Source organism: Hyperolius riggenbachi, chromosome 1 (genome assembly GCF_040937935.1).
Source record: "Hyperolius riggenbachi isolate aHypRig1 chromosome 1, aHypRig1.pri, whole genome shotgun sequence".
In the NCBI taxonomy this organism is placed as follows: domain Eukaryota; kingdom Metazoa; phylum Chordata; class Amphibia; order Anura; family Hyperoliidae; genus Hyperolius; species Hyperolius riggenbachi.
This window is the reverse complement of record NC_090646.1, coordinates 253,185,459-253,329,637: the sequence shown is the minus strand read 5'-3', so window position 1 is coordinate 253,329,637 and position 144,179 is coordinate 253,185,459. Positions and strand designations below refer to the sequence as shown.

Sequence of the window (144,179 nt, the reverse complement as noted above, 5' to 3'; positions counted from 1 at the left end):
GTGGATCCATCCTGCCTTGTGTGAACAGCACAAAGCTAGTGGTATAATAGTGTGAGGGACATTTCCTTGGCACACTTTGGGCCCCTTAGTACTTTGGGATGAGCATCACTTAAATGGCACAGCCTACCTCAGTATTGTTGCTAACCACGCCCATACCATCCCTCTATGACTACAGTGTACCTGTCTTTTGATGGCTACCCTACGCAGAATAATGCACCGTGTCACAAAATCTCAAACTGGTTTCTTGAACATAACAATGAATTCACAGTACTCCAATGGCCAGATATCAATCCAGGAGAGCACCTTTGGGATACCTTTAATGACTAACTGTACAGGATTCCTTTGCAAGCTTTCGAAACTTTAAGTTTCTTCTTCAGTCATGTTTCAGAACTGGATCAGAACCATACAAAATACAGTCACATACACAGGCTTTATATTTATATTATAGATCTATTCACTCTAAAGGCTCTATACAATAGGTAGAAACATACACACGTTAAATAAATTAGCCAATTGCCAGCACCTAACCACAGGTATACACAAACTCTAATTAAATTAGCTTTTAAAGAACAACAGGTGGCAACAGTTGATACAAGAGGGATTGCAGGAGACTCTACAAAATCATATATAAAGCCTGTGTATGTGACAGTATTTTGTATGGTTCTGATCCAGTTCTGAAACATGCCTGAAGAAGAAAGCTTGCAAAGGAATCCTGTACGGTTAGTCATTAAAGGTATCACCCAAACAACTTTTGTTGTTATGTCTACGGATTCTCTCCATGACTAATACTGGACCACACGCAACTGGCTTCACCTTTGGGATGGGGTGGAACAGGAGAATCATATCATGATGTGCAGCCGAAAAATCAGCAGCAACTGCATGTAAGCAAAAGTAGGTCCGGACTGATGCCAACAAGGTGCATCTAATAAAATGGCCTGTGAGTTTATTAGCATCTTATTGAACATTTCTGGTTACAAGAAGACAAACTTTTCTTTTTACACTAATGCCATCTAGTGGTTGAATATAATTAAAATTGGTTTGCTCAGTCTCCCTTCTGTAATGCATGTGATAGTAAATAACATTATGCAATTCACAAAACTTTGTGAACTGCCAAACGTCTACTTTCATTAGTAAAAGGTTGAGGCTTGTAGATCCATTTCCTGTGAAGCTTGCAGTGTAATTTTACTGGACAGGCTAGGCCTCTTTGATTGCAGTCCAAGCTCACATTGAACCAGAATCCATAGGGGTGTGTAAGGGGCTGAAAAGGATCAAAGAAGCCTCCTTACTAAAAATGCTTTGTAAAGTAGAATTTTGCCTTCTTAAAATAGAAGTTATTTGTGTTTATTCAGGTTGGAGTGAGTATATATATATATATATATATATATATATATATATATATATATACAGTGATGTGAAAAACTATTTGCCCCCTTCCTGATTTCTTATTCTTTTGCATGTTTGTCACACTTCAGTGTTTCTGCTCATCAAAAATCGTTAACTATTAGTCAAAGATAACCTAATTGAACACAAAATGCAGTTTTAAATGATGGTTTTTATTATTTAGTGAGAAAAAAAACTCCAAATCTACATGGCCCTGTGTGAAAAAGTGATTGCCCCCCTTGTTAAAAAATAACTTAAAGGTGGTTTATTACACCTGAGTTCAATTTCTGTAGTCACCCCCAGGCCTGATTACTGCCACACCTGTTTCAATCAAGAAATCACTTAAATAGGAGCTATCTGACACAGAGAAGTAGACCAAAAGCACCTCAAATGCTAGACATCATGCCAAGATCCAAAGAAATTCAGGAACAAATGAGAACAAAAGTACTGTAATTGAAATCTATCAGTCTGGTAAAGGTTATAAAGCCATTTCTAAAGCTTTTGGGACTCCATCAAACCACAGTGAGAGCCATTATCCACAAATGGCAAACACATGGAACAGTGATGAACCTTCCCAGGAGTGGCCGGCCGACCAAAATTACCCCAAGAGCGCAGAGAAAACTCATCTGAGAGGCCACAAAAGACCCCAGGACAACATCTAAAGAACTGCAGGCCTCACTTCCCTAAATTAAGGTCAGTGTTCATGACTCCACCATAAGAAAGAGACTGGGCAATAACGGCCTGCATGGAAGATATCCAAGGCGCAAACCACTTTTAAGCAAAAAGAACATTAAGGCTCGTCTCAATTTTGCTAAAAAAAACATCTCAATGATTGCCAAAACTTTTGAGAAAATACCTTGTGGACCGACGAGACAAAAGTTGAACTTTTTGGAAGGTGCGTGTCCCGTTACATCTGGTGTAGAAGTAACACAACATTTCAGCAAAAGAACATCATACCAACAGTAAAATATGGTGGTGGTAGTGTGATGGTCTGGGGTTGTTTTGCTGCTTCAGGACCTGGAAGGCATGCTGTGATAGATGGAACCATGAATTCTACTGTCTGCCAAAAAATCCTGAAGGAGAATGTCCGGCCATCTGTTCGTCAACTCAAGCTGAAGCGATCTCGGGTGCTGCAGCAGAACAATGACCCAAAACACACCAGCAAATTCACCTCTGAATGGCTGAAGAAAAACAAAATGAAGACTTTGGAGTGGCCTAGTCAAAGTCCTGACCTGAATCCTATTGAGATGTTGTGGCATGACCTTAAAAAGGCTGTTCATGCTAGAAAACCCTCAAATAAAGCTGAATTACAACAATTCTGCAAACATGAGTGGGCCAAAATTCCTCCAGAGCGCTGTAAAAGACACATTGCAAGTTATCGCAAACGCTTGTTTGCAGTTATTGCTGCTAAGGGTGGCCCAACCAGTTATTAGGTTCAGGGGGCAATTTCTTTTTCACACAGGGCCATGTAGGTTTTGAGGTTTTTTTCTCACTAGATAATGAAAAACCCTCATTTAAAACTGCATTTTGTGTTCAATTATGTTATCTTTGACTAATAGTTAACGGTTTTTGATGAGCAGAAACATTTGAGTGTGACAAACATGCAAAAGAATAAGAAATCAGGAAGGGGGCAAATAGTTTTTCACACCACTGTATATACAGAAGAGTCTCAATATTCCAATTGTAATATTATACACTTAATGCAGGAAGAAGTGAAGGCAAGACTAAATAAATTAAAAATAGACAAGGCACCTGGCCCAGGTGGCATACATCCTTGGGTCCTAAGGGAGTTAAGTGCAGTTATCGATAAACCCCTTTATCTTATCTTTTGTGACTCTCTTTCAACTGGCAGAGTTCCAGTAGATTGGCGTACAGCCCATGCGAAAATAAGCTAATGAAATAAATGATTGTATCTATATTCCTTTTCCTAAAAAAGACTTTTTAAGATATTCCAGTTTTAGTTTATGTTTAAATCTACTTTTTTTTTTAAGTTTTATGGTTTTTACTCAATGACACATTCATTGACGTATGCCAGAGCTAAATTCTATGAACTGTTGGCCCTTTTTATCTCTTTCCTGTTCTCAGAAGCCATTTTCTGCTAGGAAAGTGTTTTATAGTTGGAATTTCTTATCAGTGAGGGTCACACTGTAGTTACTTACTGTCTGAGTCAGGACGGAGTCAGCCATTTACATACCTGATATTTAACTCTTTCAGGCAGAGAAAGAAAAAAAGGAACAAAGCATGGTTATTAGTGTGCTAGGCACTGTACAAACCCATGTCTATCTCAGCATGTCATACGTCATTTCGGGTATCCTTTAAGAAGGGCAAAAAATCAGATCCAGGAAATTGTAGACCTGTAAGCTTAACGTCAGTTGTGTACAAACTATTTGAGGGGTTACTAAGAGATACTATACAAGACTTCATAGTAGAAAATAATCTTATTTCTCAGCATCAGCCTGGGTTTACTAAAGACAGGTCCTGTTTAACTAGCATGCTTAGCTTTTATGAGGAAGTGAATGCTAATGTGGATATTGGGAATGCTGTAGATGTGATATAGTTGGACTTTGCAAAAACCTTCAACAGTGTTCCCCACAAATGTCTGGTGCAAATGTTGAGAATGCAAGGACTGGGGAAGAGTCTGTGTACATGGATAGGGAACTGGCTAATGGACAGAAAACAAAGAGTTGTGGTCAATGGATCTTATTCAAAATGGGTGACTGTTAGCAGTGGGGTCCCACAGTGGTCGGTACTAGGTCCAGTACAGTTCAATTTATTTATTAATGATCTAGTAGATGCAGTAGAAAGCAGTGTTGCTATTTTTGCAGATGATACAAAATTGTGCAGAATCATCAACTTTCAGGAAGATACAGGAAGTGCAGAATTATTAGGCAAGTGGTATTTTTGAGGAATAATGTTATTATTGAACAACAACCATGTTCTCAATGAACCCAAAAAACTCATTAATATCAAAGCTGAATATTTTTGAAAGTAGTTTTTAGTTTTTTAGTTTTAGCTATTTTAGGGGGATATCTGTGTGTGCAGGTGACTATTACTGTGCATAATTATTAGGCAACTTAACAAAAAACAAATATATACCCATTTCAATTATTTATTTTTACCAGTGAAACCAATATAACATCTCAACATTCACAAATATTCATTTCTGACATTCAAAAACAAAACAAAAACAAATCAGTGACCAATATAGCCACCTTTCTTTGCAAGGACACTCAAAAGCCTGCCATCCATGGATTCTGTCAGTGTTTTGATCTGTTCACCATCAACATTGCGTGCAGCAGCAACCACAGCCTCCCAGACACTGTTCAGAGAGGTGTACTGTTTTCCCTCCTTGTAAATCTCACATTTTATGATGGACCACAGGTTTTCAATGGGGTTCAGATCAGGTGAACATGTAGGCCATGTCATTAATTTTTCTTGTTTTATACCCTTTCTTGCCAGCCACGCTGTGGAGTACTTGGACGCGTGTGATGGAGCATTGTCCTGCATGAAAATCATGTTTTTCTTGAAGGATGCAGACTTCTTCCTGTACCACTGCTTGAAGAAGGTGTCTTCCAGAAACTGGCAGTAGGACTGGGAGTTGAGCTTGACTCCATCCTCAACCCGAAAAGGCCCCACAAGCTCATCTTTGATGATACCAGCCCAAACCAGTACTCCACCTCCACCTTGCTGGCGTCTGAGTTGGACTGGAGCTCTCTGCCCTTTACCAATCCAGCCACGGGCCCATCCATCTGGCCCATCAAGACTCACTCTCATTTCATCAGTCCATAAAACCTTAGAAAAATCAGTCGAGTCCGAAGCAGGATCTACCTAACCTACTATACATTTGGTTGGTTGAGGTTGTCTGAGAGACAAGTCTCCATGAATAGTTCGCATTATTGCGATTTTGGGGACCAAGAACAATGGATCATTGGGGGAAAGGAATGGGAATGACTGACGTCTTCTTGTGGGTGTACGGATGGGTTAATGAAAATGAGATGGCTGGATGTTGTATAAGCCTTGGTCTTTGTTCACACTTACCTTTATATACGGCCCATACCGATTGGATTTTTTTTTTTTGTGGCGACTGCATATTTATGAAAAGTGATGAATAGTATAAGAATTGAAACAATAAATGTCAATGGGGCAAATTCGGGGAGCAAAAGAAGTAGGATTTTAAATGAGCTTAATAAAAACAATATTGATATTGCTTTTTTACAAGAGACCCATTTCAGGGGCAACTTTAACCCAGGTAATCATTACAAAAAAATACAACCAATGGATTGTAAATTCTAGAACAACAGGGAAATCTAGAGGGGTAGCAATTGTGATATCTTCCAGAATTAATGTTGAGATAGAAGAGATAAAAAAAGATGAGGAAGCTAGATTTTTGATGATCATAGGTAAATTAGATAATCAGCCAATAACGTTGGTTAATATCTATTCCCCCAATGTGGGGCAGAGCCTTTTTATTAGGAGATGCCTGGATAAGGTTTGGTAATGTAAAAAAGGAAGATTGATTATGGGGGGGGGGGGGGATTTCAACATTGCTCTAAACCCTGAAATAGATTCCTCAAAAAAAAAAGTTCAATATAGGAAAAAAGCAATTAAAGTTGTTGGTGAATAAACTTAGTAAAAAAAAAGTAAAAAAATCGTTGATGTGTGGAGAGTACACAATCAAGACGTCTCTGACTACACTTTTTTTTCACATGTACACAATACATATTCAAGATTGGATTTATTTTTGATAGAACAGGATAATTTATTGGATGTTACAGATATCAAAATAGGTTGTATTACATATTCGGATCATGCGCCAGTTTTTATTACAATCCAATGGAATAATAAAATAGGAACATAATTCAATTGGAGACTAAATGGGCAATTATTGAAAGAACCCGGGGTTAAAGAAGAAGTTGGAGAACAAATTGACCTCTACTGTAAAGAGAATGAGAACTCAGTTCCATCTCCACGTATAGTGTGGGAATGCCTTAAATGTGTTATTAGAGGCTCTCTAATCAAACAAGCAGGCAGAATAAAACGGGAAAAAAAGAAACAGTTGGAAAACTTAATGCAGGCTTTGAATGAAGCAGAAAAAAATCACATATCTTCGCCAAATGAATTAAATTTTACAAAGTTGGTTAATATTAGACATTCTTTAAATTCCTTGTTGAATTCTGAATGTCGAAATCAATATAAACGGTTGAAACGAGAGTACTCAATCAACATTAATAAGCCGGGTAAAACTATGGCAAGGCTGTTAGATAAAAGGATAACTCGTACCTATATTGAAAAAAATCAAAGATGCAGAAGGCAAGTCCTGTTATGACACTGTCTTGATGGGGGATATCTTCGGCAAATACTTTGGTGATCTGTTTAATTTAGATATAACAACAATGGTGAAACAAATAGAAGATGATTTTCTCGACTTGAAGCTTCCCCGTTTAAGTAGTGAAGAAAAGGAACAGCTGGAGGCCCCTATTTCTGGGAAGGAAGTATATGATGTCATCTTAACACTGCAGAACAGAAAAAGCCCAGGGCCAGATGGGTATGGAGCAATCTTTTATAAGACCTTTGTAGATAAATTAGCGCCAATGCTGGGGAAAATGATTAATGAAGAAAATGGTAAGGAACCATTTACTCGTTTGGGTAATTTGGCAACAATAACATTGATCCCGAAGGAGGGAAAAAATTTAGAAGAATGCCAAAGTTATCGGCCGATTTCAGTGATCAACACAGATGTGAAGATATATGCGAAGATTTTAACTTTTAGAATGGAAAAAGTTTTAGGCAAAATATTAGGTAAGGAACAGGCAGGGTTCAGAAAAGGCCACTAAATGCGCGACAATATTTTTTCCACAATTAGTTTTCAATATAAAGCTAAACATAATAAAAATAAAGCCATATTATTAGCAATTGACGCCGAAAAGGCTTTCGATCGAATAGCTAGACCATTTATGTTTACTGCACTTAAGTGTTTTGGTTTTGGCGAGATTATTATAAACAGAATTGAGGGTCTTTATAGAAATCAAGAGGCAAGAGTAAAAATTAATGGGACTCAGTCTAAGTCTTTTTTAATAAACAATGGCGTTAGACAGGAATGCCCTCTTTCTCCTCTCCTATTTAACTTAAGTATGGAAGTATTGATCTCTATAATACAAAATGATTCAGAGATCTCTGGGTGGAAAATAGGGGATTATGAAAATAAGATCTTGGCATATGCAGATGACTTATTATTAACATTGACTAATCCGCAAAATTCTTTGGATAAAGTCTACAGCATTTTTTAAGGATTTAGTAGGGTATTGAGTTTTAAAATAAATAATACAAAATCAGTGATATTGAATTTGGGTTGCGATCAGGATTTATTAGAAGGGATTAAAAAAAAGGACCATTTCAATTTTACAGAGTAACCAAGCAGCTCAGGGTGACCCAAACTACTAGGAATGTGTAGGGGGATAAAAGGGACCAAAAAGCCCTCTTACTAAAAAAGCAAAGCTTGGTGTAATTGCCTTCTTAAAACAGAAGGAAATTTGCAATAATTCAGTTATAAATGAACATTTGTGGTTACCCACAATGCACTACTACTAAATATGCAAATTATCCCTTTTCACCCTTGTTAAGCCAAGCAAGCATCCAGAACCGCTGGTATATAGCAAGCCTATAGCTTTAAGTTTTACACAGCCATATCAAACCCAATTTTACAGATAGGAACATTAAATATCTTGGGATCTATATATGTAAAAATGTTGAGGAGTTATTTAGAGAGAATTATATAAAAATCCAAAAAGAATGTATACACCTCTTAAGATCTATGGAAGGCTCTCCTCTAAATGCCTTAGGTAGAATCAATTTTATTAAAATGAAAATCCTCCCAAAGATAAATTTTGTTATGCAAAACCTTCCTATAGCTGTGCCTAAATCATGGTTTTCAATGTGGGATAAGTTGTTTGGTGATTTCATTTGGAAGAAAAACAAACATAGGATAGCTTATAAAACGATCTGCCGATCTAAAGAAATGGGGGGAATGGGTGCCCCCAATATCTATCATTATTATAGGAGTATACAGCTCGACAGATTATTGGATATAAGAATTGCGTCTCCCCACATGTTTTGGTCCCATTATGAGAAAGAGATTATAGATTTTTCCTTGGTAGCATCGTGGCACCCAAAGACGGTCAGGAAGGTGACTCAAGAGGTTTCACACCCTCTACTTGGTCCAATCTTATGGGCATTTGTGGAACTATTGGAAGCAGGATATGAAAAAAGTCTCTCCCCTCTAAAGACTTTAGGCAACAATCCCAATTTTGAGCCTGGAATGAATGTGCAATGGTTTAACCACTTGAGGACCCTGGGCTTTAACCCCCTTAAGGACCAGGCACTTTTTTTTCCATTCAGACCACTGCAGCTTTCACGGTTTATTGCTCGCTCATACAACCTACCACCTAAATGAATTTTGGCTCCTTTTCTTGTCACTAATAAAGCTTTCTTTTGGTGCTATTTGAATGCTGTTGCGATTTTTACTTTTTATTATATTCATCAAAAAAGACATGAATTTTGGCAAAAAAAAGATTTTTTTAACTTTCTGTGCTGACATTTTTCAAATAAAGTAAAATTTCTGTATACATGCAGCGCAAAAAATGTGGAAAACATGTTTTTGATGAAAAAAAAAACATTCAGCCTATATTTATTGGTTTGGGTAAAAGTTATAGCGTTTACAAACTATGGTGCAAAAAGTGAATTTTCCCATTTTCAAGCATCTATGACTTTTCTGACCCCCTGTCATGTTTCATGAGGGGCTAGAATTCCAGGATAGTATAAATACCCCCCAAATGACCCCATTTTGGAAAGAAGACATCCCAAAGTATTCACTGAGAGGCATAGTGAGTTCATAGAAGATATTGCAGACAACAAGAAAGGAGAATGTCCGGGCACCAGCAGTTGCAATGCACTCCACCGCTTTAATTACATCCCCATCACCAACAGATACAGGCAAAAAAGACAAGGCCTTACAGCCGTTTCACAACACAAGTTGCTTCCTCAGAGACCAATAGAACACTCAGCAACGTCTGACTTAAATATACATTAACAATTGCTGCAGAATCAAGGAGGAGGAGAGAGGGAGGGACTTACCGCTCGCCGCGTTTGACCCATTACCGAGCGTACCGTGCAGAAGATTGGCCGCTCCGAGCCGACCCGCTCGCACACAGGGTTAGCCACGCCCCTTTCAGGGTTGGTCCGGGCAGGAGACTAGCTCCAATCAGAGTCGCAGCCATCACGGTTTGCGACGTCGCCTCCCTTGTGCGTAATGCGGGGGGTATCAATGAGTCACTCTGCGCTTCAGCCTGGTACGTAACCATGGCAGCGCAACGCAGGGCGGAAGTGGTCCCACCTAGAAAAAAAAGAGAAAAAAGAAAGAAAGAAAGGCACAATTAATTAAAGAAAAACAATTACAGAATTACATACAAAATACTTTAAAATACAGTTTATAGCAGAGCACATATTCTTCATAGCAAACCATTTAAAAAAAACACAAGAGTCACAATATACCAAGGAAGAAGGTGGGTCAATTAAAATGAATGCCCAAAATAGGCTAATCATATATATACATAGATAGAAGTGGGCAAATTTTTAGAACTCCACCCTATACCTATATACACGGGAAATTGGACAATTAAAAACCCCTAGATTAATTACTTAGAGAGTCCCATTCATAATCAAACACATAAGGGGAAGGGGGGCTACTAGATAGACAGGGTTAGTGGCGATCCAAAAAGCAATAAAGTTCATTACGCTCATTGAGACCCAATCTTCCACATGCCTCAGTGACAGAGATCAGTCTCGCCTCTTCCCTTCTCAGATTTTTCTCTCTATCCCCACCCCTATGTGGAATATCCACACTCTTTAAACCTGTAAACCGTAAAACATTGGCATCACCTCCATGATCATCCCTTATATGTGCTATTAATCTGCCGGCTCCTTTTCCTGTCTCAATAGAATGGAAATGTTCCTGGAATCTTGTACACATTTGTCTAGTAGTTTGTCCTACATAAAATCGAACGCAGGTACAGACCACTGCATACACAACAAATTTTGATTTGCAGTGCATATATTCCCGAATCGCAAGGGTAGTGCCCCCGAGTTGAATACTTTTTCCCGGTATAAACTGATTACAATGGGTACAGTTAAAGCACTTATAGTTGCCTACCGGGCGCACTCTCTCCAGCCAATTAGGTGTACGTGGGGTTTTGAATTCACTTTGAACCAAAAAATCCTCAATAGTTTTAGCTCTACGAAACGAAATCAGTGGTCTGTCCTCCAAACCCGATCCAAGTTCCGGACAGTCCCTCAACTCAGGCCAGTTTTTATGAATGCTTTGACCAATTTTATCTGCCATGGGGGAATAATTGAAAACGAAAGGGACAGTTTTCCTGGGGGTAGTGTGCGAAATTATCCCACAATTCTGTCCCCTTTTCTTTTCCCTCAGAAGTGACTGCCGTGATGCCGCATTAGCCCTATTGTAGGCTTCAATGAGGATCGACAGAGGGTACCCCCTTGCCAATAGCCTAAGACCCAACTCCTTACTTTGAACTTCAAAATCATTTTGTTTAGCATTGTTCCTCTTAAGTCTGAGAAACTGACTGTAAGGAATGGAGTTGAGGATATGATGAGGGTGGTAGCTAGAGTACAAGAGAATGGAATTTGTGGCCGTTGCTTTCCTATGTCCTCTACTCAACAGACTCCTACCCTCTGCATAGATCACCAAGTCCAAAAACTCCAGGTGATCACCACCCCAGACACCCGTGAAGGTCATATTGAGATCGTTGATGCAGTGCCAGTCAACAAATTCCAAAAACTGAGTTTTACTTCCCTTCCAGACCAACAGGACGTCGTCCATGTACCTGGACCAGGACACAATGGAGTGGCGATAGGGATTGGAGGAGCAGCAGAAAACCCCTGGAAGGAAGTATTGGAAGAAGAAGTGAGAGATTCGGAAAGGAGGAGGAGGATTTACAAATTATTAATATCTCTGGTATGCCTCTCCCGTATGGGTGTGAACTGCTTCTAAAGAGAGGTCTCAATTATGCTATAACCTGTGACTTTAACCAGTTTGACTTTGAGGTCGACTGGTACAAAGCCATCAGAAAATTAAATATTGCCTCGTCCAGAATGGATAAAAACTTGGAACCCTCTAACCCAACCAGAAGTGTTGGGGAACTGGGCTTCAGTGTAAATTTGAATGCCAATGACCTTAAAGCACTCGAGGACCTTGAGTCGCTATGGAAGGAAAGTAATTCTGTTGATCCTAACTTTGACGTGATTGACTTTTCTCCTCAGAGGGAATCTTTTATTCCCTGCAAATCAACTAGGGACTTTCCCTCTGCACCGGGATCTAGAATTGAACATTTTGATATCAAGATACAAAGTGAGCTGAAAGCCCTTATCTATCCTAAAGTTGAACCTAATCTCACTCCTACAGAGATGAGGGCCTTGACTTGGTTGAGAAAGAACCCCCATCTAGTAATTAAAAAAGCAGATAAAGGGGGAAACCTTGTTATTATGTCCAAGGATGGGTATAAAAAGGAGGCTTTGAGGCAGCTGGAGGGACCTGGTGGGTTTTATGTAAAATTGAGTAAAGACCCCACTTATTACTACAGAAGTGTATTACAGTCATTGTTACGGAGGGGAGTGGAGTCGGGTTGGCTAACCCGGAAGTTGGGAGAGGGTCTTTTACCGGATTTCCCTAGGAAGCCAGTCTGGTATTTCCTCCCCAAAATACACAAAAGTATGACCGATGCACCTGGCCGGCCCATTGTGTCGGCCAGGGGATCGGTCACGGAGCCCCTCTCTAGGTATCTTGAATTTTTGCTGAAGCCTTTTTTGATTAATATTCCTTCTTACTTAGCAGATACTCTGGCTGTACTCAGGCGGCTGCCTGAGGTGGAATGGATGGAGGACTACAATTTGACATCGATTGATGTAGAGAGCCTGTACACAAGGATTCCCCAGGACACTGGTGTCAGAGTAATTGAAGCTTTCCTGGTGGACCAAGGTAAGGACGTCGTATGGGCTGAGTACGTGGGGGAGTGTCTCTCCTACGTGTTGGCCCATAATGCGTTTATTTTTGACGGTACCTGGTACAGGCAGGCCTCTGGGGTGGCGATGGGGACACCGGTGGCTCCCACATTTGCTAATATTTTTTTGGCTTACTGGGAGGAGAAATATGTTTATAGCTCCTCCAATCCCTATCGCCACTCCATTGTGTCCTGGTCCAGGTACATGGACGATGTCCTGTTGGTCTGGAAGGAAAGTAAAACTCAGTTTTTGGAATTTGTTGACTGGCTCTGCATCAACGATCTCAATATGACCTTCACAGGTGTCTGGGGTGGTGATCACCTGGAGTTTTTGGACTTGGTGATCTATGCAGAGGGTAGGAGTCTGTTCAGTAGAGGACATAGGAAAGCAACGGCCACAAAGTCCATTCTCTTGTACTCTAGCTACCACCCTCGTCATATCCTCGACTCCATTCCTTACAGTCAGTTCCTCAGACTTAAGAGGAAAAATGCTAAACAAAATGATTTTGAAGTTCAAAGTAAGGAGTTGGGTCTTAGGCTATTGGCAAGGGGGTACCCTCTGTCGATCCTCATTGAAGCCTACAATAGGGCTAATGCGGCATCACGGCAGTCACTTCTGAGGGAAAAGAAAAGGGGACAGAATTGTGGGATAATTTCGCACACTACCCCCAGGAAAACTGTCCCTTTCGTTTTCAATTATTCCCCCATGGCAGATAAAATTGGTCAAAGCATTCATAAAAACTGGCCTGAGTTGAGGGACTGTCCGGAACTTGGATCGGGTTTGGAGGACAGACCACTGATTTCGTTTCGTAGAGCTAAAACTATTGGGGATTTTTTGGTTCAAAGTGAATTCAAAACCCCACGTACACCTAATTGGCTGGATAGAGTGCGCCCGGTAGGCAACTATAAATGCTTTAACTGTACCCATTGTAATCAGTTTATACCGGGAAAAAGTATTCAACTCGGGGGCACTACCCTTGCGATTCGGGAATATATGCACTGCAAATCAAAATTTGTTGTGTATGCAGTGGTCTGTACCTGCGGTCGATTTTATGTAGGACAAACTACTAGACAAATGTGTACAAGATTCCAGGAACATTTAGATTCTATTGAGACAGGAAAAGGAGCCGGCAGATTAATAGCACATATAAGGGATGATCATGGAGATGATGCCAATGTTTTACGGTTTACAGGTTTAAAGAGTGTGGATATTCCACATAGGGGTGGGGATAGAGAGAAAAATCTGAGAAGGGAAGAGGCGAGACTGATCTCTGTCACTGAGGCATGTGGAAGATTGGGTCTCAATGAGCGTAATGAACTTTATTGCTTTTTGGATCGCCACTAACCCTGTCTATCTAGTAGCCCCCCTTCCCCTTATGTGTTTGATTATGAATGGGACTCTCTAAGTAATTAATCTAGGGGTTTTTAATTGTCCAATTTCCCGTGTATATAGGTATAGGGTGGAGTTCTAAAAATTTGCCCACTTCTATCTATGTATATATATGATTAGCCTATTTTGGGCATTCATTTTAATTGACCCACCTTCTTCCTTGGTATATTGTGACTCTTGTGTTTTTTTAAATGGTTTGCTATGAAGAATATGTGCTCTGCTATAAACTGTATTTTAAAGTATTTTGTATGTAATTCTGTAATTGTTTTTCTTTAATTAATTGTGCCTTTCTTTTTTCTCTTTTTTTTCTAGGTGGGACCACTTCCGCCCTGCGTTGCGCTGCCATGGTTACGTACCAGGCTGAAGCGCAGAGTGACTCATTGATACCCCCCGCATTACGCACAAGGGAGGCGACGTCGCAAACCGTGATGGCTGCGACTCTGATTGGAGCTAGTCTCCTGCCCGGACCAACCCTGAAAGGGGCGTGGCTAACCCTGTGTGCGAGCGGGTCGGCTCGGAGCGGCCAATCTTCTGCACGGTACGCTCGGTAATGGGTCAAACGCGGTGAGCGGTAAGTCCCTCCCTCTCTCCTCCTCCTTGATTCTGCAGCAATTGTTAATGTATATTTAAGTCAGACGTTGCTTAGTGTTCTATTGGTCTCTGAGGAAGCAACTTGTGTTGTGAAACGACTGTAAGGCCTTGTCTTTTTTGCCTGTATCTGTTGGTGATGGGGATGTAATTAAAGCGGTGGAGTGCATTGCAACTGCTGGTGCCCGGACATTCTCCTTTCTTGTTGTCTGCATAATTGATCTTGGTCTGGAGGCACAGGAGGATCCACTATACCCCCATTAAGGTTTGCCGATCCAAGCATCTAGTGCCGATCAGGTGCTTCTCTTTTAAAGGATTCATAGAAGATATTATTTTTTGTCACAAGCGGAAAATGACACTTTGTGACAAAAAAAAAGTTTCCATTTCTTCTAACTTGCGACAAAAAAAATGAAATCTGCCACGGACTCACCATGCCCCTCCCTGAATACCTTGAAGTGTCTACTTTCCAAAATGGGGTCATTTGTGGGGTGTGTTTACTGTCCTGGCATTTTGGGGGGTGCCTAATTGTAAGCACCCCTGTAAAGCCTAAAGGTGCTCATTGGACTTTGGACCCCTAAGTGCAGTTAGGCTGCAAAAAAGTGCCACACATGTGGTATTGCCGTACTCAGGAGAAGTAGTACAATGTGTTTTGAGGTGTATTTTTACACATACACATGCTGGGTGGGAGAAATATCTCTGTAAATGACAATTTTTTGATTTTTTTTACACACAATTGTCCGTTTACAGAGAGATTTCTCCCACCCAGCATGGGTATGTGTAAAAATACACCCCTAAACACATTGTACTACTTCTCCCGAGTACGGTGATACCACATGTGTGGCACTTTTTTGCACCCTAACTGTGCTAAGGGGCCCAAAGTCCAATGAGTACCTTTAGGATTTCACAGGTCATCTTGCGGAATTTGATTTCCAGATTACTCCTCATGGTTTAGGGCCCCTAAAATGCCAGGGCAGTATAGGAACCCTGCAAATGACCCCATTTTAGAAAGAAGACACCTCAGGGTATTCCGTTAGGAGTATGGTGAGTTCATAGAAGATTTTATTTTTTGTCACAAGTTAGCGGAAATTGATTTGTATTGTTTTTTTTTCACAAAGTGTCACTTTCCACTAATTTGTGACAAAAAATAAAATCTTCTATGAACTCCCCATACTCCTAACTGAATACCTTGGGGTGTCTTCTTTCTAAAATGGGGTCATTTGTGGGGTTTCTATACTGCCCTGGCATTTTAGGGGCCCTAAACCATGAGGAGTAGTCTGGAAATCAAATGCCGCAAAATGACCTGTGAAATCCTAAAGGTACTCATTGGACTTTGGGCCCCTTAGCACAGTTAGGGTGTAAAAAAGTGCCACACATGTGGTATCGCCGTACTCGGGAGAAGTAGTATAATGTGTTTTGGGGTGTATTTTTACACATACCCATGCTGGGTGGGAGAAATATCTCTGTAAATGACAATCTTTTGTTTTTTTTACACACAATTGACCATTTACAGAGATATTTCTCCCACCCAGCATGGGTATGTGTCAAAATACACCCCAAAACACATTGTACTACTTCTCCCGAGTACGGCGATACCACATGTGTGGAACTTTTTTGCACCCTAACTGCGCTAAGGGGCCCAAAGTCCAATGAGTACCTTTAGGATTTCACATGTCATTTTTGGCTTTTTTTCACAAAGTGTCATTTTCCGCTAACTTGTGACAAAAAATAAAATGTTCTATGAACTCACCATACTCCTAACGGAATACCGTTGGGTGTCTTCTTTCTAGAATGGGGTCATTTGTGGGGTTCCTATACTGCCCCGGCATTTTAGGGGCCCTAAACCGTGAGGAGTAGTCTTGAAACCAAATGTCGCAAAATGACCTGTGAAATCCTAAAGGTACTCATTGGACTTTGGGCCCCTTAGCGCACTTAGGGTGTAAAAAAGTGCCACACATGTGGTACCGCCGTACTCAGGAGAAGTAGTATAATGTGTTTTGTGGTGTATTTTTACACATACCCATGCTGGGTGGGAGAAATATCTCTGTAAATGACAATCTTTTGATTTTTTTTACACACAATTGTCCATGTACAGAGAGATTTCTCCCACCCAGCATGGGTATGTGTAAAAATACACCCCAAAACACATTATACTACTTCTCCTGAGTACGGCGATACCACATGTGTGACACTTTTTTGCAACCTAGGTGCGCTAAGGGGCCCAACGTCCTATTCACAGGTCATTTTGAGGCATTTGTTTTGTAGACTACTCCTCACGGTTTAGGGCCCCTAAAATGCCAGGGCAGTATAGGAACCCCACAAGTGACCCCATTTTAGAAAGAAGACACCCCAAGGTATTTCGTTAGGAGTATGGTGAGTTCATAGAAGATTTTATTTTTTGTCACAAGTTAGTGAAAAATGACACTTTGTGAAAAAGAACAATAAAAATCAATTTCCGCTAACTTTTGACAAAAAATAAAATCTTCTATGAACTCGTCATACACCTAACAGAATACCTTGGGGTGTCTTTTTTTCTAAAATGGGGTCACTTTTGGGGTTCCTATACCGCCCTGGCATTTTACGGGCCCAAAACCGTGAGTAGTCTGGAAACCAAATGTCTCAAAATGACTGTTCAGGGGTATAAGCATCTGAAAATTTTGATGACAGGTGGTCTATGAGGGGGCGAATTTTGTGGAACCGGTCATAAGCAGGGTGGCCTTTTAGATGACAGGTTGTATTGGGCCTGATCTGATGGATAGGAGTGCTAGGGGGTGACAGGAGGTGATTGATGGGTGTCTCAGGGGGCTGTTAGAGGGGAAAATAGATGCAATCAATGCACTGGGGAGGTGATCGGAAGGGGGTCTGAGGGGGATCTGAGGGTTTGGCCGAGTGATCAGGAGCCCACACGGGGCAAATTAGTGCCTGATCTGATGGGTAGGTGTGCTAGGGTGTGACAGGAGGTGATTGATGGGTGTCGCAAGGTGTGATTAGAGGGGGGGATAGATGCAAGCAATGCACTGGCGAGGTGATCAGGGCTGGGGTCTGAGGGCGTTCTGAGGGTATGGGCGGGTGATTGAGTGCCCTAGGGGCAGATAGGGGTCTAATCTGATGGGTAGCAGTGACAGGGGGTGATTGATGGGTAATTAGTGGGTGTTTGGAGGAGAGAACAGATGTAAACACTGCACTTGGGAGGTGATCTGATGTCGGATCTGCGGGTGATCTATTGGTGTGGGTGGGTGATCAGATTGCCCGCAAGGGGCAGGTTAGGGGCTGATTGATGGGTGGCAGTGACAGGGGGTGATTGATGGGTGGCAGTGACAGGGGGTGATTGATGGGTGATTGACAGGTGATTGACAGGTGATCAGTGGGTTATTACAGGGAAGGACAGATGTAAATAATGCCCTGGCGAATTGATAAGGGGGGGTCTGAGGGCAATCTGAGCGTGTAGGCGGGTGATTGGGTGCCCGCAAGGGGTAGATTAGGGTCTGATCTGATGGGTAACAGTGACAGGTGGTGATAGGGGGTGATTGATGGGTGATTGATGGGTAATTAGTGGGTGTTTAGAGGAGAGAATAGATGTAAACACTGCGCTTGGGTGGTAATCTGATGTCGGATCTGCGGGCAATCTATTGATGTGGGTGGGTGATCAGATTGCCCGCAAGGGGCAGGTTAGGGGCTGATTGATGGGTGGCAGTGACAGGGGGTGATTGATGGGTGATTGACAGGTGATTGACAGGTGATCAGTGGGTTATTACAGGGAAGGACAGATGTAAATAATGCCCTGGCGAATTGATAAGGGGGGGGGGTCTGAGGGCAATCTGAGCGTGTAGGCGGGTGATTGGGTGCCCGCAAGGGGCAGATTAGGGTCTGATCTGATGGGTAACAGTGACAGGTGGTGATAGGGGGTGATTTATGGGTGATTGATGGGTAATTAGTGGGTGTTTAGAGGAGAGAATAGATGTAAACACTGCGTTTGGGTGGTGATCTGATGTCGGATCTGCGGGCGATCTATTGGTGTGGGTGGGTGATCAGATTGCCCGCAAGGGGCAGGTTAGGGGCTGATTGATGGGTGGCAGTGACAGGGGGTGATTGATGGGTGATTGACAGGTGATCAGGGGGGATAGATGCATATAGTACACAGGGGTGAGGGGGGGGTTCAGGGGGGGGTTCGGGGGGGGGGTCTGGGGAGAATCTGAGGGGTGGGGGGGGGATCAGGAGGGGGCAGGGGGGGATAAAAATAAAATAGCGTTGACAGATAGTTACAGGGAGTGATTGATGGGTGATAAGGGGGGTGATTGGGTGCAAACAGGGGTCTGGGGGGTGGGCAGGGGGGGGTCTGAGGGGTCCTGTGGGCGATCTGGGGCAGGGGGGGAGAAATCAGTGTGCTTGGGTGCGACATAGGGTGGCTGCAGCCTGCCCTGGTGGTCCCTCGGACACTGGGACCACCAGGGCAGGAGGCAGCCTGTATAATACACTTTGTAAACATTACAAAGTGTATTATACACTTTGTATGCGGCGATCGTCGGGTTAACATCCCGCCGGTGCTTCCGTATGGCCGACGGGATGTTGCGGCGGGTGAGCGGAGACAGGCGCCGGCGGAGGATTGCGTCACGGATGACGCGATTGCTCCGACCATGCCCTTACAAGGACCGCCACCTCTGTGGGTGAGCTGGTCCTTGCGGGCTCCACTTCCCGGCCGCCCCTGTGTGTTAGGCGGTCGGGAAGTGGTTAAAAATACATTGTTTAGGCCAACTATGACGCTGTCTGAGCTTACAGAGCAAATGATAATGGCGAATGAGAGTAAAGAAGGGAGTTTTAAATATTGTCAATTATTAACCACTTTCCCCTCCACTACAGTATATCTACGTCAGCTGTGGCATCCTCCAAGCCACAGCGACGTAGATATACTGACCTGGCTGCAGCCCTGCTGTGCACGGTCGGGTGCTCTTTAGAGTGCACCCTCCGGCACTGTCAGTTGCAATACTAATTGGTGGAAGGGAACATGTTCCCTTTTGGCCAATTAGTATACCCCCCTCCCATGAATGATCGCTGCAGTAGTGAACTGCAGCGATCCTTCACTTGTCCCCCTCGGCGCACATATAGTTAATAAAAAGGCACAAGCAAGCAGCCACACTCACCTACCTCGTTCCTGCGACTGTCCTGAAGGCTGATCCTCCGATCCCCGCTCTGCAGTCAGCCGCATATTGCCGGAAACCCGGGTCCCGGCTTGATGACGTCATCAAGCCGGGACCCGGGTTACCGGCAATATGCGGCTGACTGCAGAGCGGGGATCGGAGGATCAGCCTTCAGGACAGTCGCAGGAACGAGGTAGGTGAGTGTGGCTGCTTGCTTGTGCCTTTTTATTAACTATATGTGCATGGAGGTGGCTGCCTGATGGGGGGGGGGACATCTGGCTATAGTTTCTTGGGGGGAGGGGAGGGGATATGCAAAGGGGGGGTATACATGTTTACTGGGGGGCATCTGAGGAACCAAGGGGAGGGGGGTTTACAAATTTTGCACATCTGGGCACCTGGGGAGGCCCATAACTTAATACTGGGGGCACGTTTGGCTATAATGGGGGGCAGCGCTAATCCTGGGGGTACATCTGGCCATAATGGGGGTAATCCTGATCTGGGGACACATCTGGCTATAAAGAGGGGCACTATTCCTGGGGGTGCATCTGTCAATCTATTCTGGGGGTGGCAAACACGGGACACATCTGGCTATGCTGGGGGGGGCTAATATTGGGGACACATCTGGCTATACTGGGGGGGTGAGGTGATACTGGGGACACATCTGGATATCTAAACTGGGGTGACTTTAACTGGTGGCACAGTTTTTATGTCAATCGCACTTTTTATTTTTAAACAGAAATTGGTCAAAATTGAGAAATAGTGATATTTTTTTATTTTCCCCCCTTTTTCCCATTAACATGCATAGAGAGGAACATTTTACTTGGCACCAAATACCCCCCAATGAAAGCTTAGTTTGTCTTGGAAAAAAAAGATATATACCCGTATTTTTCGGACTATAAGACGCTCCGGACTATAAGACGCACCTAGATTTAGAGGGCAAAAACCAGGAAAAAAAAAAAAATACTAAATCTAGGTCCCTCCATGGTCCAGGAGTCTCCTATAGACCTTTAACCTCCCCCTAAGATGTTTCTATCTAAGTTATACTGCCCAGCTACACTAACCACTTCTGCCCCACCAACTACACTAACAACTGATACCTCACCCCCAGCTACACTATACTTCACTAACCACTAATGTATCCTCCCACCCAGCTACACTATACTTCACTAACCACTAATGTATCCCCTGTGAAGTTTAGAGGGGGTCGCAGCCAGCACGCAGTACACAGATGTATAAAACAAAGTCCGTTTATTGTGCAGTAGAAGAAAACAGCTTCAGTTCAGCAGTAATAAGGGGAAAATAACAGTTCAGCTTACTTCAGCTTGGTAATATAAAGTCCAGCAGGATCAAACAAAGTTCAGTTTTCATCAGGCCAACACCATACAAACAACAGAGCAGGGTATGGTTTGGCTTCCATCAAATACTCCAATATTCCTTGTCAGGAGATTCCACAGCATACATGCTACTCCTTCAACACCTCTCCTCACACTGCCTGTGAGGCTGCTTCTTAAGCATAAATTTGCATCTCATCAATACCAAATTAGTGAGGCTCTCAGCCCCACTGACAACCAGGTGTGTACCTAGGTGGGATGGGAAGGCCCGCCCTTCCTTCCCTCCCATCCCATGAGTCCGGCCCTGAAAAGAAAAAAACAAGCAGCAACTGCTTGCTGCTAAAATCCGGACTCCCTTCCTAGGACCACACAGGGTTTTAAAGTGACCATAGTCCAAATACCGGGGAAATGTACCTCCCATCTACTACCCAGCCCCGATGGCCCCTACATATCCCCCCCCTCTGCCTCAACCCCGAGGCGGTGGAGGCACATAGACCCACTAAACAGTGGACTCGGGAAAGGGCATCAGCGTTCTGGTGCACTTTACCCGGCCTATGTTCCACCACATAGTTGAACTCCTGGAGAGAGAGAAACCACCGGGACACTCTTGCATTCGTTCCTTTGTTCCTTTTCATCCACGCTAGCGGGGCATGGTCAGAGATCAACCTGAACTTCCTACCCAATAAATAGTAGCGCAGGGAGTCCAGGGCCCATTTTATGGCCAAGCATTCCCTCTCCACTACCGCATAGTTTATCTCAGCGGCCGTCAGTTTCCGACTGAGAAAAACTATGGGATGTTCTTCTCCATCAATCACCTGTGACAGAACCGCCCCCAACCCAACATCTGAGGCATCTGTCTGCACTACGAATTCTCGAGTGAAATCGGGGGCTACCAGGACAGGGTGACTACACAATGCCGATTTCAGCTCCAAAAACGCTTTTTCTGTCTCTGCCGTCCACTGTATCATCACTGACTTCCGGCCCTTGGTCAAGTCAGTCAAGGGAGCTGCTAGGGTAGAAAAATTGTGAATGAACCGTCTGTAGTAGCCCACTATCCCCAAGAAAGCTCGAACCTGTTTCTTACTGATGGGGCGGGGCCATTCCTGGATTGCCTCAATTTTGTTAATTTGGGGTTTTACCAACCCCCTTCCGACAATGTACCCCAAGTATTTTGCTTCCTCCATACCTAGGGCACATTTCTCAGGGTTCACTGTAAAACCCGCCTTCCTTAACGCATCCAGGACTGCTTGAACCTTGGGAAGGTGAGACTCCCAGTCTGAACTGAAGATTACGATGTCGTCTAAATAGACCGACGCGTATCTTTGGTGTGGACGCAACATTCTGTCCATAACTCTCTGAAATGTGGCCGGGGCGGTCTGTAACCCAAACGGCATTCTTTTGTACTGAAAGTGGCCCTCAGGTGTAGAAAATGCCGTTTTCTCTTTGGCTTCTTTGGCCAAGGGTATTTGCCAATATCCTTTGGTCAGGTCTAACGTGGTGATGTAGTGGGCTGGGCCTAACCTCTCTATCAGTTCATCCACACAGGGCATGGGATAACCATCAAATTTGGAAATTTCATTTAATTTCCGAAAATCGTTACAGAATCGCAGAGTTCCGTTTGGCTTGGGTACCAACACAATCGGGCTTGACCATTCACTCTGCGATTCTTCAATGACGTCCAATTCTAACATGCGTTTTACTTCCTCTGACACCGCCTTTCTGCGGGCCTCCGGGATGCGATAGGGCCTGACAAACACTTTAGCCCGGGGCTCAGTAATAATGTTGTGCTCAACCATCCCCGTGAGTCCAGGCAAATCCGAAAATATCCCCTTGTTTCTCTGAAGAAACTCTTTTACTTGTTGTACCTGGGATTTGGACAGAGTGGGGGCTATTTTCACATCCTCAATGCTTATTTGGGGTACAACACTCACACCCACCCTAACCGGAGCGGTCTCTCTCTCTTTCCAGGGCTTTAACAAATTGACGTGATACAGTTGATAGGGTTTCCGTCTCCCTGGCTGATGTACCTTATAATTCACTTCCCCCACTTTTTCAACGATCTCGAAGGGACCGTGCCACCTGGCCAAGAATTTACTCTCCACGGTTGGGATCAATACTGCCACTCTATCCCCCACCTGGAACTGCCTGATTTTCGCGGAGCGGTTGTATACCCGACTCTGCGCTTCTTGGGCTGCCAGTAAATGTTCCTTGACAAGGGGCATCACCTTGGCAATGCGTTCTTGCAACTGGGAAACGTGTTCCACCACACTTTTGTGGGGACTGGACTCACTTTCCCAGGTTTCTTTTACCAAGTCAAGCAACCCTCGAGGTCTGCGCCCATATACCAGTTCAAATGGTGAAAAACCTGTGGAGGCTTGAGGTACCTCCCGAACAGCAAACATCACCGCCGGCAATAAACAATCCCAATCTTTTCCGTCCCTTTGAACCACTCTTTTTAACATCATTTTCAAAGTCTTATTAAACCGTTCAACCAGGCCATCGGTCTGAGGGTGATAAACAGAGGTTCTCATCTGCTTAATCTGGAACAGTTTACATACATCAGCCATCACTTTAGACATAAACGGGGTTCCTTGGTCCGTAAGAATTTCCTTAGGAAAACCCGTCCGAGTGAACATATTAAACAATTCTCGGGCGATAGCTTTGGACGTAGGTTTTCTTAACGGAAAGGCTTCCGGGTAGCGAGTGGCATAGTCGAGTATGACAAGGATATAGTGGTGCCCCCTGGCAGACTTTACCAGTGGCCCCACTATATCCATGGCAATGCGCTCGAATGGCACCTCGATTATTGGCAAGGGCACCAAAGGGCTTCGAAAATGGGACACTGGCGCGGTTAACTGACAGGTGGGGCAAGAAGCGCAGTAATTCTTTACTTCGGCCTTTAACCCAGGCCAGTAAAACCTGTCAGTTATCCGCGCCTCCGTTTTCTCGGCACCCAGGTGACCTCCCAATGCTTCATTGTGAGCTAAGTCTAGTACCATCCTCCGAAACTCCTGAGGCACTAGCAGCTGCTCAACAACCTCTTCTCTGACCTTTGCAACCCGATATAACATATCCCCATGAACTGAAAAATGAGGAAATCTCTCCTCTGCCCCAGGTTCCTGGGGAACTCCATTTACCACAGATACCTGTTCTCTAGCATGGGATAAGGTTGGATCCCGCATCTGTGCAGTGATAAAAATCCCTTTTGACACATCCAGGTCAGGGAGCATAGATTAGGGGGAAGATTCCTCATCATCCTCGCCCAACATAACTTGTAATGGGGAATCATCCCCCCCCCCCCCTCAGTAACCTGCTCAGGGTCCCGACAAGGATGGTCAGTCCCATTTTCATCCATTGGCAACATTACATCATCATTATGCAATAATACATGATCATTTGGCAATACATTTTCTGCAACATTTGTATCCAGACTTGGTGCATCAAGTTCTCTGGTAGGGGGAGGAGGGGCTAAGTTATTATCAGAGTCCTTAAATAACTTCCCTTTGACATTCTCCCATAGTACCCAAAACAGTGGAAAGTCTCGACCCAATATAACTTGACACATTAGGTTTCTTACCACTCCGACGTTGTGAGTGATTGTCCCACAGTCAGTTGAAATCGACACTGGCACCACAGGATAAGTCTTTGTGTCTCCATGGATACACACCACCTTAAGCGGCTTTAGCACAGTGTCAATTGTTCCAATCAGGTCAGCGTGCACCATGGTTACCATACTGCCTGAGTCCAGCAAGGCTTTAGCAGGTACCTGGTTCACACTAACGGGACACACAAAGCTCTCCTGGCACTCTGCCAGGCATACCTCCTGGGCAAAAAAGGACACCCTCTGTAGCACGTCACACTGCATGGGTTCCTCCTGCAGTGGACACTGGGCTCTGGTATGGCCCTAAGCAGAACATCTCCAACACTGGATCGCACCTCCCTTCCGAGGTGTCGCCATAGCAGGTGGCAACCCCGGAGCGGCTTTTGGGAATACTTCCCTATTTCTGGTGATGCTGGTTGCGGGGTTCCGTGAAGCACCCTTTCCAGAGTCAAGGAACCTTGCAACACGGGGTAAGATGGGGCCCGCCTGGCCCTTTGGAGAGAGTAGATCCTCCACTACGGTATATCTCTCCACCAACTCCACCAGCTGCTCCGCTTTTTTGGGGTCCGCATGACTGACCCATCGCTGTAGTCCCACCGGCAGGGCACGCAGAAAACGATCCAGCACGAATTGCTCCACCATCTCAGGCCCGGTCAGTACCTCTGGTTGCAGCCACTTTGTCGCCAGTTGGATGAGGTCATACATCTGCGATCTGGCTGGATGATCCATCCGGTATTGCCAGCTGTACACCCTCTGTGCCCGGACCGCTGTTGTTACACCTAGTCGGGCCAGGATCTCTGCCTGTAGTCGATCATAGTCGAGGGCGTCTGCAGAGTTGAGATCGTAGTAGGCCTTCTGGGGTTCTCCCGTCAGGAACGGTGCAAGGATACCAGCCCATTTGTCTTTCAGCCATCCTTCCCGCTCTGCTGTCCTTTCGAACGTTTTCAGAAAGGCTTCCACATCATCTGTGGGGGTTAGTTTCTGCAGAAAGTGGCTGGCTCTCACCATCGCCTGGTGTCTAGGGGCAGCTCCTGCTGTCTCTCTCCCCTGGGCCAGCTTCTGCACCGCCTCAAGCAGGATTTTGGCTTGCGCCTCTGAGGCCTCTCGCAGGGCTTCCGTGGCTTGCTGTTGAGTCACCATACTCGCCTGCTGAGACACCATACTCTGCTGTAGCTGCACAGTTGCTAAGGCCATTTGTTTCAGCAATTCCTCCATCATGCATACAAGGAGACTGGCCCTTTAAATGTCACTTTTTAAACGGAACTTTTTCTTTTCCTGCAGTGCTGCGGTGCCCGCATCCGAGCACCAGTTGTGAAGTTTAGAGGGGGTCGCAGCCAGCACGCAGTACACAGATGTATAAAACAAAGTCAGTTTATTGTGCAGTAGAAGAAAACAGCTTCAGTTCAGCAGTAATAAGGGGAAAATAACAGTTCAGCTTACTTCAGCTTGGTAATATAAAGTCCAGCAGGATCAAACAAAGTTCAGTTTTCATCAGGCCAACACCATACAAACAACAGAGCAGGGTATGGTTTGGCTTCCATCAAATACTCCAATATTCCTTGTCAGGAGATTCCACAGCATACATGCTACTCCTTCAACACCTCTCCTCACACTGCCTGTGAGGCTGCTTCTTAAGCATAAATTTGCATCTCATCAATACCAAATTAGTGAGGCTCTCAGCCCCACTGACAACCAGGTGTGTACCTAGGTGGGATGGGAAGGCCCGCCCTTCCTTCCCTCCCATCCCAGGAGTCCGGCCCTGAAAAGAAAAAAACAAGCAGCAACTGCTTGCTGCTAAAATCCGGACTCCCTTCCTAGGACCACACAGGGTTTTAAAGTGACCATAGTCCAAATACCGGGGAAATGTACCTCCCATCTACTACCCAGCCCCGATGGCCCCTACACACCCCACCCAGTTACACTATACTTCACTAACCACTGATGTATCCCCCCACCCAGCTACACTATACTTCACTAACCACTGATGTATCCCCCCACCCAGCTACAGTATACTTCACTAACCACTAATGTATATCCCCCACACCCAGCTACACTATACTTCACTAACCACTGATGTATCCCCCCACCCAGCTACTCTATACTTCACTAACCACTGATGTATCCCCCCCACCCAGCTACACTATACTACACTTCACTTCACAAAGCCCTGTCACCCCCCCTCCCCCCCCCCCCGAACCTAGCTACACTAATTAACCATTACTATTAGACTAAAAGCTCACCCATAATGAGGAGGTTCGTGCAGCAGAGTTATCCGGAGGTTTTCCAGCATAGCAGCAGCTGCTGCAATCTGTATGCCGGTGTCCATCATCTTGTACCCCGAGCGGCGGCAGTGGGATCAGCTGTACATCTCCCTGGGTGGCATAGCAGCAGCCGCTGCAATTATCTGCAATGCCTATGTGTATCTGCGGCTTGTCCCCCGAGCGGCTCCAGCAGCAGCGTGATCCGAGATAACTCCCCGGGTGGCATGGCTGTAAGTGCTAATAAGATTGCTTATGCATTGCGCCTCTTCTGCCCCGCATCAGCCGCGCGTCATTGTAATACAGGCACAGCGGGACATCTTCAGCCACGTTACTATCAGCGTCCGGCAGAGACCTCTGAACTGCTTCCTTATTGGTGCCCTCTGATGACCTGCGTCGCACGTGCGCCGGGGTCATGTGGCGAGCCAATAAGGAAGCAGTTCAGAGGTCTCTGCCGGACGCTGATAGTAACGTGGCTGAAGATGTCCCGCTGTGCCTGTATTACAATGACGCGTGGCTGATGCGGGGCAGAAGAGGCGCAATGCATAAGCAATCTTATTAGCACTTACAGCCATGCCACCCGGGGAGTTATCTCAGATTACGCTGCTGCTGGAGCCGCTCGGGGGACAAGCCGCAGATACACATAGGCATTGCAGATGATTGCAGCGGCTGCTGCTATGCCACCCAGGGAGATGTACAGCTGATCCCACTGCCGCCGCTCGGGGTACAAGATGATGGACACCGGCATACAGATTGCAGCAGCTGCTGCTATGCTGGAAAACCCCTGGATAACTCTGCTGCTGCTGACACAGTGCCCGCCCAGACAGGTAAATTGTTACATTTGGACTATAAGACGCAGCAACTTTTTCCCCCCACTTTTGAGGGAGAAAAAGTGCGTCTTATAGTCCGAAAAATACGGTAGATCATTTATGTGGCACGAGTACAGATTAAGTTATTGGTGATTAAACAGGGACACCGCTAAAGCGTCAAAACTGCTCTGGTCAATAAGGGGTAAACAAGGTCTGGATGCGAAGTGGTTAAACTTTTTTAATGAAATAAGAGGTAAAATTAGAAAGCAGCAAAAAATTTTTGAAAGGTGTTTCTGCTCTACTATTAAAGGAGTTCTTTCGTGAAAAAAGTAGGCAGTTAAAAAATGTGACAGATGATATGTTTTGGGCCAGTCCATCTTTTTAAGGGGGATTCTCAGGGCTTTCTTTGTTTTCAACAGCATTTCCTGAACAACAGTTGCAAAATCTAACTGACATAATAGTGTGCAAGTGATTAGGGAGGCCGGCTAGTATCTTGCTATTTTGGCAGTTAAACTGTTGTTCAGGAAATGCTGTTGAAAACAAAGAAAGCCCTGAGAATCCCCCTTAAAAAGATGGACTGGCCCAAAACCTGTCATCTGTCACATTTTTTAACTGCCTACTTTTTTCGCGAAAGAACCCCTTTAAGAAAGATAAATCAATATCCCAGCTGTAAAATTTTATAGGTGGATATTATGATCCCCTGCTTCCCCCTTTTTGTACAAAATGGGAAATGGATTTAAAATTGACATATGCTTTGGATTGGGGGAAGATTTTCAAGAAGATCTGGATATAAAAAAACCCCGGATACCAGTTGATTAACTATAAGTTGGTGGCAAGGTCTCACCATCGCAATTGGGTAAGATGGGGGCAAATATAAGTGACAAATGTTGGCGATGCCAAGCAGACAGGGGTTCACTCTCTCATATGTGGTGGTCCTGCCCTAAGATCCATAGTTTCTGGATGGAAATTTAATCTTTCTGTGATAGAAGGAAGAAAAATACCTGTGGATTTACAGAACAAAATGTTATCTTTGGGCTTGGGGAGGACCGGAATATGACCTTTCCAGCTGCTGTGGTGGCAAAAAAATTAATAGCATGCAAGTGGAAAGGTTCAAATGCGCCTGACCTGAGGGATTGGATAGCGGAGATGGGAAATTTCTTAGAACTGGAGGGATGGGAAGAAGATGAATAATCCCAAGGTAGAGCCCTAAATAAATTGTGAATAATATGGCTGGAGATGTTTAGGCAAGAGTAGTAAGAGTAAGAGTAGGGTGTATTTTATGGGGGCGATGTATGGGATGACGGCCAAGGGTGATTCAAATGGAGAATGGATGAAGACTGAATGTTGTTTGATTCAAAGTTTGTAAAATGAGAGGATGTTGGGGTAGGGCAGTGATGGCTAACCTTTCAGAGGCTGAGTGCCCAAACTGCGACCTGACACCGACTTATTTACCTCCGAGTGCCAATGGGGGGCGAGGATGCGGCGTGGCCATGATATTGTAACATGGGCGTGGCCATGATATTGTATGGGCGGAGCTAACGTAATGATGTAACAGTGAGGCATAAGAAAGCAGTGTTTCCGCCATGATGTGGTGAAACGAGGATTCGCATCATGGGTGTGCAGAAACTGTATGATGCTATTTATACCCGCCGTAACCACCAAAGCAGCAAATATAGCCAACTATGACCATTAAGGGCTCATTCACACTATGTGCTGCGCTGTCAGTTTTGACGCAACGCACATAATGTAAGATTCATATGGTAACATGAAAGTCAATAGACTTCCATGTTACCATTCACACTACAGGTGTGCGTTCCCATGCATTATGTTGTAACGCAACTGGGAACATTTTAACGCACAACGCATACGTTTCCCTGATGGGTACAGCTGCCGACGTCCACGCTTTAGCGCACCACAACGTGCATTCCGTGCGATCCCTGTGCGTTGGCAGCGCATGCATGAAATCGCATTCGTGCATACGTTCTGTAGTGTGAATGAGCCCTTAATAATAAATGCAGCAGCAACAGTTACACCAGAAAATAAACGCAATGTGTGCAACATTTCAGCAGAAAATCTTGCAATGTGGGCCACATTTCACCAGAAAACAAACGCAGTGGGCCACATTTCACCAGAAAATAGACGCAGTGGGCCACATTTCAAGAGAAAATAAACGCAGTGGGCCAAATTTCACCAGAAAACAAACGCAGCGGGCAGCATTTCACCAGAAAACAAACGCAGTGGGCCACATTTCACCAGAAAACAAACGCAGCGGGCAGCATTTCACCAGAAAATAAACGCAGTGGGCCACATTTCACCAGAAAACAAACACAACGGGCAGCATTTCTCCAGAAAATAAACGCAGTGGGCCACATTTCACCAGAAAATAAACGCAGTGGGCAGCATTTCACCAGAAAATAAACGCAGTGGGCCTCAATTCACCAGAAAACAAACGCAGCGGGCAGCATTTCACCAGAAATTAAAAGCAGTGGGCCACATTTCAGCAGAAAACAAACGCAGCGGGCAGCATTTCACCAGAAAATAAACGCAGTGGGCCACATTTCACCAGAAAACAAACGCAGCGGGCAGCATTTCACCAGAAAACAAATGCAGTGGCCAGCATTTCACCAGAAAACAGACGCAGTGGGCCACATTTCACCAGAAAATAAACGCAGTGGGCCACATTTCACCGGAAAATAAACGCAGCAGGCAGCATTTCACCAGAAAACAGACGTAGTGGGCCACATTTCACCAGAAAATAAATGCAGTGGGCCACATTTCACCAGAAAATAAACGCAGTGGGCCACAATTCACCAGAAAACAAACGCAGCGGGCAGCATTTCACCAGGAAACAAACGCAGCGGGCAGCATTTCACCAGAAAACAAACGCAGTGGGCCACAATTCACCATAAAACAAACGCAGTGGGCCACAATTCACCAGAAAACAAACGCAGTGGGCAGCATTTCACCAGAAAACAGACGCAGTGGGCTACATTTTACCAGAAAATAAACGCAGTGGGCCACATTTCACCAGAAAACAAACGCAGTGGGCCACATTTCACCAGAAAACAAACGCAGCGGGCAGCATTTCACCAGAAGACAAACGCAGCGGGCAGCATTTCACCAGAAAACAAACGCAGTGGGCCACAATTCACCAGAAAACAAACGCAGTGGGCCACAATTCACAAGAAAACAAACGCAGTGGGCAGCATTTCACAATAAATAAACACAATGTAGGAAACATAGCATTTAGCAGAAAATAACACAGTGGGCCGCATTTCACCTGCAAAAAAAGTAATGTACTCACCTGACAGAAGTCTTCTCTCTCTGCTGGGCTCTGGCGCGCATCTCCCCCGGACGTTCCTTCTGCAGCTGAGTCTCCCGCGCTGCTGCTGACAGGCAGAGTGCAGGGCTACGGGAAGATGGCGCCCGAAGCCCTGTACTGGAGACAAATAGTCTCCAGTACAGGGCTTCGGCGGCCATCTTGCCGTAGCCCTGGTCTGCCTCCCGGGAGACTGCGGGGCTGCGGGCTATGAACTGGCACGGCGGCGTCTAATAGACGCTGCGGCCAGTTCATAAGCAGCGGTGGCGTGCCAGCAAATTAGGCTACGCGTGCCATAGGTTCGCCACCGATGGGGTAGGGTATAATATGTAGGAAGGAGGGTTGTCTTATACGGTTTAATAAAGATTTGTAATAAATAGTTTGATAAAGTGTAAAATAACCCCTTTCTTTTTCTACATTGATAACCGATGATGATTGTTCAGCTCGACCTAGGAGCACGGCAGTGAAGTTATGCGTTTATTGGTCGAGCATGTGAATGATCTGAGGTAAAAAAAAAAAAAAAGAAAAATCAGTCTTGAGATATTTCTTGGCCCAGTCTTGACGTTTCAGCTTGTGTGTCTTGTTCAGTGGTGGTCGTCTTTCAGCCTTTCTGAGGCCCGGTTCACATTAGCGTTCCAGGTCCGGCTTCCCCGGACCCTGAACGCTCCGTACACAGCGGATGGTGATTGGATACATTGTTAATCAATGTATCCATTCACACTCGTGCGACCGTCTGGATCCGGATCCGATCCGGGAACGCAGCTCCGGGACGATCCGGCTTTTTTCCAACATGCTCTATTTTTGCCGTCCGTCCCGGTGCGGCCTCGGACCCGGGCCGGATCCTGACCCGAACATGCAGCCATGCTGTGCAATGAGAAACGGATGTTACTCATCACATTGGCAATAGGACCGGATGCTTCCAGCACTGGTCCTATGCCACTTGGGGGGCCCGGACTACACGCCGGTATCCCCCATGCTTGCGGTGCCTTTCTGGCACTGCAATGTATCTAGTTCCGGCTACTTTATTGTAGCCGGAACTGATACATTCCGGATCCGCAACTGGTGACAACTTGTGGCCACCGCAGAGACCCGTACGGTCTCTTTGCGGCCCCCGGACACTTGCGGACTCGAACCGCAAGTGTGAATGGGGCCTTACCTTGGCCATGTCTCTGAGTATTGCACACCTTGTGCTTTTGGGCACTCCAGTGATGTTGCAGCTCTGAAATATGGCCAAACTGGTGGCAAGTGGCATCTTGGCAGCTGCACGCTTGACTTTTCTCAGTTCATGGGCAGTTATTTTGCGCCTTGGTTTTTCCACACGCTTCTTGCGACCCTGTTGACTATTTTGAATGAAACGCTTGATTGTTCGATGATCACGCTTCAGAAGCTTTGCAATTTTAAGAGTGCTGCATCCCTTTGCAAGATATCTCACTATTTTTGACTTTTCTGAGCCTGTCAAGTCCTTCTTTTGACCCATTTTGCCAAAGGAATAGGAAGTTGCCTAATAATTATGCACACCTGATATAGGGTGTTGATGTCATTAGACCACACCCCTTCTCATTACAGAGATGCACATCACCTAATATGCTTAATTGGTAGTAGGCTTTCGAGCCTATACAGCTTGGCGTAAGACAACATGCATAAAGAGGATGATGTGGTCAAAATACTCATTTGCCTAATAATTCTGCACTCCCTGTATTTGTATCAGAAAATGCAACCCAACATAACCCTATTCTCACACAGGACCCTCCTCTACTGGGCAACTAATAACCCCCCTCCCTGGAGGGAATAAAGAACCCCAGCTGGTGGGCAACTAATATCCCCCTCCCCTGGAGGGAAGTGATGCATCCCCCCTGGTGGTCAACTAATAACCCCCCTGGAGGAAACTAAACACCAGCAGTTGCAAATAATGACAGCTGGGAAATGTGAAAGAAGGCGGGGCATGCGCAGTTAAGCACGGTCCATTGAAGTTGCAAAATATTATAGGTTGCAACATTTTTCATTAGTGGCAACACAGGAACAAGGAGACTGTGAGAGGAATGGGAAGGTTCTACAGGATCCAGAGCATTCTCTCTCCATAGGCAAGTATCTAACTTAAAAAAATGGCTTCAATGGGCGTGGCTTGCTCATGGCGCGCGTCGGACGTCTCTAGTGAGAGCTCCCGCTGACCTCCTTCCCTGAGTCGATAACAAGCTTCCAAAAGCGCTGGATTTCGGTCTATATGGGTGGCAGGAAGAGAGAGAACTCTGGAACTAAAACCCCCGCCAAGAAGGGCAATATCCAGCAGTTTCTCCGCCCGCTCACCAGAGCTGCTAGCATGGATGTAATTTCCAAGATGGCGCCGGAGGCCAACCAGCATGACAAGGCCGCAACTTCTCCGGGCAGCGTATCGCTGCCGGACACCGCCACGAGACCTCCAGCCTTCCCTTCCAGATCAGAGAGCGCAGATTCGTACCTGGAAGTGGACCTCCACGAATACATCAGATCTCTGCCTACCAAAGATGATCTTGAGAGGTACGTTAGCCGCATTGAAGCTACCTATAGGAGGGAGCTGGAGGAGGTTAAATCCGAGATCAGGCAGGTGGGCCACAGAGTGGAAGAGACTGAAAAGAACGTAGAATCCGTGATGCAAACCCAGAGGTCCCAGCAAGCTACGATTAACAAGCACACCATGCAGATAAGGGACATTTATTTAAAGATCGATGATCAGGAAAACCGCCAAAGGCGTAATAACTTACGAGTGAGGGGCATCCCTGAAGCCACGAAAACTCAGGACTTGGTCCCTACCCTCATTGGCATCTTCAACATGTTCCTGAACAATCCAAACGACTCCCCTATAGAAATTGATCGGGCACATTGTACTCTGGGTCCTGTGAGCACTGATCCTGAAAGGCCACGTGATGTGGTATGTAGAATCCACTATTACAAAGTTAAAGACGCCATCATGCTCGCAGCCAGAGACAAAGGCCATATCGAGCTAGACAGTGCAATGTGGTAACAGATTTTTGGAAAGGCACACCTTGCCGTGAGTAGTTGGGTGCACAACCTTGATGTGGAAGCAACATCAGTTCAATACGATCAATTCAAGGTCGGTCGGCACACCAATTCAAGTTCCCAAGCATATTTATTGAATGCACAGCATGACAATTGTTTCGGGGCCACGGAGGGTCCCCTTCATCAGATAAGTGCAGACATATAGATGGCGCCGGAGGCCAACCAGCATGACAAGGCCGCAACTTCTCCGGGCAGCGTATCGCTGCCGGACACCGCCACGAGACCTCCAGCCTTCCCTTCCAGATCAGAGAGCGCAGATTCGTACCTGGAAGTGGACCTCCACGAATACATCAGATCTCTGCCTACCAAAGATGATCTTGAGAGGTACGTTAGCCGCATTGAAGCTACCTATAGGAGGGAGCTGGAGGAGGTTAAATCCGAGATCAGGCAGGTGGGCCACAGAGTGGAAGAGACTGAAAAGAACGTAGAATCCGTGATGCAAACCCAGAGGTCCCAGCAAGCTACGATTAACAAGCACACCATGCAGATAAGGGACATTTATTTAAAGATCGATGATCAGGAAAACCGCCAAAGGCGTAATAACTTACGAGTGAGGGGCATCCCTGAAGCCACGAAAACTCAGGACTTGGTCCCTACCCTCATTGGCATCTTCAACATGTTCCTGAACAATCCAAACGACTCCCCTATAGAAATTGATCGGGCACATCGTACTCTCGGTCCTGTGAGCACTGATCCTGAAAGGCCACGTGATGTGGTATGTAGAATCCACTATTACAAAGTTAAAGACGCCATCATGCTCGCAGCCAGAGACAAAGGCCATATCGAGCTAGATGGTGCAAAGATCACTATACTGGCAGACCTATCCCGCCTCACTCTACAGATGCGCAGAGCGGTTAGACCTATCCTGGATGTCCTACGTGAAAGACAGATTCCCTACAGATGGAGCTACCCTTTCCAACTCCAGGTGAAACATGATGGGAAATCCGCATCTCTATCTTCACCGGAGGATCTACGCGCCTTCTGTGACGCACTAGGCCTACCCACAGTACACATCAAGGAATGGCCATTGGATGCTCCGGACAACAAGAACTCACTTCCACAAAGGCCCCGATGGCAAACCGTGGGGAGAAACAACAGACGGAGAACATACCCCGATCAAAACCAAGAGAATCATATCGGGTGAGATCGTTACCTTTTTGTTATGCCCGTTTACCAGCTTCTGACATTCTTTATAAGTTTTGATGTTTTTCGGGACATGCAGCCGCATGCTAACGCTGCTTTACGCCCACCCCCACTTATGCTTTTTATGATTCTTTCGGAAGGCCTTGCAGTTTTCCAGCTCCTCAGTAGACTGAGCCCCCTTATTCCCTACCCCCCTCATGGGTCACCATTCTACAATCAGAAGACCTTCAGAAACCTTACCTCTCAGACAGGCTCTAGTCCCTAACTTTGGATGCCGTACTATACACCTCCAGCAGAGATGGAACTTCCCTTCCTGACTTTTGCCCATCGGGCTGAATGCCCATGTCAATACTACAGAATCCAGGCCGATTTTTCTACAGCTGCCTGCCCCCCCGGCCAATCCCATCATAATTGAGACTCGGGGGATGAGGTCGCGGCCCACCGCGTTGAGCTATGGGCCTCCTCGCTCCACTGCACAGAAGCCCTCTTAATACAGGGCTTTCTAGTCCTCTGACTGTGCACTCTCTCTACTCTGCAACCTATGCAGAGTTTGCTGTATGTTGCCTTTTTATGTGTGTTGTTATAAGTTTTCCCCGCAACTGTTTGACCCTACCAAAGCTGTACCTGTTTAGGATGCTCTACGCAATGCTTACTTTTGCTGACTTGATACAACCTATCAGAGATTTGATTGCCACAGGGCTCCACATCTATGTCTGTGTATATGCAGCCCTCAGGTGTGTCTAGGGGGAAGGGGGGGGGGGGATGCAAATGTGCCTCTTTTAATGTTAAGGGATTTGACAATCCAAATAAAAGGTCTCAGATCTTGCATAGTATGCACAAATCTAAGGTCAAGGTGTTGATGCTTCAGGAGACACACTTCCAGACACACAACCACCCAATGGTTAAGGATAGCTTCTTTACCACTTGGTTTCGTAGTACGTTCCCGGACTCCAAGTCGAAAGGGGTCTCAATTGCTTTACACAAGTCTCTCCCCATCTCTGAGGTGGAAACCTTAGCTGACCCTCTGGGCAGATTCCTGTTTGTTAGAGTTAAAATCCTAAATAAATCATACACGATAGCATCATTTTACCTACCAAACAGCAACCAAGGGAAGTGGTTCCTGACCCACCTTTCTAAACTCCAGACCTTTGCCAGGGGCCAGATCATCTTGGGAGCAGACTTAAACTTTTGTCTCTCTCCGGAGATGGACTCTTTCTCTGGTCGGTCCAGCATTCCCGTGGGTGTCAGGACCAAAATTAAACTAAAGCTGAACGACCTCAGACTCGTAGATGTCTGGCGTATATTCCATCCCAGAGACAAGGACTTTTCCTTTTTCTCTGCCCCTCATAGCACTTCTAGCAGAATTTATGTCATTTTCACATCCCATAGTCAGTTGGACCTGGTCATATCCACAGACATAGGCATCAAGATATGGTCTGACCATGCCCCGGTTTACTGCTCACTGGGAATGCTGGACGAGACCCGGGGCCCATATCAATGGAAGCTCAATAATAACTTGCTAAAAGATCCTACATGCTCCCAAGACATCAAGAACTCAATTAAGGAGTTTGTTGTAAACCACGCTTCTGATGAGACCTCTCCTGTATTTAAATGGGAAGCCTTAAAATGCATCATTAGGGGTCTCCTGATATTACACGGATCACGATTAAAGAGGGAAAGAGGGCACAAGATCTCAACCTTAATTAAAGAAATCTCTCTTCTTGAGGACAAACTCAAAAGGGAGACTGACAAAACAAACCTCACTAACATCCAACTCTCAACCTCTAGACAGATGTTACTCTCTCTTTTGGATGAGAGGTCACTGGCCCAGAGGGAAAGGTTTCGAGGGATCTTATACGAGAAAGCTAACAAATGTGGTACCCTCTTAGCCAAATATTTACACCCACGCTCCATGTCCACATTTATTTTCTCCATATCTACAACTCAGAATAGATTGGTCCACAAATCCACTGACATAGCTAAAGAATTCCGTTCATTCTGCAAAGACCTGTACAACCTCCCCGGGAAATTTAAAGATCTGGACCCCGCCTCTCTTAGAGCCAAAATTAACTCATACATAGCTAGAACAGGTCTCCCAGCACTGGACCCAGACGTGATCGCAGAACTGGAGAAGGCAATTGATGAATCTGAGGTCCTCTCGGGTATTGCCACTCTTAAACCTGGTAAGAGCCCTGGCCCGGATGGCTATTCTGGAGCCTTCTACAAGACCTTTGCAAGTGACTTAGCCCCTTTAATGACAAATGCCTTTAATAAATACTCACCTGATCAGCCAATCCCGACGCAGGCTCTTCAAGCCCACATTGTGGTCATACCTAAAAGTGGAAAGGACCCTAACGCTTGCAGTAGCTACCGCCCTATCTCCTTAATCAATATTGATATTAAGATCTTCTCTAAGATTATTGCTGAAAGACTCAAAGAACACCTGGTTAAGCTTATTCACCTGGACCAGGCTGGGTTCACACCAACACGCGAGGCTAGAGATAATATTCTCAAAACCATTTCCCTTATAAATAGAGCACAAACCAGCAGTATCCCAATGTGTATTCTCGTGGTTGATGCTGAGAAGGCGTTCGACAGGATCCATTGGTGTTTTCTTGAAGAGACCCAGGTCCAGATAGGCCTTGGCCCAAATCTCCTTAATAAAATCATGAGCCTTTATGGTAATCCTTCCGCTAGGGTTCGCGTCAATGGGATCCTGTCGGACGCCTTCACTATTAGGAACGGGAACAGACAGGGGTGCCCCCTGTCCCCCCTCCTGTATATCCTCTGCATGGAGCATTTTGCTAAAGCCCTCAGGGACAATTCAGATATTCGGGGGATGAGATATGGTGAATCCTCGGCTAAGATATCTCTCTTTGCCGACGACCTCCTACTATACATCACCGACCCCTTAATCTCCCTGATCAATTTCCTTAAAGAGGCCAGAGAGTTCGGGGATATGAGTAATTTCAAAATTAATTTATCTAAAACAAAGATTCTCAATGTATCATTACTTCAGAAGACGGTCCTGCATATTCAATCAGCATTTCCATTTAGGTGGGTTAAAGACTCCATCAAATACCTGGGAATACATGTTCCTACTCAGCTCTCTGGCCTCTTTAGCTTGAACCTCCCACCACTTATTGACAATATCAACAAAGATCTCCACTCCTGGAGAAATCTACATATACCCTGGCTAGGGAGGGCGAATGTAATCAAGATGGATATTCTCCCTCGCCTCTTGTATGTCTTGCAAGCAATCCCAATTCCCGTTTCTAAGGACTTCCTAGCCAAACTAAGATCCAAAATTAGTTGCTTTCTTTGGCAGGGGAAGAGGCCACGCACAAACATTAACTTATTATTTAGACCTAAGGAAGACGGGGGCTTGGGCCTACCTAACTTTCAAAAATACTACGATTCCTCTCTCTTATCCTTGATAGTAGACTGCTTCCAAGGCAGAATGCAGAAACAGTGGGTAACTTATGAGTCAACCTTCGATCCTGTGGACCTCAGAGCTTTACTGTGGACCCCTAAAGCTGGGAGGCCTAATCTTTCCCTTCTCCAGTTCTGGTCCAGAACGATATTAGAACGATGGGACAGAATTAGAAACAAATCCAAAATATCTACGATACCGGGACCTCTTACGCCCATTCTGGATAATGCAGAGTTTGGACCTGGTATGAGGGGGGATTCTTTCTTAGGCAGACATAGACAACATTGGCCCCAATTAAGACACTACATTACTTCTAATAGCTTACTGCCCTCCTCGAAATGTAAATTCTCGACAGATAGCCCCTCACCGGAATGGCTTTTATGCCACCAATTTAAATCATTTTATAGCTCCCTGAGACCTAGGGGCAATGTCCACAGGCCTCTGACCGCCTTTGAAAATATTTGTTCCCTGGCCTCCAGACCTGAGCACCAACTTTCTCAAATTTATAGCATCCTTAACGCTGACTCTGGGGAGAGCTCTCTCCAGGGGCTGATGGAGACATGGCACCGGGATCTTGGAAAGGAGATCGACTCGGAGGACTGGGATAAGGCATTCACGCTGGCACACAAAATCTCCCCTTCAGTACTCTTTCAAGAGAGGAACTATAAACTTATCACTAGATGGTACAGAGATCCCTACAGACTAGCAAAATTTCAACCCTCAGCCTCCGATAGATGTTGGAGATGTGAAAGTGATCTTGGTGACTTCCTCTATGTTTGGTGGTCGTGTAGTAAACTCAATAGACTCTGGAAGAAGGTGTTTGCCCTCCATGAAATTCTATACCTGAGCCCGGTGTCGCCCTCCCCCGAGGTTGCTCTCCTTTCCATCCTCCCTGGGCCTATCTCAAGAGCCAAGAAATCAATGTTTAGATTTATCCTGATAGCAGCCAGAGGTATAATAGCTAGAAAGTGGAGACAGAAGGAATCGCCTGACCTATCAGAGCTGGTTTTATATATCAATCATATCATGAGAATGGATGAGCTCACCTCCTCACCCCAAGCCAATCCTCATAAATTCACTACCAGATGGGCGGTATGGACGGAGTTTAGAGACTCCACCTCCCTCCAGGATTTCCTCTCCACATAATTCTCTCCCTTCCTTGTGTCCGCCATGAAAAGGTCCTACCCTTACTTAATCTCACGAGAGTCCATACGCCCTCTCCCTCTTCTAACCCCCCCCCCCCCCATCTCTGATACACCTAGTGATAGCTTTGTATTTAGCTTGAGGTGTTTGACACCCCGTAACATCCTAGTCTTCATACCCCCTGTGGCAACAGGTGCTTTTTTCCAATTTCGAGGTTGTTTCTCAACAGGTTGCTCCTTCTGGCTGCTAGTGCCGGATTTACTTCAGAGCTAGAATTAGCCTGGTAGAGCCCAGCTGTTCTCAAACATTAAGCATGTTGATAGTTCTCTTAGACCTCTGTTTTACTCAGTTAATTTAAATAGGTTTGTCATATTACTAATGAAGCATGGGCCTGGAATACCGTTGGTATTACCCTTCCCCCTCCTCCCCCCTCCCCTCCCTTCTTCCCCACTCCCACCTTTTCCCCCTTCCTCTCCCTCCCTACCCCGGCCTCCCCCCTCCCCCCATTCACTTCCCCCAGTACCTTCCTCTTCCCCCCCCCCCCCCAGAAATACACAGTGCAATTGATACTTTACCAGATGTTTATACGACAACTGTAAATGCTGTTGTTATTTTGCATTTCACCTGTCTTATGTCTGTTCCATATTTTGTACCTTATTAATAAAAATTAATTTTTGAAAAACAAAAAAATGGCTTTAATTTTCATTTTTCAGCCATTTGCGCAGGTTTCAGTTTCTATCTCAGTGAACACGGTGAGAACACATTAGGCTCTATTCATAAAAGGTTACCGCAAGTTTTCCGCTAAAAACAGCGGATTTTCCCGTCCATCTAGCAAAGTGGGCATTCATAAAAGCTGTTCCCGCATGAAAATCTACAATCCCCCAGCAGAGCGAGAAATTTCCGCCTTCTCCAGTGTTTTTCTAGATTTATCTAGAAAAAAGTAACAAATGGCCATTCATAAAGTTTAGAGGAAGCGGTATGTGGACAGGAAATACAGCTTCCTCTGATTTTACGGATTACATACAAGTGACTGGGACAGACCTCCTAGAGAGAGCAGTGCACGGAGGGACTCTGCCGGCTGAAGTGTTTCCGCATGCCTTCCGACAGCTTTCAGCGGGAGATCTCCGCTCTTGCATCGCAGCTGGCAAGATTTTTTTGAATGACCATCCAGAAGTGTAAAATACCGCTGCGGTATTTTACCTCTACGAGTATTTACGCCACAAGTTTTTTTATGAATAGAGCCCGTTGGGCTCTATTCATTAAACTTTACCGCAAGTTTTCCGCTCAAAACAGCGGACTTTCCCGACCATTTAGCAAAGTGGGCATTCATAAAAGCTGTTCCCGCATGAAAATCTACAACCCCCCAGCAGAGCGAGAAATTACCGCCTTCTGCAGTGTTTTTTTAGATTTATCTAGAAAAAAGTAACAAAATGGCCATTCATAAAGATTAGAGGAAGCGGTATGTGGATGGGAAATACCGCTTTCTCTGATTTAGCGAGAAGCCTGCGGATTACATACAAGTGAATGGGACAGACCTCCCAGAGAGAACAGCGCACGGAGGGACTCTGCCGGCTTAAGTGTTTTCGCATGCCTTCCGTCGTTCCGACAGCTTACCGCCAGCCTTCAGCGGGAGATCTCCGCACTTGCATGGCAGCTGACAAGATTTTTATGAATGACCACCCAGAAGTCTAAAATACCGCTGCGGTATTTTACCTCCACGATTTTTTCCGACTCAAATGTTTTATGAATGGAGCCCAGTATGATTAAACTGTCACAAAAACATCTCAGCATGTCAGTCAAGCAACTATTTGTGACTGGGAGTGAAGCCACCACACACCCTTTCCTTTGTTTACTTCCCTATTTACCTAGAGCGCAAATCGAACATTATTTTCTATCTACTGCGAAAATTCACACACTGATAGCAAGAAAAATACAGCAGGGGAAAGTCATGTGACCGCAACTCCACCAAATACACGTCAACGCCACGTTTCCACGCATGCGTGGCCTCTGTGCGCCGCTTCCGGGTTTCTCATTCCTTCATGCCCACGTCATCATCACACTTCTGCCCTGTGTACAGCGCTTAGCGGCCCGCCCCTTCTTCACCCTTCACCTCTCCTCCCTGTCTCCACAACATCGGGGCCTGAGCCGCTGTGCCGATACTGAAGATCTGACTCCTCGCACATTGCCCAGCCTTCACCATGAATTTCCTGCGGGGAGTGATGGGAGGTCAGCCGAGCTCCGGGGTGCAGCCGTCTGGAGCTGATACTGTGAGTGACAGCAGCCTCCGCCTTCTCTGTAATATGGGGTCATCCACCTGCATCAGTATCACTGCAGGCACTGTATAGGACCATAATCTGCCTGAGCTGTATTACTTATTGCTCAATGGATGTCCTGCCCTGTTCTCTAGTTATGTAAAATCTTGTGCTTGGTAGCAAACTGTTGTTTTTTGGCATGCAAATATCTCTTGGAAGGTATTACATTTACTCAATCAAAGCCTCTAGCTCAGACTGCTCACACCTAATTGTAATATAGTACACCAGCATTTTCCCCTTAGAAGTGCTTTTTAGCTCTATGGAGTATAGGCTGGGTGGCTAACCAAAAGCTGTAGCCAATAGTGGGTGTTGTGACATTTAGGGCCCTTTCACATGATGTAAGTTGTGTCCTGACAGTACAGTAATGGCCTGTTCACACGCCTGACTAAGGTGACCGATAACGACCACCTCAGCCTACACTCGGCATATGTACAGTGGCTGCCAGCCCATGAGCGATCCGTCCCCTGGACAGCTGATGGCATTGTCTCTACCCTAGGGGCAAAACTCGCACTGGGGCCCATAGCTTCTTAGCTATGCCACTGTCAGGAGGTTTGTAGACACCTTAAAGGGAACCTGAAGTGAGAGGGATATGGAGGCTACCATATTTATTTTCTTGTAAACCTTGCCAGTTGCCTGGCAGTCCTGTTGATCTTATGGCATATGTAGTGTCTGAGTGAAAACCCTGAAACAAGCATATGGATAATCCAGTAAAACCTAAATCAGCTGAGGCAGAGCACCCTGATCTGCTGCATGCTTATTCAGGGTCTGTGGCTAAGAGTGTTAGAGACACAGGATCAGGTGGACTGCCAGGCAGTTGGTATTGCTTACATGGAAATAAATATGGCAGCCTCCATATCACTCTCACCGTCGGGTTTCTTTTAAGATAAGTACAGTACAATGAAAAGAATGCCTCACTGCCACTGTAAACACACACACACACACGTTGATCGATTAATACACAGCATGCTGTGCATTACTGTGTCAGAACCTGCACACTGCGCCATAAGAATGTGGCGTTAGTCTAGTTTAAAGAGACTCTGTAACATGAAAAAGATCCCCTGGGGGGTACTCACCTCGGGTGGGGGAAGCCTCCGGATCCTAATGAGGCTTCCCACGCCGTCCTCTGTCCCACGGGGGTCTCGCTGCAGCCCTCTGAACAGCCGGCGACAGGCCCGACTGTAATTTCAATATTTACCTTTGCTGGCTCCAGCAGGGGCGCTGTGGCTGCTTTCCTCTCCGAACTACACGGAAATACCCGATCTCAGTCGGGTCCGCTCTACTGCGCAGGCGCCGGAAACTTGCGCCTGCGCAGTAGAGCAGACCCGACGGCGATCGGGTATTTCCGTGTAGTTCGGAGCCGACAGCCGTCAGAGCGCCTGCGCCGGAGCCAGGAAGGTAAATATTACGTCACGGCTGCACGGAGGGCTGCAGCGAGACCCCCGTGGGACAGAGGACGGCGTGGGAAGCCTCATTAGGATCCGGAGGCTTCCCCCACCCGAGGTGAGTACCCCCCAGGGGATTTTTTGAGGTTACAGATCCTCTTTAAGGGACACATCAGGAATCCTCATATGGAAATTCCACTAATATGATTGGGTGGACAGCAGCCTCCCAAACTGCTAGGTTTCAGTTAAGCTGTAGTAAACTACGGCCAAACTATATGGCCAATTACAGTTCATGCTGTAGAGGGTGCTGTGATTGGAGCACTGTTCCCTATGAGGTTTCCTAAAGTAGACAAGTGCCAAGGATAGCATTGCAACGTGATGCGTTGATATTGTCTATTGCAATGCAAAGGACTAAGTGCGAAAAATTCCTTAATGTACCAAACTTCCAGTGCTCCCAATCTTGTATTAAAGGGGCACTATGGTGAAAAATTGTAAAACTTTAAATCTGTGCAAACATATACAAATAAGAAGTATGTTTTTTTCCAGAGTAAAATGAGCCATAAATTACTTTTCTCCTATGTTGCTGTCACTTACAGTAGGTAGTAGAAATCTGACAGAAGTGACAGGTTTTGGACTAGTCCATCTCTTCATGGGGGATTCTCAGGGGTTTATTTATTTTCAAAAGCACTTAGTGAATGGCAGTTGCTCTGTCCAGTTGCCAAAAAAACTGTAGCGCGCAGGGAAGCTGGCCAACATCATTGTTTAAATCTTTTTTTTTTTTTTTTTTTTAGGGAATATCTTTATAGATAGATTAAAAGCCTTGCTGAGAATCCCCTATGATGAGATGGACTAGTCAGATCTGACAATAATGTCAGAAACACCTGATCTGCTGCATGCTATTTAAGGGTCTATAGCTAAAAGTATTAAGCCTCATCTACATGGTTCAATTTTCCATCAGATAGACGGAGCTATTAGATACCGTCTATTAGATATTAGACTGACGGAAGTGCTGGTACCCGGTACCGAAGCTGTGGCCAGAGGAGGACGGCTGCATGGGATCGATCTGAGCGTATGGGGCCTGAGGAAGCCCCAGGTATGTATAAATCTATTTGCTTTCGTCAGGTCTGGTACACTTTAACCTCCTTGGCGGTATACGTTCGGGGTAAGCCGCGCAGGAGGTTTTCTCCGGCCCTGCTGGGCCGATTTGTTTAATTTTTTTTTTTTTTTTTGCTGCGTGAAAATAGCACTTTGCTAGCTGCATGAGCACACCGATCGCCGCTATCCGTGCGCCCCCCCAGACCCCGTGTGCTGCCTGGCCAATCAGTGCCAGGCAGCGCTGAGGGGTGTTTCGGGACTCCCAATGACGTCCCGACATCGGTGACGTCATCCCGCCATGGCGGGCGGGGGGATGCCGCTGAGCAGCGGCTATCATGTAGCGAGCCCTGGGCTCGCTACATGATATAATAATAAAAAAAAAAAAAACTGCCGCGCTGCCTCCTGGCGGATTTTTTTATACCGCCAGGGAGGTTAATCTGCATGAGACTGTCGGAGAAAGGTTCATCGTTTCATTAGTCTCTGCTAAGGTATTTCAATTTGTAGAAAAATTCTCTCCGGGTTAGGTTTAGCCTTTATTACCTTCTGTTAGCAGACTTTACCCATTACTATTTGACAAATTAACATCTAATGGATGGATATTTGCCCTTGACTCCCTCATTAGAAGGGAGTGCAGTGATTGGCCCCAATGAGGAGCCGTGGTATTAAGAAGAGAGCAGTTAGGGCTGTGATTGGCGGTCTTGGGCCTCGCCCCCGCCTGATTCGGAGATGCATTCTAATGCTGGGCATACACGGGGCGTCCCCGTGGCCGTGCGGAATCGATTCCCGCTCGTCCCTGCGGGCGCTTCCTTATCTTCCGCTCGATTGCCCGCTGGCATCGAGCGGGGAATCGATCCGGCGGGTCATCGGACCTGTTGGATATTATCAATCAAGCCATCAGCAGCTCGATTGATAGGGGTAAAACGAATAGTGTATGCCCAGCATAAAGCTGTGTGGCTACTTCCATGGCTGTGTATTTACTTTCCAGTAATTTGAAGCATTCTCTGTATGTAGAAGGGGGACAGGGGGATGTGTGAAGCTGTGTGGCTACTTCCATAGGTGTGTGTATATACTTTCCGGTAATATGCAGCGTTCTCCATAGCTATGTAACCGGGCTGGTTCACATTAGCGTTTTTTTTGCGGATCCAATGTTAACCGATGGATCCATTCACATGCGTCCGTTGGTACGGATATGTTCCGTAGGTTCCGGTCCAGGGATCTAAAAAATGCTGCAGGCCCTAATTTTCCGGACCGTTCTGCCCAGCGGAACGGATTCGGACAAAAAATACTGCAGCAATGGGAAACGGAACGTTTCTTCACACTAGTGAAGAAACTGACCGTTCCACAGGGATGGGAGCATGTGCCGACGCAAATCTAGCGACGGGAGGGTACAGCAGATGGGCTGGTGGGTGAGGGAGGGTTTATACATACCTAATTTTCAGTAGTAGCCGGCGGTAGAGGCTTCCGTCTTCTTCCGCGTCATGTGACTAGTTGCATTGACGCGCTGTGTAGTCGCAGCGGAAGAAGAGGAAGCCTCTACCGCCGGCTACTACTGAAAATTAGGTATGTATTTGCTGAGTGAAAATGATCATTGATCAGATCCGTTTTCACTATGTGAACCGAGCCACGAACTGAGTCATCCGGATCCGGTGAAGCGGAGACTGGATCCACTCACCACATCCTTTTGGCTCATAACGCTAATGTGAACCAGGCCTAAACGGGGCAGAGGACCCGGAGGGGATGGGGGACAGTGAAACCCGAGGGGGCAGGGGGACAGCGGACACCAGAGGGGTCAGGGGGTAGGACAGTGCCAGTCCCAAAATGTATCATTTGGACTGTATGACTTTTGGGGGAGAAAAAGTGCATCTTATATAAAAAATACGGCAAATGCTGCAGTGAAAGCACTCATTTTAGGCAAAAAACCTCGTACACACACTAATCTAAACTCAGCAGAGGCAGCCAGTCACAGCTATCTCTGCTGAGAATCTATTATGTGTACAGTCATCACAATGGCCTCACTTCACTAAGCAGTTTAGATTGGTCTACAGATGGTTTTTTGTCTACTGATGGTTTGGTGTAATGTTTTAGACCTGGTCTAACATACAGTAATTACACAATTCACAAAGGCAAACAAGGAGTAACCATGCTGATTTCTTGTCTGTATAGTAAAGGTCTGTACACACGCCGGACTGCAGGCAACGACGGGTCTGTCGTCACCTCCCGCTGGGCGGGTTTTCAGCAGACAGTCCGGCGTGTGTACAGTCTGTCGGCGGACTGATACGGCTGTTTCTGAGCGATCCACCCGGTGGATCGCTCAGAAACAGCCGTATCAGTCTGCAGACAGACTGTACACACGCCGGACTGTCACTGAAACGCCCACCCAGCGGGAGGTGACGACGGACTCGTCGTTGCCTGCAGTCCGGCGTGTGTAGGGACCTTAATTCTGTGAGGTATTTTACATGTGAGGATGGAACCTTTTTAATTAATTATTAAATAAGGAGTTTAATTGTGTGCAGAGGAGAGCTCATCAAAGGAGAAGGATGTCAGTCATAGCTACTTGTTTGTGAATTGCATCTTTTGATAATTTCCCCTGCTTTACCCACCTAATTGCCAAATTGTTTAGACCAGGTCTAAAAACAGGTCTAAAACATTTTGGTAATAGTGAATTCCCCTTTGATGCAACTGGCCAAACCAACAGTAGACTAAAAACCATCAATAGACTAGTCTAAACTGCTTAGTGAATTGAGGCTAATGTGTTGCTGAAAGATCTGGAGTGCCGGATCATCTCCTGCAAGAACATTGTTCTCTTCCTTACCCCTCACAGTGATAATCACTCCATCCTGTGCTGCGCTGTCATCCCTCCTCCCCCCTCCATAGTAACAGCGCATCGCTCGGCTGTAGCCTAGTGACACATCGGTACAGCACTTGGCCCTGAACTTTCGTCCGAGGGATGGAGTCACTATTCTTACAGGCAGCAATCGCTGTGCATCTTTACACACTTTAGTCAATGGAGTGATTGGAAATAGTGTCAGTGAACTTCAGCCATCCAAACGTATACAGTAGAAATGAATAAAATGGGAAAATCTCTACACATGAATGGGAGTTTAATTGAACAGAGCTTTGCTTCAGATCAGATCACTGACCATCCCTTTTAATAAAACCACATTTTTCGTATTGCTTTTGTTCATGTGTATGTGTCATTGGCTCATATGCAATTAACGTTTTCTCCTGAGTTTTTTTTCCTAGGTGATATATTCACACTTGATCAATAAAATTCCTTTTAAGTCACTAGCAAGCAAGAAAATACTTTTACAATACCTTTTCACCTACCTGTTCTTGTACTTTTTTTTTTTTTTCTTTTTTAATTGCAAATTGCTGAAAAGTTATTTTAAGCAAAAGATAAAAAAAAGTACTGGTATCTACTAGAAGAAAAAGGGAATTGAATATGGTCCGTTATCACTGATAGTGATGTTATTGCTAGGAGGACTGAAGGAGAAGCATGTTATTTGTTTGATCAGCTGATAGATTTGCAAAGCTCTGAATTGCTGTGATCTCATCCTACTGTAGCGCATGATCATGACTAGCAAATCAGAGACTTGCATATGTATCACCTAACCAAACTATCACATGCTTCTACATGATTTCTCCTAGACATGGCCATCACTAATCTCTGGTAGTGGCACCATCTTCACTATCATGAGAGATGTGTGGTATTACTGCAGATAGGCAAAAGCAGGTCCCTTTTGACTAAATAGTAGAAAGCAACCAGGCAGGACAATAGACGGAGGTTCACAGTGATCTCTTGTTGTTGTATGTATAATGACTGACTCTGTTATTGACCTGATATCCTGGCCAGTCCTATTTATTAGGCAGTTGTCACTGACTGAGCATCACCATCAAACTTGTCATGCTTGATATGAGATCTTGCTAAATGTTCAATATTGCTATTGACCTTACAGCATTTACAGAAAACTTAACTGCGTGGTTAAGCATATAGAGTTTATATACTAGTGCTGGTTTTGCATCAGTTATGCGATGGATATCATCCAGATATATGATCATATACCTGATCTGCCACTGTTCACTACCTTGCACTTTTGATGTTAAATGACATTTCAGCAGAAATCTTATCTAATATTGATCTGATGCACTACAAAGCTATGGGGGCTTTGATCATGTGCACAGCTACTGACTGTGGCACTACCTCATGGACCTGCGGTATCGCACTAAGGGCTGAGCGACACTGCAGAGCATTTTTTGATCTGTCAACGCTGCATTTAGGTTTCTAAAAACGCACTCCCATTGGCAGAGATCGCTGCAATTTTTCTGCAGGTCGAATGCAAATAAATGGGAGTGTGGTTTTTAAAAGCTCAAATGCGGCACTGATGGATTTGAAAGTGTTCTGCAGTGTGGCTCTGCCCTTTGGATGACCAAAACTGGCTTGCCAACCATCTATTTATAACATGTTTATACTGGTTTATTACTTTGTTTATAGTTTTATTTGAAGTTTTGTGATCTCCTGTTATTCTTTGATGATTGCTCACATTAAATGCAGTAACTTGGTGGCCCAAGGTGCAATGAGAATAACCGCTGTTGTATTTCTTAACAATTTTGAGGTAAAACTGATCATATGCAAATAAAGTTCATTCTCTGAAGTTACGGTCAGTGTTAGTGCTACTTCAAGAATAGTCATATGTACATTTCTACTGTTGATACAAATGTCCAATGTAAGTCCCCACCATTTAACCTTTAAAACAAACCTGGAGTGAAAAGAGCTTGCTTTACACTTGTTTAATGTCTTTCACATTGGGTTACATCAGACATCGCTTCCTAGAATCTCTTTAGTTGTGCATTCTGCTAAATGCTTGCTTATAGTTAATTGGCAGAGGTCTCTTGGGATGAGCTCAGCTGCAGGTTCTCTTATGCATACTAGTTTAATTTGTACATACACATGTACTCTTCTGTAAATAATGAAAAGACAATTTTGCCTTGTTTCCCCTGATATTCACGTTTTGTGAACAACTTCCTAAGTTTTGCATGTAGTCACATTTGGGACTGTTGGTAGCCACACAGGAAAAATTAGTTTATGATCGGTGCACAAGTCCCTGAAAAGTTCACCTCAGGATGCACCCGAGGGAAGGCAGCTTGAAAAGGATTCCAATATATTTATATTGAGAACAACCGCCACTCAAAAAACTTTAGTAGAAAAGTATTAACCTACCCCTAAAAACAGATAGGACATGGGCTAGCCACACACTTGTCTATTTTCCTATGGCTATTTTCCTGGCAGATTCAATTATTCTTCTCAAATCTGCAGGAAATCTATCCCCCAACATGACCGACAAATCATAGCTTTGACCAATTATAGGCCTATAATCGATAGAATAATTGATTAGATCAGACACAAAATCTGTTGGTGGGGAGGGACTGGTGGTAGATCAACAGCCCATAGCAATCTACTGCATTGAGCAGTGTGACATTGCGGTTAGATGGCGTTTGGTCATGCTGAAATCTATTGAAAATCCATGTGCTGTGTTTGTTAGGAATAGAATCCTCTCTGATCAGATTCAGCTAAGAGAGGGATCTTTCACTTTGACACATTGGGCATGATTCACAAAACTTTTTTTGCCTGTTTTCACCATATCTATGTTACTTTTTTAAGCTCACAAAGAGCAAAAATATTATATAACAAGTTAAGAAAAGTAATATTGAAATGAAGCTAATCAGGAACAACTTAGCTTGAGTGATTATTTTGCTGATAAATGTGCTGAAAGGTTATTTTTTCACTTAGGTGATAAATATGTCATTGATGAGAAGTTTTGTGACTAGAGCTGATTTAGTGGCAATCTAGCACTGTGTTTAATTTAAATAACCCTTTGGAGTTCAAGTTTAATGAGTTGAAAAACGCAAATGAAAATTATATAGGTGTAAGGATTCCTCCTGTGGTGTGTTCTGTCTATTGCGGTGGAGCTGCAAACGGACAGTTCTGGCTTGTTAGCCTGCATTCGATTGTGCATTCGCAATGAGTCACATTGTCATTTGCAATTGCTCTGCTGTTCTGGGCAGCTCAGGATGCTGTCATCATTCCACCAATTGCTTACTACAGCTGAGCTGCGGCCAGATAGCCCTGGATTTCCTGCAGGCATGTTGTTACGTAATACTGCATGTATTTCCTATGGGAGTCCTTTGCATTCACAACCAGCTAGCAAATGATAATCAAGCCAGCTCAGGATTCAATGATTACCATTCAGCTGTGTGGAGATTTGCATGCTTGCATCCATTGGTCGATGCCGGTATAAAAGTCTGTCTCCCCTTTAAGCCCTCGCCCATCATAGCGATCACTATGCTGGTCTGCTGGGCACTGTGCTACTCTGTATAGTTCTGTTATTGTAGTATAAATGTGACCTTATTACTTGTGCTTTAGCTAGTTCTTGATAAATATATATGCAGACTTGCTGCTAATATATATTTATCCATTAGTTGAGTCGTTTATTTGCTTTATTCGAGCTACAGAGATTTTCCAGTTACTTTGTTAGCTAGTCTGTTTCGCATGTTTCGGTAGGTTGCGCTTATCGTGACCACCCGTGCTTAGCTAGCATAGTTGTGTTGCTATTAGTTATGTTCTTTCCTGTAGTTTTGTCTGTGTGGATGCTTGCTGGTGATGTTAGCCTGCTTGCTCTGCTTCTATGGACGTGACTGTGAGCTGTGGTTGCTACTAGTTACGCTCCAATCTAGTCCTGTCTGGTGCCTGTCTGAATACTTGCTATCGCTAAGGCAACGCAACATCGCACTGCGCTGCCATTGTTTCTTATTTGTAGCGATATCGGAAGCCCAGAGCTGCAGTGCTCTGGGCAGCCTGTGTAGCTTCTTCCATTAATCAGCTACCAGTCTTGTTGCTCTGGGTGGTCAAAGGTCAACCCCCAAGCATTACACTTGTGATTTGTAGACAGACAGTATTGCTTATGCACACAAGCATTACAATAGGTAATATTGATGGGATCCTTGTGTTTTTGTTGCCCAACTTTTTAGAAGAAATCACTACAAATAATTAATTCTTGTAGCTGATAATTAGAAATCTGCTCTTGTCAGCATAAATAGTATGGCCTACTGTTCCTGAGCAGAACTCCAGCTGTGTTAGGTCTGAATGGGGCAGTCATGGGTCATGGAATCTGTTCAGTGTTTTTGTGGGTGCTTTTTGCTGTGAGCTTATCCTTATCTTATTGGAGGATCCATGACTTACTGCGACTGAGTCAGACCTTTCTGGGTGGAAACCTTTGTTTCAGAATTAAATAGTTTTGAGAATTTGTTGGCCAGCAGAACTACAGATTGACATAAGCCTTTAGAATTCAGTTCTATAAATGGGCTATTAGTGCTAACATTTACTATTGGGGATAATAGGAAGTAGTCTTGTAACCATCAGGCAGTGGGTGCAGGAGGCAGCATTAACCCATACTAGATGCCCTGGGCCAGATTTATCAAATCATTACCGACAGTTTTTTCTTTCATAAACAGTTCGAACCAACAGGGGGAACAGTTCTCCATGATGAACTTCTTAAATGCTACTTAATAGCAGCAGTTTAGCATAAATATCTAGAACTGCACTACAGTTAAGAAAAGTCCAAATCCCTTCCTAAACTGCAGCAGATTAAGGAATGCTTAATAGTACTTGTACAGATTGTGCAGCAGTGCAGGCCAGGCATGATTTGTGAGTTCTTTTACCCCTTCCCTGCTGAATCCTGTGAAGCTGTTCTGTGCTTAATTCTTCCAGTGATGATCATTGATTCAGTACAGCAGATGTATTGGTTACCTCAGCAACAGCAATTTCTCTCACTGTCTAAGAAACCTTTAACTCCTCCTATTTAAGCACAGTTTAAGAAGGAAACTGCACTATTTGGTGATTTCGCAATATGTCTCAGTTCTGCGCGGTTTTCTAAAAATCTACCAATATATAATAACCCCTCACTTGTAATTTATACATACAGTAATAGCTGTGCTTAGTCCACAAAAATGAAATAAACCAATCAAAATTAGTTACTTGTGCTACTTCAATAAAGCAGTCCCCGTATTTTTAAAGTCAGATATACACATCTGATTGTGACTGTACAGTATATATGATGTGTACACAGGAATCTCTTATATATACTAAATAACATCTATGCTGTAAGTATAAAGCCTGATGTGTAGCCGTGTCACTAATAGAGATGGTCAATGAGTTTCTATCAACGCCACTCATAAACTATCTCAGCTAAATATCCTTCATAGAACCCTATTAACACCAAAAAGATTGCATTCTATGCATTACAGAGCTGACCCTATCTGTGCTTGGTGTAGCAGGGATCACGGGGATCTTATCCACATGTTGTGGCACTGCCCCAAGCTTCATCGATACTGGAAGGCCATATTAGATATAATTGACTCTCTCCTCAATATTCATGTACCAAGAACCTTCCAGTTCTGCATATTAGGATTGTTAGCTGGGGTTAGTATCCCTGAACCAGCCCAAACTATGTTACATAGAATGTTGTTTCAGGCCAGGAAGCTCATCCTCTCTGCCTGGATTAACCCAGCCCCTCCATCCTTATCATTATGGATAGCGCAATTGAACTCATATTTGAAATTAGAAAAGTTGGTTTATCAGCACAGAGGAGCATCAAATAAATTTGAAAAAATCTGGGCTCCCTGGCTAGACTCTCCTGGTCTCCCTGACCGTGCACTCATAATGGATAGACTATTTAGGGTGGTTAGCTGAGCGGCTGTTGGGTAGCCCTCCGATGTTAAGGGTACCCCTCACAATTTCCCCACATATCTTAAAGCTTTCTATGTAAGTTCTGAAGTCAATGTGATTATGGTTCATTTTGTATGTCTTATGTCAGGCTACCTCGACTATTCTTACCTGTATTATCGATTTATCGCTGCTGCTGTACACCTCTGTTATTCTGTTCAAAAATGTCTTTTTATACATTTGCTGTTTAGCTTTAATAAAGGCTGATTTAAAAAAAAAAAGAGATGGTCAATGAGATGGAAATAATTCTGCGTTGATTCTGATTTATGCAAATGTACTCTCTTTGCTCATGAAATCAAATAATTTGATATGTTGTTAAAATTTGGTTTGGTGACTACGAATTAAATGGTACCTGAGGATGAAAAGAAAAGTTTTATACATACCTGGGGCTTCTTCCAGCCCCCTTCAGGCTAATCAGTCCCTCGCTGTCCACCTCCACCACCTGGATCTTCTGCTATGAGTCCTGGTAATTCATCCAGTCAGCGCAGTCCGGCCGCATGCTGCTTCCACAGCCAGGAGCGTTCTGCACCTGCGCAACAGTGCTGCACAGGTGTAGTACGCTCCCGGCGGCGTGGTGTGTGCATGTGCACTACGCCAGACTGGCTCAAGTACCTGGACTCATAGCAGAAGATCCGGGTGGCGGAGGAGGACAACGAGGGACTGATTAGCCTGAAGGGGGCTGGAGGAAGCCCCAGGTATGGATAAAACTTTAATTTCATCTGTCTCAGGTTTACTTTGTTACACAGTAGTACTATACTCTACATATGCACTCTCCACAGAGCTGCAGGGAATCCACTGAGAATGTTGTGCACATTGAACACAGAGGTGTTGTCTATCACCCATAAACCTGGTTCAGATTGTGCATGAAGAATGTGTAATAGAGAAAGAATCTCCTTATTCCCCTGCAGAGTACCTGCACATCACTCTTACATGTACCCACAGTTACATTGCCTAGGGCCTGATAGATGTTCTTTGTTCCGGCCTGTACCTTTTTACAAGTACTCTTAGCAAGGACTAGTTTTAGTCTATGACTAAAGGGAATAAATATGACAGTCTCCATATCTTTCTCACTTCAGTTGTCTTTTAAAATTCCTAAGCGTTGGCAGTTAAGAGACGAATTTCATGTTATATACTTTCAATCAACAAGATTGTAATATGCAAATTAGAGGAGTCGGAATTGGTGGAATTCTAAACTGAGGAGTCGGTGGATTTTTGTACCGACTCCACAGCCCTGGTATTTTAAAGGATGTGCGAGCTTAATTTTTAAATACTTTAAAGTGTTCCGAATCAGAAGTGGGTCCGCATTGTGCATAAGGGATTTTGAAAGGTTCAGAGTTGTTTAAATATTTGATGCATTCTTAAGCCCCATCTACACGATGCGATTTCGATTACGATTCTATTTACGATCTAATTAAATCCAACATGTCCGATCGGGATTCGATTTGCCATTGTTTTGCAATGGCAAATTGAATTGAATCAAATCCTGATTGGACATGTCGGATTTAATCGGATCGTAAATAGAATCGTAATCGAATCGTACAAAGAATAGTAGCGTGTAGATTGGGCTTAACTCAGCACCCCACACTGCCATTTGCTGCTTGCGTTCATACTAAAGTACCCATATCATCATCCTATTATTTGCTAAAAGCTGCTGCTATTTAGATAAATGACTACAGCTATGCTGTGTACAGTGAACTTCTAGATTACTGGATTAGTAGAAATTCTCCCAGTGACAGCCATAGGAATTCAAAAAGTATAGAGCCAGCTGATTTGGAAACCTTGTTTTGAAATGTCACTAGCTCTTTTTTAAAGTTACCATTTTTATTTTACAGATCCAGAAATTGTGTGACCGAGTTGCTTCATCAACTTTGCTAGAGGACAGAAGAGATGCTGTACGAGCCCTTAAGTCTCTGTCAAAGGTCTGTTCACTCCGCCTTACTGTATATGGCCTGTGACCGTGTATGACATTGAGCAAGACCTGTGTATTGAGTTGGTGCTTTATAAATAAAACATAATAATAGTAAAGACCTTTCTCTTTTTCTTTTGGATATCTGTAATGCTCTAGGCTGCAAGAGTACATTGTTTTGTAATTTTGTTTTATAGGACCCAGTTTAAGGTGGACATCCATCATGAGATAGCAGCGTATATCAAAATTGACAGACACATCTAATTTTGATTGGCCAATTGCTGACCAATTTTACCAAATAGAATGTGAGTTTACAGATTTTGAATAAGAGTCTGTAAGTAATCCCTCCTAATACCTTGAAGTGGGATAATCTGTCTATTATTTACCAGTCAAAATTGGATGTGTGTACCAGGCTTTAGGTTCATTTTATTACTCAATGCTACTCATTCTCAGAAGGAATCCGATCAAGAATCGATCAAACCACTTCACCTGTTGGCTTTGGGCCATTCTCCATTCTACCTTTGTGGCTGTCATTCCCCTGCTTTTCCACCACCCGAACAGCTGATAGAAATGATAACTAAGCCTGATCAGTTTGGTCAATACATTTTCTAAAGTTGATTTAGAGCTTGATTGGTGGGTTTGATTATAGTGTTTTATTTCCATTTCCAGAAGATTAAATCACTAACTAGTGGCTGGAAGACCTTGCACAGAGTTCACATTTCAGTAATAACACTTACCCCTATGGCTTATAGTTCAAAAGAGGAAATTGCATGATTTTCCCCACCCAAAGCTGGTTAAAGAATGTGGAGACGTTATGTTATACAGGGTCTCCTATGCAAACTCAGATAATTTGGGCAGCAGATTTCATGGATTGGTTACTGGGACATTTAAGGACTCCTGCCTGAACTGGTACTCGCTCATTCTAATGATGTGCTTTTTTTTTTTTTATATAGTTGGCTGTGACTGAATGCTGATGAACCTGTGTGATCTTTTTAGTTTCAATATTTAATAATTGTTTGTACAATATCTGCTGATACTGTTCAGTAAAGCTTTGATAAAAGTAATTACAATTACCCTTTGAGGAAACCAGAACAACATGGCACTATTTTTTGGGGAGAAATTAGCTTTTAAAATGGGCACTTTTTTGGCTTTATTTGGAACCATCTCATTCTCCTTTATTATAAACAGAAATACCGTCTTGAAGTTGGAACTCAGGCCATGGACCATCTTTTGCATGTGCTGCAGACTGATCGGTAAGATACTCTTAATGGTGAACAAGTATTTAATTTGCTGTACTTATCAGACTATAAGATGCTCCGGACTATAAGACTCGCCTAGGTTTAGAGGACCAAAACCAGGGGAAAACAATATACACTAAATCTGGTGCATTCATGGCCCAGAGGCATCTCTTCAACCCCCTCCCCCTCCCCCGTCCCTTCCAAATAATGTCCCTCTGGGGCATTCCTTGTACCGCTTGTGCCCTACATGTGAACAATATGAGTTTAGTTCCACTTTAAACTGTAAACTAGAATTTCCTGTCTACTCTAAAGGATTAGCTGCAGCATGATAACCTTTAGGGGGAAAAAAATTTATTACAATTTATGGAAATTCTTAAATAAACTGAAGCTTTAACTAGGATTCACATTCCAGGGGACACTGAAAAGGTTAAGCCTCAGTGTTTATGTATGAGGATGTATTATTTCAAACATTGTTTCTTCTAAATTTTTGGTATTTTGATAGTAGCAAAAAAGTTTCTGTACAGTGTTAGCCAAACAGATTATGTAGGTAGAAAAAACAGTTTTGTAAAGGTAATACCTTTATTAATGGCTAACTGATAGAATTAAATTATGCAAGGTTTCTGGGATCTAGTCCCCTTCTTCAGGCATGGTACTAAATCCCAGAAAGCTTGAATAATTTAATTATATCAATTAGCCATTAAAAGGGATTACTTTTACAAAACTTTGGTATTTTGATACAATTCTTTATATATTAGCTTGTTTTGTTTATGTTTATTCCTTGTGCATTGTCTACTTTGGTTCATGCAGGGATAAACAGAAGTTAGCATTTCTTATTGGTCAGAAGACCCCGTAAATTTAGGCTGATCCATGGCTAGGAGACTATAACTATAGTAGAGATTAGATTGTATGCTCCTCTTATGCTGGGAATACACGATGAGATTTTTCAGTAGATTTACTGTCCGATTGGTTTTTTTTTTTTTTTTTTACCGATTTGTTTTTCTTATCAATTTGTATTCACTTCTATGAGAAATCGATCGAAAATAAGATCTGACCTGTTGGAAATTACCTATCAACCCATCTATCTGCCAAAATATCTCATGGTGTATTCCCAGCATAAGGGACTGTTTGGAAGAGCAGCATAGTGTTTATGATCTCTGGGGAAAGGAGCACACCACCCAAGAAACGCAGGGGGTGCACATAAGACAAGGGAGCAGTAGTAAATGAAACAGCATAGAATCAGATAGACAGGTGAATGTATTGTATATCTCAGATAGGTTTTCTGCTCCTAGTTTGAAATAATTAGTTCAGCAAATACTGAAGCAAAAATGTTTTTAATGGCAATTAGTCATTTGCCTATCAGCTTGTGTGGAAACCTTATAAAATATAGGTCCCTATTCAATTTACTTTTTCTCCTAGGAGATAATTTTTCATCTTCTGCTTAACTGCTTGCCGACTGCGCCACGCTGATGGGCGTGGCTGCGGCGGCAGCCCCAGGACCGCCTAATGCTGATCAGCGTAAAGTCCTGGGGCAGCAGTTCGCAGGCTGCGTGCACATCTCTTGCTCGGGGGGGGGGGGGGGGCAGAGCTCCGCCCCGCCTCGCCTTCAGTCTCCGAGCGGGGACTGAGAGTAATCGGCTCTCATCTGCAGAAGCCTATGACAGCCGATCGCCAGGATTGGCTGCTAGGGGGAGGGAGGGGTTTTAGTTAAAGAAGAAAAAAAAAAAAAACCCTATTTATTAATAAAAAAAAAAAAAAAAAAGTAAATATTTGTAAAAATAAACACTGTCGGGGATCAGACCCCACCAACAGGAAGCTCTGTTGGTGGGGAGAAAAGGGGGGGAGGATCACTTGTGTGCTGTTGTGCAGCCCTGCAGCTTGGCCTTAAAGGGAAGGTTCAAGCAAAATAAAAACATGAGTTTCACTTACCTGGGGCTTCTACCAGCCTCATGCAGCCATCCTGTGCTCTCGTAGTCACTCACTGCTGCTCCAGTCCCCCGCTGGCAGCTTGCCGACCTCTGAGGTCGGCGGGCCGCATTGCATACATTTTTACGCATTCCCGCTAGTGCAGGAACATTAACGCATACATTTTTACGCGTTACTGGTTTAATGCGTACATTTTTACGCATTGAACCAGTAATGCGTAAAATGTATGTGTTAATGTTCCTGCACTAGCAGGAATGCGTAAAAATGTATGCAATGCGTCCCGCCGACCTCCGAGGTCGGCAAGCTGCCAGCGGGGGACCGAAGCAGCAGTGAGTGACTACGAGGGCACAGGATGGCTGCATGGGGCTGATAGAAGCCCCAGGTAAGTGAAACTCATGTTTTTATTTTGCTTGGACATTCCCTTTAAAGAGACTCTGAAGCGAGAATAAATCTTGTTTCAGAGCTCATATTCAGCAGGGGCATGTTACCCCTGCTAAAACGCCGCTGTCCCGCGGCTAAACGGGGGTCCCTTCACCCCCAAATCCCCCCCCCCCCTTGCAAAATCCACGAACAACTTGGTCGTGGATTTTGCTCCTCCTGGAGGCAGAGCTAACGGCCGCAGCCCTGCCTCCTGTCGCGTCTATCAGCGGCGCATCGCCGCCTCTCCCCCGCCCCTCTCAGTGAAGGAAGACTGAGAGGTGGCGGGGGAGAGGCGGAGATACGCGTCTGATAGATGCGCGTGAGGCAGGGCTGCGGCGGTTAGCCCTGCCTCAAACAGGAAGTAATCCCCCGCTGCACGGAGGGGATTTGGGGGTGTCAGGGACCCCCGTTTAGCCGCTGGATAGCGGTGTTTTAGCAGGGGCAAACATGCCCCTGCTATCTATGAGGTGTGAAGCGAGATTTATTCTCGCTTCAGACTCTCTCTTTAAAGCTGCAGTGGCCTATTTTGTGAAAATTGGCCTAGTCTGTAGGGGGTTTAACACTGCAGTCCTCAATAGGTTAAAAAATTTTTTTAGCACTATGTAATTGGAAAAACTACCAAAAGTAAGAGTTAAAGTTCTACCAAAATTATACATCTACTCTACCACAAGGTGTGAAAATATCACGTAGGCAAACACTTGGGAGAAAAAGGGAAATCGAGTTGGCTCGTAGACAGTGATATTGCCCAGTTCCTGCCCCAGTTTCAAAAATTGTTTTTAGCAGTTGGTAGCAATGGTGAGTTTAGCAATTAATCTATGTACAACAAAGTCCCTGTTATCCGGGATTCAGGCAACCAGAAGTCTCAGCTAACCGGCATGCCTGTGGGATAACCGGCACCACAGTTTTGGGGTGTTTTTGGGTGCTTTGGAGGCATTTTAAATACTTACCAGGCCTCCAGTGATGTTTGGCAGTCTCCCTGTCCCTCCCTGCGGGCTCCTAGAGACTTTCCGGCACGGTGCACAGAAGCAGTCTTGTCACATGACCTGATGCGGTTATGTGACTTGGAGGAGGATGCCAGAAAGCTGGTAGGAGCCCGTGAAGAGGTATAGGGAGACTGCTAGATATCAATGGAGGCTTGGTGAGTATTTGCAGCTGATCTGCATGCTTGTTCAGGGGCTGTGGCTAAAAGTATGAGAGACACAGGATCAGCAGGAGAGTCAGGCAACTGGTATTATTTTAAAAGGAAAAATCCATATCCTTCTCAGTTTAGGTTCCCTTTAAATACCATTCACATTTTCTAGGCCCCTGCCTTGAAGCACTATGTATCACAAAGCTCTTAGGCCACTGCATGAATCCTATCCCTCATGCTCAGCTGATACTTGCAGTGGAGTAGGCTTATTCTTTTTACGACCTATTAACTTTTTTAAAAGTAGTCTAATTTGTTGTTTGTTTGTTTTTTGCCCTTAGACTGCCGCTGACATCTATAAGGTCTTCTTTATTTTTCTATCCATACGCCATGGACATAAAAAGGCATTTTTGTACAAATCCACTTCCACCTACAGTGGACGTCTACAGGCGTTTTTGTTCCCTCCTATTCCGGTGCCACAGACGTCTAAATGGCATTTAGTACAAAGTCGAGGCTTAGTGCCACCTTTCTATTCTACTTAAATTTCTAAAATTATGTGGAATTATATATTAAAGCAAATCTATGCCGCTTGGAATTGGACCAATGAAATTCTTTTCCTGCAAGATTTGAGAAGTCCATCTTACAATAGATTTTCATAATAATTAGCACAATTATGTATCATAATTAGCATAATACTCAGTCATCTCAAATGTAATTGCACCTCATTGACAATTCCTACTATTTAAACTTTGGTAGATGTAGATTTGGGCAAGTCATTGAATAAACACAATACAAAGCTGGCACTGGGGTGTAGCAATTTTTTTTTTTTTTTTTTTTTTTTTTTTAACACAAAAAAAGCTGCCAGTGTAAAAGTTAAAACATACATGTATGAGCTTATTCCATTACAGTGTAAAAGTGCAGTAGCATTTAATCAGGCTACATCTTGTACAGGTCTGTCTTTAATAAAATTGTATTTATCCGCATTGGTAATATTGTACATTATGCTCGGCTACATTTATTGCCTGAGGCAGTTACCCATTTATGGCCAGCATATGAAATGTATACAAAATGAAAGAAAGCTTTTGAGAAGATGTAGTGAATGGTGCCTAAAATGTTTTTGCTTTTATAGGTCTGATTCTGAAATTATAGGCTATGCTCTGGATACGTTGTACAATATTGTATCTAATGATACTGAGGAGGCAGGTAGGTTTTAGTTTGTACTCTTTTATACTCTTTTGTACTCAGGAGCATTTATTAATGTCTCTTGCTTTGTCTTTAATTATGTCACTTACCACTTTGTATTTCCAAATTTAAAGAACATTTAATTTCATCTTCCACCAAAAATCATTCCTTAGCATTAACAGAAAGCGCCTGTCTGTCATACACCCAGAAGTAAAATCGACAGCTTTTTTTTCTTTAACAAATATTTTTTTCTTACTTTTTTGTATGTGAAATATCCAATCTTGAAATTATCCTCAATCCCAGTGGGCAGTACACATGATAGAGTTCTTGTCCAGTTGGGGCAATACTATTACATGAAAAAGTCACTAGCAAAAATGTTTTAGGGTTTGTTTGTTTTTTGTTTGTTTTCCTTTTTTGCTACGTTCAGATGAAGAGGGCATATATGGTAGAAGGTAGATATTTATACATGTAACTCCCTGTTGTTAAAGGACCACTCTTGCGAAAATCTTAAAATGTAAAATACATGTACACACATACAAATAAGAAGCATGTTTCTTCCAGAGTAACATGAGACCTAAATTATTTCTCCTATGTTGAGGAGGTAGTAGAAATCTGACATTACCGACAAGTTTTGGAATAGTCCATCTCTCCATAGGGGATTCTCAGCATGGCCTTTATTCTTTATAAAGACACTCCCTGAAAAAGATTTATAAAAAGATGCTGGCCAGCTTCTCTGCTCGCTGCACACTTTTTTTGGCAGTTGGACGGAACGATTGCCATTCACTAAGTGCTTTTGAAAATAAAGAAAACCCTGAATTTTTTTTTTTTACTTTTATATTCTATGTGGGCTAGCATTGGTCAAGATGATGTATGCGGCAAGTGTGGGGCTCCACACCTGAGCAATATCAGCCTACATTGTTCTCAACATTAGGGTGAAAATGTACTCCCCATACCTTTACAAAGCACATTTGCCCAATGTTAAACATATGTGACTTGTCTACCTTCTACCTCCTGAAGTAAGTGAGGGTAATAGTATGAGGTAGGACTTGTTATGTAATCTGGAAGCCAGTAGCTTTAAAAATAAGATTAATATTGGAATTGGTAAAACCATAGGTGATCAGCATTTGGCAACAAGAAGCTTGTCAAAAGCAAAGATATATCTAAAAGCAGCATCTCAATATGTGGCTAAAGTTAAAACACACCAGCTATGCCCTTGATAATATCAGTACTTATCAGGCGGGAATTATATTTGATAATTTTAATGCATGAAGCAGATTATTTTGCACTTGGAATTAGATCAGACCTTTAGTGAACTAATGACTCGTAACGAAGCAGCTAGTGGTTTACTACAGTGTGGCACATATAAAGCTGGTCCCGGCTGCTCGAGCGTGTAAGTACATTGGCAAATGCTGGCCAACCTGTCTTGTAGCCTGTGTCGCTGTTGTTTACACACACACACACACACACACACACACACACACACACACACACACACACACACACACACACACACACACACACACACACACACACACACACACACACACACACACACACACACACACACACACACACACACACACACACACACACACACACACACACACACACACACACACACACACACACACACACACACACACACACACACACACACACACACACACACCCTGGCATCTGCTTTATGTGAAGCCCTAATGTTTACTTAAGTGAATAATGGCCAGCGAGTCTTTGCCCCATTTTTCTCTCCATATGTTTTCTCTTTCTAGAAGCTCAAGAAAGTGTCCTACACTACTTGTTACTCTAGAACACGAACACGTTTGTGAATACACTACTAAATCATAAAGGCAGTGGAATTTATTTTTTTTAGGTGCACTAAATCTTTTTTCTGTATATGTTAAATAATGAAACAAGCCTTTGTTAATGGAATGTTTTGTGCTCTGAGCTCTTGTGGATTGGTCACTTAGAGATTTAATCCGTTACTCTGACTTTTGCTTCCTCATGTTATTCCACCATCCCGCTACCAAATTACTCATGCAGTTGTTCGCTTCCAATCATGGAGTCTCCTCCCCAGAGCCACAGGTGAACTGCCACTTAGATTAGCAGTGCTTCTGGCAGACGGACAGGCTGCTTCTGTTGCCCCAGTGGCATCACTTGCATGAACACTTGTGTCGCAGTTTACTGTAGCCTTATACCGTTGTCTGTCTTTGTTGGCACATATTGCTTATGTCTGTGAGTTCACTTATGTTTTCAAAATTGTGCCATTGATACAGCATGCCTCTTAATATCACTTGACTTGGCCGCATTAACACTGGCCTAGCCTGCATATATGGTATCTAATGCTTAGGCTACATTTGCCAAGTTAATAGACTTGTGATTTTCGGTTTTCTTGTTTTTTTTTATTATCCCGGCATTGCTCCGTAATGATGACCAGCTTATTTGTTGCAATAATTTATTGCCGATTTGCCTACATTAGCCAATAAATGATCTTAATTAAAGATAAATTACATAGTTATAAAGAGGCGGATGAAATCTTTCTTAATTTTCAGTTTGCTTTCCTGTTATGTGAATTTATGATCTTTTCTTTCTTTTTATGTTTACCTGTGCAGCCGAATCTGAAGGTAAAAATCAGTTCCTGGGTGCATGTGTGGGGTCTTGGCTTCTTCTGCCTGGGGTCTCTACCCTGTTCCTGGTGTAATCTTGTCGGGTTATGATGCTTGCATCTCTTCTGTATGGTTATTCTCTCTTCTTATCTTACATCATGCTAACCTCAACCAAATTGGTAGGAGCTAGTTGTTTGCCTTTTGCTTGGTCAGTGATTTCTCATTTTAGACATGAGGGTGATTGGCAAGATCAAATCCTGTCCTTGCATTCCACCAGCAATTCTTGCTTGGTAAATACCTGCAGTATCTACATAGGTGACACAGTAATTACTCCAGCTTACTTGTGTACATGTGAGGTTGCCTGCAAAACATGCATTACTCGTGAGACTTTAGGGCAACCTTTAGATGCATATAATGAACCACTGTATGTACCCTTATATTGAGTTCTACTAAACTAATGAGAGTAACAGCAAACCTGGGTCATTATTTGTTCACCGAGAGGCATGAAAGAATGTCTAAGCTGAGTTGAGGGTACTGCGCATGCACGGGCACATCAGTGTGCCTCGCTCAATTATGCTCCCAACCACAGGAGCACAATCAAGAAAGGCATGCGCAGAAGCCCCAGGAGAGTAAATCCTAGGCTTAAAAGATGCCTTAGTCCAAATGAAAATTTTAAAAACGAGGGAGCAGGCATCAGTAGTAGGCTCTCCTTATGCCCACTGCTCGGTTCTCCAGCGCCCTCCGTTACCGTGTACCAAATTTCCAAAGCGACTTCCTGATCATGAGTGTCGGTGAAGACGTGTATCCTTAATTCTGCGGCCGGGAGTTCGACTACGGCACAACTACGTGGCCGGGAGCACGATCAAGGACGCGTGTCGCTGTGCAGTGCCTGCATAGCCTTCACCGACTCTTGCGACCAGGTAGTAGCTTCGGAGGGTCGATACCCAGTAACAGAGGGTGCCGGAGGAGAATGGGTGGAGCGGTGGGCGTGAGGAGAGCCCACTACATATGCCTCCCCCTTTATTTTTAAATTTTTTGTTTGGGCTAAGCTATACTTTGACCTCCCTCCCCCATTTTGGATATCCTTTAAGTCAGAAGCAAAGTATACAACAAACTAGCGCTGCAAACAATAGTGTTTTGCACAATAAAGCAGCGTGGAGCATGAGGTGTGCTGGAAAACAATGGCATCTGCTTAGAGGATCCAACAGTCCAGATCTTTCAGCGACTCATCAGACAAGCCATATGCCTAGAACACACCATTCAATTTTATGTTATTTCACCATACAATTTTCTGTTAGATTTTCTGATAGATTATTTTCTATAGAGACGGGTCATTATCTCTGGTGCATTGTCTTCTAGTTATCTCCTGCTGACTAGAACAATGCCTAATTGCTAGGCAGATAGATGGTTAGATAATTTCCAACGTGTTGGAAATTGCCTATCTGACAGGTAAATCTAACAGAAAATTGTATGGTGTGTACCTCGCAATACACGTGCTAAATTCTCAGCAGACACAACCTCCACCACCCGCCTGCCTTACTCCTCCCCAGTGGCTGTTTAATGATCAATGATGAGGACCTTTTGATAATTTGTTGATTGACTGCTGCCTGGTATAATCTGTGTTCAGGAGCTGTTATTAATGAAGAGCTTTGTCATGTGACCTTTTGATCTGCACCAGCCTCAGTTCATGATAATTACACTTTATATAATGCAGTCTCCTGTGAGAATTCCTTTTCCAAGTTCAGCATCATCTGGTCAGTTCTTACAGCTTCAAAGCATGGCTATAGGATTCAATGGAAGAGCTGAGCTGAGGAAATATCACAGAGGATGAAATTATTTTTTTAACGGATGTAAATGACAGCTGTATATTTACAGCCTTGAAAATCCTAGGTAAATTGCCCAGAATTGTTCTCTAAGTTTGTAAGAAGGTGTTTTAACATCTCTATGCTTATTTCTCATACTAATATGCAGAATCCATATTTAAAGTCGCTTACGTTCTCAAGTTTATGTTGCAGAGGAGAATCAGCAGGCACAGAACGACGACCTGGGAGTCCAGTTTACAGAAATGTTCATCAAACAGCAGGAAAATATCACCCTCTTACTGTCTGTCTTAGAGGCAAGTTGCATTTTGTTTCCAATTATTTAATGACTGCTAATGTCCGAATCTTTGAGATACTTTCAACATACATCACAAAATTTAAATGCTGAAGTTGGCTTAGTTACATAATGAGCTTTATGGAAAATTAGGGCTTAACCTTCCAGGCTTTGTTTTCTTTATAACAATCACAGTGGAATGGACCGAATTCTATTTTGAATCCTACTCAAAGAATGATTCCATGTTGTGCTCTGCGGTTACTTCTGTAAAAGCTGCTCACCACAAATCTCTCTGGATTGCTCATGGCTTTGTAATCCGTCTTTCGCCTGTCCTATAGCCCCTATCCTATGGAGCCATATCAATCCCTGCCATGCACTGAGGAGATCCAATAGTCTGAAATAGGCTGTCTGCATGTTGGGCTGATGTGGCTCTGTACATTTTATAAGCTACAGGCTTGCTTCCACCAGCGGTTCTGGATGTAAGCCTGGCTTCAGGGGTAGAAAGAGATAATTTGCATATTCCGTAGCGATCCATTGTGGGTAACCACAGATGTTCTCTTACAGCTGAATTATTACAAATACCTTCTATTTTAAAGAGAATCTGTACTCTTATATTCTTACACTAAAAAGCATACCATTCTATTCCTCATTTTCTCCTGTGCCCCTCTGTGCTGTTTCTGTCACCCCCTGCTGCAATCCTGGCTTGTCATTGCCAGTTTTAGGCAGTGTTTACAAACAAACTAACCAGCTTGTGATAGGCTCACATAAACAGTGTGTGAGTCATACAGAGTGTGCAGGGGGCCTGCAGAGGGTGTGTATAGCTTCTACCAATCACAAGCAGCCCTGCACATTAGACACATTCAAGCCTTAGCCCGACAAACACGACAGAGGAAAGGAGATAAGATTTATTACAGAGACAGTGCAATTAGGAAAGGCTGCAGTAAGCCAGAGCACATTAGAACAGGCATAGGAACTTATAGGATAGAAGAACTAAGGCTGAAAAATGTGTTACAGAGTCTCTTTAAGAAGGCAAACACTGAGCATTAGCTTTGAAGGGGACCCCTTTTAAGCAGGATGGCTTTTCCTAGTAGTTTGGGTCTCCCTGACCTGCTTGGGTGTTCTGTTAACCCATCTTTGTTTTATACTGGCAATATCGAGTAATCATGCCCCTTCTTACTTTGGGGAGGCTTACCGAGTGAAGTGTAAAGCAGGTGGTAATCGAAATATGGTCTGTGCTGGGAAGCGTTACTTCATGGCAGTCCATGTTGCAAGAATAGTGCTCAATAGTATTCAGTAAACCCTAATACAGGTATGTGTGTGGCTTTCCCAACTCCTGGGGCAGAAGAGAAGAAAGCATGGTGGGGTTTGACTACAATTCAAGGATTATGCTACTTTAAATCTCAATTGATCAAGTTCTGTTAGCAGGTAGGGTGATGAATAAATAGACAGTGTATATAACCAAAGTGATGCACAGAATACTTTTTTTATGGGCCAAATATGCTTCTCACGGCACTAGAGCTTGTTTCCTCTCTTTCCTGGATTCAGCTGGTGGATGTACGGCCAAGCATGCCCATCACTCCTATTGCAGCGCTCAGTGAGTAACGTCGGTTCCGTCAAAAGACGGAGCCGAGGTTGCTTAACCACTTGCTGACCGCCAACTGCACAGAGGCGGCCGGCAAGTGGATCTCGCAAGGACTGCCGCATGCACAGAGGCGGCGGTCCTTGTACGGGCATGGGCGGAGCGTTCGCGTCATTCGTGACGCGATCAGCCACCGGCGACTGGCTCCGCCCCCCTCGCGTTGTAACCCGCCGCCCGTTCGGAAGTGCCGGCGGGTTACTAGCACCCGGATTGCCGCATACAAAGTTTATAATACACTTTGTAATGTATACAAAGTGTATTATACAGGCAGCCTCCTGCCCTGGTGGTCCCAGTGTCCGAGGGACCACCAGGGCAGGCTGCAGCCACCCTAGTCCGCACCCAAGCACACTGATTTCCCGCCCCCTGATCGCCCACAGCACCCCTCAGACCCCCCCCAATGCCCGCCCCCCCAGAACACTGTTTGCACCCAATCACCCCCCCTAATCACCCATCAATCACTCCCTGTCACTATCTGTAAACGCAATTTTTTTTTATGCCCTGAACAGCCCCCTGCTCCCTCCTGACCACCCCCACCCCTCAGATTCTCCCCAGACCCCCCCCCCCCCCCTGTGTACTGTATGCATCTATCCCCCCTGATCACCTGTCAATCACCCATCAAACACCCCCTGTCACTGCTACCCATCAATCAGCCCCTAACCTGCCCCTTGCGGGCAATCTGATCACCCACCCACACAATAGATCGCCCGCAGATCCGACGTCAGATCACCTCCCAAGTGCATGGTTTACATCTGTTCTCTACCCTAAACACCCACTAATTACCCATCAATCGCCCATCAATCACCCCCTATCACCACCTGTCACTATTACCCATTAGATCAGACCCTAATCTGCCCCTTGTGGGCACCCAATCACCCGCCTACACGCTCAGATTGCCCTCAGACCCCCCCCCCTTATCAATTCGCCAGTGCATTATTTACATCTGTTCTTCCCTGTAATAACCCACTGATCACCCATCAATCACCCCCTGTCACTGCCACCCATCAATCACCCCTGTCACTGCCACCCATCAATCAGCCCCTAACCTGCCCCTTGCGGGCAATCTGATCACCCACCCACACCAATAGATCGCCCGCAGATCCGACATCAGATCACCTCCCAAGTGCAGTGTTTACATCATCTGTCCTCTACCCTAAACACCCACTAATTACCCATCAATCACCCCCTGTCACTGCTACCCATCAGATTAGACCCCTATCTGCCCCTAGAGCACTCAATCACCCGCCCACACCCTCAGAACGCCCTCAGACCCCAGCCCTGATCAACTCGCCAGTGCATTGCTTGCATCTATTCCCCCCCTCTAATCACACCTTGAGACACCCATCAATCACCTCCTGTCACCCCCTAGCACACCTACCCATCAGATCAGGCCCTAATTTGCCCCGTGTGGGCTCCTGATCACTCGGCCAAACCCTCAGATCCCCCTCAGACCCCCTTCCGATGTCCTCCCCAGTGCATTGATTGCATCTATTTTCCCCTCTAACCACCCCCTGAGACACCCATCAATCGCCTCCTGTCACCCCCCCCTAGCACTCCTATCCATCAGATCAGGCCCAATACAACCTGTCATCTAAAAGGCCACCCTGCTTATGACCGGTTCCACAAAATTCGCCCCCTCATAGACCACCTGTCATCAAAATTTGCAGATGCTTATACCCCTGAACAGTCATTTTGAGACATTTGGTTTCCAGACTACTCACGGTTTTGGGCCCGTAAAATGCCAGGGCGGTATAGGAACCCCACAAGTGACCCCATTTTAGAAAAAAGACACCCCATGGTATTCTGTTAGGTGTATGACGAGTTCATAGAAGATTTTATTTTTTGTCAAAAGTTAGCGGAAATTGATTTTTATTGGTTTTTTTTCACAAAGTGTCATTTTTCACTAACTTGTAACAAAAAATAAAATCTTCTATGAACTCGCCATACACCTAACGGAATACCTTGGGGTGTCTTCTTTCTAAAATGCAGTCACTTGTGGGGTTCCTATACTGCCCTGGCATTCTAGGGGCCCTAAACCGTGAGGAGTAGTCTAGAAAACAAATGCCTCAAAATGACCTGTGAATAGGACTTTGGGCCCCTTAGCGCAGTTAGGGTGCAAAAAAGAAAGAAATATCTCTGTAAATGGACAATTGTGTGTTAAAAAAAAAAAATCAAACAATTGTCATGTACAGAGATGTTTCTCCCACCCAGCATGGGTATGTGTAAAAATACACCCCAAAACACATTATACTACTTCTCCTGAGTATGGCAATACCACACGTGTGGCACTTTTTTGCAGCCTAACTGCGCTAAGGGGTCCAAAGTCCAATGAGCACCTTTAGGCTTTACAGGGGTGCTTAAAAATTAGCACCCCCCAAAATGCCAGCACAGTAAACACACCCCACAAATGACCCCATTTTGGAAAGTAGACACTTTAAGGTATTCAGAGAGGGGCATGGTGAGTCCGTGGCAGATTTCATTTTTTTTTTTTTTTTTTGTCAAGTTAGCAGAAATGGAAACACAATCTGTCATTTTCCGCTAACTTGTGACAAAAATAATATCTTCTATGAACTCACTATGCCTCTCATTAAATACTTTGGGATGTCTTCTTTCCAAAATGGGGTCATTTGGGGGGTATTTATACTATCCTGGAATTCTAGCCCCTCATGAAACATGACAGGTGGTCAGAAAAGTCATAGATGCTACAAAATGGGAACCATAGTTTGTGAACGCTATAACTTTTACCCAAACCAATAAATATAGGCTGAATGGGGTTTTTTTTTTTTTTTTTTTTATCAAAACATGTTTGTCTAAATTTTTAGTGCTGCATGTATACAGAAATTTTACTTTATTTGAAAAATGTCAGCACAGAAAGTTAAAAAAATCTTTTTTTTTTGACAAAATTCATGTCTTTTTTTGATGAATATAATAAAAAGTAAAAATCGCAGCAGCAATCAAATCGCACCAAAAGAAAGCTTTATTAGTGACAAGAAAAGGAGCCAAAATTCATTTAGGTGGTAGGTTGTATGACTGAGCAATAAACCGTGAAAGCGGCAGTGGTCTGAATGGAAAAAAAGGGTCTGGTCCTTAAGGGGGGTAAAGCCCGCGGTCCTCAAGTGGTTAAAAAACACAATAATTCGGCCTCCAGCAATCGCTGGAAGCTGAATTGTTTCATTCCCCCACTATCCATGGCACCCTGGAGGGGGAATAGTAATTTAAAATGGCCCGGACTTGTGCAGAAGCAGGATCAGCTATATACCGCTGTATCCTGCGCCCAAGTCTACCGGCGCCGATTTCAAATGTACTCATTTCAGTCACAGGAAGTTGTTGCTGACCATCAATAAAGCCTCAGTTTGGTAACAGGAAGCTAGAGGCAGGAGAGGTCATGAGTGTTTGCATAGGTGTACAGCTGCAGGAAACAAAAGCACCAAAACGGTGTATAAACTGAGAGGGATATGGATTTTACCTTTTAAAATAATACCAGTTGCCTGGCTCTCCTGCTGATCCTGTTCCCCTAATACTTTCAGCCACAGCCCCTCAGCAAGCATGCAGATCAGGTGCTCTGACTGAAGTCAGACTGGATTGCTGCATGCTTGTCAGGTGTGTCATTCTGCCACTGCTGCAGCCACAGAGATTAGCAGGACGCCAGGCAACTGGTATTGTTTAAAAGGAAACATCCATATCCCTCTCAGTTTAGGTTCCCTTTAAAGGTAGTTCTTATAATTTTACATTAATCAGCATGACTGCTTTGAGAATTTGCCATGTTCAATTTTGGATTTAGTTGGGGAATTCTGCCTATGTAAAAGGAAATCAATGCTGTTCAGTGCCATGCAAGTCATTTTGAAATTAAATATTTTTAAAACTATTTCCATTTCAGTTTGTAGACAGGTATAAATGTCTACAATAGCTTTTAAGGGGAAATTACATTTTTTTCCCAACCCTAAAATCCGTACTTTTCAGTGCAGCTTATGGTGTACGCCCTACCTAGAAATGTTCCAGTTACGCCGATATTCATGTATGAATATTTACACAGATCATGGAGCATCTACAGTATATATCTAAACGGCAGCGTGGATGCAGTGTTGTGCATGCACATTACACCTGCTAACTACTGTGCTCGTGATGGGAGAGGGTGTGCGCACAGGCGGGGGGGTTGTTGGGGTGGTGGTGCACAAGATGGATTGTGTACATTATCAGGGATTACTGATTACAACACCTCTACAGTAATCTGTCATAACAGGCAAATGGACATACCCGGTATGCATTCTACATTCTACTGTGGCATAGCTAAGCAATATATTACAGAATGTATTGTAATGTATATGTTACGGCCAGAACCCGAAGTTTGGCCACTTCTAGTTCTGGCCGGCCACTTCGGGTTCTGGCCGGCCAATTCGCGAAGTGCCCGCTGCGCTGCGGCCAATGTTAGAAACGGATCGTTTACTCTGATATGAATGTATCTTCTGGCCGCAGCGCAGCGGCCAAACGTATTAATTTGTTGCAATTTTAAGCCGGCGGCAATGTAACGATTCAAGCCGCCGGCTTTTTCATCTGCCTCATCTCTCTCCCTCTCTTTCTTATGGGCAGCCGGGCGGGGACACGCGTGTCCCTCCGGAGTCGTTCGTCGCGGCAGGGAAGCCTGCCGTTCTTGCAGAGCGGGTGCTGGCAGAAGCAATGTCTGCAGCCTCCCCGCTCTGCTGCCCCTGCTGCGACGAACGACTCCCGGGGGGACTCGCGTGTCCCCCCCCCCCGCCGGCTGGCCATAAGAGGAGAGAGAGAGAGAGATGAGGCAGATGAAAAAGCCGGCGGCTTGAATCGTTACATTGCCGCCGGCTTAAAATTGCAACAAATTAATACGTTTGGCCGCTGCGCTGCGGCCAGAAGATACATTCATATCAGAGTAAACGATCCGTTTCTAACATTGGCCGCAGCGCAGCGGGCACTTCGCGAAGTGGCCGGCCAGAACCCGAAGTGGCCGGCCAGAACTAGAAGTGGCCAAACTTCGGGTTCTGGCCGTAACATATACATCTAAAGGGAGGATTACTGCTAGATAATCCTAGACATATCGAATGCAACCAGCTGATGCTTTGTTCATCTTGAAGTAGAAGAGGCATGCGCTGTGTATTCATCCTTTAAGATTCAGGACTCTTATCTGGCTTTCCAGGATGTAGTTGTGTTAAATACAGTGTCATGTTAAGCCTCGTCTACACGGGGAGATGTTGTGACGATCGGCGGCCTCTTCCGCGTCCCCGCTCCGCATTCGATTCCCCGCTCGTCCCCGCCAGCGCCGCTTATCTTCCACTCAATTCCCTGCCATTGCCCCTCACGGGGAGCGAGCAGGGAATCGGCGGAAGCAAGATCCGTCCTGTCGGATCTTATCAATCGAGCCGCTAATTCGATTGATAAGTAACATCGCGGGCGCATCTACGTGTGTAGATGCGGCTTTAGACTAGACCTGATTTGATGTGCCCACATGTTGAGATATCCAAATGTTCTTTCCAAAGGTAGTTTTTAGAAATGATTGAATCTGTGAAATATCAATGAGAAAAGGTAAAATATTTGATTGACCAAGCTAGATAAAGAACTGTTAAAACAAAAACAAAAATCACAACAGCTGAAAACTTTTAGGTCAATCCTGTTTTTTTTGCTAAATTATTATTTATGTATGATCACATTGTGAAATTATCATTGTATTTTACATCATTTTTTTTTTTACATAATTACGGCATCAGTTAATTGCATTTCCAGGCTCACAGTGATTTAGGCACATCGACTTTATTCATTAGTTGTAATTGAAAGTTGCATCGAAAAATGGAACGTTACACCCCAAATATTTTCAATGATCTTCTTTTTTTTTTTTTTTTTTTTTTTTTTTGTGATCTCTTTATTCCTAATTTCTAAATGTCATTTTTAAACTTTTCATTTAGGAGTTTGATTTCCATGTGCGCTGGCCTGGAGTGAAACTGCTGACTACTATTCTTAAGCAGCAGGGAAACCAAGTCCAACAGATTATTTTAGTCAGCCCAATGGGTAAGAGTTGCTTTGTGTCTGTATGTTGTACAGTTGAATAGAAACAATCACACCCTTAGATTCTATTAGTCTCCAAGATCAAAACATGAAGAAACCAACGTTTTGGATAGTGTAATGGTTAAGGGCTCTGCCTCGGACACAGGTGACCTGGGTTTAAATCTCTGCTCTGCCTGTTCAGTAAGCCAGCACCTACTAAGTAGGAGACCTTGGGCAAGTCTCCCTAACACTGCTACTGCCTATAGAGCGCGTCCTAGTGGCTGCAGCTCTGGCGCTTTGATCCCGCCAGGAGAAAAGCGCGATATAAATGTTCTGTGTCTTGTCTCTATCAAGGCAGAAATGCTCAAATGGCAAAATCGGTCTGCAGCTGAGTAACACAAGACTTGGAGTCCAGGGTGAAGTCCCCTACAAGTACTCACTAGAACAGTGATGTGCAGCGTGTGAGTGGAAGGTGGTAGAGTTTACTGAAAGGAGAGAGCTCATAGTGAGTTTCACAAATAGTGCTAGATTAGCGAACAGATGGAGGTCAGGTAAGAACCTCATAATCTAAATTGCTCCAAGCTCTGAGTAGCATTGTTCTTGTGCTTATTTTATGTCACAAGGTTACTAGGAAGGATGATTTGCAACTCACCGGGGTGCAGTAATACCAGGATCTTTTATTGAAGCATCAAACAGCGATACAACATAGTATGACTAATGAGTTTCAGACAGTCCTTAATTTATAGCCCTGCAACACCGGTTTGGAGGTGAGGGTTGAGCTTTGTCACCTATAGTTTACGCCACCTAGCAGACCAGCAGTGATGGGTGGATCACAAAATAAAAATGTATTTAGTAAAAGAGTTCCCATAATTATATGCCATCTGTGATTTTTTTAGGCTGGGTTTCTATAAATAGGTTACAATTTGTAATCCAACTAGATTTTATTAAAGAGAAATTTGTTATCACAAATAGAGAAATGTCAGATCCCTAAGTGTAGCCGATAACAACTTGCATGTGACAAGGACTAGAGGAATGGTATTAAAATGTGCAGTAAAATTGTGAAGGGATCTCATCTCAAACTTGCATAAAGCTAGTGACTACACACAACACCTCCCAAAAAACAGAGATCGTTGGTTCCATGTTATTTTAGTTCTCCGCATAGATATGTCTCATTATTTGTGCATGATGCATTTTGTCCTTACTGCTGGGTAGGGACCACAACATGAGTTGAGCTTTGCTATGGCAGTACTCTTTGGTCTCTATTGTTTAAGAGTTATGTTGCTTGGAGAAACTTGAACTTGATTGATCTGATGATAAACAGGTTTTCAAACTTGCTTGTCACCCTCCTGCAGTGTCAATGCTCCATCACATTCTTTGTTGATAGGAAGTTATAAAGTTGGAATGTTTGACTCTTCACAGGTGTTTCCAGACTTATGGATCTACTTGATGATTCCAGAGAGGTGATCCGTAATGATGTAAGTTTTTAGATGGCCGAAGTTCTCCTTAATTATTCTTTGGTTTTTTTTTTTTTTTTTTTTTATAAATTGCATGCTGACATTCAAAATGTGAGCGTATAGGAACAGTTTACTTTAAATTTAGTTTTCATTAGGATATTTCTGTATTTTTCCACATAAACCAGTCTGTCGAGCACAAAAAGTGATCACTTTATCTAATATTGAGCTATTTATAGAAAACTTTGTGCCCTCATGTTCAATAAATCTGTGACAGGCTTGACCAACGTGTCAAAGAAACCCTAGTTCTGCTTTTTTTTTTTCTTTATTCTAAAGTCCAGACTTGATATCCTGCCAGGTTTACCAAGAACAAAGCTTCTTTATCTGACATGTGAAAATATGTAGTATTGTTAAAGAATTCTAATTTGTCACAGATGGCATAGCTCAGTCTACAAATTCTACTAGTGCAGATCTCCCAGAATATATATACGTGGCGCAGTTGATTCAAGCACAGTCATGTGATCTGGGTACAGCAAGCTAGAGGCTAATAAAGATTGGTTCCTACTGTGTTGTTCTTCTTGGCAGAATGCTGATTCGTGCTGTGAGCTAGTCAATAAGGTGTATTTGACACATCAACCAGGAAGAACGTTATCTTCATAGAATCCCAGCTTTACAGTAGAACCAGGGCCGTATTTACCATAAAGCACTGTAGACATGTGCCTACAGGTGCCTGATGATGGAAAGGCAGCTCAATCCCCTCCCCTAGCACCTCCCTCCCTTATTCAGAGTCTCGAGTTGATTGTAAATGAGCTTACTCACCCAGCTTTTGGCATCCCACTGATGAGATCTCCCTTCAGAATGGGGCACCTGTAATGAATGAGGAGAGTAAGGGAGAAGTGACAGTCGGGCCATCCGAGGTGCGTCTCGGGGGAGGGGGGGGGGGTGTTAATCTGGGCCTGAGTAGAACTCTTGTCTACATGAGGAGGTGGGACTTGTAGTCGCAAGAAGCGTAAGGATAATACATTTAATACCTTTTGTATTGATTACCTAGGCTATTTAAACCTAAATAGTGATAAGGCTTCATGTTCAGCCATACCTTAGTTAGCAGGGCTGCTACTTTCTAAAAAGAATTAAACTCACTTAACTAAAATGACCTACTCTTAGGCACATAAATGAAGCATTCCCTGTGTGTAAAAATGTTTGCTTTCAATGCAGGGAACAGTACAAGTTTGTACTGCTCTGCTAGTCAGCAAATGTAATCATTGCCAACTAGAAGCTCTCTGAATGGTCTCTTTACGCCCCTCCTGCTCTGTTGAAGTGACTCAGCCATTGCCAAGGCAATGTGTCTATTCAGCAGAGGAGGCAGTGAGAGCAAAGTGAAGAGACCAGGCAGAGAGCTTATCCTGGACGGCATTGATTAAATTTACCATTTAGCAATTGTAATCAATACCTGCGTTCAAAGTAAAACATTTTATACACAGGGAATACGTTCAAATAGTTTTTATGTACCTAGGAGTAGGTACTTAAATTTTAGTTTAGGGAGTTACTTTAAAGAGAACCTGTAACTAAAAAAAAAATCTCCCTCTGGGAGATACTTACCTCGGGAGGGGGAAGCCTCAGCGTCCCAATGAGGCTTTCCTGTCCTCTGTAGCCTCGGGTAATCCAACGCTGGCTCCCCCAAAACTTTCTCAACAAAGCCTGCCAATTACTGCGCAAGTGTGGCGATATTTACCGACCGTTATACTGTGCAGGCCCAGTAGTGGCTCTTTGTTTGGGCTAAGGCGGAAATGGCCTGTCCCAATCGATCCACTCTATTGCGCAGGCGCAAAGAACTCGGGCCTGTGCAGTAGAGCGGATACGTTCGGGCTCGGCTATTTCTGCGTTAGCCTGAATGAAGAGCCGCTACTGCGCCTGAGCTGGATCGTGGTAAGTACATTTTACCTCGCCGCTGTTCGGCGGGTCGAAGCGCTGGATTGCCGGGACGGAGGAGGATGGGAGAAGCCAGGTTAGGGCTTCCCCCTCCCAAAGTAAGTATACCCCAGAGGGTTTTTTTTTGTTTGTTTTTTTTTGTTAAAGTTTTCTTTAACGTGCCCAAACTTCCTAATGGGTTAGTGAAGACCCAACTATACCTCCTTACCACCTTCTCATTTAGTGCCTTTCCACACAGTCTGTTACCCTGCCTCACTGGGCATAATCACCACATGGCAGCATGATACAGATACATTTCTATGAGGCTTTAAAGGACTTATGAGGCCTGATTTGTAAAACATAAATAAAAAAAGTTAGATACCTGTGTGTGTTTACAAGGCACGGAGGACGCCGTCCGCGCCCTCCGTGCCTTTCCGCCGGGTCCCTGCTGCTTAATATCCCCCGAACGTCCCACGACCGCACGGCCCGGGTCGGGCTCTCCAGCCTTCACAAAGATGGCCGCCGAAGCTGGCCGCGGCTGCGCAGTCCGCATAGCCGCGAGTGCGGCTGCGCAGCTCTAAGGCCAACTCCCCGATCCACGCTACTGTTACGTGGATCAGGAGGTTGGCCTTAGAGCTGCGCAGCCGCACTCGCGGCTATGCGGACTGCGCAGCCGCGGCCAGCTCCGGCGGCCATCTTGATACAGGCGGGGGAGCACAACCTGGGCCGCGCGGTCGGGGACCGTTCGGGGGGCTGTTCAGCGGCGGGAACCAGGCGGAACGGCACGGAGGACGCGGACGGCGTCCTCCGTGCCTTGCAAACACACACAGGTATCTAACTTTTTTTATTTCTTTTTTACAACTCAGGCCTCGTAAGTCCTTTAAACATTGAGTTAGGTGCAGCTTTTTCCGATGCAGTAAAGCGCAGCATGCATACAGTGGAAGTGAGGCATACTTTTATTGTACTGTATGTCTTACGTTACTGATGGGGTGTGACTTTTAGGCCCCGTTGCTATCTGATTGCAATGCAACTGACTGTGTGAATGGGCTCTTACTGTCTTTGTACCAGTGCAGCGACACGTAGCAGTGATATGAGTTGGGCAGCTATGAATTCATGTATTAAGCTGGATTTTCATCAGACTTTAGTGACTTGGGTTTCAGGTTTGATCTGTCATAGAAATCTGACACTGCTGCATAGTGGCAGCAATTCCACCTTTAGAGTTGTATCCTCTACACTGTTACTTTAAAAGTTCCACTGATTGGTGAAAAATGCAAACTACAGTATGTTGTATGTTCTTCTTCAGGGTCTTTTACTGCTCCAGCAATTGACAAAAGGCAATGCTGCTATCCAGAAAATTGTAGCTTTTGAAAATGCTTTTGAAAGACTGCTTGACATTATCACCGAAGAGGGAAACAGTGATGGGGGTATGTGGTCCATACAAGTGCACTAGAAAACAGGATCTAAAACTTGAGGGTCTCATTTTAATGAGGTTTGTTTGCTACCATTGCAGGCATTGTCGTTGAAGACTGTCTAATATTACTCCAAAACCTACTTAAACATAACAACTCAAATCAGAATTTCTTCAAAGAAGGATCCTACATCCAGCGCATGAAGCCGTGGTTTGAAGTGGGAGATGACAACTCTGGATGGTCTGCACAGAAAGTGACAAACCTTCATTTAATGCTGCAGGTATAGCGCTAGAGTGATAATCCTTGTTTATATATAAAATGACTGCTGAAATTTTTGTTAGTTATCCCATTGGGTTTCAGGGAGGTTTTTTACTTGCATATGTAAGTACTTTAAAGGGAACGTAAACTGAGAGGGATATGGATGTTTCCTTTTAAATAATACCAGTTGCCTGACAGTCCTGCTGATCTCTGTGGCTGCAGTAGTGGCTGAATCACAGACCTGAAACAAGCATGCAGCTAATCCAGTCTGATCTGCTGCATGCTTGTTGAGGGGCTGTGGCTGAAAGTATTAGAGACACAGGATCAGCAGGAGAGCCAGGAAACTGGTATTATTTTAAAAGGAAAAATCCATATCCTTCTGAGTTTAGGTTCCCTTTAAGTGTTTGCCCACGAAACGGCATCAAGAAAAGATAAATTGGAGCGCATATCTAATATGTCTGTATGTACAGTATGTAGTTATTTGGGCACTGTGGCCCAGTGCTGCTTTATCCCTTGCTGGGATTTGTAATTAACAGCGATGCTTATCCCTCTCCACTCAAAAAAATCTAGAAGGTAGACAGATTATGCTACTGATATCTGGGGATGGTGTTTAACCCCCCCAAATCCCCCCTCCCTATCAGAAGTGCCATTCTCTTGTTTTTTTTCCCCTACTAGTCTCTTTGGATAGACAGGAGGTGATGTCTGTGCTGGTTACATCAGCCAACATGCATTGAAGGTGCACTGGCTGCAGTGACTAGATATCTGGACACCCTAGATAGAGGATTTAGTTTAGTTTGTTGATGATGCAGTTTCAGAACAGATTTGTATGCGTATGAGTTTTTCAATCTTTACTTTTTTAACATGTAGCAAGTGAAAAAGAAAACTAAAAACAGGATATAAAGAAAGTAACAGCAAACTTTTTTTAATTAGGGACAAAGTATGTTGAGTCCAATTCATCAGCCTTACATGGATAATATTAAGACATGTGGTGTGTAATAAGTGCCATTGTATGTTTACAGCTGGTCCGTGTGCTGGTTTCTCCAGTAAATCCTCCTGGTGCCACCAGCAGTTGCCAAAAGGTCATGTTCCAGTGTGGACTGCTACAGCAGCTCTGCATCATCTTAATGGCAACCGGTGTCCCTGCTGACATTCTAACAGAGGTATTTTCTGCTTTTTATTTATATATATATATATATATATATATATATATATATATATATATATATATATATATATATATATATATATATATATATATATATATATATATATATATATATATATATATCCTTTATTATTATTATTATTACTTTTTTTCGCTTTGTCTATATGTTTCCTTACCCGTTTGAAAATAATCTCTGTTGAATATCCAGTGTTGTCACTTGTTGGCAGTACAAAGCTTGGGAGAATTTAATGATGTGTGGAAATGCAGCTGATGATTTTTATTGGTCCAAAATTTGCATAAACTGGAAATGATTAACATCTCACTGACCATCACTTTGACTTGACCAAGGAGTTCTCAGTAGCAGTCACAGATTTTAATGGTTTTAAAATGCACCTGTCTAATAAAAACCCATTATTAGTGCATTTTAGTGTCCATTAAAGGAGGTGGTGGCAGTTCAGTGGAGCTCGCGTTCTTACCTCTTGTTGACCTGGCTTCCTTTACTGAATACTTCCCTATTTACAAATACACTTTTGATTGAGGGAGCCTCCTGTACCACTATGACAGTCTTGCATACTTGTATTCAGTGATGTTTCTAGTCCAACTTCAGATCTTACCCACCAGTTACTTCTCTGGCATGTAAGCATCTCCAGCAGCAACATTTTAAGTAGCTGCAAATCATCTCAAAATAAGTTGTGAAATGCATTTCCATGATAAAGCAGCTAGTGTGACTTGTTAAAGGTGGCTTTATTAACACAGACACCTAGACACCTACAAGACTGACAAATACAGTCATGGCAGTGCTTGTATAAAGCCAAGATGAAATAGGGAAGATATTTGGTTAGACATTGGTTAGTACATAGTTTATGCAGAAGAAGTAGAAACAGATTAATATCCAAGCAGTGTTATTGGGTTAAACTATATGGGTTTTAAGGAATAGGATGTAAAATAAATTGTTCTAGATCAAAGGAGAAGCTCTTGGGATTATTTCAAGCTCTTGGGATTCTTTCATGCTGTACATTTTTAAACACACAGCGTCGATCCATTGTTGTTTTTTTTTAAAGGATTCCTGAAGGGAGGAACGAATATTTATTTCATTTTAAACATTGCTAATTGCCTGGCTTTCTTGCTGATCCTCTGCCTCTGATACTTTTAGCCAGAGACCCTGAACAAGCATGCAGATCAGGTGCTCTGACTGTAGCCAAAGAGATCAGGGCTGCTAGACAACTGGCATTGTTTAAAAGAAAATAAATATGGCTGCTTCCATATCCCTCTAACTAGAGCATTCCATATCCCTCTAACTAGAGCATTTTTAAGATGGTAAATTAGTGAGGGGATGTATGAAGCTCACATATCCTATAACAGTGATGGCGAACCTATGGCACGCGTGCCCGAGGCTGCGCGCAGAGCCATCTCTGTGGGCACGTGTGCTGTGTCTGCCATCACCATTAATCTTTATAACCACCGCTGCCGACCCAGAACGCCGCATGTCTAGAGGGAGCAGAGCAGGACTAGCATCAGTGCACGGAGATGCTTTTCAAAGCTCTGCCCCCCTTTCCTGCTCTGCTTGTCAAACCTTTCTGGGTCACGACAATCTTTTTGCAGGAGGAGGAGTAGCTGTCCTTTGAGCTGCCGTCACTGCTAAGCTCCACCCCCCTGCAGTTCGTCGGCGGCTTTAGTCCTGACCCTGAGAGGAGAGAGGAGCTGAATCTGGTCCTCCCTGGCCAGCAGCACCAGCCGCAGAATTGCTCTGTCCACCTCAGCCTGCATATACAGACGTAAGTCTGTAAAATCTTTTCAGCTACTGTCTCTGTGGGTGGGGGGCAGCAGTAACCTTATTAACTGTTCAGGGGTAGGGGTGGGCAATCTGTCGCCCAATTAGTCTTTAACTGTCCGTGGGGTGGGGGGGGGGAGCGTTTAATCTTTTATCCAATTAGTCTTTAAAGTGTACCTGAGACGAGAAGCATCTCAGGTACCATACTTACCCGGAGTTTCCTTAAGCCCCCTTAGGGCCGCTTGCCCCTTGCCGTTTTCCCCGGGAGGCTCCTTTCACTTGCAATTCAGCCCAAAAGCCTGGCCGAGTCGCGCATTCGCAGCCCAGCCAGGCACTCCTCCGTCTTACTCCTGTGGCTGGGAGGGTTACCCACAAGGGCAGAAAACTCCTTAAGTCGGGAGCATCCCAGGCCATGCATGCGTGATGAAGCGTGACTCGGCCAGGCTATCGGTCTGATTTGCAAGTGACAGGAGCCACCCTGCGGAGACGACGAGGGACAAGCGGTCTCAAGGGGGCTTAAGGAAGCCCCTGATAAGTATAGTAGCTGAGACGCTTCTCACCTCAGGGTTTTTTTTTAACTCTCATCGGAAGGGGGAAGTGGCGGCAATGATCTGTCTGGAGGGGGTAAGAGGGTAAACTTGCCCAGTTCATCCTCAACTGTCCTGTCTCCTGTTGCTTAGGAGCCCGGATTGTTGCGAGACGCCGCTGCAGCGTCTCTGCTGTTTCCATGATGTCAGTGCGTATACAAGAGAAGTGCAGGGGGTGGAGAGACAGATGCTCCCAGCCCAGCTGGTGATCACATGGGGCCGGACAGCCAGTGAGGGTGCCTGGAACCATGTGACCCCCAGCCAGGCTGGTTAGCGTCTATGTATCTTCACCTCCTGCACGACACTTATGTTCTTGTATCCAGGGCTGTGGAGTCGGTACAAAAATCCTCCAACTCCGACTCCTCAGTTTATGAAACCACGACTCCGACTCAGTGTACCCAAAATGACCTTGACTCCGACTCCTTAGTCTAATACTTAACAGGGCTGTTGATTTTGTACAAAAATCATCCAACTCCCGACTTCGACTTCTCAGTTTATGAAATCAACGACTCCGACTCCGGGTGCCCAAAATTGCCCCGACTCCAACTCCGACTCCACAGCCCTGCTTGTATCCGCGTGTGCCTTGGTAACACTGGAGGCCAGCATCTCCACCAGCCAGGCCAGCATCGCCGCCAGCCAGGCTTCAGCATAACCGCCAGCCAGGCTTCAGCATAACCACCAGTCAGCCCTCACCATCCCCGCCAGTCAGGCCAGTACAGCATCACTGCCAGCCAGGCCAGCATAGCCTCCCTGCCAGCCAGACCATGCAGCTCAGCATCATAGCATCACCACCACAAAGCCCAGCAACACCACCAACCCAGCACCACCGCCAGCATAGCACAGCACCCAGGCCAGCCAACTGAATACAAGACAGAAGTCAGGTGAGGGGACTGCCTATTTATGTGAAATGCTGCCTATTTATGATATTTAAGTTACAAGACTGCTAGGTTTATGTACATTTGGCCCCATCCATGATCACACCCACTGTCCGATTGCATAATAACGCCTAATTTTTGCTGCGGCATGCTGCGTTAGTCCCTGATGTGTGTTGATTGATTGATTCATTTTAAATGCAGGGTAATTGCTGCAATTCATTTGTGGGACCAATTCATGTATTTTGAATTTTGTGGAGTAATTGCTGCTTTTTATATGTGGGGGTAATTGCTGTTTTTTATATATGAGGGTTATTTCTGCTTTTTATTTTTTTTTATATTGGGTAATTGCTGAATTTTAAATGTAAAGTGGTCTTTAATGTATGAACTTTGTGTGAACTAAAACCAAAGTATCCTATACAATAAAATCCCTGTGTCACTGCGTCCAGCTGTCTTTGTTTTTTGCTACTGCGGATGTGCCGAGTAACGGACAGCTGGACGGGAGCGAGGCAGGCGAGCACACTGGCGGCGGCAGAAAAAAGACCTAGAGCCCGTTTTTAAACGGGCTTGGGTCTACTAGTTCAATATAAATTGCCATGTTGGCACTCTGTGATAAATAAGTGGATTTTGGGCCGCAATTTGGGCACTCTGCCTCTGAAAGGTTTGCCATCACTGTCCTATAACGTGATGTAGTTAAGAGTTTGAAATTTGTACTGGATTCTCTGTCCGGTCTGCAATTAGTTGACAGGTTGGTGAGAAGAGCAGGAGCAGAGTGACAGGGTGATGAGTTAACAGGCAGAACATAACAATACACTTGTATATATTTCAGAGCTGGGGAGTCAGTCGAGGAGTCGGAGAAATTATTGTGTATCTGGAGTCAGAGGTTTCATAAACTGAGGAGTGGGGGTTAGAGTCAGATGATTTTAGTACTCACTCCATAGCCCTGCAAGGGCTGTGGAGGCTGAGTCAGAGTAATTTTCGGTACCTGGAGTCGGTGGTTTGATAAACTGATGAGTTGGAGATCGGATGATTTTTGTACTGACTTCACAGCCCTGATATATTTACTGAATATCTTTCATTAGACTCCGTATAGCTCATTTAAAAATGTTTTGTACATATCAGAAATGGCATTTTAAAATGTTATTGCAAACAAACAACCATTTTCCAATTGCTGTAGATCTGACATGGGGCTTGACTCTTGTCAGATTATCATCTCATGACTTTAGCCCGTGGGAAAGTTCCTATGTAAGTCACTGAATAGCTGGGGATGTACCTGATGCGCAGCTGCTAGGTATGCCCTTTATTTTGCATGTCCTGTCTTTTATTTTTGCCATTCCTCTTGTGCATTTTAGTTTATTGATGCCTATGCTTTTCTCACTTCTGCCAAACATGATGTGCACATTTGGGTGAGAGTATTTTATATTTGAAATACATGGTGAGTAGAATTTGCAGAATACAGTATGGTGGGATTTTCACCTCTAATTCTCTTTTATTCCTTGGTAGACTATAAACACAGTATCTGAAGTAATAAGAGGCAGCCAAATTAACCAAGACTATTTTGCATCTGTTAATGCACCATCAAATCCTCCCAGGTAATCACAGACCCTTTTCTGTAGATGTATTTCAAATATTCTTTTATCTTGCAAATGTTGTATTTTGCAGGTATGTGATAAGCCAGACTCATGCACGTTTGGTACTTGTTAATGTGTACCTGAGCCGCAGCTCAGGTCAAAAATCACATTCTTGCCTAAGTAGAGGGAAGCCTCTGTATCCTGTAGAGCACAGGTGTCGAACTCCAGGCCTGGAGAGCCGGAGCCATGCCAGTGTTCAAGATGGACTGAGAAAGAGAGAAATGTGTTCTACCTGATGGACCACACCTTCCTGATCGAAACCCGTCAATTCATTTGAGCTGTGACAAAAATGTGTGAGGACCTCGGCCCTCGTAGGACCGGTTTGACATGCCTGCTGTAGAGGCTTCCCTTGGCATCCTCTATTTCACTGTTGCTGCTCGCTGACCCCCAGAAAATTGCATACAAGGGCTTCTCCGTAATCTGATCTGAGCCACTCTCCTCTTCAAACATGGCTGAACTGCACCTGTGCAAGTCCGGCTGGGCCTGCACAGCAAGCTGTAGCCACGTGCACAAGCATCTCCATGCTACTACACAGGCGCAGTCGTGCTCATACAACTGCAGCATGGCCACTCTTGTGCCAGAAGAGGAACACTGCCTCGATCAGCTGGAGGGCCCCGGGCAGCAGCAGAGGGATCCCATAGGCTTCCCTCTCCTTAGGGAAAGATGGGGATCTTAAACTGAATTGTGTTTGTTTATATTTGGCACTCATTTTCTTGAGTTCTTGAAATAGTAATAAGTAAATGTGCACCTTATCCATATATGTGCTTATGTTACATTTGCTTAGTGTTTTCCCTGTTGTAATCAAACTGTTTTACTAAAAATGTTATCAATTTCTGTTTTTCCTTTGCTCCTTCCCTTCTGAAGACCGGCAATCGTGGTGCTTTTGATGTCCATGGTGAATGAGAGGCAGCCGTTTGTTTTGAGATGTGCCGTTTTGTACTGCTTTCAGTGCTTCTTGTACAAGAATCAGAAAGGTCAAGCAGAAATTGTAGCAACTCTTCTGCCCTCCACAATTGATGGTAATGCTGCTGTCTGCACAGTCCTGTCTGTTTCTGCTCAGCTCATGCATGATGCCATGGAATTGGTCATCTTCCCTTTGATGGATTATCTACTTATGTCTAGCCCCAATAAGCTATACAAGGCACTTTTCCTGTAAAAATATCTGCCAAGCTGTCTAAATGGTAACCTGTATTGACATGCATTTGTGTATTAACATTACTTAAAGGAATACTATCGATTCACATATTCCTCTCACACTTGATCAGTTAACTCTATGTGTAACTCTGTGTGTGACAGAGGCAAGGCTCCCAACAGCTGCAGCTCCTGTGTCCTGTGTTTCTGACTGAAGTGTCTGAAGAGAGCAGAGGAAATGTAACTAATTGTCACAGCTTTTCATACTGATTTTGCTTTCAGAGTTTGATATGTTTGATATTTGCTTTCTGTAGCCTGATATGCAACTCTGGCTGTGCATTGAAGCAGACACCCCTTCTGCAATTGATTTGTCCCAATATAGCTAAATCCTACCCTCAATTAATTACAGTTTTTGCCTCTGATATTTAACATGAAAAGTAGGAAAATGTTTACACAGCTACTTAGACATTATTTGCACACTGTCATTTTAGAACAATTGGGTATCGATAGTATTCCTTTAAAAGACAGATGTAACCTTTTAAAACAAAGAAGTTAGATACTCACCTAAGAAGGAAAGGCTCTAGATCCCTTAGACCATTTCTTTCTGAGTCCCCTTGTTCCACCATCTGGCCCACGCTTAAATCTCCTGCTGGCCGTAAGTTTGGGTCTGCTCGAAAGTACTCGGGTCTCCCGGGCATGCGCTGTACAAAGCCACTCCTCTTCAGGAGTATTTGGAGAACAGAGTACTTAAAATGGCCTTCCGAGGAGATGCAAAGGCCTCTTCGACATTAATGTTGAAGACTGATACAGTGGGCCTGGTGGTGGAACAAATGGATGCACAGAGGAATGGGAAGGCTCAAAGGAATCTACATCCTTCCCTCTTCTTAGGTGAGTATCTAACTTTAAACGTTTAAAAAAAAGTTGTCCTTTAAAAAATGCTTTAAGGACCACTATCACGAAAATCATAAAATTTAAAATACATGGAAACACATACAAATAAGAAGTACATTTCTTCCAGAGTTAAATGTGTTATAAATTACTCTTCTCCTATGTTGCTGTTACTTAAAGTAGGAACTAGAAATCCGACAGAACCGACAGGTTTTGGACTAGCTCATCTCCTCGTGGGGGATTCTCATGGTTTTGTTTAGTTTCAAAAGCACTTAGCGAATGGCAGTTGCTCTGTCCAACTGCCAAAAAAAGTGTGTAGTGAACAGGTACACGGGCCAGCATCTTTATATAAATTCCTTTCAGGGAGTGTCTTTATCAAGAATAAAAACCTTGCTGAGAATCCCCCATGAAGAGATGGACTAGTTCAAAACCTGTCAGTTCTGGCAGATTTCTACTACCGATTATATGTGACCGCAACATAAGAGAAAGGTAATCTATGGCTAATTTTACTCTGGAAGAAACATACTTCTTATTTGTATGCATTCACATGTATTTTACATTTTTATGTATTTACATGTATTTTAAATGGTAAAATTTTTCACGATCGTGGTCCTTTAAGATATTCAGATAGCACTGTTTTGAAAGAAAGGTCATCTAGAAACTTGGAGTTATCAGGCATATTTAATGAAAATAAGTGCTACTTACCCGGGGCTTCCTCCAACCCCAAGCTCCCGGTGAGCCATTCACCGCCGCTGCTTCCCAGTCCCCAGCGATGACGTCAGGCTGACCTGGAGGTCGGCCTGTACTGCGCCAGCATAAGCGGCGCTGTCAATCACCGCCACGGGGACCGGAGCGTACTGCGCAGGAATAGGGAAGAAGCGGCGGCGAACGGCTCACCACAGAGCTGCGGCGAGGGCCGTGCTGGAAACTTGGGGCTGGAGGAAGCCCCGGGTAAGTAGCACTAATTTTCATTAAATATCCCTGATAACTCCTTTAAGCTTGCCCCTTTTTCTAGTCAGATTTATAGAATGATTTAGACATCAATATGTGTGTGTGACTGGCATCTGTGGAGGTAACTTTACGAACCGAGGTGTATACAGTGTGATCATTGCACATGTTACTGATTCCTTCCTCAGCAACCTCACTGTCTGCTGGACAGCTGCTCTGTGGTGGTCTCTTCTCTACGGATTCCCTTTCCAACTGGTGTGCAGCTGTTGCACTGGCTCATGCTCTGCTGGAGAATTCTACCCAAAAAGAACAGCTACTTAGGGTTCAACTTGCAACCAGTATTGGCAATCCTCCAGTTTCCCTATTGCAGCAGTGCACCAACATCTTATCACAGGTAAGAGCATCTTTATGACCTGAGTAACCACTAGCTTTCTTTAGGACAAGTAGTAAGAATACCATGATTATATTCTCTAAATTAAGGATTTGGCTCATTTATAATGCGGTTTCCTTATAATATACTTGCCGGCTTTCCCTTTGAGTATAAGCCACAGGCATCCTATTATTTTTAAAAATCTAACCATTGCACCCAGCTAATTGGAGAACAATATGTGCTTCTTGCTGTTGGAGAGTGCAGCTTTGGTGAGTGGAATAGTTCTGTGCACTGATGTTTTATTAATCTTAATGAATCGGTCTGCCTGCCTGATATGGATGACTTGGGACTTCAACAGTTAAAAACAAGTGCTTTGGGCTTATACAATCTTTGAAGGAGAACTGATGCAAGATCGTGTAGCGTCTTAGGACCATGACTACATGACTACATGACTACATCTATGCTTTAACAAGGTCATGTGGGCTCTGTTTTTATGTAATGTGTCCCCTTGAACCTTAATTGTATTTCCAGAGACACAACAGATCTCTTTCGGGCGTTTATGGCTGTATCAGTATCTAGGCGCTAGTATTCCTGCTTTGACATCACAGTAGGCATGGCTGGCACAACTGGCACGTAGCAAACTATGTGAGATATTTTTAAGAGTTTTCACTTTTTCCTGCTTCACAGTATTTCACAACTTTGCATAACTTGGCAAGCAGCATTCCAAGATTCTCTTTGAATATATGAACTGTAAGCATTTTAGAGTTAGAAGTATGGAAACATAGTTGAATAGCCTTATCAGAAGACCTAACAACAAAAGTTGTATAGGTGAAACTTTTAATGACTAACTGTACAAGAATACTTTGTACGGTTCTGATTCAGTTCTGTATCATGCCTGAAGAAGAAACTTAGAGTTTCGAAAGCTTGCAAAGAAATGTTGTACAGGCAGACAGTAACTGCTTCTGGACCGCGTTGATTGAAATTTACGTCCTGCAGGTGACTGTGCTCCTCTGACAGTACGTAGATTTCAACTTCCCTGCCGCGCGCTGTCACTGATCTTGTCACTCTTTCCCTGCCGCAGTTCACTCGCCCTGCCGTCTGTATAACTGGAGAGTTCTGTGAGCCAGTCAGGAGCCGATTTCATTGGCTCTTGACCGCGGTTTCTGACCTGTGCACAGAGCTCTGCCGTTATAGCGGCGGCAGAGAGGGAGGGGCCTGCGGCAATGAGAGAGCGGCGGGTATGTGCTTTGATTCGTCGGTAAGCACCGTTGTATGGTACCAGCAGTCTCTGGTCCTTAAGGAGCCAGAAACTGCTGGTACGGAAGGGGATAAAGGTATCGCCTAAACATCTTTTGTTGTTATGTCTCCGGATTCTGTCCATGATTTATATCGGACCACACACAACTGAATAGCCTTAATAAGATAATGAACGTTAGGTATGCCAAACTGGTGGAAAATCGGCTTTAGAAAAGTATAATATATAAAAGTTGCCCAATGTACCCCTTAGGGTCAGTACTTAAATGCTAAAGGTAATGTTAATCAGTCTTTTTTGGTTGTAAAACCGTGTTTGAGAAAATGGAACGTTAGGACCTTCTGCACTTAAAAAAATGTCTAAAAATTGTCAATTATATATTTACAGTTTAAAATAGGACTTACATTTCTTTGTTTGATATTTATAAATAAGCCCCTAAGTAAAAAGAGTCTTCATTACCAGATCTTAAAGAAAACCTGTAATGAAAAAAAAACCTCCCCTGGGGGGTACTCACCTCGGGTGGGGGAAGCCTCCGGATCCTATTGCGGCTTCCCCCACCCTCTCGGTCCCACGGCAGCGGCGAAAAAGCTCCCCGAACAGCGGGGATGTAAATATTTACCTTCCTGGCTCTAGGGCAGGCGCAGTTTCGGCTATCCGCACGGAAATAGGTGGCAATAGCCGATCGCTGTCGGGCCGCTCTTCTGCGCAGGTGCATGCCCCCCTGCGCCTGCATAGTAGAGCGGAGCCGACAGAGATCGGCTATTTTTGCCTATCTCCGTGCGGAGATCCGCAACACCGCCCCCGCTGGAGCCAGGGAAGGTAAGTAAATCGACGCTTGTCAGGCTTGCCGAGGGAGGATTCCGGGACACTTCGGGGGAGCCAGCGCTGGATTGCCTGCAGCTACAGGGGAGGGGGAAGCCTCATTGGAACCCTGAGGCTTCCCCCTCCCGAGGTGAGTACCCACCCAGGGGAACTTTTCATTTTTTTGTTACATGTTCTCTTTAATGTTTAAATGGCACTGTGCTTGTCCCCTTCAGCCACTAGATATGTTACCAAACTGTTACGTTTAAAAGCACGGACTTTTTTTGCATGTCCTTTGCGCATCAGTTGTCAGCTGCTTTATAATGCAGTGCATTGGACACAGTGTTTAAGAATCCTTATGACTGCCTCCTCTAAGATGGCATCATAGTCGATGGATCCCTTTCGCATTTGACAGAAATTTTCCCTGCTGACCAGCACAGGTTATTCAAAAGAAAAGAACAATCTTATAACAGACAAGTTAAAAATACTGAAGATTTGCCTTTCTACACACTTTCTGCTTGGGTGAAAACTTGTTTATACTCTACCTATATGTGCATAATGTTGGATCTCATTAACTGAGGAGATGGCGTGTGTATTTCTTTTACTTCATATTTAAATAGAACACTTTAACTTGGGAAAGGTCTTTTTACATTTATGCAAATATTGCATGGCTTGCTTGAAACATATTTAACCTAGTAACTCACGCAAAGATATTAAAATTGTGACATATGATTTGCAGGGGGATAAGATCAACAGACGGGTATGTATATGTTGGCACTGCTTGCTGCCACTGCAAGGCTTCTTTTCCTTGCTTTATGATGTGGGTGTTTTTAATTTAACTTTTGAAATAACTGCCTTGAGGTGTTTCTACTCACACATTCCTCTGTTGCTGTGGTAACCCCATTTTCAGAACATTTGATGGAGCTGGGACTCACCACTGGTGCTTGTTGCGTACAGTAGCGGCATGACAACTCCACGCTTCTAGGGTTTCCTCTCATCTCTAAATCCAGTGAGATGGACACTACACTCCTTTTCCAATTTTAAAGATGTACTTGTGACCCACAAGTGGCCTATTACCATTTTCGATCCACTGTTTAGAGATGACTAAGGAAATTCATAATCCTTACTTCGGTGACATGGCTACATCTTTAAGGCACCAGCTCACACCTTTCCTCCTTTGTTTTGACCTGATTAGGAATTACATTTTAAACTATATTTACTAACTTGTAATCATCTAATGTACCCATACCTGGCTGGTGTGTGAACTGCCATAACATTAATTCTAGCGTTGGGTGGTTACGCTTCAAGTGCTTCCAATGTGGGTTCAAAGGTGACCCTATTGAATATTTGTACTTGGTCTGATATAACCCCCAATGAAAGGCACAGTGTTGCTAGATTCAGGTGTCACCTGCCTTTGTTGGATTTCTTTATTTTTCGATTACAAAGTGATCGATTGAATCATTGATGGATTACTTTGTATGGATACAGTAAAATACTTAAAGGAGCACTATGGTGAAAAAATGTAAAATATGTGCAAACATATACAAATAAGAAATGTTTTTTTTCCAACGTAAAATGAGCCATAAATTACTTTTCTCCTATATTGCTGTCACAGTATGTAGTAGAAATCTGACAGAAATGACAGGTTTTGGAGTAGTCTATCTCTTCATAGGGGATTCTCAGCAAGGCTTTTATTTTTTTTATAAAGGTATTTCCTAAAAAAAGATTTAAACAATGATGCTGGCCAGCTTTCCTGCTCACTACACAGTTTTTTGACAGTTGGACAGAGCAACTGCCATTCCAAGTGCTTTTGAAAATAAATTACTGAGAATCTCCCATGAAGAGATGGACTAATCCAAAACCTGTTGCTTCTGTCAAATTTCTACTACTTACTGTAAGAGACAGCAACATAGGAGAAAAGTAATTTATGGCTCATTTTACTCTCGAAAAAACATACTACTTATTTGTATATGTTGGTGCATATTTTAAATTTTAGAATTTTTTTTGCCATAGTGCCCCTTTAAAGTTCAGTAATTGTCTTCTAATGTTGTATGATCATAACAAGAATTAATAGTTATGTAACTGGCTGCTGTGGTTTGCTAGAACTTTCTTTAACTTAAACGTAAGCTGTCATCTTTGATTTTGTTACCTGTTATTAAGTGGCTTGATTCATTTTGTATACTAAATGTTGTTCAGTCTTTTGAAGTGACCATTTCTGATATTTGCTCATGTCCTTGAATTTTACCACTGTGTATTTTGCTTTACTTTGGATATTTTACCATTTCAGGAAGCATGATAGGGAAGAAATAGAGATGGTATTCAATATTTACCTATAGCTTTTCTTTTTGACTATTAAAGGCAGAGTAAAATAGATTTTTTTTTTTTTTTTTACTAGTACAGAATGCGCCCACCGGCCCAGTAGAAACATATAAATCAGAACCAAAACCCAGAGTTCAGAGTGTTCGCTATCAGTTAATCCACAATGGTGTCTTGTTATCAATATGAAGACAGCGCTCCTCTTCTTTAGAATACAGCCTGTAAAATCAAACAAATCTCAACATAGTGCATTACTGCTGGACTTGCGGAAGTAAACACCACCGTGAAAAAAATAGTGCTCCAATCGTGTACCACACACAGTGCAATTTATCCACACGATCCCATTTAAGATTAAAGGCTCACCAGATGCAATCCACCTCAGGTTTCAGGTGGGTCTCTCATGTAAATCAATCAGTCATAGATCTAGCAGCATTACGTTTCCAACGATTTTAATCCAAAGTATCACTTTAAGAAATCACAATAAAAACAAACATAGTGTAAAACCATTTACAAGCTGCCAATGCCCTGCGTTTAGATTGCACTCACGTAACCAGGGTATGATGTGCGCATATCAGGCCTGCTGTCAGCCTTGCGGTGTCACCTCCGCTGCGGTATCGGCGTCCCGTTTTCCGCTGCGGCGTTCCCGCTCGTCCTCACTAGCTAGCCGGCTCCCGTGATTCAATTCACTTCCAGTGACGTCAGGCGCTCCAGGCTCCGCCGGCGGAGCCTGGAGCGCCTGACGTCACTGGAAGTGAATTGAATCACGGGAGCCGGCTAGCTAGTGAGGACGAGCGGGAACGCCGCAGCGGAAAACGGGACGCCGATACCGCAGCGGAGGTGACACCGCAAGGCTGACAGCAGGCCTGATATGCGCACATCATACCCTGGTTACGTGAGTGCAATCTAAACGCAGGGCATTGGCAGCTTGTAAATGGTTTTACACTATGTTTGTTTTTATTGTGATTTCTTAAAGTGATACTTTGGATTAAAATCGTTGGAAACGTAATGCTGCTAGATCTATGACTGATTGATTTACATGAGAGACCCACCTGAAACCTGAGGTGGATTGCATCTGGTGAGCCTTTAATCTTAAATGGGATCGTGTGGATAAATTGCACTGTGTGTGGTACACGATTGGAGCACTATTTTTTTCACGGTGGTGTTTACTTCCGCAAGTCCAGCAGTAATGCACTATGTTGAGATTTGTTTGATTTTACAGGCTGTATTCTAAAGAAGAGGAGCGCTGTCTTCATATTGATAACAAGAGTAAAATAGATTGCAGAAGTATTTCTGCATTCCATTTTACATGTAATATAATGCTTTTGGGGGTTTTTTTCTCCGCTTCTACAAAGGTTTGCATTGATTTTATGTCTGTCAGTGCGCAGGGTTAAGCCAGGTACACGTGTTTGATTAACTGAGGCAACCTTTTAGGATCTTCTCAGCTGAGAATCTAGCATGGATACGGGTGTCCCCCAGCATTTCCTGAATATCCGGCATGCCACATCATCAGTGACAAGCGATGTTAGACCACATCATTCTCCTCACCTTGCCTGCCGGAAGCCATAGTCCCTCCTCTCCACTCCATAGCATTAGAACATGTCGCAAGTCCTAGTGACACATCTATACAGCACTCAGTCTCTGTGTGGGGCCTTAGGGATCAAGTCTGGATTTGACAAGTCACGGAACATTTTATATCCTGTTTTTCCCCTGGCAGACTCAAAGCGCCAGAGCAGCAGCCACTAGGGCGCACTCAATAGGCAATAGCAGTGTTATGGAGTCTTGCCCACGTTCTCCTTTCTGAATAGGTGCTGTCTTACTGAACAGGAAGAACCCGGGTCTCCTGTGTCAGAGGCAGAGCCCTTACACTATCCACCCACTATTTGTGTGGATGACAGTAATTGTACGTTTGTATTGTACAATTAAACTGCAGATAGTGGGAAAGGGCTTCCAAGGGTGGGATTTTGATGGGGAAAAGTTACATTGCACCAATGAAATCTCTTTGGCCTATATGCAGCAATAGAAGACTAATTTACATACTACAGCTCAACAGAATAATAATACATGCTATGTAGAAATCTGCAGTGATCGCTTGTAAAAATATTCTCAGGTAAGTGTTTTGGTGCAACGTTAGCTGTATACAAGACCCAAAACACTGCATTTCTCTTCACATGAATGACAGTGTTACATTTGTCTCCACTAGAGGATCCCTTTTACCACGTTCCTTATGCTGGGGATACACTGTACGTTTTCCCCCTTATCAATTGAGCCACTGATGGCGTGATTGATAATTTCCGACAGGCCCGATGACCCCGCTCGATCGAGATAAGGATGCGCCCGCGGGGACGAGCGGGAATCGATCCGGGCAGCGGCGGGGACGCGGCGGGAGTCAATCCGGCGGCTAAATGAGCCGCTGGGTCGTACTGTGTATCCCCAGAATTACAGGCAATCATAAATGGAACTCTCCTTAATGCTGGGGATACACGGTACGTTTTCCCCCTTATCAATCGAGCCGCTGATTACTCGATTGATAATTTCAGACAGGTCCAATGACCCTGCTCAATCCCCGCCCGTGGACAATAGCGGGGAGTCGAGCGGAGGATAAGGAAGCGCCCACGGGGACGAGCGGGAATCAATCCGGATGGCGGTGGGGACGCAACGGGAGTCGATCCGGTGGCTAATCGAGCCGTCGGGTCGTACCGTGTATCCCCAGCATTAGTGTCTGTTCCATTAGCTTTCTGTTTACTGAAGAGCTCCACAGGCACTGCTAGCACAACATGCTGGTCTTTTCTCGCAGCCCTGAATGAAACTTCCATTGTAGTTCTTTTCACCCTGAGGTGACCAGAGCTAAATGCACAGAGCATGGATGGAGGCCACAAGTGCTGCTTAAAGGGATACTGTAGGGGGGTCGGGGGAAAATGAGCTGAACTTACCCGGGGCTTCTAATGGTCCCCCGCAGACATCCTGTGTTGGCGCAGCCACTCCCCAATGCTCCGGCCCCGCCTCCGGTTCACTTCTGGAATTTCTGACTTTAAAGTCAGAAAACCACTGCGCCTGCGTTGCCGTGTCCTCGCTCCCGCTGATGTCACCAGGAGTGTACTGCGCAGACACAGACCATACTTGGCCTGCGCTGTGCGCTCTTGATGACATCAGCGGGACCGAGGACACGGCAACGCAGGCGCAGTGGTTTTCTGACTTTAAAGTCAGAAATTCCAGAAGTGAACCGGAGGCGGGGCCGGAGCATTGGGGAGTGGCTGCGCCAACACAGGATGTCTGCGGGGGACCATTAGAAGCCCCGGGTAAGTTCAGCTCATTTTCCCCCGACCCCCCTACAGTATCCCTTTAAGCCCTAGGCACGAAACAAGAAAACGATTTATTCACAGATGACTTCTGCAACCGCTCCTTTCATTAAATCTGCATTACTGTGAAGTTTGGATAAAAAGGATCAATAATCATGTTACTTAATAGTTGTAATTCAAAAAAATCCAACATGCAGCATATCTAAGAAGATGCCACCACCATTCAAGGTGTGCAGCAGCTTTGTCTACTTTATGCTTTCTATATTATTATATTATTTTATATATAATATAGAGAGCATAATAATGTATAATATTATATATTATGCTCTCTATTTACACCTCATTTTGCAGTGTGTGAATCCTGCTGGGATGACAATTGTGCCAAATCGGCGACATTGACATTCACACGTATCTGCAGTGTTGGTCTTATTTGAAGGCGTAGTCCACAACTTAAGCGAACTACAGCTTGAGTAAAGGTGCCCATACACTCGTCAGATTGGCAGCAGACAGATAAGAAATGCATCTGATGATCTATCTGATGCGTTTTTAGAACATTTTTTACCAGGATAGAATTCCAACAGATTTCAGTTTGAAATCTGTTGAAATTCGATCTGATGGCATTTTTTTGCCATCAGATTTCCATTAAGGCCAATGCAAACTGATAAGCAATCTCATCAGATCGACCTAAATTTTCCACCCTGCTAGTTCGATGGAAATCCATCGAAATCGATCAAAATCGGCCGTCGATCGGTCGATCGGCCAACCGATTTGCGATCGATCGATCGATCGACCGCGATCGATCGATCGGCCAGAAAATCGGCTGAGTGTATGGGCTGCTTAAGAGTAGGGTCACACTTAAAGCGGATCTGAGATGAAAAACTAACTATAACAAGTAACTTGTCTATATATCTTATCTAAAGTTTAGATAGTTTACACAGCATATCTAGCTGCAAACAGCTTTTATAGAAAATGAGTATTTCTTCCTGTGATACAATGATAGCAGCCATGTTGTTTGTAAACATTACACAGAGGCAGGCTTATCTGTATCTTGAGCAATCAGCCTGTGAAAAAAACTAATCCCCCCTATTCCCTCCTCCCCTCTGCCTCTGAAATCAATGGCTAGTAACACCACCTCCTCCTTCTGCCCAGACTGAGCTCCCATGAGCCCTTGCTACTGCCAAGGCTCTCTGAAAACCTGTGGGCGTGGTTTATTTAGTTTATAGGGAATTAGAGTATTAAAACAAAAATAAAAAAGTATTTGGCTTGAGGAATGCCCTATAAACAATAGGAAAAGAACACAATTATGCAATGAGTAAAAGTTCACCTCGGATCCACTTTAAGGCCACGGGGAAAAAACGCATTCTTGGCTGGCAGCTAGCTGTCCGCAAAAGGGAATCCCACGTGTGTGCGATTAAAAACACGCTGCGGAAAACCATGCAATGCTCCCAGTGCACTGCGATTGTGCATTGGGAAGCATTATGTGCATTTTCACGTTGCGCAAAATGCCTCACAGATTTGTCAAGTGTGACCCTATCCCAGGCATGGGCAAACTTGGCCCTCCAGCTGTTAAGGAACTACAAGTCCCACAATGCATTTGCCTTTATGAGTCATGGCTGTGGCTGTAAGACTCCTGCAATGCATTGTGGGACTTGTAGTTCCTTAACAGCTGGAGGGCCAAGTTTGCCCATGCCTGCCCTAGCCTAAAGGGTTGGTTATACCTTCAGTTTCGTCTGCTTGATGCCATTTTGAATTCTCGGTGATCTTGCTATACCTGTATTGATTAGTTGATTGTTATTTTTAATTCTCTTATTTATGTTCCATTTGTTTATTTTTTCGATTCTCTGCAGGGTAGTAAAGTTCAGACCAGAGTCGGACTGTTAATGCTGCTGTGCACCTGGTTATCCAATTGTCCAATTGCTGTTACACACTTCCTTCACAATGCAGCTAATGTGCCTTTTGTATCCTTTTTTGTTATGCTATGTCTTTAACCCTTCCTTACTGTAAGGCTCTGACCTCTTAAAGTGAACCTGAGATGTTAGAAGATGTAGCATTTTTACTTACCTGGGACTTCATTCAGCCCAATGTACTCTGTTGCCTCTCTCCCTGTCCTCCCTGCTGGCCCGTTCGACAATCTTTTGCGGTAATTTGTCTAGTTCAGGCATGGGCAAACTTGACCCTCCAGCTGTTGAGGAACTACAAGTCCCACAATGCATTGCAGGAGTCTGACAGCCACAGTCATGATTCATAAAGGCAAACACATTCTGGGATTTGTAGTTCCTTAACAGCTGTTGGGCCAAGTTTGCCCATGCCTGGTCTAGTTGCTGTCAAGGGTTATAGAAGAATAGAGGAGCCAGGTAGGCAGTGAGGGAGGCAACGGAGTGCATGGGGTTGGAGGAAGCCCTAGATAAGTACAGATATAAATACTGCATCTCCTAATATCTCGAGTTACTTTTGAGGACCAGAGCCTTTTCTCTACCTTGCCATCACATGGTCAGAAGCCAATGAAATTGGCTCCTGACCAGTACAGGGATCTCAGCTGTCATTAGACAGCTGAGTGAGTGGAGTGCAGCAGCAGAGCGGCAATAGTGTTAGGAGCGTGTGGGCGATTGGGGCATCACAATCTACGCTCTGGCAGGGATGTGAGGCAGTGAATAGGGCGTAGTTTTCAGTTACCCAAGTCCGAAACAGGTTAAGGACTAGCTCACAGTGATGGATAGTTTCCCACATTCGCAACATTGCATTTTATTGCCCCATAACCACACCTGTATGAAACTACAATAGTTCTGATGTGCCAGAAAACCCAAGAGCAATTGAATGGCTTAATGTTTGAGGGCAGTGAAATAGATGTAGCCTGCAGCATCTGTAAAGAATTGAACATCAAAATGTGTGCAAACCGATCCAGATGCCTCCTTTGAATTTAATATTTGCATTTTCAGATGTTGAAACCCCTGGTTTAAATACCTTTAACCACTTCTAAGGGCTCCTTTCCACTTGTGCGGCGTGCGTCTGCGAAACGCACGCCGGCACTGAGCGGGTGGGCGGGATCGCAGGCGAATTCCATGAGCATGGGAATCGCAGCCTTCGCCGCGAATCCTGGGGGGGTTCCGGCCGAATCGCTACCGCAAGCGATTCGGCCAGGCAGCGCCATTCTCCCCTATGGCAGAGTTTCCCCGTGCGATTCATGTGCGGGGAAACTGCGGATTCGCGACGGTTTCTCTTAAAAACCAGTGCAATTATCACATTTCAGCGCTGACTCCATTCACTTGGCAATAACATTATTGCTACTTATCACACTTAGGAACCGGGAGGATGCGTGCACTGCTCGTAAACTGGCAGGGATTATGTATCTACGTCCCTGGGAGCTTATGTGAAGTTTCAAAGTGGACCCAAATTAAAAATGCAAGATTTCAGAGAGAAAATCTATTTTCTAACTTATAATAATAAATAGCAGCCTTTTTTCAGCTGCATGATGACAAATATAAAATATTTTACATTTATAGGAGGAACACCTCCCTTCCTTTCATATTGCCGGGACAGAATCCGGCAGACTGGTGGAGATAAAAAAACAAAACACAGGCTGCTACTGATGATGTCACAGGGGAGGTGATCTCAGCTTGTGTGAGATTTCACATAGATGACGCCCCTGTGAGGGAGGGTAGCTGATGACACATCCGTGATCTAAAACCTCCTACTAAGCTCAGAAGCAATGGCTGCCACTTGTATAACCCTAGTTATGAAAAGAGAAGGGAGAAAAGCATGCACTGAAATGCTCATAGGCTTGAAGGAGTGTTTATTTATCTTTGTATGTGTCAGAGTGGTGCCACTAAATATTTTGAATCAAAACAAATGTTTGGTTTGGGTCCGCTTTAAGGGGGTAGATACCTGTGTCGTGGTAGGGCAACTGGTTTGAAACACTCTGGATCAAACAATAGATTATTGAAAAATGCCAGGACAACTGCCTTTTTTTTTTTTTCTAGGGGCTTTAAAGAGCACGTGGCACCCGCATGACGTGTTGCACATACCGGTACTGCTATCGGTATACTCAAATTGCCGTCAGTCTATGCCTGGTCTCTGGGTTCACTCTCTCTCCGTTCATGCCGGGGTCACTCTCTCCGTTCATGCCGGGGTCACTCTCTCCGTTCATGCCGGGGTCACTCTCTCCGTTCATGCCGGGGTCACTCTCTCCGTTCATGCCGGGGTCACTCTCTCCGTTCATGCCGGGGTCACTCTCTCCGTTCATGCCGGGGTCACTCTCTCCGTTCATGCCGGGGTCACTCTCTCCGTTCATGCCGGGGTCACTCTCTCCGTTCATGCCGGGGTCACTCTCTCCGTTCATGCCGGGGTCACTCTCTCCGTTCATGCCAGGATTCCTGCGAACCGCCCATTGCCTCCTTCCTCCGTCTGCAATTTAACACAAGCTGGCTGCCTGTGAATCCGTGTAGCGTGGAAAACAGTTCAAGCTGCTCCGATATTAAAGCGTTCTAATTGGCCACAATCGTCTCAGAGGCGGGATCATGGCTCCGGTGCAGTGCAGTGATTGGCCCCAAAACGGAGCATGACCCCGCCTCTGAGACTATTGTGGCCAATTAGAACACTTTAATATCGGAGCAGGTTGAACTGTTTTCCGCGCAACACAGATTCACAGGCAGCCAGCGTGGGGACACACATTGTGCAGTGCCGATCAGGCACTTGTCATGTCGTCCTTACACACAGCAGATTTAACAACTGTGTGCAGGGATGACATGACAGGTGCCTGATTGGCGCTTTAACATTACAGGAGCAACAATAAAAGTGGGCCAGTGTGGGGACACACATTGTGCAGGGCCAATCAGGCACTTGTCATGTCATCCTTCCACACAGCAGGTTTCACAACTGTGTGCAGAATGAAATTCAGGAATTGGAGATTTATACTGATGTTCCGGAATGTGATGAAATGAGTGTTTGCGAATAAATTAAATGGAATTGCCAGACATTCCTGATGGCATTCAGCGTTGTTCCAGAATGTGATACCGTAGCATAACATTTGCGTTTAGAAAGTTCTACAATGTGAGAACGTTTTGAGAGTTAGGATGTTTTACAGTGTGATAACTAGAGTTGGGACAGTTCTGAGGATGTCCTTCAATGTGAAAACATTTCAGTTTCAAGAGTTATGATTCAGAATGTGATAACGTTTGAAATAAATGTTAATTTTTTTTTGTTCAAGAATATTTGTAGTTTGTCGTTCATGGTGTTCATAGAAATATAAGACATCTCCTGAAAATAAGCCCTAGCACACTTTTTAGAGCAAAAATTAATATAAGACACTGTCTTATTTTCGGGAAAACACTGTACCTCCATCCACCGCGGAGGTCCGATCTCTAAGTCCCTCACGCTTCTTCCTGTTTAAACAGGAAGAAGCATCAGACACTTAGAGAGCGGAACCTCCGGTGCGTGGAACGCATGAAGGTATGTGTTCTTTCCTGCCCGCCGCCTGCTGCCACTGATTGATGCTGGGGGGGGGGCTTTCCCCCCCTCCCCGCCAATGTGTAGCTAATGCTTTCCCCTCATGCTGCAATCCCTCCTGCCCCCCAAAACGGCCCTAAGCGGGCCTCGGACCCACCCGTGGCTGCAAGGCTTGCAGCCCCTATTGTTATGCCACTGACAATCCCACTTTAAGAGTGTCTGTTTCAGCAGTGTCTGTTTTCAGAAAGAGCTTACCGGTGGAGCTGGACGAGAGGGCGTGCGTGCAGGAGCCGTCTCGATTCGCCGCCAAGAGCGGCTTCTTCCGGGCATGGTAAGCTCTTTCTCCCATGCACTTTCCATTACTCGGAATCCGAGCCACTGGGTTCACTGTCCTGCTTCACTAGCTCTTATGCTCACAGCAGCTTCAGGATGCACGCTTGACCACTTCAACACAGTGGTCAGCTTCATTTTCTGAGCACCACCTCACTAGTTGCCCCCCCCCCCCCCCCCCCCCCCCTCCATGCCTGTCTAAGCTCACTACTTGTCACTTCACCCTGGGCCACATCCATTAACAGGGACGATTATATCCCCATCCACATCCATTGTTCACACCGGTCATACTCTGTTGCCAGGCTTCAGATATACCCCATCCCACTCACTGAGTCATTCATTGTCCTTCTCCCGTCACTCATCCCTTGTTTACGGGTGTTTCAAGCTGGGCGTCATTTATTCAATTATTTATTTCTCATGTATAACTGATATTATTGACCATTGAGGGCAGATCACATTGTGCCATTGTTTTATGGTTTTAATCATTGTATGGTTTAATAAAGGCTATTTTGTATTTTTCTACATTCATTGTGGTGCGGTTTTTGTAGGGCCAATTCTTTCTCTTTTGTTTAGCAGGCTGTATGCAACAAGATCTTGAAAAGCTAAGCTCAAACAAGTACTTAAAGAGAAACCATAACCAAGGATTTAACTTCATCCCAATCAGTAGCTGATACCCCCTTTCCCATGAGAAATATTTTCCTTTTCTCAAACAGATCAGGGGGCTCTATATAGCTGATATTGTGGTGAAAACCCTCCCACAGTGTGAGCCTTGTTGCATTATGGGAAATAACAGCAATTTTAACTGCCAAAAATGCATTGTCTCTTTCCACAGACATCACCTGCCAGCAGTAAAGATGTCACTATATGATAAATGTCAGAATGTAAATCAGGGAGAGGAAAGATATTACAATGGGCAAACATTGAATAATTCATTTATAAATAATTATTTGTAAAAATTAAGCACTTTTTTTCATTGTTATTTTTACTGTAGTTCCTCTTTATATCAACTGATTTCAGGAAGCTGTAACAGTTCAAATGAGTAGTGTTCTCACATGCAAGATGGGGTTTCCTGCTTTTTGTAGAAAGGTATTATCTCTTCTTTAGCTTTCTTCTTCCTTAATGACACCTTCAGCTCACAGCACAAATATCAGAGAATCTTGGAGAAGAGGAGCAGCTGGTTCAAGGTTTGTGTGCTCTGCTGCTGGGGATCTGCGTTTACTACAATGATAACTCACTTGAAAATAATACCAAGTAAGTTTTGCCTCAACTCTCTTTGCAAATGATTGCAATGATTGATGTTTAAGTGTACTTATAAATGTCTCCAATCAGTAATGTGGTTATAGTGAATTTCTGATGTCTTCTTCAAATGTATACCAGGCTCTGGCCTGCCCTCTTCAAGGATTTGTCTACCTGGGCAGAGTAATTCAGCCTCAAACCCCCTCTAGCGAAGGGAGTGTTGTTTGGCAGACTGGCTGGACTGCAACCTCTCCTCCAATGACCTTCATTCCTTTCTATTTGTGCTGAAGAGAGAATGAGTAGCAGTCTGTGTTATGACCCTCTTAGGAAGCGAGAGTAACTATGGTGAAATGAAGACCCTGTAGCCAGTATCCGTTTTTTAGTTCTAGTTTCCATGTTTTGCAGTGCTGGATTTCTTGAATAGGTGAGATTTTTAGTACAGTATTTATTCTTTACTTTTGGGGTTACGGGGTAATGTTGGGTTTTTTGTAATTGGTTTAGTTGGGTAATGATCTGTGTTGGAGGATTACAATTCTTGAAGAGGTAAGGTTGATATTAACCTTTTAGGGGTGAATTATTTGGTTTTAAGAGAGGGATTTTTTTATGCTAAAGTCAGGGGCACTGTTGGAGGCAAAACTACGGTTGGCTTTTGTTAATATCCTCTGCATTGCTCAGTCACTGCTGGCAACTTTGGCTTGCTTGTTGACCTAACCCAGCCTGCTTCTCCCACATGATCTAGATCAATCACTCCTGCACTGGTGCTGAACTTGAAATGTGCTGGGGGGGAGGGGGGCTCTCAAAGTTGACCAGCTTTGTGACATAATGCCACAAGGTCAGCCTTATCTTTGTTTTTAAAGAGACAGTTCAGGTTTAGTAAAAAAAAATACCTGTGCTGCTATTGGGGAGAGTTGGCATAAATGTTAAAAAATCCAAAGCTAAATGAAGGCTTCTCAACTCTACCAATTTCATCGTCCTTGGACTGGAGGTATGGGCAAGGGAAGTTGTTTGGCAGCTTTATAAAACTTAAACCACTCGCACACTTTACTATGAAGTGAGCAGGTTACTCTACTGAATGTAATAGAAATGGAACTCCTTGCTCATACTTATACTTACAAATTGGCATTATTACACTGCTAGTTAAGCCTGAAGTGAATGCTTGAATTACACAGGTCATGTAAATCTGTTAATAAAAAATGTATGCATTACCTTAAAACCAGTGCCCTCACTAAATTGATCATGACAGCGGCTCATTGGACAATAACCATCCCTTTCCACCACACTACCGATGGCATCCACGAGTAGCTCCATTGTTCCCACTATGTGCATGTGCTTGTCACATCCCAATCTTCTGTGCACGTCCCAGAATTCTACTTTTTGGGAAGAAACATCAGTGTATACCGTGCTTTGAAAACTATGCATACGTGCTAATTTGTAATTGAAAGTGTTTTCACTTAAAAGCATTTTTCTTTTAACAGAGAAAAGTTGAAGCAGCTAATTGAGAAAAGAATTGGAAAAGAAATCTTCATAGAGAAATTGGCCTTTATCGCAAAGCATGAATATTATTCAAAGGCTGCCCAGAAACCACAGCCCACTTTCTCCAGTCCTGAACATATGATGTTTGATCACGAGTTTACAAAAATGGTTAAAGAGCTAGAAGGTAAGACTTAAATATTCATAACTGCAATTGCTGTGACTACTGTAAATGCAAAAAGATTGAGAAAACAAAACTTACTATATACAATGATGATGAACACTATAATGCCTAGAGGTAGCACACGGGTGCCAGGATAAGGAGTAGCTTGAAGAAGCTAGCCCTCCAGCTCAATCCTGGAACCTCAAAAATTGCTTATGAAAGTGTGAAATTCAAATATAAGAATGGACTAGAACTACTAACCAGAAACTCAAAACAAAAATAGGGTTGCCTCTGCAGTGACAAGACTCTCCAGCTACCATGCAGAAATTAAACCCACTGGGGCTTAGTTTGTTAACTTTTAAAAAGTGATATGAAATGTAGACGTAAGGCTGCCCAGAAGGTCTCTTTGCCTTTTTAAAAAAAAAAATTATTGTAATTTTAGGTCCTTGCTTCAGCACTCACCACTGACATGTCAATCGGTCATACACATTAAGCATTGCATTGTTAAGATGGTGGAGTGCTGATGTGCTTGTTTTACCACTACAGTATAATCTTGTTATAATAAACTCTGGTATAGTAAACATCTAGTTATAGTAAACTACCTCTCCAGGTCCCGGCCAATCTCCATTATAAGTCTATGGGAGCAACGCCTGGTATAGTAAACTCTGACATAATAAAACTTCTGTTATGGTAAATGTATTTTTTGGCCCCTTCCTGACGCAGACTTTGGATATAGTGGACAGCGCATGCATCATATGTCAGTGTGAAACTCATGGTCTGTTGCTCTCTTCAGGCTGGTTGCAGGCGAGTTGATGCCTGATAACATTTGTAAGACGAGAAGAATGGCACCGGCGCTGGATATATAGTACTGTACAAAAAAGCAGCCTGGGGAAAATGAGGAATAATGTGAACATAAAGAAAAGATGCAGTGTTACCACTTCCACTTTGCAATCACTGATAAAAGTATCGTCCCAGTCCTCCACGGGATTGTACACACTCCCAGGTATATAGTTACATAGTTACATAGTTATTTTGGTTGAAAAAAGACATACGTCCATCGAGTTCAACCAGTATAAAGTACAACACCAGCCTGCTCCCTCACATATCCCTGTTGATCCAGAGGAAGGCGAAAAAACCCTTACAAGGCATGGTCCAATTAGCCCCTAAAGGGAAAAATTCCTTCCCGACTCCAGATGGCAATCAGATAAAATCCCTGGATCAACATCATTAGGCATTACCTAGTAATTGTAGCCATGGATGTCTTTCAACGCAAGGAAAGCATCTAAGCCCCCTTTAAATGCAGGTATAGAGTTTGCCATAACGACTTCCTGTGGCAATGCATTCCACATCTTAATCACTCTTACTGTAAAGAACCCTTTCCTAAATAAATGGCTAAAACATTTTTCCTCCATGCGCAGATCATGTCCTCTAGTCCTTTGAGAAGGCCTAGGGACAAAAAGCTCATCCGCCAAGGTATTATATTGCCCTCTGATGTATTTATACATGTTAATTAGATCCCCTCTAAGGCGTCTTTTCTCTAGACTAAATAAACCCAGTTTATCTAACCTTTCTCGATAAGTGAGACCTTCCATCCCACGCATCAATTTTGTTGCTCGTCTCTGCACCTGCTCTAAAACTGCAATATCTTTTTTGTAATGTGGTGCCCAGAACTGAATTCCATATTCCAGATGTGGCCTTACTCGAGAGTTAAACAGGGGCAATATTATGCTAGCATCTCGAGTTTTTATTTCCCTTTTAATGAATCCCAAAATTTTGTTAGCTTTAGCTGCAGCTGCTTGGCATTGAGTACGATTATTTAACTTGTTGTCAATGAGTACTCCTAAGTCCTTCTCCAAGTTTGATGTCCCCAACTGTATCCCATTTATTTTGTATGGTGCTAGACCATTAGTACGTCCAAAATGCATGACCTTACATTTGTCAACATTGAATTTCATCTGCCATGTATGTGCCCATATAGCCATCCTATCCAGATCCTGTTGCAATATGACACTATCTTCCTGAGAGTTAATGATTCTGCACAATTTTGTATCATCTGCAAAAATAGCAACATTGCTCACTACTGCATCTACTAGGTCATTAATAAATAAATTAAAGAGCACTGGACCCAGAACAGACCCCTGTGGGACCCCACTGCTAACAGTCTCCCATTTTGAGTATGATCCATTGACCACAACTCTTTGTTTTCTGTCCATTAGCCAGTTCCCTATCCATGAACACAGACTCTTCCCCAGTCCTTGCATCCTCAACTTTTGCACCAGACTTTTGTGGGGAACAGTGTCGAAGGCCTTTGCAAAGTCCAAGTATATCACATCTACAGCATTCCCAATATCCATATTAGCATTCACTACCTCATAAAAGCTGAGCATGTTAGTCAAACAGGACCTGTCTTTAGTAAACCCATGTTGATGCTAAGAAATAAGATTATTTTCTACTATGAAGTCATGTATAGTATCTCTTAGTAACCCCTCAAATAGTTTGCATACAACTGATGTTAAGCTTACAGGTCTATAATTTCCTGGATCTGATTTTTTGCCCTTCTTAAATAATGGGAAAACGTGGGCTGTACGCCAATCCACTGGGACTCTGCCAGTTGCAAGAGAGTCACAAAAGATAAGATAAAGGGGTTTATCTATAACTGAACTTAATTCCCTTAGGACCCGAGGATGCATGCCATCCGGGCCAGGTGCCTTGTCTATTTTTAATTTATTTAGTCTTGCCTTCACTTCTTCCTGCGTTAAGTATTTAATATTACAGTTAGAAGATTGAGACTCTTCCACCTCTGTAGTTTGCAACAGTGCTGTTTCTTTTGTGAAGACAGAAGCAAAGCAAGCATTTAATAACTCTGCCTTACCTTGGTCATCCACCATTGAGTTCCCATCCTCATCCTTTAGGAGTCCTATACAGTCAACCTTTCTTTTTTTAGAGTTAATGTACTTGTAAAACTTTTTTGGGTTAGATTTGATATCCTTAGCGATTTGTTTTTCAGCTTCAATCTTTGCCTGCCTAATTTCTTTTTTACAATTTTTATTGCACTCCTTATAATTGCTTAGTGCAGCCTCTGTCCCCTCCTGTTTTAAGACCTTATAGGCATTCTTTTTCCTCTTCCCTTGTTAACGATGACGCTCCTGGTAGCGTGTGGAGAAAGTACAGGCTACTTTCACGTGTATTGCAGATCAGAGCGGGCCTAGTTGCTGCAAAACTAAAGAGAGTGGATAGTTGGGTGCCAAGTCCTGCCCGTGGAGGTATCAGAGCCCCTCGCATTAGAGGCAAGTGGCTTATTATGATTGGCTGCATTTTGAAGAGTAGCTTCACAATTGGCTCAAGTGTGAGCAGAAAGTTTTGCAGGACACGTGCTGTAAGTCCCGCCCATGGAAGTATCCGAGCCACTCACGGAAAGCGAGTGGCTGCCTCTATTCAGTGGCGGCTGCAATTTTTATGGAGCCCTGGATACTGTACTAATGATTTGTCCAGCCTGGCTATGCAGCCCTAAGGTATATTTACGTTGTTGCCCACCAAATGTGCAAGTGCTTGTACTGTACCTCCAATGGGAGGACAGAGTTGATCCTTTGCAGCAGAGGATGTACTAGGGCAGGCTGTGCTATTTCTAGGACAATTTCTGATGTAGTAAACTTCTGATATAGTAAACCACTTTTCCTGGCCACTTGGAGTTTAATATAATGAGATCATACTGTAATAAAAATTATGTTTTTATATAACATTTAGGGGTCTACTGATTATCTCATAGAACAGGGTTACAACAAGTATTCAATGAACATTGGGAAATACCTAACAGCACTGGCCATCTGAAATACGTGAAGTTTTTAAAGGCCAGAAATTACCACCATGTCTTGTTATCCGGAGCCATACAATATAGGCTGTGTCTCTGTATGTATCTCTGAACTGAGCTTTCCGAACCTATAGTTATACACAGATTTTTGACAATTTCCTATAATACCTATAATACTTCCCACATGCAGATATGCTTCTCCTAGAATTGCAGCAAACGAGTACATCAGATACAAGATGTACCAAGTCGGGGGGCGTGGCTTGACGCTGCTGGAAGGTGGCTGCCTAATCTCCTCTCTCCCGCTCAACAGCCGCTAAAGCTTGCTATTTGGCCGATCCAACGGGCTCCTAACAGATATGCCGGGTACCCGTAGTCAGCAGAACACACCGGCAACAGGCAGAAGCAATCCCAAGAAAGCAGGAAAGACTTTACCGGACATATTCCGATCTCAAAAGGACCACGCTCAGACATCCAAGATGGCGCCTGACAAAACCAGAGAAGGACAGGCTCAATCGTCGCCAGACTCCTCACCTACTGACTCAGGCAAACTCTCGGGCAAACAGCAGAGATCCCCTACTCTCGCCGACCTACAGCTATTTGCAGACGATATCAAGGCATCCATGTTATCTGCAGTGTCGGAGGTTCGAGCGGACGTCGCCGCATTAGGTTCCAGACTGCAGACCTTAGAGGCGGCCAACACTCAAACAACCTCGCAGCTGAAAAAGCTAGCTAAAACCTCTGACAAGCATACATCCAGGCTAACAGACCACACTAGATACCTTGAGGATTTGGACAACCGCGGCCGCAGATGTAACATCAGACTGAAAGGCCTACCAGAATCAGTAGCTCCTGAAAAGATCTGTGACGCACTCTCAGCCATCTTCAATAACCTGCTGGACAGGCCTGCGGACTCCGAGATCGCCTTTACCCGCGCTCATAGAGCCTTGCGCCCGCGGAGCAATGACAGCGAGAAAACACGAGACGTCATCTGCTGCCTGGAGTCGTTTCAGCTAAAAGAGAATATCATGAGGGCAGCACGAACACAAGACCAGATCCTGTTCAACGAAACGCCCGTTCAATTGTATCAGGACCTATCCGCTATTACTTAAGCGAAGAGTCCTAAAACCTCTCCTGCAAGCAATCAGAAAGAAAGGCCTGCTGTATAAATGGCGGTTTCCATTTTCACTGTCTGTTACATCTGAGGGGAAGACATACACTTTACGTGCAGCAGCCGACCTGAAAGACTTTTGCAGCGACCTGGATATCCCTGTGATTGACCTCCCGGACTGGGACGGAGACCTAGCATTCCAACGACCGAACACACAGGCATCCGGGTCCTCTCAGCGCTATCCACTGAAAAACCAGAAGGCATTCCACCGCTCCAGAAGCAGAGATTCGGAATCCGGAACGGAGACTACTCACCTCCGCCGTGATTCCTCCTCATCGGCGGAAGATGGATAATCTACACCTGTGCTGCAGATCTACTGCATCATTCCCCAGCAAGTAAAGGCGTTGTAAGCGGTACCTTGCTTTGGATCCGGTAACTATACTGCTTTGCATGGTCTTACCTGATATGCCAAGCCCATTTACCTCACCCCTGTTTGGATTGCATTCTACACACCTGGGAACAAACGGTCCCGACTGCCCTATTCCTAATGGCATTGTTGTCCCCCCTCTGTTTCTTTCCTTAACCCATAAGACATTTGGTTCTTCCCCTCCACCGCATAGAAGCTGCCGTTCTCCCCCCCCCCCCCCCCCCCTCACATGGATCAAGTTTACCGACACTTTCTGGGGCCATGTGGTGGCCCGATCACTCAGAGCATATGACATTCGGTATTGCATTTAATATGTCTTATAGCTAATACGGAAAGACCACATCGTTCTCTTTTATTTTAGCATGGAGCTATGACACGCTTTCTGTGAGATATCTGGGTCTATCCCTACTATGTGCTAGTATGATATGTTATTGATTTTATTAATATTGTGTTAGTTGGGTCATAGGAAGTACTGTGTTGTTATGTTTTTCTTCATTCCCCGGCTTACCTCATTATTTCTCTCATAAGGTCATATCTGTATGCATGCCCTTCCCTTAGCTCCTCGGTCACCAATTCACCTCCTTTAGCATACTAGGCCACTTAGCCATCCAAACTGCCCCCTTTGCCTTATTCAGTGACAGAGGACGAGGTAAATTCCACACACTAAGCGGGGGTTTGTCTTAAATAATTTTCAGCATAATATACTGACAGCCTCGCATATATATAACTTATCTACTTATACCCATCTTAGTATAGAGCAATTTAGGCCAGAGCTTGTTTCTCTTAGAGGGGGGTGAATCCCAATGGGAGGGGGAGAGGGGAGGGAGGTTCCTGCAATCATTCAATAGGACCCCCTAAACACACGCACAGGGGTCGGGCTGTTGAATCTCTATAATCTAGACCTGTTTATTCGGTGGATTTCCTCCCCCTACATGAGATCTCTTTTGGATTCCCTGGAGGCCAACACGTGGGGGGCCTACTCTGAAGGTGGGGGTGATCCAGTAGGGGGGACTCTAAGAGGAATGCAATCTTAGGGACCTTTTCTTTCTTAGGTACGGACTGAAGATCAAACTGCGGTCTTGGCGGGGGCTCTGACGTGCTCCCTGGTGGGCCCCCCCTTCTCCGCACCTCGCTTTCGTGGGGGTCGGGTTGGGGCCCGCCCGGGGGCATGGAGCCCCCACTTTATAACCCGTTGGTTCAATTTCATAAGTTTGTTTTCTAACATGGCGGCCAGAGTGGAATATGAACGCGAAGTGTCACTCCCAAACATACGGAATTTCCCGCTTGTGGTAGTGTCTATTTGCGGTCATTCTCTGGCGGTGTCTTTCATCACCCCCACCCAGTGTGTGACTTATACACTGACTACACATATCCCACTTTAGGAAGTGTGTGCGGCCCCCCAAGTCGCACACACGTGGGAATTATTTCCTAAAAGCTATCTCTGTCTGTTTATATCAATACGTATGTTGGTCCACCACGGGGAGGACCTCTCTTCCTGTTCTCCTCGCTTCCTTTTTCTCTCTTCCTTTGGCCTCTTTTTCCTTCTCTCGCTCCTTTCTCTATCCACTACTTCTACGGGGAAAAATTTGGGTTGTGGGGGGCTGGAACTACCAGCAGGACAGGCAATTGTGATAATGCACACGCATCGAGCAAACTGGAAGCTGGTCTCGTTTAACGTGAACGGTCTTAACACACCGGAGAAAAGATCGATTATTTTTGACTTTCTCCATCATCAAAAAGTGCAGATTGCTTACTTACAAGAGACTCACCTACGAGCTAACCATATCCCTACGAGATTTAATTCCCGTTACCCGCTGGCTTATCATGCCACATCGCCAACTACTAAAACTAAAGGAGTCTCTATCTTTCTACATCGAGATATACCGTTCACGTTGGACGAGTCAGTGTGTGACCCGGAGGGTCGTTATCTTTTTATCAAGGGGGAAAATTGCCAATCACACAGTCACCATGGCTAATGTATATGTCCCCAACAAGCACCAACCATCTTTCTTATCCTCCACGCTAGCCAAACTAGCTGCTTTTACCAGTGGTGTACTAATTGTAGGAGGAGACTTTAACATCCCCATTAACCCTATCCAAGACTGCTCTAATGGTTCAACCACCCTCTCATACGCGGCCTTACGGCGAATTAAATCCCAATTGCAGAGCCTATCCTTAATGGATCCCTGGAGGATATCCCACCCACAAGTGAAGGACTATACCTTCTTCTCTGCCATTCATAATAAGTATTCAAGGATCGACTATTTTTTTTTTGCCACAGAGAGACCTATCTCTAGTTATCAATACTGATATAGGTAACAGAACGATCTCAGATCATTCCCCGATCTTTCTCACCATATCCACCCCTGATTCATCCACGAAAATTTGGAATTGGAGATTGAACCCAAATCTCCTGGCAGAGGCCGGTAGGAGACAATTAGTCTCGGAGGCCCTTGACGATTACTTTTCTATTAACAACAACCAAGCAACATCTAAACTCACAACATGGGAGGCACACAAAGCAGTAATTCGGGGACACTTCATTAGGATGGGTTCTAGACTTAAGAAGGAAAGGACAGAAATGACCGTCAAATTGATGGCAGACATTAACCGTCTGGAACGCGCCCACAAACTAACCTTAGCCTTAGCAAACCTAGAAGAACTTAATAAAGCTAGAAGTGCTCTTGACAAACTCCTATATTCTGAAGCTAGACGGAAGTTAATGTCCGTCAAAAAAATATATTACGAGCAGGGCAATAAAAGTGGCAAATACCTTGCCCGTGCCTTGAGGAAAAGAACCCTGCACATGAATGTCACATGCATTACTACCAAAAAGCAGACCCAGGTCTTCAAACCGAAGGAAATTGCAGATGAATTCAAGTCATATTATGCTTCCCTATACAACTTGCACAATCATAGCCAATCACCCGAACAACATAATATCAGAACCTCGGCCATCTCCAACTTTCTCGCCCAGTATGCGACCAGCTTACCCTTAGACCAATCAGATAAGGAAGATCTGGAATCCCCTCTCACGGAGGATGAGTTCCAGGTTGCTGTTGGATCTCTGAAGCCAGGCAAGGCACCAGGCCCTGACGGCCTCACGAGCCAATACTATAAAGCTTTTAGAGGCACTCTAGCCCCAGCGTTTGTGAACGCCTTCAACTCGATTACCCCTAACACCATTCCATCCATTCAGTTTCTAGAAGCCCACATAGTAGTAATTCCCAAGCCAGATAAGGACCCTGCACAATGCCCCAGCTACAGACCTATTTCCCTTTTAAATTTAGACGCCAAGATCCTGGCCAAAATACTAGCTAACCGCCTACTCCCATTTATCTCTAGACACGTCAACCCAGACCAAGCTGGCTTTGTCCCTGGTCGTGAAGCAAAGGACAATGTCATGAGGACAGTAGGCATCATGTCCTTCGCCAAAGTGAGGAGGGTTAAAGCGTTTCTGCTCTCAACTGATGCAGAGAAGGCCTTTGACAGGGTCGCTTGGGATTATACCCGAGCGGTCCTGTCAAGGCTGGGAATCGGGGACACTATGTGCAACCTTATTGGATTGTTATACACTAACCCTTCTGCAAAAATTAGAGTCAACGGCACCTTCTCAGACCCATTCAAGATAACAAACGGGACCCGGCAGGGATGTCCCCTTTCACCACTAATATACATACTCACCCTGGAGCCCTTTCTAAATGCTGTTCGTTCAGATCCGGATATCCATGGTATCCCCGTAGGCCCATCAGACCATCTGGTAGCCGCCTTTGCTGACGACCTACTTTTCTTCCTGCAAAACCCAATGATCTCTATCCCCAATTTAATACGCAGATTCACGGAATTTGGCCAATTATCTAACTTAAAAATTAACTTTCAGAAGTCACAGGCCCTAAACATCTCGCTTGACGATAGCATAATACAGACTTGCAAGATCAGCTTCCCTTTCCAGTGGTCCCAAAATCAACTTAGATACCTGGGCATTAATATCACCTCTAACTTGAAAAACCTATTCTCTGCAAACTTTGTCAAACTAGACTCGACATTGAAAACTGATCTCGCCAGTTGGGGTGCCCAGCCCCACTTGTCATGGTTTGGAAGAATATCTTCCATTAAAATGAACCTCCTGCCCCGTATCTTATACATAAGCCAGTGTATCCCGATACATCTCCCTCCTACCTTTTTGAGAAGTCTACAAGGGGCAATCAACAAATTCATATGGGGCAACAAACCCCCACGGATCAAGAGATCCACACTCACAGTCCCAAAAGACTTGGGTGGGGCTGGGCTCCCTGACCTCCAGAAATATCACCTGGCCTCCCAGCTAAGCAGGGTGGTTGAATGGGCCGTGGCAGAGAACCCTAAACCGTGGGTTACAATTGAGCAAGAATTGGCGGGTATCCAGGCCTCCGCCCTTGGATGGGTGGATATCCCACGTAGAGTGCAGACAACTTGGCAAAACCCACTCATGGAAGCCACTATCAAATGCTTCAGAAAACATGCCACGTCCCTAAACCTTGTGAACCTATCAGGCCCACTTACTTCCCTAAAAGACAATCCAGCATTTAAACCAGCGGCAGATATACCTTTCCTCACATCCTGGGACCCCCACCATCCCCCTAGGGCGAGAGATTTTGTGTCTGCAGGGAAAATCAACACACCAGGAAATGGTTAGGATGAGATATGACACCTCTTTCCAACTGGCAATATTTCCAAATTCGACATTTTATGCATTCTATACTCAAAAGGGGGAACTGGGCATCGGCCCTAACCCCATTTGAAAACTTAATAGTAAGCCCAGCGCCACACAGACACCTAATCTCTGCTACATACCAGATCCTGGTGAGCACCACAACTCCAGATAAATTTGGTTATCAGGAGGCGTGGGAGAGAGACCTGGGACAATCCCTTGAGGAAGAGCAATGGCAGAAAATCTTCAGTTTTAATCATAAAGGCTCCTTGAATGCAAATACCCAAGAACTTGGGTTTAAAATACTATCTCGTTGGTATAAGACTCCACAAATTTTGCACAGAATCTTCCCCTCATCTCCGGACTCTTGTTGGAGATGTGGGGCTGGTGGGTGCGATATCCTCCATATATTTTGGTCCTGCTCTGCTATTGTCCCCTTTTGGAGGGAGGTTTACCAATTAATGGAAGCAATCACATGGGACAAAATCCCCTTTCGCCCAGACGTCTTGCTTCTTCATAACACCTATGAACCCATTAAGTCATACAAAAAATCAATAACTATTCATCTGATCAATGCTGCTAGGGCAATGATTCCCCTCCACTGGAAGTCCCCCAATGCACCGTCCATGAAGTCATGGATTAAGAGAATTGAATTTATCGAGCACATGGAGCACCTAATCCTCTTATCGCACGAGCGATCTGAACAATATACCAGGACGTGGTCGGTCTGGACGGACTTCCAGTGTTCAGATACCCAGTGTTCTCCCCAGAAATATTTTCCAGCCGGGTGGCATGGAAAAGTAGCCGGGTGGTGAAGTAAGGTCACGATGCTTGCTACTGGGTTGTCTGGCGATCAGCAAAGAGCTGGAAAATCCCCTGAAAAGCAGTCCAGTGTGAATGGGGCCTTAGTGCCATAGCCCCATCATCACATATATGACTCTGACAATGACCAGACATCATTCACCACGCATGCTATGTACATGACTCCTGCTGCTGTACACACACTAGGAGGAGGAGAACAGTGCGGACTAAAGCTGATCACACAGGCAGACACCAGGGGTGGTGAGAACCCCAGAGGGGAATTTAGCAAAAACAAGGCTAACTTAATTTGTGAGCATACAAGTTAGATTTTCTTTATAATGCTTAGTACATACAATGCAATTTTCATTCAGATTGGTGTTCAAATTGATTATTTCCGACAGGTCTGATCTGATTTTTGATTGTTTTTCTGATCGATTTTGTATAGAAGTGATCAGAACAACGAGTGGAAATCAGATTGGACCTGTCAGAAATAATCAAATTGACTGTTAATCTGACAGAAAATTGCATCGTTGTGTACTAAGCATAACAGCTGAGACAAGACAGCTAAACTAAACATTTAGCCATTCATGTGCAGATTGCGAAAGCTGGATGTTGCAACGATATAACTGAACAATCAGAGAAAGACATTTGGTAGTTTGTGATAAAGTGCAGGGACAGCAGTGTTATGTGTATGTAGTGAGACAGGAGCCAGAGTGAATGCCAAGTACCAGGCTCCTCTTGCAGCTGGCTGTAAAATGCTTATTTATCATGACATCTTTTGCAGTGTTTAATGGGGTATATTCCGAATGTGTTGTGAATTCTTAATGCTTGAACTAATTTAGAGTAAATAAACTTTTTGATGTGTTAATGAGTCCACGCTTTAAAGCTTATTTGATGAATGAAAGGGGGATAGGGGGCCTTGTACTTCTGCACTGATAAGGAGAGGAGGAGGGGAGCTTCTGCCCACTGCAGTGGCCGGGGAGATAAATGATTTACCAGAAGGAATTCAAGACCTTTCTGCTCCTTCTGTGTACGGCCGCTCACCAGCTCCTTCATAGTTCCCGCAGTTCCGGCTCATCCGCGCTGTGCTCAGTTCTTGTGCTTTCCCCGCCCCTCCACCACGCTGATAGGAAAGAGGGGAGGAGGAGAGGGGGGAGGCTGCAAACTGCTCTGACAGAGCGCTGCTGTGTTAATGTGAACATCAAAAAGTTTCAGCCTTGCAAAAGGCTATGTAAATAATCCGGGTGGTCAAATGAATTACCTGGGCGGCTAAATGATTCACCCGGGCGGCGCGCCCACTTGAAAGGCTCTGGGGAGATCACTGGATACCTACAAACGTATCATGGACCCCAATTAACGTGGTCTCAATCAGAAGACAGCATCTCTTTCCCTAACTTATTTCTCTTTTCCCCCCCTATTTCTACATTGATATCTCCTATCTCTGCTTTACTGCTCAATCTTTATCTTCCTTTCCTTCCCCGTGGTGGCACAGATGTATACCAGCAGTTAACGTGATGTTTATATAGAATTATAGTTTAATCTCCCGTTCTTCAATTTTCAACATGATCTCTATAAGGAAGCCTAATAGGCGACAGTTCTTATGCTTCGGCACTTGCATGGCATTGTTATATTGTATGCTCTGTTCAATATTAAGTTGGTGATGTCTGTTTATTGCTTTTCAATTGGCATTCATATGATGATGTCTATATATCTTTCAATAAAACTTAATTGTTTAAAAAAAAAAGATGTACCAAGTCTGTGGATTATACAGCCGTTATTCTCTCCTTGACCACTAGGTTATCTCTTTTGTATAAACATTGAGTATGCGAGCTACAAGTTGTACTCTGCGCTCTAAAGCCTCATCTACACGAGGCGATCCAGCGGCTCGATTAGCCGCCGGATCGCCTCTTCCGCATCCCTGCCGCTCGCCCGCGCGTGCGTCGGATTTGATCCCCCTCGTCCCCGCCGGCGCCGCTTACCTTCCGCTCGATTCCCTGCCATTATCTCCTCGTGGGGAACGAACAGGGAATCGGCGGTGACGAGACCTGACCTGTCGTATCTCATCAATCGAGCCGCATCAGCGGCTCGATTGATAAGCCACATCGCCGCCTCATCTACCCGTGTAGATGAGGTTTAAGACTATAAAAAGGACATATGAGGGATGGCCAGGAATACACAGAGTGCAAGAATAAGGGAGTCTTGAGACATCGGCGGCTCGATTGATAAGGCACATCGTGGAAACCTCGCTCCGTGTAGACGGGGCTTTAAAGTTACTTGAGTTCAAGAGAGCTCTGAAATGTTTGTTGAGTTTGAGACAATTGTGTGCATGATCAGTGCAAACTGTTACATGAGTTATAAACCACACTAGATTAACTTTCTTCTTAACTATGGCTAAGACTACTGAATACATCATATAAGAATTCTAAATGTATCTGATTATAATGCTTAGTTACTTGAGATCACTTAAAGGGAAGGTTCAGGGTAACCTTTAAAAAAATAAAAATCCATATCCACTTACCTGGGGCTTCCTCCAGCCCGTGGCAGGCAGGAGGTGCCCTCGCCGCCGCTCCAGAGGCTTCCGGACGTCTTCGGTGGCCGACCCGACCTGGCCAGGCCGGCTGCCGGGTCGGGCTCTTCTGCGCTCCAAGGACGGACTCTTCTGCGTCCCACGCGGGCGCGCTGACGTCATTGGACGTCCTCCGGGCTGTACTGCGCAGGCGCAGTAGTTCTGCGCCTGCGCAGTAAAGCCCGGAGGATGTCCGATGACGTCAGCGCGCCCGCGTGGGACGCAGAAGAGCCCGTCCTTGGAGTGCAGAAGAGCCCGACCTGGCAGCCGGCCTGGCCAGGTCGGGTCGGCCACCGAAGACGACCGGAAGCCTCTGGAGCGGCGGCGAGGGCACCTCCTGCCTGCCACGGGCTGGAGGAAGCCCCAGGTAAGTGGATATGGATTTTTATTTTTTTAAAGGTTTCCCTGAACCTTCCCTTTAAGAACAATGACAACTTGATGATAAAGATTATATTTCTGACACTGGAGATTACGTTAAAGTGTACCTGCAGAGATTGTATGGTATTAAATTAATCATATGGGCTTACAGGTTGATGGTGCCCAATGTGTTCTGCTACCAAACAGCTGTCTCTAGCTTTTCCCGTTCACCATTAATTGCCCGGACAAGCTGCTTGTCAAGCCGCTTGCCAAAAACAATTCCACTCCTCACCTGCTGCAGCCACTTCCCTTTTGAGAACAGTGCTGGGGGTGCGTCCTAGCCCTGTGCACGAGCACCCTGAATGTTTTAGTGCACAAGATGACATCATGCGCATGCTCAAACATGATGTCCTAAGTAATGATTTGCACGTAAAGTGTATGCCGCAATCCCCAAGAAGTAGTTCCGGGGCCACAGCTATCTTGGACGAAATAATGAAAGTTTTATAAATGTAATACATTTTTTTTTTCTGTTATTTGAGGTCCTTAAGGCTGCTTTCTCACCAAGACGTTGCGTTTTGGGGACGTTATAGGGCACATAACGTGCCCCTAACGCAACGCCTGGTGGTGTTGGAGCAGGACGCTACCAAGAGGCGCGTTAAAAGCAGCTCTTGGTGCGCCTGCTCTGTCGGATGCGCTGCAGAGACCACATGAGCGGAGCTCTCCGCATCACGTGGTCCCGCCAGCCAATCAGCTGCCGCTTCTAGAAGTAAACACTGCAAGTGCAGTGAATATAAAGTAGCCATGTGCCTGGCTACGTAGCGGCCTCTCCCCGCCCACAAAATAAAAAGAACACCCATACTGAGCATGTACAAACAGTCTAACGCGGCTTAAGCCACTAGAACGTACAGTATGCTGCACTTCAAACGAACGTGCAGCGTTACTGTGTAACGCAACGTGGGCACTGTAAACAGCCCATTGATTTTTCATTGCTGTGGGGTGGGGTGCGCCTGTAACGTTTCACTGTGAAAGCAGCCTAAAGCAGGCCATACACTGGCTCGATTCGCGGCCGTTTCGACAGCAGATTCGATCCTGGGATCGAATCTGCTGCCAATCGTTCGCTGTAAACGCAGCCGCCGATCCGATTTCCTCCCGAAATCGGATCGGTCCGTCGATCGCGCCGTGCGGGAAATTACCCTCGATCGCCCGCGGGTAAAGTGCGCGTCGCTAGCGGCGGCCGATCCGATCAAGTATACATTACCTGACGCTGGCTCCCGGGCATCTTCTCCGCGCTGCACGGCTCTGTTCCGGCTCCATCCATCCCGGCGCTTCCTGTGTCACTGCAGTGACCAGGAAGTTCAAATAGAGGGCGCTCTATTTGAACTTCCTGGTCACAAAGTAACACAGGAAGCGCCGGGATGGAGCCGGAACAGAGCCGTGCAATGCGGAGAAGATGCCCGGGAGCCAGCATCAGGTAATGTATACGGGGGGGGGGGGGACAGGCGGCAGGAGCAGCTCAGCAGATGGTGAATCGGTTTCAGGCTGAAATCGATTCACAATCTGTTTGCAGTAAAGGCAGCTATACGATCCCTCTCTTTTCAGATTCGATCAGATAGGGATCTGTCAGCTGGTCGATCTAATGGCACATCAACCAGTGTATGGCCACCTTTAATGTAGGAACTGAAGTGGTTATTACTATGAAGTATACATTGTCTTTAGGTAGTGAAAAAATCCATCCAGGACAAACTACAATATATAAATTGCAGGGATTTACAGGTCTCATCTTTCATATGTTCCATTTACATGTATACAGTCTCTAATCAGTCAATTACTGTATAAATCTTTAGTGATTTTTCTGGTTATAAGCAGGGGAATGGGAACATCTTAACTGATTATGTTGTATTTTTCCTGCAGCTATTATTATAAAAGCCATTTACAAATCTAGTGAAGAAGACAAGAAAGAGGAGGAAGTGAAAAAGAATTTGGAACAGCATGATAATATTGTATCACACTACAAAACTGTCATCCGGGATCAGGTAAAGGGAACATAGAAAAGTAAATTGCAAAATATGCTATTGAAAGGATCTTGCTATTTAGCCCTGAACTAATGATTTACAGGGAGGAGTGTTGTGAAGTATCGCTAGAAGCTGACTTATAAAAGAATAACCCTCCTTAAACATTGCTTTAATAAATCAAGTTTTAATAAAATTAATGGACAACTGAACTTAGAGGGATATGGATGCTTCCTTATTTATTTCCTTTAAAACAATATCGGCTGTCAGGCTGTCCTGTTGATCATCTGCTTTTAATACAATTAGCCATAGACCTTGAACAAGCATGCAGATCAGATGATTCTGACTGGATTAGCTGCATAGTTGTTTCAGGTGTGTGTGGTAAATGGTTAAGTGCCATTTTGTTTCTCCACATCTCCAAGTTGGTTGAAGCTAGGAACCCTACACTCCACCACAGAAAAAGAGTCCCTATCTTTTGTGTTCTGAAGGGCTTTCTGCAGGAGTGTGGGAAGCGGTCTCAAGACAGCCTTATTCTTGCACTCTGTGTATTCCTGGCCATCCTTCATATGTCCTTCTTATAGTCTTAAGCCTCATCTACACGGGTAGATGAGCCGGCGATGTGGCTTATCAATCGAGCCGCTGATGCGGCTCGATTGATAAGATCCGACAGGTCGGATCTTGCTACCGCCGATTCCCTGCTCGTTCCCCGCAAGGGGACAATGGCAGGGAATCGAGAGGAAGATCAGCGGTTCCGCCGGGGACGAGCGGGGAATAGAATCTGGCGCACGCGCGGCGAGCGGGTACGCGCAGAAATGCGGAAGAGGCGATCCGGCGGCTAATCGAGCCACCGGATCGCCTCCACATCTCCCCGTGTAGACTGGGCTTTAAGCCTCATCCTACACGGGCGATGTGGCTTATCAGTCGAGCCGCAAGTCGGATCTTGCTATAGCCGATTCCCTGCTCGTTCCCCGCGAGGGGACAATGGCAGGAAATCGAGTGGAAGATGAGCGGGGAATCGAATCCGGCGAGCGGGTACGCGCGGGGATGCGGAAGAGGCGATCCGGTGGCTAATTGAGCCGCCGGATCGCCTCCACATCTCCCCGTGTAGACGGGGCTTTAGACCTAGTTTTGTTATCTGGCATGACTGTAGAGATAGACCTGGCCAAATGGATCATCCTAAGTACTTCCACTAGCAGAGGGTGACTTTATGCTGCCAGTACTCCTAGATCTGTAGGGTTTAGTATGTTCAGGTTCATTCCCATTAGAAAAAGTTGAAGAGAGTGAATTCCAGAAAAAAAATCAGTAGGGCAATAGTTTCCAAACAATACCTTAAATATCTCTCTTCACAAAGCTCGTAGGTCATACTTAAGCATTGTCACTTTACCTTGTATGGTTTGTAGAAAGTGATTATTTTATTTATTACTGAAATCATTTGCAGGACACACAACTGGAAGACCTGAAGCAAACAGTTTCCTCTTTACAAGCTAAAAACGAGCAGCTCCAAACCACAGTCTCACAGCAACTGGCCCAAATTCAGCAACACAAGGATCAGTACAATCTTCTAAAGGTGCAACTAGGTATGGCCGTTTCTTAACTTCTATATTGCATTTTCTTCAACCAGTTGATGAATAGACATGATCGATTCATCCTGCAGAAATTCTCATTGAAGAGAATTCATAAGGTGTATAGGATTGATTTGAGGTGCCTGTTTTTCAAGCCTTTGAATGGCCAGTCCTGTTTATATGATCATGACTAACTTCTGCTCCCCTGTACCAGGATACCAGGAAGTGAAATGTGATCAGGCCTTTATTATCACAACTAACCACTCAAAGGCTTAACTACTTTGGGACTCAGCGGCTCTGGCCTCTTAACGATCAGAGCCTTTTTCATTTCTTTGTAATCACTGTGATTTGAACATAGTCATGGCCATGGTATGGAGCAGAGTTTTGTCCCTTACAGGGTACGCGCAATTATGTCCCCTGACGGCAGCCATTTTAGTTAAAACTATGCTGCATCAGGCTTAAGCAGCCACAAGTGCACCATCGTTTTTACTACGGGCAGTCCCAAGTGGGGTAATCGGTCACCCAGTTGAATTGATAACCAGCTTCTTCATTAATTCTTCTGAAGGAGAATGTATATAGAATAAAATTGAGCTTTATTGAGAAGCTGAACAACATGTGTATTCCATGTTTCATCATTAAGTGTTTTTTTTGTTTTTGTTTCTTCAGAGTCTCTTTTTTTAGTGTCTTATTTTTTTCCCCAAACATGTTTAATGAAAGTTTTCCTGTAACTGGGCTATGAAGGAGTCCATAACAGCGCAAACGCCCCCCCCCCTCCCCCACCTTTTAAATACCTGGAGATAGGTGTGCTCCAGGGGCTCCCAAGAGAGTTCCCACCAGGAAGACCATATAACTTTGGATCATCTGACTTCTAGGGCTCCAAGAGTTCCCCCCCCCCCCCCCCATCTGCTCCTGTGTCTTATTTTGACTTTTATCTTGACATATGTTTATTTGACTGTGTTAACAATGTACCGTATATACTCGCATAAAAGCCGGCCCGCATATAAGCCGAGGTACCCACTTTTCCTTCAGAAAACAGGAAAAAGTGGTTGACCCCCATATAAGCCCCCTCCCCAGTATCGCCCCCTCTACTGTATAGCCAGGTGGGCCCCCAGTGTGAGACAGCCCCACTTCCCATAGCCAGATGTGCGCCCACATTTCTGCTAATTGTCAGCGCCCCTCACATCTGCTTAGCTCCCAGTGGCCAGCCTCTTCTTGATACAAATCCTACTAAAAACTAGGGACATTGCCAAATACAGATCTTCCACACCCTGGAATTTGGACTGTCAGATTACTGTTGCTGACTGTCTACAGTGAATTCTGCTATAAGGGAATAGACGCCAAGGTAAGGTTAAGTGAAGCTGGACTCACCAGGGCACTGAGTACTTCCCCAGGAACTGCAAAGCTGGAGGCAGGAAATATAGCTGCTTAGGCTACAGACACACTGCCCACATCATCTCATTTGCATTTCACATGCTGCTTTCCTGACTGCTGTCATCTTGTATTGTACTGAGCATGTGTAAGGACAGCAAAGCATGCAGGGAGATGTAGTCTCTAGAAGATCGTCATAGTGTTTCACCCAACTCCCCCTTCCTGCTGGGAAATGTTCACGCAGCCCCTGCTTGCCATAAATGCCTTTGAAGTACTGTAGATTTCACTCTCTCTACTTCCCCTGACACTACCATGTCAGATGCACTGATAGTGAGTTGCAGCCATGGCCGTATTCAGCGTTGAGCATAATCTCAGTGTGCGTCTGCCTGTCACACAAAGCACATGTCCCGAGTCTGACTCCTAGCAGCTCAGCCTTGCAGAGAGTAGTTTCCCGGCTACATCACAGGGGGGAGGGAGGGGGGAGTAGAGAGAGTGCAATCCTCCGATCTTCAAAGGCAAGAAGAGGCTGCGTCCCTTCTCTGTAATCCCGCACGCTTTCGGAAAGGTCTGTCAGCTCACTACCACACGCATCATGATGCGAGGACATAGGGGAACGGGGAGCACAGCCAGCTGACCCGCATACAAGCCGAAGGGGGGACTTTTTAGCACATATTTTGTGCTGAAAAATGTGTCTTGTAAGCGAGTATATACGATAATCAAATTAAACAGTAAGCTTGAAATGTGGTGTTGTTTTTTGTTAATGTACAGGAAAAGATAGTCAGCATCACAATGCCCATAATAACACTGCACAAGTGAATGGCTTCCAGCCGGAAGAGGTCAGCCGGTTACAGGAGGAAATAGAAGAACTTAAGAAACAACAGGAAATATTGAGAGGGGAGCTCTCGGAGAAGAATAACCTTATACAGACTTTGGTAAGATATTAGACAATAATTCATTTCTGCAGTGACCTCAAAGACACTAGCCTGGGATGGCTGCTGGACATAGAAGATGGGGTTTCCGTATATAGTAGAGGAGACATAGCTGAGGATAGTGGCTACCTAAGATCATTGTCGGGGCTGCTGTAGAAAGATGTTACATGTGGGAGAGACCTCACATGGGATAGGAGGAGGCTGCTGCAAATCCATGGATTAGTTGCTTTGTATGGAAGACCTGTCACAAGAAGTTGGCCTGCAGCCCTTGTTTTCATGCAGAGGAGCTCTAAGATAAAAGGTGCAAACCTGAAGCAAAAAGCAAATGATGCTATAGTAAATATGATGCTGTCCTTTGTAGTTTTACTTACCATTCACCACTCCTGGTTTCCTTCATGGTCGCTCCCATTCCTTATTATTCCTCTTTCTTCCATTTCAATTTATCTGAAAGTGGCCACATCTTCAGATGCACTCCTGTATCACAGTGCCAACTATGAACAAGCACATCCTTACTGAGCATGAGTTTGTGAACCGAGCATGCCCAGTGAAAGGAACTGGTTATGCTCAAAGCAAAGAACACTTGCAAGAGCAATGCTTATCACTAGGCATGCGCAGTTCACAAACTTGTGCATTCTCAAAAAAGTGTGCTCAATTACAGCTGTACTATGGAAGCGGGTCTGAAGACCAGGCTACTTCCAGGTGAATGGATTTGACTGCTCTGCATTCGAATAAGAGGCAGCAATCAGTGGAAATGTTGGAAGAAGGCAGGAGTACAGGAATGTACCGTAAGTAAAACTTAAAGGAACAGCTGTTGGATTTAGATTTTTCTTCAGTTCAGGTACTTATTAAAGAGAAACTTTACTGAAAAATATTAATGGGAGAAGAAAATAAATTGTCGCAAGTGAAAAAAATAATAGTCGCAAAGTGAAAAGTTAGAAAATAGAAGAGAGATCAAGAAATGATTAATATTTGCCATGTAATTCATTCATGCTGTTTGAATGGCAATGAGCGTGCACGTCATCATCTTTACTACAAGAAAAAAAAGAAAGCAGTACTTTTAAGTAATTTGAGATCTCAGCTTGGTGTTCATACGAATGTGTATTCTATGATCCCTTTATATATTTGTATGTTTCTTTTTCTTTTAGAGCAGTCAAGCTGTTGCCCAGACAGAGCAAGCAGCAGGGGTGTCTGATCAGTCTACAGAACTACAGAAGGTATTTCTTCTTAATTATATACACCTTCTCCAGACCTGTCAGTGCATTATTACTGCCTAACAGCAACATTGCAGAATCCTTTCCGACAGTGCTTTTTTTTTAGAATGGTCATTGTGCATATTCCAGCTCTCATGAAAAATGTAGCTTTTACTGTAAAAAACAAAACAAAAACAGAACTGTTCTCTCCATTGCCCCGGTGTGACAATGAAATGAACACAGTTGTATTTTTGCAAGTCCTCGGCTACTCTTCTCTTACTGTGATAGCCAAGTAGGCATGAACCAGCTAAAGTAAACATTCCCATCTCTGGAAGTGCAATGTGAGTTCTAATGCTGTGCTGTCATCCAGCATGTTAAATGTGACGGATCTGGAACTGGGCTGCTTAGTTGCTTCCTTGTATACAAGAAATGGTTATTGTATTGGTAATAATGCAATGACTGTAATGTTGACATTGTTTTAGACTTGAAGGATTGAGTTGTCTTATGGTGTAGTAATATGTAACATTAGGTAGTTCACATGCTGCACTACTTCTGCCAGCAGCTGTTTTGCTGTAGACTGAGATATCCTGTAGAAGAAATATGAGAGAAAAGCAGCTTCATTTCATATTAAGCTGTCAGCTGACCATGAAATCCGGTTCAATATAGATTATGATAAAATGTTTGCCATGTTGGTGATTTTTTTTTTTTTTTTTTTAAACAAGCAGATAACATGTATGTGTTTCCTTATGTGATTGTAGGAGATGGAAACACTGAGGTCTCAGCTATATGTTCAGTCATCAGAGATAAACAAACTACAAACGGAGAGAATGGAACTCCTTCAAAAAATAGAAGCAAATGTAAGTTGTTTTCACGCAATATTTCAAACTTTGGGCCTGATACACAAACCACTGGTAAATAAGCTGTATGCAGGCAGTGCACAGCAATGTTAACGGTACTAACGCCAGCAGAGTATTGCATTTAGCCCAACCTGCGTTACCTGCAAGCCTCTATAGACAGTCGTCAGGCACCAGGGTCCCCTGCACACCACTACTCATGAGCATGTGGATATATGCAACTTGACTGGTAATCTGCCACAATGAAACATCTGATGCAGATAAGGTACAGTGGTGGACTTTTTGCTTTCTGTGAATCTACACTGGTAGGGCCCGTTCAGATCAGAAATGCGGATGGCCATGCATGCGGAACGCAACGCGTACGAACGCATGGCCATCCGCGTTTGTGTGCGTTGCGTGGCTGATCCCATCACTGAAAAGTGAATGGGACAGCCACGCGTTTTTGCAAAATCTGCGTGCAGCATGCGTTCCCGGACCGCACGGGTCCGGAACGCATGCAGTGTGAACATCAGACATTGCACTCTATGCAATGTCTGATGTCGTGCGTTTTGGCCACCTGCACGCGTTTCCAAAACGCGGCTGGAAACGCGTGCAGTGTGAACGGGCCCGTAGTGTGCATTAAGCAAGAAACAATGTTACCATAGCAGTGCTCACGTCGCTCATGTACTGCTAGCCATGCTAATTGTGCAGCACACAGTACTCTGCTATAGTTATTACTGATAATATTGGCATGGCAAATTTACTGACCAGTCGTGCATCAGGCTCCTTTTATGAAAGCACATTTTCTCACCTCAGTACATGGATCAGATCCACTGCTTTTAAAGCATTTGCATTAAAATAAAGTAACATGATATGCATCCCCTTTTGTATTTTGTGCATGTCTTCTAACTACATACCTGGCAGGCCTATGTTGTCCTGTTTTTCAGAGATTGCTATTTTGCTAATGTAAACTAGGGATGATCAATGAGATGCAAATAATTTCTCCTTGCATTCATATTTCTTGTAAATGTTAATTAAACTTGGACGAATGAAGATTGACAAGAAGTTATTCTGGTTGGTCCATTTTCAAGCTGTATAGAATTTACATGAAAATTGCACCTCATTGATCATGCCTAGTATAAACCTGCAACGCTAGGCTGTCCTACTGATACTGTCTAGATTTCTTACATGGAGCAAGTATGCCAGTCTGGTGATTTGACTTTACTGATGTCATGCTTGTTCTAGTACAATCCCATTAAAGTACTGTTTTTTTAGGACAAGGTCAGTAATGGTAGCCTATCCAATTCTCTCATTACAGGTATTGTGCTCAGGAAAACCTACGTTTGTTATAGCCTTGCATACCTGCTAGTATAATAGGCTTCCAAGAATTTAGCTCCGCTATGTCCCAGTTAGTTTTGTAAAAGTGTATTGATGTAACTGCTCGGTGTAAGAACCATACAAAGAAACGTTTACCATAAGTTTGTTTGGCTTTTTCAGTGGCACAGTAACCATTTCACCACATATATAGGATGTCACTTTTAAACATTGCCCATAAAGTTGTATTTTTAATACATCCATGAAGAGACGAGAATGCAATAAACCCCTTAGAAAAGGCACAAGTTGATAAACGTTATCAGCTTCTTTGACACTGTCAGTTTAACCGTATCCTCAAAAATTTATATTTTAAAGGATACCCGAAGTGACATGTGACATGACAGACGTGTATGTACAGTGCCTAGCACACAAATAACTATGCTGTGTTCCTTTTTTTTTCTCTGCCTGAAAGAGTTAAATATCAGGTATGTAAGTGTGACCCCCTACTGATCAAAAATTCCAACTATAAAACACGTTCCTAGCAGAAAATGGCTTCTGAGTGCAAGAAAGAGATAAAAAGAAATTTCTTATCAGTTAAGGGGTCACACTGTAGTCACTTCCTGTCTGAGTCAGCGACTTACATACCTGATATCTAACGCTTTCAGACGGAGAGAAAAAAAGGAATACAGCATAGTTATTTTTGTGCTAGGCGCATTGTACAATACACATCTATCTCATCATGTCACATGTCACTTCGGGTATCCTTTAAGGATGTTTGTTTCTTAGAATTTCTCTTCTGGTAGATACATATTAGGAAGTTGTATGTAATCATTCAATCAATCCTTTTCTAATATAAAGTTCTAACAACCTGCTGGGTCTTTTTCTTATGGATCTCTCTCGGAGCCCCATGTCTGCCAACTTCCGGAGCATTGCCCCACCCCCTTGCAGAAAAGGCCCTCAGTGCTTGTTCTATCTAAGATATGCGATACATAAAGCCTAGGCCCTTTTCTACAAAGGGTGAGGTATCACGCCAGAAGGCGTTAGACACAGGGCTCCAGAAGAGATTCGGAAGGAAAAGACCCAGCAGGTTATTATAACTTTTATATTAGAAGAGGATTGATTGAATGTGCAATTTACACTGAGGATCCTCTTTATTATCTGCTCAGAGACTTTGGTCTGAAACAGTAAATCCCCCTTTCCTTATGATAAACCTTTCCAAGCAGATGTATAGATGGGGATCCAACATTGGAAATGTTTTTGTAATGCTTTATATTTCTAATTATAGTTGTTTTCAAGGCTTGCAAACCAGATTTTTTGTCTTCCTTCAAAGGTTACGGCTCCAGGTGATGATGCATCGGGGTCTAAAAATAATGAACTTGAAGAGAAAATGGCAAGATTACTGCAGGAGCTTAATTCTGTAAAGGTTGGTCTCAATAATGTCATTATCTGAATCCGTGTGAACCTCTTACAATATAAAAATCAGCACCGTCTTCGCTGATTAATTTCTGCCATGCTTGTACTCTTCAGTGGCCACATGGTTGTTATTGGTTCCTGATTCACAAAGTTATTTATTTATTTTTAGTATTTATATATCGCTGACATATTACACAGCTCTGTACATAGTATATTGTCTTGTCACTAACTGTCCCTCAGAGGGGCTCACAATCTAGTCCCTACCATAGTCCTATGTCTACGTATGTGTCGTGTAATGCATGTATCGTAGTCTAGGGCCAATTTTATGGGGAAGCCAATTAACTTATCTTTATGTTTTTGGGGGGGGGGGGGGGGGGGTGGGAGGAAACCGGAGTGCCCAGAGGAAACCCACACAGGCACGGGGAGAACATACAAATTCTTTGCGGATGTTGACTTGGCTGAGATACGAACCGGGGACCCAGCGCTACAAGGCGAGAGCACTAACCACTACGCCACCGTGCTGCCCCATGAAATACTAGACCTTCTGTATTTATCATAAGTCCTTTGATCGCCACACAGTCTTGACCACCTTACGACCGCCTAACGCCGATCGGCGGCCGTAAGGTGGCTCCCCCAGGAGCTTCGCTTCAGGTTCTGGGGGGCGGAGATCGCAGGGGATTGTGTGCACTGATGCGCGCCCGTCAGTTTCGTTACGGAGTTCTGCTCCGTAAACAGCCTGCTAGCCTGCGATCACGGCTATAGGGGGGGGGGGAGGGGGGTAGGGAATTCATCTGTGTGCACAGTTGTATGGCTCTGCAGCAAGCTTTTAAAGCTGCAGAGCACTGAATTATAAAAAATAGCCTGGTCACTAGGGGGGTGTAAGCCTGTTGTCCTCAAGTGGTTAAAGGGATACTGTAGGGGGGGTCGGGGGAAAATGAGTTGAACTTACCCGGGGCTCCTAATGGTCCCCCTGCATACATCCTGTGCCTGCGCAGCCACTCACCGATGCTCCGGCCCCGCCTCCGGTTCACTTCAGGAATTTCAGACTTTAAAGTCTGAAAACCACTGCGCCTGCGTTGCCGTGTCCTCGTTCCCGCAGATGTCACCAGGAGCGTACTGCGCAGGCCCAGTATGGTCTGTACCTGCGTAGTACGCTTCTGGTGACATCAGCGGGAGCGAGGACACGGCAACGCAGGCGCAGTAGTTTTCAGACTTTAAAGTCTGAAATTCCAGAAGTCAACCGGAGGCGGGGCCGGAGCATCGGTGAGTGGCTGCGCGGGCACAGGATGTCTGCGGGGGACCATTAGAAGCCCCGGGTAAGATCAACTCATTTTCCCCCGGCCTCCCCCTCCCCCCCCCCTACAGTATTCATTTAAGCACTTGGATCATTATCTAAAGTTAGAAGCTCTCAATCCTTTTCATATAAGGAACTGGTTTGAGAATAAGTCATTGTGCATGTAGTCTGATCACAAGTTTTTTCAGAAGGGTCAGGGAATGGGAAATGTGGTGACATTCACAGGAGACGTATGAGACTTAGTGTACCTAAAGTGTCTTCTAGCATGAGATAAATGTGTATGTACAGCTCCAAGCCTACATAAAACTAAGCAGTGTTCCTTTTTATTATCTTTTCCTCACTTTAAAGTGAACCGAGCACCATTTTTAGCATCTAGGGCATCTCATAGCACATTAAAAATGCATACTAACCATATGAATCAATACTAAAAAAAAGTCTATTCTTCTCCCTCTTTTTACATTAAAAGTACATACACACGTCAGATTATTCCAAACGACCGCTCGTTTGGATGTGTGAAAGCGTCCGGACGTTTGGACATCAAATTGGGCGCGTGTACGATCGGTCATTCAGCTGAAAAGACTGGATTTGATCGATCCACCAAGCAGATCCGTCAAAACCAGTCTTATCAGCTGAATGACCAATCGTACACACGTCCGATTTGACGTCCAAATGACCGGACGGGCAAACGTCCAAACAACCGGATGTTTGGAAAAATGTGTGTGTACGAGCCTTTAGAGGTTTGTCAGTGCTTTTTCTTGCTCTACTTCCTCGGCCTGCCAATTGCAGAAAGAAGCAATGAGCAAACAAAAGCGCTTATCAAGGGGGGTTGACACTGCTTCACACTATACTTCAAAGAGTCTAGAGCGTCACAATTGATTACATTTATACCTTCCCCTGGAGAAATAAGGGGGGGGGGGCGGCCCCTATAGCTATTAGAAACCAGGACAAACTGTAGGGAAAAAAAGCTGCTTGGTTCCCTTTAAGGGTTTAAAATCCAGGACTTAATTTTACAGGTTCTTTGCATATGGACTGCAAAAGGATTAGCATGATTCCAAACTGATTAATCAGAGGTCGTAAATTCCTATGTGGCTGAGAAAAACACTTGTGAGTGCAGGGAACTGATGAAAAGTTCAGTTTTTCAAGATTTGTTTTTATGAGAGCAAGATTTTATAGTTGGATTTTTAAACTTTACAATCAGAATGAAACGCTAGGATTCTAGGAGAGTTATATTTAAGGTTAGTACTGTAGTTACAATTGTTTATCCCATCAGTTTACATACATTTATTGGAGTTTTTTTTCTTTCAATATCCGGTCAATTCAATCTAACCCTCTAGAAATTGGTGCCCCCATTATGCCTGCCCGATTTTTGATCATGAGATCAAATTTTCTCCTGAATTGATTGATCAAACCAGACAGAGGATATCAATAGTTAGGGAGTAGGTTGGGAGCGGCGGCAGATCAACAGCCCAGCACTGCATCGAAAAGTGCAACAATGCTCCCAAAACAATAAATTGGTGTCCAGCTGACATATAAAAATATTACACCCTGTATTAGGTGATCCTAATTAAGAGTTGTTGAAAAACCCCTTATGTACTGCAATTCCCTTCAACCCCTAAAAACATGAATCAGTCGAACTGCAGGTCAGCTCCCTGCATTGCAGCATCCGCATGCTCACCCTTAGACAACACACATTCTGGACCTCTGACAAACGCCATACATGGATGGCCAAGCAAGGACACTCTTTATAGGGTCACCCATTTAGCCTAAAGCAGATATTTGTGGTGTACAGCTATTCCTCACCAATTCTGAATGATGTCGCCAATTCCCCCACTGTAGATCTGACTTCCGCCGTTCACGTGTCCACAGTCATGGGGTCTGTTGCCAGCCACAGTTGTCTTGTAGGGTAAGACAAACCTTTGGTGGACTTTGCATGGCCAGGAGGCTCAAATCGATTGGGTAGCAGGTCTTCAAGCTGGTGGAGGCTTGAGCAAGGTGGAAGAAACACTAGTGTGGCCAAGCAAAGTCGATTTGATTAGCTAGATCTTTCTCTGATCAGATTATGATCTGAGATGGATCGACCTTTTAGCCACCAATGCTCACCAGTGTATGGCCAACTTTATATTCTTTTAAACATTTTACAATGAATTATTTAACACTGACTACACAGATTATAATGCAATAATAATTGCAAAATAACCTAAATGGATAGTTGATTTAAGTATGTACAATTCAGTCTTCTTGGTATCAGTCGTGATAAAACAATTATATTTGATTGACAACTGTGATGTATTGCTCTTAAAGTGACGTTCCACAACCTTTTTGCTGTCTTGTGATATAGGAAGAACTAAAAGCCGTATCTGAAGAGCGAGCCTCATTAAAACGGGAGCTGGATTCTGCTCGCAGCACGGCGGCCATTTTACAAGATGAGAAACTGAAGCTCACGCAGGAGGTGTCTGAATCTAAGAAAGAGCAGGATGATCTTCTGATCCTCTTGGCTGATCAAGACCAAAAGATTCTAGCACTGAAAAATAAGCTCAAAGAACTTGGACAGCAGGTTTGTCCTACTTTGCTTGTTTGCTTTTTGGAAGATAAATCCTTTAAAACTGTTAGCATTAGTGCACAAAGGGCAGCACCTCCCTGCTTATAAGACGAGAAAGGATCACTAGAGTGTAAACCGAAGAATGCTGTAAATAATGAGTTATGTGTGATGACAAACACTTTCAGGCGCTGCATAACGGCAGCTGTGTTAACTTTTGTAGCACTAGCAGGCTCTGACCTTTTGCATTGTTTAGTTTACTTTAACTTGTCCTGTGTATAGGCATGGAGAATACACTTTTGGGGGGTCACATGTAACCTTTTTTTGATAGAATATTTAAAAAATGGATAGGTTTATGTGGGAAAAAGCTAGACAATAGTAAAGATGTGCAGTTTTTTACACTATTTATGGTGAACTTTCCCCAGATATAGCTCTTGTCACATTATTATTATTATTGATTTATAAAGTGCTGACCTATTCGGGGGCGCTGTGTAGATTTCCATGATGCCAGATGTGTTTTTTATTACATGCTTTGTATATAAGTATTTCTTTATCATTTTCCGTAGGTGAGTGTTTTTGGCATATACAGAAAGTAACCAATCAATTAAGGAAACCTTTAATTCATTTTTATTTTAGACACATCTTTATGATTATTTCTCCACATAATCTCCTCCTTAAAACAATTATCATATCTTTTTTTCAATTCATTAAAGGACCACTATCGCTAAATTGTAAAATCTAAAATACATACATATAAATTAACTTTTTCCCAGAGTAAACTGCATTATAAACTACTTTTTTCTATGTAGCTGTCACTTACAGTTGGTAGTGAAAATCTGACAGGTTTTAGACTAATCCATCTCCTCACAGGAGATTCTTTCTGCTTTTTACTACATACTGTAAGTGACAGCAACATAGGAAAAAGTAATTTATAGTGCATTTTACACTGGAAGAAATGTAAATTTTATATGTACAGATCTTACTTTTTTTTTTTTTAATGATGGTGGTTCTGTCATAGGGTCTGTTCTGTTGCTAAGCTCTGTCATGGAGGGCTTTGTCATGAGGATCCGTTCTGTCACTTGGCATCTGTTTTGTATGGCTATGTTCACAATATAAATATACAATATAAATCTATTTCAAGCGCTGAGCAATTTTTAGGGTTTTTTTTTTTTTTTTACTACTTTGGCCTCCTGGACGTACTAGCTACGCCCAGGAGGCCATGTGCGCTGCCGCGCGCCCCCGCGGCCGATCGCGCGCGTGCACGCGCACTCCCGGCCCGCGGTTCCCTACCCAGGCAATCAGTGAATCGGGCTATGGTGCCCGATCACTGATTGCTCTCCCCCCGAGAAAAACCATCAGCTTCGCATGGAAGCTGAGGTTTTTCTGTTCCTATTTCCCCCGACGTCACTCTAAGCGTCCGTGTTAAGCTTAGAGTGACGTCATTGTAAACAAACTCATGGTTGCCATCTTGTGGCCAAAAAGCTAACTGCATGAAAATGCAAAAAAAAATTAAAAAATAGACCAATATGTACAAAAAAAAATTGATTTGCATCCCACCCTCCCAAAAATAGCCACATCAAATGTTTAATAATAAAAAAAAAAAAAATTACAATTAAAAAAACAAAAAACACATAAATATTTACCTAATGGTCTAAACTTTTTAAATATCTATGTAAACATGAAATATTTCTATTTTTTTTTTTTTTAATTATAAGCTTGTAAATAGTGATGGATGCAAAACGGAAAAAATGCACTTTTATTTCCAAGTAAAATATTGTCGCCATACATTGTGATAGGGACATAATTTAAACGGTGTAATAACCGGGAGAAATGGGCACATACAATACGTGAGTTTTAATTGTGGAGGCATGTATTATTTTAAAACTATAATGGCCGAAAACTGAGAAATAATGCATTTTTTCCGTTTTTTCTTATTCTTCCTGTTAAAATGCATTTACAGTAAAGTGGCTCTTAGCAAAATGTACCCCCCAAAGAAAGCCTAATTGGTGGCGGAAAAAACGAGACATAGATCAGTTCATTGTGATAAGTAGTGATAAAGTTATAGGCTAATAAATGGGAGGTGAACATTGCTCGGATGCATAAAGTGAAAACGACTGAAGGCTGAAGTGGTTAAATCTCCTTTCTCTACACTTTATAAGCGCTTTTCTAAGTGCTTTTGCAGAGCAGTTTTTTTTTTCACTTCCTGACGTCAATCAGGAAGTGAACTCTTTCACCTGGTTATGAATAAATACATCTATGTAACTATTCATTAATAAATACATTGTATTTATTCATGAATAGTTGCATAGTTATTTGGGTTGAAAAAAGACATACGTCCATCGAGTTCAACTAGAGAACAAAGTAAGACACCAGCCGTCTCCCTCACATATTCCTGTTGATCCAGAGGAAGGCGAAAAACCCTTACAAGGCATGGCCCAATTAGCCCCAAAAGGGAACAAATATCTTCCCGACTCCAGATGGCAATCAGTTAAAATCCCTGGATCAACGTCATTGGGCATTACCTAGTAATTGTAGCCATGGATGTAAGCCCCCTTTAAATGCCGGTATAGAATTTGCCTAACTACTTCCTGTGGCAATGCATTCCACATCTTAATCACGCTTACTGTAAAGAACCCTTTCCTAAATAAATGGCTAAAACGTTTTTCCTCCATGCGCAGATCATCTCCTTTAGTCCTTTGAGAAAGCCTAGGGACAAAAAGCTCATCCGCCAAGCTTTTGTATTGCCCTCTGATGTATTTATACATGTTAATAACATCCCCTCTAAGGCGTCTTTTATCTAGACTAAATAAACCCAGTTTATCTAACTTTTCTTGGTAAGTGAGACCTTCCATCCCACGTATCAATTTTGTTGCTCGCCTCTGCACCTGCTCTTAAACTGCAATATCTATATGATTTTCTACTATGAAGTCATCTATAGTATCTCTTAGTAACCCCTCAAATAGTTTGCATACAACTGATGTTAAGCTTACAGGTCTAATTTCCTGGATCTGATTTTTTTGCCCTTCTTAAATAATGGGAAATCGCCAATCTACTGGGACTCTGCCAGTTGAGTCACAAAAGATAAGATAAAGGGGTTTATCTATAACTGAACTTAATTCCCTTAGGACCCGAGGATGCATGCCATCCGGGCCAGGTGCCTTGTCTATTTTTAATTTATTTAGTCTTGCCTTCATTTCTTCCTGCGTTAAGTATGTAATATTACAGTTTGAAGAATGCGCTGGGGAAATCGCTATACAAAGTGCTTTTTCAAAGCGCTTTGCAATTTCCCTAAACCTTCCATTATAGGCAAATCGCCCAGAAAAATGGTACAGGCGGCGCTTTGAGGAATGGATCAGAATAGAACTGCTCATATGTGAACACTCTCATAGGGAATCATTGCACAAGCGCTTATGGGCGATTAAAAACCCTCAAACGCTCTAGGTGTGAACAAGCCCTAAGTGGACATCATTGAAATAGTTGCAAACCTGACAAGTTGTTGGACACAAAAGATGGGCTCTAAATCCTTTGAATATTGTCCGAAGTGACAAAAAAAAATTCTTAGAATAATTTACTAAGCTGTTTTAAAACAGAAAGAGAAAGCTAGCTTTACAATGGTTTCTCCTGTAAAATGGTAGCATTAGTGAACTGTTATGTACAACAAACTGGCTTATTTAAAAAAAAATTAGGACAAGGCTAATCTGTTCATGCCTTTCCATCAGGTGGAAGATGAAGATGACTTGGAGTCAGGAGATGGGGCCGATGAAGATGATCTGGATGAAGATGACAGCAGGGAAGAAGACGACATGTAGAAACATCAAAAGTCAACGTGTACTCAGTGGTCCTCTTCCAGAAAAGTGAAATCTCTAGTAATTCCCTACTCCAGCCTCTAGGGTGGTAATGCGAGAGTGCACACAACAGGGAATATTTAGAGTTTAGAGCAGTTGCCATATGTTTATACAGTTAAATGAACACAAGAAAAAAAGACAAACCATGCTAGGAATGTGATTTATAAATTGGGTTGGATGCACATTAAGGCAGTGTTATTTCAGCACCTTATTCTTCATGGTGCTGCCTTGTTTCCTTGTAAAGTGCAAAACATTGCTATGCAATGCAGGATCCTTAGTGCTTGTGCAAATTCTTCTCTTTCATTTAGTTCTCTGGGTGCTGCTGGTTCACTGAAATACACGCAGAAAACACTGTGGCATTTAAATAGAGGTGTGCTCCTCCTAGCCAAACCCTGTGCTCTTTTTTTCAGTTCTAGAAACAAAAAGGATCCTTGAGTGTTGTACAATACAGCACCTCTGCTTCATTCCTTTGGATATTAGTGTAGTAGACATGGAAACTGGTCCAGTGCCTTCACACCTGAAACAGCTGCATGCATTGGTCCTGCCCTCCTCTGCAGCAATGTAGGGGCATCAGTGCTTGTAGAATCCCTACATTCTTTTGTTTTATTTATGCTGTGTTACTTTTTAAAATCAAAGGGATGATCGGGCAAAAAACACATAACACCCCCCCCCCCCCCTCCTTTCAGGAACCTTTCCAGACCTAACATATGCCATGTCTAATAGTTTTCTGTGCTATGAAGATGAAGACAAACTTATATAATTTATTGGCTTAAGTTGAGCCATTGAAAATTAAGTACAGAATGACATTTTTAAAGAGTGAATAATATGAATTACATTAATTTCATGTTTTACAAATAAAAAAAATGCATTTACTTACCACTGCTTTGTAGTTCTTTATCTTTAATATAATTTTTAAACATGTACTCCAGGCAAAACTGAAGACAAAAGGATCAGATTAATGTGGACAATAAGATAGTTACTACTTGGAATTTATGTCTTCTGTCCACCTATGGCTGTAGTGCACAAAGCCAACCCAGTGCTTAAAAGGTACCTGTAGCTTTCCCAAAGTAAAAATGATTTTCATCAAACCATCTTTATGTAGCTAAAAGTAAAACTGAGATCTATCTGGGGCTTTCTCCTGCCCCATTCAGGCTCATCGTCCCTCGCCGTCCTCTGCCGCCTCCATTGTCCGCAATTGGCCCCGGTAATTCGGCCAGTCGGGGGGAACTGCTCGTGCGCGGCCACCTATCACTTTCCCCTTGCCGGGAGCACAACGCTTCTGGTGATGGGAGCACACGCGGGCGGACTGCACCTGTGCCGACTGGCAGAATTACTGGGGCTAATTGCGGATGATGGAGGACGGTGAGGGACCGATGAGCCTGAAGGGGGCTGGAGGAAGCCCAAGGTATGTGTTTTTTTTTTTTATTTATTATTACGTCTTCTAATCTCTGGTACACTTTAACAAACTGTATTGCACACATATACCTGTGATTACTCAGGTCTCTACAATAGCTCTGCTAGTTTTATTGTATCGGCTGTTAATGAGGTGGGGGTGATAACGCTGTATGCTTACATATTTGTATCATTCTTCCAGGTGTGTAGTCTTCCTCCTCCTCTTAAAGTAAATGTGACATTGCAGTGAACACAGTGAAACTTTATCCTGCTTTGTACAGACTTGCTGACCAATGAAACAAATCGAGATATTAATTCTGGGAGTTTTTAATAGCAAACCATAAACTATTGCTGTGAATTTTAGCTAGTTCCCGAAAGAAATACAGCAGCTTCAGACTGACGTTGGCATTCAGCTTGTGTAATGATGTTGTATGTTATGTAGATTTGTATGCTCGAGTGGAATAAACTCACTGAGCTTTTCGAAAGTCTTTAGATGCCAAGGCTGTTTATTCAATTCCCATTTTCCCCTAGAAGATATTTTTCATCTGTTTCAAATAACTTTTCTACGCTCTGCAACTGGAAAAGTACCAAAAAGTATGTGCTTGGTGCTTAAGACATTTTATTGATAAGGTGTTACCATATCACCTAGGAGAAAACTTAGGAGAAAAAGTGTATTGAATAGGGCCTAAGTGTATTGAATGGATTTGAGACAAGTGATTATACCTACAACACCTAGTGTAGCGATGGCGAACCTATGGCACGCGTGCCAGACCCGGCACGCATAGCCGAATCTGCTGGCACGCCATCGCTGCTGCGATGTGTCCCGTACGATTACATGAACTGGCCGCGCGCAAATTTATAGCCCACAGCCCCGCTCTAGCCTGCGTAGTCTTCCGGCAGGCAGAGCAGGGCTACGGGAAGATGGCATCCAAAGCCCTGTACTGGAGACTATCTATGTCTCCAGTACAGGGCTTCGGGCACCATCTTCACGTAGCCCTGCTATTGCATTCAGCGCGGGAGATATACAGGAGCAATATCTCCGGGAGAGCTGCGCGCCAGAGGCCGGCCGGGAGACGAGACTTCTGTCAGGTGAGTAAATTCCTTTTTTTGCAGGTGAAATGTTGCCCACTGCGTTATTTTCTGCTAAAATGTTGCCCACTGCGTTATTTTCTGCTCAAATGTTGCCCACTGTGTTACTTTCTGCTGAAATGTTGCCCACTGCATTATTTTCTTCTGAAATGTTGCCCACTGTATTATTTTCTTCTGAAATGTTGCCCACATTGCATTTATTTTCTGGTGTCTGGGGTAACTGTTGCTGCATTTATTATTTAATGGTCATAGTTGGCTATGTTTGCTGCGTTGGGATTACGGCGGGTATACTAATACATAGCATCACACAGTTTCTGAACACCCATGATGCGAATCCTCATTTCACCACATCATGGTGGAAACGCATCTTTCTTATGCCTCGCTGTTACATCATTACGTTAGCTCCGCCCATACAATGTCATGGTCACTCACATTTTTACGCATGCCGCAAACATAATAATATAGTGCTATGTAGTGCAGACTCTCGAAGGGGAACATTATGATTTAGGGCCTTACAAAGCAGTCAATGCCGTGAAACTGCTGTCAGGCTAGAACCCACACCCTTGCTTAGATACCAACTGCCTGATAGAAATATGTAAAGTATCTTCATTAGGTATGAGAGTACAACTTATTCAGTGCCTAGAATTCACTCTCCACCTCAGTATACACATAAATCTCCCTAACTGAAGTGGTATTGAGTCCAGGAAGTCCAACAATGTTCATTTAGTTTTCGCATGTGGGGGTTCTAGAACCCTTTTCCAACGCTTTTAAGGGCACTTCAATGACACGCAAAAGACATATATATTGATTAGGATATTCTAGTCTATAGGGATGGTCAACACAAATAAATCCAACTTGCTGCTGCAGCATATTTGATTGGTCTATTTTGAAGCTGCAAAACATTAACTTAAATTTTTTTTTTAACTCAGAATTCTTTCCATCTCATTGACCATCCCTACTAGTCAATAGAGGCAAAAAAATGATTTGCATGTCTCCATATTTTTTTTTTAAGTGTCAATTCATGGTCCTGCTTCTTGAAAATGTGGTGGAAATGACACCTTTTCAGAGGGCACTGCTGAATTTTCAGCGCTCTTAGTATGTTTTTTTATGCATCTTTGAGCCCATTACAGAAAGTGCTGATTATTTTTCAGAACACGTTCAAAATTGTTGCCATTAGTTTGCATATTTTCCTTCACATTTTATACAGTGGTACACCAATACTCAATTCAATCCAATTTCTAATAAGTTTTGATCCTGACACATTTGGGAGTCCCGCATCAAAAAGAAGAAAGGTGTGTGGGTGGGGGGTAGAGGGTGGAATGAAGGAAAAGGAGCTGGAAAAATAGGCAGGAGGAGGAATGGGAGTAAAGCGAGGAGGGGGAAAGGAATGGGAGAAAGAGGACAGAGGAATAGAAGAAAGGAAGGGGTGGGGGGGGGGGGAGAGAAAGAGAAAGGACACAAGAAAAATGAACACAAGTGTGAAAAAATGGGAAATAATGTATAGGAATTGAGAAGTGTGGTAAAGCAGTGATGAGGAGAAAAGGGGGAGTGGGAGACAAAAGTAAGTGGGAAAAATGGAAACATTTCTCATCCTTTCCTATTAAAGTTATAAAGATCAGTGGAAATCCCAGGGGCAATTTTTATCCTTTTTTCCATGCTATCCAAGACCAAACATTTTTCTTTGTGTTCAACTCCTTCAATTACAAAGGTGGAATCAGAGACTGGGGGGTGGGGGTATGCCTGCTGATTCTACCAATGTAAATCGCCTATGATGAATCTTGGTGGACAGTATTGTTGGAGGCATAACCACTCTGGTCAAGAGTCTAGTGAGAGGTTGTTTTTTTATTAACCATACAAGGTAAGGGATATAACTTAAACAAGCAGGGTAACAACTAGTGATGCTCCCTGCTTAATTTATGAAAAGTTCAATTACTGGTTATGGATACGCTTTAATGATATGCCATTAGTGGGTTGCATTCATTGAAATTCATCACAGAACCAGTAAACGTAATTTCTTCCATATTGGCCTCAATTCCCCAGGATGAGGTTGGTGATAAGGCAAGGAAAAACTTACCACATATCAAACGTGTATTTTAAGTGTTAATTCACACAAGAAGTTTGCCTTATTAAGGTGCACTGATAAGTTTTCATAGTCAGTGTTATCATTTCATGCCTTAAAGAGACTCTGTAACAATAAAAAGATCCCCTGGGGGGTACTCACCTCGGGTGGGGGAAGCCTCCGGATCCTAATGAGGCTTCCCACGCCGTCCTCTGTCCCACGGGGGTCTCTCCGCAGCCCTCCGAACAGCCGGCGACTGTGCCGACTGTCATTTCAATATTTACCTTTGCTGGCTCCAGCGGGGGCGCTGTGGCGGCTTTCCATTCCGAACTACACGGAAATACCCGATCTCATTCGGGTCCGCTCTACTGCGCAGGCGCAGGAAACTTGCGCCTGCGCAGTAGAGCGGACCCGACGGCGATCGGGTATTTCCGTGTAGTTCGGAGCCGACAGCCGTCAGAGCGCCTGCGCAGGAGCCAGGAAGGTAAATAATGACGTCACCGCTGCCCGGACTCCACGGAGGGCTGCAGCGAGACCCCTGACGGATGGAGGACGGCGTGGGAAGCCTAATTAGGATCCGGAGGCTTCCCCCACCCGAGGTGAGTACCCCCCAGGGGATCTTTTTATGTTACAGTTCCTCTTTAAGTTTTCACCTTTGTAGGTATTTACACATGCAGTATAAGGAGGGGAGGAATATATGCAGGCAGGATGTAGCTTCTCCCCTCCTGCTGCCAAGATGATTACAGCTAACCCGTGTAGAACAGCCAGGAAAGGAGAGAGAGAGAATGTGTGTGTGTGTGTGTGTGTGTCTACATTACTGTCTGTAGTAACACTCCACTTAAACAGAAACTGCAGTTAAAATAACGTAATGAAAAAGTACTTAATTTTTACAATTACTGCATTTATAAATGATATAGTCATTGTTTGCCTATTGTAAAATCTTTCCTCTCCTTGATTTACATTCCAACATTTTTCACATGGCAAACATTTTTACTGGTGGCAGGTGATATCTATGGAAAGAGATGATGCATTTTTGGCAGTTGGAAACAGCCGTTATTTCCTACAATGCAACAAGGCTCCCACAGTCTGTCAGTACCCTGGTGTTGACCCTTACACTGTGGGAGGGGTTTCCCTACAATATCAGCCTTACAGAGCCCCCTGATGATCCGTTTGAGAAAAATAAAATATTTCTCATGGGAAAGCCGGTATCTGCTACTGATTGGAATGAAGTTCAATCCTTGGTTATGGTTTCTCTTTAATGACAGCTCAGGCCACTTGCATTCCTCTCTGTGAATTACCAGCCTGGGCCATATGCAATTTACTTTTTAAGCACTTGAAGACCCAGCCTTAACCCCCCCCCCCCCCCCCCCCCCCCCAAGGACCAGCGCTGGTTTTTATGATCTGTGCTGGGTGGGCACAGATCAGATTGCATGCAGAGCGATCAGATCGCCCCCCTTTTCCCCCCCATGGGGATGATGTGCAGGGGGGGTCTGATCGCTCCTGCCGGCTGGCATGTTGCGGGGGGGGGGCACCTCAAAGCCCCCCTCCGCGGCAAAATTCCCCCCTCCCTCTCCTACCTCTCCCCCCTGGTGATCGGGGCTGCACAGGACGCTATCCGTCCTGTGCAGCCTGTGACAGGATGTCCTCTGTCACATGGCGGCGATCCGTGGCCGCTGATTGGCCGGGGATCGCCGATCTGCCTTACGGCGCTGCTGCGTAGCAGCGCCGTTCAATGTAAACAAAGGAGACAAACGTCTCCTGCGTTTACATTTAGTCTGCGAGCCGCGATCAGCGGCTCGCAGGCTATTCACGGAGACCCGCTCCGTGATCTAACAGGAAACTGCCGCTCGCGTGAGCGGCCTTTCCTGATTAATTAGGGAGGCACCTGGCGACGCATATGTGCATCGCTGGTCCTCCAGCTACCACTTTGCCGCTGCACGGTATGAGTGTGCGGTCGCGGTGGTTAACCTGAGTTTTCTCCTAGGTGACATGTTCAACTTCTCAATAAAATGACTTTTAAACCATCAGCAAGCAAACAAATACTCAAAATAATTTTGATAGCACTTTTTCACCTACATTTTGGTATATTTTCAATTGCAGAGTGCTAAAAAGTTATTCTAAATCGAAGATGAAAACATTTCTCCTAGGAGAAAACTCAGGAGAGAAAGTGAATTGCATATGGCCCCGTCTTTAACTTTAGAATTGTGTCGTTATTTTAAGGATTGAAACCTTAACTTTAGAAATCACTCCTTAACTTAGACAGAATTCTTAACTTTAGGTTTGCCTGAGGTAAATTATGTAGTGAATACTACATGCTTTATCACCATGGTAATGACAGTAAAAACGTGTCCAGTCATAAATGGCGCATATGAAAAATCATGCACGGTGATGCCGCTGTTTTTTTGCCGCTTATCGTTATTTAACAATAAGCTATAAACGTTATTAAACATTATTTAACATTTAGCTATAAAACGTTATCAGCCAGATGACAGAGGCTACAAATATAAATGCCAGGGCCCTGCCACTGAAAGTACTTTCTTACCCTGTGCATGATGTTCCAGTGTAAAGTAACAGATTGCGCTACTATGGAAACAGATGAATGCTAATAAGTTGTACTAATAATTTTTATTTTCATAAAAATCAGCAAGTAGTAGTAGACTCTCTATTTATTGTCGTTAAAATGAATGGTAATAGACTCGCTATTAGCTGTGCAAATTAGCAAACTAGAAATTGATACTGAGTTCAAAAAATTAAAAACAATATATGTACATATATTAAAACAAAAATAAAAATATAAAAATAAAATGATATCTTCTAAAACGAAAGTTTCAAAAATGGGGCGTGGCCAAGATGGCGAAGTGAGAGGACGCTGATCCGAGAGCTCCACTGCCTGGCGGTCTATTTAACAGCCACTAACCAGCTTACCAGCACATTCTGGGGCGCAAATCGCACTGCACACCGCCAGAGAGCACTTATGCACAACCCTGACAACTGGGAGCGAGACCAAGACACGCAGGGAACTCTTCCTCCTGCTACGGAGAGTGAGGGGTGCTCGCCCCCGGTGCCTTCCCGCCTGACTCACACGACACACCGCACCTCCCCGTATCCTACGAACATGTCGCAAAGAGGCACCAAAGCGCAGAAAGCGAAAGGGGACAAAAACAACACGCAGGACGAGCATCTATCTACTCCGGCCCCGCCAAAACACGCGGCCCGCGTGGTGGACAAAGATGGCGACACGGAGGACACAGAGATGGGAGACACAGATCCCTCCACTCCAAGCTCGGCTGAGCTGCTCGCAGCGATTCAAACCTGCCAATCTACCCTCACGATAAAATTCGATCACCTGGACTCTAAATTCAGTCTACTACACCAGGATCTGGCCACGATCAGAGAACGCACTGGGGATCTAGAAAGACGCACCTCAGCTACTGAAGATCTTGCCCACGCGCATGAAGCCGCCATTCCTGGCATTAACAAGCGTCTGGATGCCCTAGAATATCGGGCAGTAGACGCAGAAAATAGGAACAGGCGCAACA

At 44.2% G+C, this 144,179-nt stretch overlaps 1 protein-coding gene across 6 annotated transcripts; it reads left to right on the top strand.

Annotated features, from left to right (window-relative positions):
• Positions 1 to 41,676: 41,676 nt before the first annotated feature.
• USO1 (USO1 vesicle transport factor) lies at positions 41,677 to 136,979 on the top strand. Of its 6 annotated transcripts, XM_068232842.1 has the most exons (26): positions 41,677 to 41,920; positions 55,054 to 55,140; positions 56,316 to 56,380; positions 60,964 to 61,037; positions 63,626 to 63,637; positions 65,635 to 65,735; positions 73,277 to 73,379; positions 74,775 to 74,830; positions 78,018 to 78,138; positions 78,225 to 78,403; positions 79,401 to 79,541; positions 84,280 to 84,368; positions 85,272 to 85,426; positions 87,563 to 87,768; positions 90,537 to 90,557; positions 97,257 to 97,367; positions 102,314 to 102,432; positions 103,893 to 104,074; positions 119,719 to 119,840; positions 121,255 to 121,393; positions 123,515 to 123,678; positions 124,821 to 124,889; positions 125,624 to 125,722; positions 128,343 to 128,435; positions 132,058 to 132,273; positions 135,975 to 136,979. In XM_068232842.1, the coding sequence occupies exons 1-26, from the start codon at positions 41,852 to 41,854 to the stop codon at positions 136,062 to 136,064; spliced, it is 2,883 nt and encodes a 960-aa protein (XP_068088943.1). In that variant the 5' UTR covers positions 41,677 to 41,851; the 3' UTR covers positions 136,065 to 136,979. The 6 variants fall into 6 exon arrangements, with proteins under 6 accessions (XP_068088943.1, XP_068088959.1, XP_068088951.1 ...); XM_068232858.1 differs by lacking the exon at positions 63,626 to 63,637; XM_068232850.1 differs by lacking the exon at positions 63,626 to 63,637 and having other exon boundaries at positions 65,623 to 65,735.
• The last annotated feature ends 7,200 nt before the right edge of the window (positions 136,980 to 144,179 follow it).

Coding starts and splice junctions, on each gene's coding strand:
- USO1 (XM_068232850.1), top strand. CDS start 41,852: ATGAATTTCCTGCGGGGAGTGATGGGAGGTCAGCCGAGCTCCGGGGTG. Junction 90,558..97,256: donor GGGATAAGATCAACAGACGG/GTATGTATATGT, acceptor GATTCTCTGCAG/GGTAGTAAAGTTCAGACCAG. Junction 123,679..124,820: donor ATAACCTTATACAGACTTTG/GTAAGATATTAG, acceptor TTTTTCTTTTAG/AGCAGTCAAGCTGTTGCCCA.